The 111151-nt window shown below is 39.4% G+C and overlaps 5 protein-coding genes and 1 non-coding gene across 6 annotated transcripts; 4 read left to right on the top strand and 2 right to left on the bottom strand.

Moving 5' to 3' along the window:
* Window positions 1–6772: 6772 nt before the first annotated feature.
* LOC135465963 (transcriptional adapter 2-alpha-like) lies at window positions 6773–9665 on the top strand. Its single transcript, XM_064743347.1, has 2 exons — window positions 6773–6876; window positions 7813–9665. The coding sequence occupies exon 2, from the start codon at window positions 8132–8134 to the stop codon at window positions 9443–9445; it is 1314 nt and encodes a 437-aa protein (XP_064599417.1). The 5' UTR covers window positions 6773–6876; window positions 7813–8131; the 3' UTR covers window positions 9446–9665.
* A 4309-nt stretch (window positions 9666–13974) lies between these two features.
* On the bottom strand, window positions 13975–20959 carry LOC135465629 (uncharacterized protein C1orf50 homolog). The gene is made up of 5 exons (XM_064742910.1): window positions 20848–20959; window positions 18433–18548; window positions 17389–17475; window positions 16599–16730; window positions 13975–15991 (listed from the first exon to the last, which is right to left on the bottom strand). The coding sequence occupies exons 1-5, from the start codon at window positions 20885–20887 to the stop codon at window positions 15761–15763; spliced, it is 606 nt and encodes a 201-aa protein (XP_064598980.1). The 5' UTR covers window positions 20888–20959; the 3' UTR covers window positions 13975–15760.
* A 7915-nt stretch (window positions 20960–28874) lies between these two features.
* Window positions 28875–78821, bottom strand: LOC135466054 (calmodulin-binding transcription activator 2-like). Its single transcript, XM_064743463.1, is given in 24 exon segments — window positions 28875–29358; window positions 35661–35735; window positions 36735–36928; window positions 37432–37580; window positions 38637–38818; window positions 39590–39839; window positions 40598–40702; window positions 41031–41632; window positions 42083–42273; window positions 42809–42884; window positions 43118–43296; window positions 44121–44218; window positions 45030–45164; window positions 46116–47196; window positions 47198–47722; window positions 48229–48269; window positions 48930–49068; window positions 49753–49824; window positions 50311–50446; window positions 51296–51363; window positions 52664–52755; window positions 61684–61812; window positions 74903–75056; window positions 78769–78821. Coding segments are annotated over 22 exon segments (4701 nt in total). The 5' UTR covers window positions 61715–61812; window positions 74903–75056; window positions 78769–78821; the 3' UTR covers window positions 28875–29078.
* On the top strand, window positions 71761–72828 carry LOC135465489 (uncharacterized). The gene has a single exon (XM_064742730.1). It carries the CDS (start codon window positions 71761–71763, stop codon window positions 72826–72828), a length of 1068 nt encoding a protein of 355 aa, XP_064598800.1.
* A 206-nt stretch (window positions 78822–79027) lies between the features above and the next one.
* On the top strand, window positions 79028–100590 carry LOC135465578 (dnaJ homolog subfamily C member 11-like). Its single transcript, XM_064742836.1, has 17 exons — window positions 79028–79102; window positions 81313–81442; window positions 83041–83114; window positions 83604–83705; window positions 84369–84433; window positions 85205–85382; window positions 85875–85942; window positions 86179–86243; window positions 87042–87166; window positions 88070–88152; window positions 89108–89224; window positions 90625–90780; window positions 92169–92238; window positions 92651–92763; window positions 95040–95133; window positions 96919–97048; window positions 98531–100590. Exons 1-17 carry the CDS (start codon window positions 79028–79030, stop codon window positions 98572–98574), a joined length of 1689 nt encoding a protein of 562 aa, XP_064598906.1. The 3' UTR covers window positions 98575–100590.
* Window positions 100591–104772: 4182 nt separating this feature from the next.
* On the top strand, window positions 104773–104845 carry Trnaa-agc (transfer RNA alanine (anticodon AGC)). The gene has a single exon. It is a non-coding gene; the product is annotated as a tRNA-Ala (tRNA).
* Window positions 104846–111151: the final 6306 nt, after the last annotated feature.

Below are 111151 nucleotides of genomic sequence, written 5' to 3'. Positions count from 1 at the left end.
ACGAAGCTATCTTAGATTTGTCAAAATTTCAAATCGCTTCAAAATTATTTCTGACGTAACAAGGGCACAATATTGTTTGACAACGTAAATTCTGGGTAAACTATTGTAAAACAAATTTCAGTTGAAATTACGGTAAGGAACATACCAAGTTTAATGATTTGTCTTCGTGATTGCTTCGTGATCCCGCGGTCTGTGGAGCAGGTGAATCCTGTTCCGACCCTGCGAATATGACCTGGCGACAGTGGAGGATGTAATAGCAGGAATAAACTTTATCATGGCTTCATTAGTTTTTTTCGACCTGGAAAAGCTTGCAGGTGTAAAAAATAAATGTGCGTTTAAGGAAATAAGATCAGGATATGGATATTCCTCGTCAAGCACGTCTTGCTGTTTCTTCCTTGAAAATTTAGCCACCTGATAAAATTAAAAGCTGTCGACCACAATTACGAGATTTTACCGGCGGGCATGTCTGGTGAGTCATAAAAATGAGTTTTGTAAGACGTTGTCGGCCAATTTATGACTCGCAACAGTAGCTGAATTCCTCATGCATGAAGAAACGGAACAAAGAGCAGATGTGTTAACGTTGGCCGGTTTTCATGTCTCGGGGTTTTTTTTTTCTTTCTTGCCCTACGAAGGTAAAATAAAGCCTGGATGCTCAACGCATACTTCCGCCTACTGCTTAACGGACAAAAAAGTTTTAGCAAGACAGTTGCATGAAGTTTGTAGGGTGGAGATAGCTTCGTGGAACGGGATAATACATAGCAGTGTTTGCAAATGCTTAAGAACTTCGACATGCTGTGCTAAATTCTGACTGGAGAGTTTCCACGTATGTTTTAGCAAGTTGTGGAAATAGTCACGGCGTTGCAGCGGACAAGGTATGAATAACCATGAAGATGTGCAACAATGCATTTATAGCACATAATTTCAGTGTGGAACGCATTCAAATTCCTTAAATAACAAAGTAGTGTGGGAGGCAAGAAGAAACAAGAATTCTATAGGTGTGTTCATTTTGCGTGGTTTTCAACCATGAAGGTCAATATGTGCCAATGGCTGGTGGTTTAACCCAACACTCCTGTTTCTTCCATCCATAATATTGACTGGCAACGATACGTAAGTGAACAATTTTAGAGCCTTATTATTCTGTTGTGAAAAAAAGGAAATAAATGTGAGTTGGCTCTATGAAAATAGTGCTACTGGCAGGATGAATTTTATAATTGATCTAGAATGCTAAAAATTTTCAGGATTTTTTATTTTTTATTCTGTATACATCGTATTTAACTTGAAATGCTTATTATATGCATGGCCAGTCAAGCCTCCATTACTCACTAGTGTATTTCTCTCAGTATGACTTAACAAAATATGACGCCCTTGTCTCTAGGCGACTTGTTAAGATAGTGAAAAGAAGGGGTGCCCAAAATTTATCCGACCATGATCTGACCGACCCACCGACAGACACAGACAGACAGACACACGCAGCGAAAATAGAGCTTCTTGTTGCAGTTACAGGCCCCGATAGCACAGTTGGTAGAGCGTCCGCTTCGGGAGCGGTAGATCCAGGGTCAATCCTGGGTCGAGTCACACCTAAGACCTTAAAAGAGAAAGTTGTAACTTCCTAGCTTGGCATTCAGCATGAAGGCGATAGTGCAAGGACTGGTTGACCCCTATCATGCGGGGCGCCTTACTTGTCTTCAGTAAGACGTCTCGGTGAAGCAGCACTTTATAAAAGAGCGATAGTCCTGCAACATGGAAGCACATTACATGCAGTGTAAGGATTCCTTCGTCGTCTGAAAAACTGAAATATTTTTAAGTACGACGTTAAACCCCAAGCACTCACTTACTCACTCTTGTTGCAGTTGAAAGTCACAATTCATGGATTTATCACCGAGAAAAGTCAACTGAGACTGAGCTCACGCAGCATATAGGTATAACAACTAATACAGATATATATGTACTACTTAATCTTAGCTTGTTACATTATGGCCGATAAATAAATCCGTCCTATTATTTTTTCTTTGATTTATAAACCTTAATTCTTTGGTGGGTTAATTGCTGTTGGTCATTGTTTTGGACACTGGTCTTATCATTAGATCATTAACATAGAACGTCAATTGGAGTTGACGATTGGTATACTAATATTATGACGCCCGAAGTTTGCAAGATAACCAGTTGTTGTAACCTGTGATACACTGTTACTGAGTAAACTTTCAAATACACAGAATTTTTTTCATCAGTAAAAACGTCTTTAATGATAGATATGAATTCATCGATTTCCGTCACCTGAACTGTTTGAAATGCAGACTTTGATCGTGACAAACATTAGCGTAACAAAGGTCACGGGCCCTGACGGCGAAGAGGCCTCGGATATACTTGCCCCCCACCCCTATCCCCCCTTTTTCACGGGCCAGGAAGAATTTGATCCGACAGGAAAGTATATACTGTAGTTCTGTAATTTTGTAATTCTAAAATCTTCCACATTTTAATACTGTACTAAAATGAACAACAAAAACTAGGTAAACATCCTCGTTTCTTAACCAAACAGATAAAGTACATACAAGATTGATATTTATTTATCTATAACTGCGCCTGGCTTAATACACAGCTTTGGCTGCTACACAATTTAGAGCTAGATTCTCTTTGGTTTTCGCAAATAACGTGAAGTACAGGTACATGTAAGAAAGTGTTAAAAATTATATTGAAGTTTAGAAATTCTTTATTTTCTCTCGATCAAATAAGGTTCTTTTACGAAGCCTTTTACAAGTGAACAAATTTGCCAAAGACACTCATCTGTGGCTGTCATATAAAAGTTGGGGTCCCAACATTACACTGAAAACCACGACTCCCAAACCCAACACAATGATTGTCAATTCTTTGCTCCGTAGTCTTTAAAACCCTACATGTACGTCTCTGGGCACAACAATTGACTTAACTGAATGATTGACAACTGGTCTCTACGACTATCTAGGCGACCCCTGGTCACATTTTCTCGGGTACACTTTTGAACCGCCATTCCCCACCCGGCCCCCCACAAAGAATCTAACCATGTCGAATTTACGCCTCTATACTCATTAAACCCCACGTCTCAGAGCTCCATCTTTGAATGTCTGTTCAAGTATACAGGTACGTCTATGACAATCTAAGGTCCAGGAGAGACCGGGGCCTATGGGTCCTATGGGGCCACTGGACCCCTGCCTAACGTGCTGGGATACCCGTTAAAAACGTCAGAATATCATTTTTACGACTCTACCTTTCAGACCTCCACCTCCACATGCCACAAAATAGATGAGATCTCATGTACGGATAATCTAGAGTTTCGGAGCTTCCGGGGCCTAGGTGGCCCCTGGACCCTTGTCTGATGTGCTGTGATAGTTGACCCCCCTCCCCTCCATCACATTTAATTTCCTTCCGTCGGTGGTTCTCCTCCAAGTTCTGATCGATTTCCTTCATTCATAAACCTAGCCTCAGTGGAATAAGTGAAAATTATTTCAGCACTGCATTAAACATCAATTACTTGAATTAAATAATATGCATTTTTATTTATGAACAAAATAATAAACAATAAAATATTTCGTCAAGTCACTTTCGGTTTATATGAATTAATGTTTTTTCTGCAGGAAAATAGAATGAAGATGTATTTCCTGTTACTTATCATCACATGCTTCCGTCAGACAGTCATCCCAGTGACGTCATTCAGTACGAATTCCCGTCAAACATTCATCCCGATGACGTCATTTAAAGCGAATTCGCGTCAGCCTTTCATGTCGGTGACGTCATCTACGAAATCCAGTCCGACATTCAACCCGATGACATCATCTAAAGCGCATTCCCGTCCAATTCTTATCCCGGTCACGTCATCCAAAAGGGATTCCCGTCGGCCGCTCATCTTCATGACGTCATCTAAAGTTAATCTGACCGGAATTCTGTCAGATCGGTCGAAAAGCAGGCTATCCAGAAACTTCACTCCAGCCGTTAGCGATGTTAGCGAAAATAAAGCCAGCAACAGGAGTCAGGAACTGAATGATAATATTACGCTCAATGCAGATGACAGAGCGACAATGCAAACCTTCCGGATTGTCGAGTCTTTTGTCAGAAGAGTGTACGACCCGATTGTGAACCTGCTCGGGTTGTTGAGCTGCATCACGACATTGGTGATTCTGCGAAGCGACATGTTCAAATCCAGCGCTACTGTCTATATCAGAGGAATAGCCTCCGCTAATCTCTTCTCAATACTAGCAGCCATTGTCCCTATCCTTCACAAATACGACGCCATCTCAGCAAGCAGATCCTGGCAAAACTTTTACAGCTATTACGTGGCATATCTTTTCCCATTTAATTTTATTTTCATGGCCGCAAACGCTTGGGTTGTAAGCGCGTTTGGAGTAGAACGTCTAATAGCCGTTTACCGTCCACTTAGAGCACATATTATTAGTAGCGAATCACGGGCCAAGAAAGTTGTCATCTGTATTTTCATTATGTCAGTTTTAACCAATCTTACACGTTTTTTTTCTATTGCTGTGAAGACTAAAATCGATCCCGTTACAAGCGATACTTTACATGTATGGTATTATACAAAGTTTGGGAACGACAAACTCCATATCAGAATCGAGTATCTGTTTTATGCTATTGCAGTTGTCTTAGTGCCTGTGATATTGGTGGTTATGGTAAATATCATGGTTATTCTAAAACTCCGTTTAGCACAAAAAACACAACAAACTTTGAAAGCAGCTAGAACCAGCAATGCTAAAAGCAACCGCAAAGTTCAAATCGAGCGGGTTCTTATCGCAAGTCTCTCTGCTTTTGTCATTTGCAATATCATGGTGGCCACGACAGTGACAACCGTGGCCGTTCACGGACTCGGCATCTTCCGGAAGCCGATACTGGAGTTTCTCACACGAGTTTTAGTATCCACCATGTTTTACGCTCTGAACCCCTTACTGAACTTTGCTGTCTACGTCTGCTGCTGTACCAGTCTGCGAGATGCTGTCAAGGATCATTTCTGCTGCAGGACATGTTCACGAGACAAATATTTTCGAAATTCTCCAAGGAAAAGTAGTGCACAAATCCCCACAGTGACAGAACGCGTGTAAACCATCAGATAAATGGTTTTTAAAATTAGATTTGCTCTGTTAAGCGAATTGCATGACTGGCACGCTTCTGTTGAGGATCCTTTTGCTATTTCTTTGGGGCTTTAAATTATTCTCTCTCAAACTTTCCAAAATTCCATGACATTGATTTTCAATGAACCGTTGAATGGACTTACATCAGTGTATATAATAGTTATATCTTTCGTCAAAGAATAATAAATTTAGTTATGATGGATATCCATAACATTAGTGCAGTCTATTTGCTGATTGAGACGCACTGTTGCAACTTTCATTGAATCTTGGTAAAATACCCCTACTGATATAAATGTTTCAGTAAGTGTTGCATGTACACTTGTAACTCTTAATTCATGACATTTCCCGAATGTAATTTCGCATCTTCGCCACTTTTCTATATTAACTAAAGGGAGAAGTTTGTTTGATTCTTAGTTAAGATGAAGTCGGTACGGGGACCGCTTTGCATTCTTATCATTTTGAAGTTTGCTGCAGCTTCCGGAAACTATTTGAGCAAAAACCATGATAATATTGTTCAAATTGGGCGTAAGGCTTGGGAAGTCGAATTTGATCTGTAACTTTTTATGGCAAAGTCATGTACCAGGTTGCATTCCAGTAGGATGGGCCGTTTTGAAAACAAAATTCCAGAAAACTGTCTGGACAAAATGGCCATAACTGTGTCCAGTTTGGATGCGTGGGGGGCTGTCTAATTTGGACGCAGGGGGAACGGACAATATATTTTCCAACTTTTTCGCACTTATTCTGTAACCTGGTAAGGTAAAGGCATGTTGTACACATTACCAACTCAGTTCTATGATCCGTTTTTGAAACAAATTTCCGGAAAAATTTGTGGACGTAATTAGTTTCATTAGGAATTACAAATTAATTAAGGTAATTTATTTCAATAAGAGATGCAACAAGTAAGCCACCTCAAAGTTTCGGATTAGACGATTGTTTTCCCGCGCAATGTTGATTCGGGTCCAAGCTGGATTGATCATCGTTCTGTTGTAATGCACATATGTATATGAATACGATTTATATGACGGCAGCCAGCATTATACACACGACAATCCGCAGGTTGCTGAGAGGCCTTCCCAAGCATGGCCGGAGAGGAAGCCAGCTACCCCAAATATCATATCTATACAATTTAAATGCATTGAAATCAGCGCCAATGCAGTGTTGGGGATATCTGGATATAGAACCCTGGATTAAGATATTCACAGATAGAGCATAATTAAGCCTATGGCGTTGGGCGTCAGAGTAATAATATAGTGCAATATCAAACATTTTTGGACGAAAAGCAGTATATTAGTAAGAAATGAACTTAAGGTGAAGAGTTGGTTAGCCATATGGGGGTATGTTTACCTATGCTTTTATTTCAGCCTAAAATTATCCCCGTGGAGCTGCAGTTCGATCTGCGCAATACATTGACAAAGGTATTACTTATGGATAACATATTTAAGCGGAAGAAAATATAGCAATAGCAATAGCAATATAGCCTAGGCTATAGGCTCCAAGGCAAGAGTTTTTGAAGTATCTTAAAGTAAAACAACTATGGTGCACACATGTACAGAAAGTGAGGTTATAATGTCGTTACACCCTTAGATGGCTTAATCTCGGGGCACAGTGACAGTATAATCGGTTAAAAAATAGGTCAAGAATTTTCATGTAACCAACCATTACAACCACAACTACAACATCAACAAACGCCGTCTTTCGTGTTAGGCAACAGGTGCGATAGAATCACAATAATTAACTGTCACTGAGGAAGACGCACAAATCCAAGGTAAATGTTAAAAGTATTAATATTGATTTCGTTTCCTTTATTGTCAATAATTCATTTTATTTTAGAAGAAAAAATTCAAGTATGGTGGCGTGCAGATGGATTATTCAGTGCTTAGTTTTCGTCTCCGTATATCCATGGCGGTAGGCCTATATATGGAAGGACGAGCAACTCGCCCAGTCAGCTGGCAAGACAGACCCCATGTGCCTTTCTACTCAGAATGAAATATTCCATGACCACACAGCCTTTGATTTTCCATGTATGATACCGTGCCCTACAGTGGGCACGCCAGCCAGGCTTAGAGTGAACTCCCAGGAATAATGTTCCATTGTGCGCACTAGCTTTGAGTAAAAAACGTCAACTCCAAATTCTGCGCGCAGCACCGATATAGTAAGATCATATTTTTGCGTCTAAGTCATCATTTAAATCACATCTATGCGACTGTTGCTTGGGAAGATATAGTTTGTATAGGACAGTGATATTTAGTCAGCTATTGGGAACATTTTCTAATTTTTGGCTACTTTCCGGTGGGCTGAGTATGATCAAATTCGGTTTTTCAGTTAGCATTACTTTGTGCGATTTACCATAAGGCAGACACTTTAATCAAGTCCTGTTGTGTCGATATCGTACATTGAACACTTTGAAGACACTGAGTTGTTCCTCCTTCCATATACGTGTATACCTCCATTTTATATCTTTTTTTATGTAACCACTGTTTTGGGGAGAGGTTTGGTCAGATTACTTAAAGTTTGTTAGAGTTCACTTTCCTGTGAACAATACACATTTAGCTCTCTCTATGGGTGAAAATCTTTGCATGAAATCATGAAAAAGTGATTCAGTACAGTGTAAAACATAGGTGAAGTAATTATATAGGATTGAATAATTAATACCAAAATTACAGATTTACTAATATAACTAAATACTTTGTTCTCTCTGTAGGTTCAAATCAGACAAAAACTGACAACTTTGCTCACACAAATGTGCCTGGGACCAAGGAATCTGCCCTGGACTGTAACACCATTCCCTGTGCTGTGTGACACCATTTCCTGTGCTGTGTAACACCATTCCCTGTGCTGTGTGACACAATTCCATATGCTGCGTGACACCATTCCCTGTGCTGTGTGACGCCATTGCCTGTGCTGTGTGACACCATTCCCTATGCTGTGTGATACCATTTCTTCTGCTGTGTGACACAATTTTTTCTGCTTTGTGACACTATTTCTTCTGCTGTGTGATCAACACCATTCCTCCTGTGGTAATGTTTGAGGAGGAAGATGATTACAAGACTTGCCTGGGTTGTAACACCACATTATCAGAGCCCTACATCAGGTGTGGCGTCTGCATGACTCCGACCACCCTTCTTTGTTTGCATTGTTTTGCTCAGGGGTTTGAAAATGACAGTCACTACAGCAACCATGATTATGAGATTATTAAGACAGACTTCGCGTTATTTGAGGATCACTGGACAGCAGCAGAGGAGTCTGATCTTCTGAAGGCTGTGTCTGACTGTGGGCTTGGTAACTGGGCCGACATTGCTGCTCAGATCTCATCCAAAAGTCCAGAGGAATGTGAGCGGCACTACACACACTGTTATATCAATCATCCTGCCACCCCGTTACCAGCATTCCCTGAGCCAGAATTTCAGCCCAAACCTCTGCCCATTGTCTTTAAGCTGTCAGATGACCCACCACGACCTCTAGAATCATCAGCGTTGTGCATTGAAATGGCAGGCTATATGGCTGCACGTTCCGAGTTCACCTCAGAACATGACAACTTTGTGGAGCTCGACCTGCGGAACATCACCCTGGAGGAGAACGAAGAGGACATCCTGGAGGAGCAGCTGAAACTGGCCGCGCTACAGGTGTATCAGAGCTGTTTGATGGAGAGGCACAGACGCAAGAGGATTGTGCGCTCCTATGGTCTAATAAACTACAAAAAGCTCTCTGTCCATGAGCGCAGATTTGAGAAAACGTTACGTCGTTACATGGACCCTCTGAGGGCAGTAATGAGGCTGGTGCCACCCTCAGACTTTGATAAGTACTTGGAAGGCTTCAACTACAAGGAGGAACTGAAGCGAGAGGTGGAACATCTGCAAGAGTTCCGGGAAAATGGACTCACACAGCTGAGACATATGAAAGTGTACAATCACCTGAAACTGAGACGAGAATTGGAGCGGTCGAAACGTCACATGCTTAGTGACATTCTTGATCACATCCAGGATGAGACGGCATGCCAATCCTGGCTGCAGAAACAGGCTGCCCTCAGCAATGGCGTCAAGTACTTCCCTGTTACTCATCCGTCAGTGCCAAGGAAATCAGCTCCTCCCCTCGACATTGTCGGACTTCCAGGCTTTGAGAAACTGAATGAGGAAGAGAAAGAACTGTGCTCATCTGTTCGGCTGGTCCCTGAGGCATATAATGAGTTCAAATCCATTCTTGTGGCCGAGTGTAAAAAGGTCGGCAGTTTGAAACTTGCACAGGCAAGGGCTCTCATAAAGATCGATGTGAATAAAACCAGAAGGTTGTATGACTTTCTCTTAAGCCAAGGCGTAATAAGGAAAGACTCCATATGACCTGAGCTACTGTAACATTTTAAATTTGCTTTGCTACGGTGGCTGTGAGTTCAAGTCCAGCTCATGCTAGCTTCCTCTGTGGTTCTAGGCTGGAATGTTTGCCAGCAGCTTACAGATTGTGGTAGGTTTCCCCTGGGCTCTGCCTGGTTTCCTCCCATCATAATGCTGGCCAGTGTTGTGTAAGTGAAATGTTCTTGAGTACAGTGTAAAACACCAATCATTTCAATAAATTTGCTTTTCATTTATTTCATACCGATATTTATTAACATACCTTTGTATGTAACGGGACATAAAACCATGATTTATTTCTGGTGGAACAGGCCAGTGATTTGACATTAAACTTTTCTCAATCAATATTAATATGTGTGGACATTTATAGTTATATTGACAGTTTCTGTTTTTTTAACACAATCTTGTGAAAGTCTGCATACTATGCCTGTCAGGGATCTGTGTTCTGTGATTGTGGGTGTTACCTCTCAGGTATTGGTTTGCTGTGACTGGGTGTGCCATTCCTCAGGTATCTGTACACTGTGACTGGGTGTGCTATCCCTCAGGTATCTGTACACTGTGACTGGTTGTGTTATCCCTCAGGTATCTGTACACTGTGACTGGTTGTGTGACTGGTTGTGTTATCCCTCAGGTATCTGTACACTGTGACTGGTTGTGTTATCCCTCAGGTATCTGTACACTGTGACTGGGTGTGCTATCCCTCAGGTATCTGTACACTGTGACTGGTTGTGTTATCCCTCAGGTATCTGTACACTGTGACTGGTTGTGCTATCCCTTAGGTATCTGTACAAAGTGACTGGTTGTGCTATCCCTCAGGTATCTGTACACTGTGACTGGTTGTGTTATCCCTCAGGTATCTGTACACTGTGACTGGTTGTGCTATCCCTCAGGTATCTGTACACTGTGACTGGTTGTGTTATCCCTCAGGTATCTGTACACTGTGACTGGGTGTGCTATCCCTCAGGTATCTGTACACTGTGACTGGGTGTGCTATCCCTTAGGTATCTGTACAAAGTGACTGGTTGTGCTATCCCTCAGGTATCTGTACACTGTGACTGGTTGTGTTATCCCTCAGGTATCTGTACACTGTGACTGGATGTGCTATCCCTCAGGTATCTGTACACTGTTAATTTTATATAAGTGAAATGAGTATGGCGCGACACATCAATCAAATAAATGAATACATTGAGCCCTTGTTCATTTAAGTCTGCACATTGAAGCCCCAAGGACCTGGGTTGCCACAAGTGAATATCACAGTGTCTATAGGAGCCTCTCACCAATGCAGCTGCTATGAGTTCAAGTCCAGCTCATGCTGGCCCCCTCTCTAGTGGTGGCCTATACGTTGGAAGGCCTAGATTGACAGAGGCATTACTTAAGGATAACAACTCCTGGATTTATTGTGTTGGTGACGTTTCGATGTAGGTTCTTACATCGTTATCAAACCATATGAACATACAGAGATACAAGACAACATATATACAGTAAGAGAGTGAGTGGTGTCAAAAACAGGCAACAATGTAACATAGATAATAACTTCAGGGTTAATGGCTTCGGGGTTTAAGGCGGTCACTGTCTAATCTGATGAGGTCATTGTAGGCGCTCGGTAGGTGGTACCCGCTGTCTCGGTTAAGCTGTGGTTTGTGTCGTCGGATCATGATAGCTTCCAGCAGTTTCCTTCATTTATAGTCTGACTGGTTGTTTTGTAGGGTATGAACTGTGTTCCATTGGAGTTGGTGTTCTGGATGGGCCACTAGTCACAATAGCAAAACCGTTATCAATTTAAGCGACATTACTGGCTAAGGGTTCGAACTATATTCCTACCCAGAACAAAATCCCCAGAGATGATTTTATGTCAGCTATAGAAAAAGGTCTTCAACAACTCGCCCCTGGAGGTAATGTTGATTACATCCAACACTAAATCAGCGACATTCTCATCAAAGCACCCAAGCAAAAACCAAATATCACCTGAGAAGAAAGAACGGCCATCAAGAACCTACGCACCGATAATACCATCGCCATCGCCCCTGCAGACAAAGGAAGAGCCACAGTTATACTTGACAAGAAAAAATTCAACCAACTAGTCAACGACATGCTCAGCGACACAACGACATACAGGCAAATAACCAAAGACCCCACAACGAAACTAGAAAGAGAATTTAGGGCAAAACTCAAAGCCCTGCAGAACAGCAATGAAATCGACATCCAACTGTACCAAAGCTCAACACAACGCACCCCAGAGCACCTTACGCCAGGGCAACTATCAAAGTTCATAAGAACCTGATCAAAGCCCGACTCCAGATCTGCTCCAGAGGCACTGTCCACTACAACACGGCACAGTACCTCACTAAACTCCTAACACCTCTGGGCAAAACTTCCAAATCTTACATCAAAGACTCAGCAGAATTTTGTAACAAAATTAAAGACATTCCAGGCACAGCCCAACTGATCAGTTACGACGTCATCGACCTATTCACCAATATCCCTAGAGAAGAATCCCTAGACATCATAAGACAGAAGCTGAACAGCAGACAACACCCTCTCAACACAGCCATGAAACCTGACAGCATTATCAGCCTTCTGGACTCGTGTATGCATTCCACCTATTTCACGTGGGGGGATGACATATATGAACAACTCCACGGTTTACCGATGGGATCCCCCCTATCACAACTTATCTCCGAAATATACATGACAGAATTTGAGAACAAAGCCTTAGCTGCAAGCCCCATCAAACCGTTGTGTTGGTTCCGTAAGGTAGAGGACACATTTGTAGCACTAAACAAGACTGACAACCCCCAGTCCCTACTTGACCACCTCAACACCCAGAACAACAGGATACAGTTCACCATGGAACAAGAATGCAACAAAACCATACCGTTTCTGGACGTACTTATTAGCAAGAGGAACAACAAACTCCTCACTTCAGTATACCGCAAACCCACACACTCAGACCAATACGTGAATTACCAATCTAACCAACCTAATCGGATCAAGAGAGGAATAATATCTACCCTAACAAAACGAGCCCTACAGATATCCAGCATCAACCTCCAAGAAGAAATAAATCACAGCAAAACAGCCTTCACCACCCAAAACCGATACCCCCCCACAATTAGTGGAGAGAACGATTAGCAAAACCCTCAATCCGGCTAACAAGACCAGAGCAACGAGACTCGACCACCCCAATATATATATAACCATTCCGTATATAGGCACCCCAAGATACCAGATAAGAAGACTCCTGCATGACAAACTGAACATACAAACAACGTTTACCTCCGCCTCTAACCTTAAAACCCTACTCATAGCCAATGGAAAGAAACAGCCAACCCATAGGGAAGAACCCAAAGGATCTGTGTACTGCATTAATTGTGATTGTCAACAGCAATGCATTGGAGGAACCGGTAGACCACTCAGTATCAGAATTGCAGAGCACAAAGCCTCAGTAGAAAAATTAGATGGAAAATCAGCCCTCAGTGACCACATCAGAGCCCATCCAGAAAACCAACTCCATTGGAACACAGTTCATACCCTACAAAACAACCAGTCAGACTATGAAAGAAGGAAACTGATGGAAGCGATCATGATCCGACGACATAATCCACAGCTTAACCGAGACAGCGGGTACCACCTACCGAGTGCCTACAATGACCTCATCAGATTAGACAGTGACCGCCTTAAACCCTGAAGCCATTAACCCTGAAGTTATTATCTATGTTACATTGTTGCCTGTTTTTGACACCACTCACTCTCTTACTGTATATATGTTGTCTTGTATCTCTGTATGTTCTTATGGTTTGATAACGATGTAAGAACCCACATCGAAACGTCACCAACATAATAAATCCAGGAGTTGTTATCCTTAAGTAATGCCTCTGTCAATCTATACCATCCCAATTCCTAAATGCCTCTGAAAGAAGCCACTGGAAAGCCTGACAGCAACCTGTGCATGGTTGTGGGTTACCCGAGGCTCTGCTTGGTTTAGACCCTCCCAAAAGTGAAATTTTGTTAAGCGTGGGATAAAACACCTAATCAAATAAACAAAACACCTAATAAAATAAACAAATCAAATGAATATCCTAATTCAATTAAACTGAACGTTGAAGTCAATTTTTAAGATTTAATTGAACAGATTTATGGTTACTCACTACCACCACTATACATAAGGGGTGCCGCTGTGGCCTAGTGATTAGCATGCTACTGCAGTAAAATAACCCAAGGGCCTCGCTCCAAAACAGTCGCTGCAAGTTCAAATCCAGCTCATGATGGTTTCCTCTCCTGTTGTATGCGGGAAGGTCTGCCAACAACAGGGATGATCGTGGGTGTTCCTCAGGTTCTGACGGGTTTCCTTCACCATAATGCTGGCCACCATTGTATAAGTGAAATATTCTTGAGTACAGCATAAAATACCAACCAAATAAATACTAAAGAATAAATGACACAGAATTCACAAACAAATCACAAAGGGAGCTGTAATTTCATTGATCTATATGTAGATGAGAAAGCACAGCGTTTTGAATTCTATGACTTTGAATTCTTTTATTGTAACAATCTAAAAGGTATCGATGGATATCCATACATTCATTATCGTATACATACACACATACACTGTATACATCCTGTAAACCAAAACAAGACTCCTTACAAACACTTTGCAACACTGACACTGTTTAATACCAGTATATCCATACATGTAGTGTTGCACATACACATAAAAACTGCACTCTGGTTATGACATAAATTATTCACCTGGCATAAAATAGAGTTCATGAGCAGGAATGAAATTAGCTATTTACATGTGAGATACAAGTTGGCCTCCAGCCTTAGTTAAAAATAAAAACATTGTTTCATTAACCATACATTGGGTGGGCCTAAAAAACTGGGCCATACTTTGACACTCAATATATCCAAAACCCTATTATGTCAGCTTCTAAAAATGTACACACTCAAAAGCCATTATGTCCTAAGCATACAGACCAAATTTCAATTTCATTCTTTAAGATTTCTGTTCCAGGGACCAAAATCAAAATAGAGTCAAAAACGCATGTTCCGGACATTTCAAAATGATGTTCTACCTTGTTTTACTTGGAAAGGTGATCAATTCCTTGTCTGCCGCAAAGAAAATCACCTTGATTCAGCAAATGTGGGTCACCGGAAAGTGAGTTTTTTAGGCTATGTTTTCATTTTAACCCTGTGTACAGACTACTCCAGCTATGACCTTGAAAATTGGTCACTATATTAACAAAATCATGCCATTTAAACGTTTAAAGTTGAAAGGGTTTGAACAAAGGATAATAGAGCAATGCAGCATCAAAGTACGGCCCATTTTTTTATGCCCACCCGATATACATGTATATTACATCTCTCTGTACCATTCCACTGCCGATGAGCCGTAAGGACACTGACAGACTATAGAGTGAACACACATCAAATCTTGCTTCGCTCATTATAAGAAGTTCTTAGCATGATCTCATCATTACCATAACATATTTATTTTTCTAATAGTTATTTGTGTTTTACATAATCATGATCTTGAATACATGTACTTCACTCTTATGTAACGATGATCAGAATTTTGGGACTGACCATCTGACCTACAGGTCAAAGGTATGCAATCCTCCTGGGAGAACCTGTTACAGCATGTTAACACATGGTTGCTGATTACTGTAAATAAAATGACCACACAAGTATCAGAATTTCAGCAAAAACGATCCCTGGATACTCTGCTACACATTTTCAGTCAAATGTACTTCAACAACTGCTTTCATATATCTTACTTCTTTTTAATGCCATAAACAGAAATTCTTCATTGACACAATGGCAGTCAATTTTCAGGGTGGAGGAAATCGATGAGCCCAGGGAAAATCCTCCAACATTTGGCAAGTTACTGACAAACCTTCCCACATATGCACTCCATGCTGGTGGAAGTCAGTTGGTCTTCAACAAGCGCTAGATGACACAACCAACCACAAATGTGTTGTCCATCACTTTTTTCTCACTATGACCAGCTCGACTTCATAAATACAGTGTACTGGTTACAAACTAAGTTAATGAATTCTGGGGTTCTCTTAGCAAAAATTCGGTCTACCATTTCTTGAAATATATTCCCTTACATCGATGCGGAATTGGTTCCTTTCTTTGACAGTAGTAGTGTAAACCACAGGTGGTGATGTTGTTATGTATGTTGTTAGTACAAGTAGATTTATATCCAGTAACAAGAGGAAAGTGGATCATGGCTTTTATCAGCCTATATACTGACCAAACCACAATCACAGTTAAAGTCTTATGAACCTAAACCAACTGGTCTCAACTCCCTGTTTTCTCCTCAGTGTGTTCCAATATGGTGTTGTCCGTGGATGACCATTTTAGTCCCAGTACAGAGTCCACATCCATAATGGCTTTCTGAGCATTCAGAACTTTGTCTATCATGGCAATTTCCTCACTGCGTCTCTCTATATTTTCCACCGGTGTCCAGGACATGTCAGACTCCAGCCGGAAAGCTGCCACGAAATCATGCGGGCACGATGGACCCCACTCCTGAGAAAATGAAGCAGAACAAAATTTTGTGGGCCTGGATTCAACACGGAGAATTCTTGCAAATCTTCTTCAGCCGATAATTATAACTCGGAGAAAGAGGCCTCTGTGGCTCAGCTGGTTAGTGCGCTAGCGCTACGTAATGACTCAGAAGTCTCTCACCAATGCGGTCGCTGTGAGTTCAAATCCAGCTCATGCGGGCTTCCTCTCCGGCCGTAAGTGGGAAGGTCTGCCAGCAACCTGCGGATGGTCGTGGGTTTCCCTGGGCTATGCCCGGTTTCCACCCACCATAATGCTGGCCGCTGTCGTATAAGTGAAATATTCTTGAGTATGGCGTAAAACACCAATCAAATAAATAAATAAATAACTCGGAGAAAATGGACATAAACCCTAAGATTCTGATTTGGTCTGTTTACTTGTGTCCAATTAGTGTACTGTACTTCATTGTGAAGTGAAACCTGCCGTGTGATGATGTTGACTGGACCGTGTTGGTATGACAGTGAATTGTGATGACAAAATGATGTGCAGAAATACCCAGTCAAAATGAGTCTCTCGTTTTCCAGAGCTACAATACTTGTGCATTAAGTGAACATTGAAAAAGAAATCCCACCTGGGGTGAGAGGAGAGAGAAGTACTTTTGCCCCGACTCTCTCTCGTACAAGTAATAGGTCTGTCCAGGTTTCTTCACGATGTTACAGGCTGCATGGTGTAGCATAGAGTCCCGTCTGGCTTCCTCCAGAACCTGCAGGGGAGAAAACGGGTGACGAAAGTTCAGATCGAAAGATCAAAGGTTTCATATCAAATTTTTTTTGATATTAAGCAGTATATAATCCCTAAATTTGCTTTTAAACAGAATAACTACACCAACAATGACGTGAAAGACAAGGGCTTTTAAATAAAAAATAAATAATGCACGTGAGCATTCCAAAGATATGACTGAGTACTAGATCACGTATTTATCCAAGTTAGGCCGTAAGAAGGTCTGGCAGCAACCTGCGGATGGTCGTGGGTTTCCCCTGGGCTGTGTCCGGTTTCCTCCCACCATAATGCTTGCCGTCGTCGTATAAGTGAATTATTCTTGAGTACGGCGTAAAACACCAATCAAATAAATAAACAAATCAATCAAAGTTAGGTCACAACTTATATAGGCTTAAGTAACATTTCAAAATGGCTTCCTGTAATGTGAAACAGCAGATTTGTTCAAGCAGAAATGGGAGAAGACATCACAGAGTTAAAGTTTGTAGAGCAATTAATTTTTACTTTGCACTATTAAAGAGTGACAAAGTTGACGAGGCCCTCTTCTTTATCTTGAATATGTGCCCGTCTGTAAGGGTAAAGTTATTCTTTACAAAATAACAAGATCTCTTGGTGATTATTTTGCAGAACATCTTGATTAATACCTTCCTGGCTTGTTCCTGAAGATATCTTATCTGATCAGCTATAATTGTCAGCTTACTGCCAGCAGTGGCCCGTGTGAATTCATCCCCCTAGACAAAAACAACCAAACATTGCAGCATATCGCAACACCAGCTTTTAACTATGGGCACAGAATCAATGCAGATTGGCTGAACAGGTGAAGCTTCTGTATGTGTACATTTTCATAACAACAACAATTTTAAGTGCAAATCCTTTTCCAGTTGAAGTGTACATCATCATGTATTTGTACTACTGTGGCATTAATGTGTAATATTACAGTCTCCTAAAATGGAAATATACAGGTATGCCAATTACAGCAACGTCTTCCTACAACTGTAATCGTAAAGCCAAAACACTGCTGATTTCAAAGATGCTTTCAACATTTATTTATCTAGAGTGCCTACTTTTTTATTGGTGAACATAAAGAAAAAATTGTTATTCTTCAAAATGCTGTATTTTTTTCCCCCCAATGTTCAAAATTTTATAGTTCAAGTGCATAGCTTAATATTTAAACCAAAACATGGCCCCACAAGCAGTGAGAGCTGGGGAATATTGAATTCCCTACCCAGGACAGTTTTGAAAATGCTCCTCATGTGTTCTAGCTATGAATAGGCAAGTACTTTTGACCACTGTCTACACTCCCTCACGACCCAATGCTAAGTACCGGTACTCTAATTCCTCAAGCTTTTCGCATATGAAGAGCAACTTTCAGTGCAATTTATGCACATTTTCAATTTGATTTTGACACCAAAACTACATTGGTTGGATTGGCCAATTACACGGCTTCACAAAAAGTGTAATTTCATCAGTCTACATACAGTAATGCCTTCAAAATGTCCTTGGACAAACACCTTGCAAACATGTGAAAGGTTAAAGAATGACATATATGCAGGGCACATAGTGAGCACCAATCAATGGGTTGTGGTGTGCTGACTTGTGTATTTAAATGAAACGATGCTGAGTAAAGTGGCAAATCTTGATCCAATGCATGTACACCGTATATGTACAAAAATAAGTAGAGTTTTGACCTTCTGTACAGTTCTGGCTAGCTCCACCAAATCCATGGGGTCTGAGGCCCTGTTAGTGGCGTATGTGTTCACCATCATCACGCCTCCTGGCCTGTCACTCTGCTCCACTAAATTCACTGAAAATGTAAAATATTTAGTATCTTTTAACAACAAATGGGAAAATTCACATTCATATTTCAACCTAAAACTTTGTATTTTTCCCAACACCGACACTCTAGACTGGTGCATGACTAATGATATTTAAAAGTACCCTATTTCTTCTAATTTTAAGACTTATAGAAGTAGTGCTGAGAGCAAGGAATTAAACTGCTCTCTCGGTTTTATGGGAAAGTAAAGATGTGAATATGTTCGTCATTAGTTGTGCTAACCACGTGAAAAAAAGAACCTAAATATCCCTGCTACAGTTACAGATAAACTGGTTGAAAAGAGCAGACCAGGTGTCCCAAAAATTAGAAGAATTAGGGTACAGACTAAATTTCAATAGTGAATGTACCAATGTACAAGTCTGAAAATATGAATTTGATCAATTTTTGCTTTAACACTTTCAATTATCATCTAATCTGTCACAGATCACATGGCCGGTCCTGTTTAGTCTGCTCATTAGCATAAGAAACATTGGACTCATTTACTATAAAAATTAACAGCACCTTAAAAATATTTGTTGTTGCTATTAACCATTTAGAACACATATGAAGTATGCAGTATACTATCAGAACACGAAGATCTTCAACCAAGTTTTAATAGTTTACCTATAAATAAATCTGACGGCAAATGCATAAAAAAATGCAATAACCTGTATTAAGCTTTCTTGGAAATCTGGCGAATATAAACAATAATAAAGATTTCATTCATGCTAATCTAGTGCAAAGTCATTGGTATTCCTGATTACCCCTACTCAATTTTCCACAAACAGACCATACTCTAAAGTTTATGATGGGCTTCTATAATGGATTTTCTCTCAATGTTAAATTCTTTAAGTCTGTATATCTCTTTCAATAGCCAGTATAAAAAAAAATGATGTCGGGTGACTATTATTTCAGGATGGTATTAAACGAACTCTTTATTATATCTGCATGTATATCTGTAAGTCTGTATGGATGTATGAACAGTATTCACTCAACTAATCTTCAAGTCTAAATCTGAGAATTAATCCTACAACAAATCACAGGGATCAACAAAGTCGTCAATGATTTTTGTCTGTAGCACCCGTCACACTATGCAAATTAGCCCATACTATGATTGGTTGATATCTCTTAATAACTTTCACCTTTTTGCAGTACACCCCAGGGTGATTCTTTTTCTTACTGTGTTATGGATGCCTTGGTCTTAAAAGTTCTTAACAGCTTATTTCATAAATAAGTGAGTAAAAGAGCAATCTGAATGCAGCACCCGTCACTTGGAACTCACCTTATGTGGACTGAATCCATCAAGTTGTGGTTTGATGGAGAATAGTAAATTCTCTTATCTGGACTCACTGTTTTATGTTTGTTCCATCCCATAATATGACATAGGTGATATTATATGATAGAGTAGACAGAAACAATGGCCCTGTGTCCAGATATATCACAATCTATGTTCTCTTGTTTTGATGGATTATGTCTACACTGTGGATATTTTTGATAAACTACGGACTCTGTGATACTCTCAGGACACGAAGTACAGATGAGTTTAAAAATTACAGAGAAATGCTTTATTTCTTAACTCAGTAAAGCTTTGCTTCCGACCTTTTCTACCTTAATTTTTATTTATTTAATTGGTTGAAATGCCAAACATATGAGACCGAATATGACTGGACTCCGGGGGTACATCAGTTTCCATATGCCCCCGAGCAACACACGCAGATATATCCCTGGAATCAAGGCGAAACACGCAGATGTAAAATGTAAACAAAAAGAGAGACAACTTTGTTGTCTTCTTTGATCATGGTCGACGTCGGAAAAAAAGGAATCCTTTTTTGTTTCGCATTCAAAAAAAATAATAATAAAAAAAAAATGTGGCAAAATTGGCAAATGAATAACAGCTGATGAATAGAAAATTACGACTACAACCTTCTATCGAATCGGAAGGCTCTGAACTTCAATTCTGGCACAGAATGTAAAGATTTTATTTTATTGCCCACAAGAAAAGTGCAAAGGGAAACTCCAGGTTAGCAGTCGGTCTGGCCAGGAAAGCAGTCAGCCTGGCCTGGTTAGCACCAGTTCTTCTCAGTTTTACGTCTCAAAAATGCTCTTTATGGTGATGGTTTATAAATACAAAACGCAACACGGACAAAATAGGGCCTGGGAGGTGTACTCAAGGCCGATAACTCTGGTGAACATATCGGCCTTCGATCTTTGCCAAAACTTTTATAACATGGAATGCCATCTCTTTAATTTACGATACATGTGCCAGATACAATGTTCTCTACATATTTACCTTTTGTGGCTTTAAGATCGTCTGGGTTTGCTAGAGCCATATTTGCACTCTGTGTGTAAAAAAAGTCAGGGATAAACACAACTGCTGCACACAGGTTTACCCTTTCCCCTGTCTCTATCAAACGAAAATGACCGAGCGAAATGGAGGCAGAGGATTTTATACAACCGATGACGTCATCATTTCGGTCCAATCAGAAAACACCATAACAACTACACGTGCTCTGAAATGTCAAAAGTTCTCATTTACACTTGCTCGCAGCTTGAATGCGATTATGGAGTACACTAAAACCAAATGACAGAGCGGCTATTGAATGAATATCGTAGGCGTGATAGCCTCGAAGGACTTCAACTCCTTTTCTTATATTGGACGTATGACGAATGTATAAAATGTAAGACTACAGCATGGGGCATAAAACAAGAGCAGCGACGAAATCTAGTCGACATTCGTAAATGGTGAGATTCGGTGAATACTCGATCACTCTTCCAAAACTGGAACTAGCGACGAATTACACGTATAGAGCTGCATATATGAATCTGAGCATACATCTTCATCCAAATGAATTTCATCGCTGTGGTAAACGACACATATCACCATTCATTTCATTTGAATTTCATCGCACGTGAAAAACATAACACATTACCATTCTCACCACTACATAAAATCTCAATTCAAATGTTCTTTCAGAATTATACATAAAATGCTGTCATCAATCAAAGTGACTAACTGAATCCAAATACAGATTATAACCAGAGTGAAATTGATATGCTTGAATTCCGCATGAGAACTACCACCATATATTCTAGGTTATAATTTGATAGGTATGTAGGCCTACCAATTGTGACATGTACAGGCCTACATGATTACTTTAAATACTGTATTTCACCTAAGGATTAGCATTTTTCAAGAGACACATTTAGCTTGAATCTGACTGATTCAGCCACCCACTATAGTCACTTAAGATTTTTTGTGTGTGTGAAGTGTACATGTACAAGGTAAACTAGATTTCTTCACAACCAGAGTTTCTGTCATAAATACACAGAGACCCCTGTACTCTAACTTGCACTACTGCACTGGGTGCCTTCAAGCCACCAGCTCTCCACTTGTATGCTTACTAATGGAGATAAACTGTCTCACTACCCAACATGCACAAAGACAGAAATATTAAAGTTTTACAGTTTTTCTATTTACAAATGTGGCTGAAAAACTTTAAGTCTTTCTAGATGGTTTCACTCCTGTGATGTAGGTCAGATTAATGAATGCCACTGCTGTTCCCCTGAGTCTGACAAACCTGATGCAAAAGCTACAGCCTGTGCAAGGGTCAACATAACTGGTCGTGGTGGGAAATGAGGCACTGTAGACCACTTAGCCAGCAAAGATTCCCCATTTAAAATAGTTCTTCACTTGATTGTTGTTTAGGCCACACCAATTTAACTTTTTTTATTTTACAGGCTGAATGAACCTATTTTCAATGTTGCTGGTGGGTTTAAAATAACAATAAAACTGAAAAACCATCTAATTTGTGGGAAAGGTGGACTGCCAGCACTAGGAGAGTTTCGAGTTTGGATTCTTTTGTCATTGAAGATAAAAATAATCCTCTCGTACCATGTGACTTGTGAAAAATGTTTGGCAACCTTTGTTGACATTAATTTACCTATCATCTGTCTCATTCTGTTCCACAAGCACAGATGACATCATCAGCCTTTTTCAGATGCAGATGTTACAGTAAATGCGATCAAAAATAGATGCCTAACATTTTTGACAGGTCACATGATACAGTTGGACTATTCTACCTTTATCGATAAAAGAGATAGAGATAGATATTGTTTCTGTTAAAGATGTTTTTATGTCACTGGAAAGCCTTGAAATATAGGAAAACAATAAACAGTATTAAGATTGAACACAACAAAAAGGTAGATTTTCTATTTTGCTTTTCTTCCATTTCTGGATTTCTTAGCATTAGATTGCCTGTAACATATAAAATTGGTGTTGTTTTAACATTACGCTGAAGAATTTTTCACCTGTAAATATTATGGCCCTCAGTTTTAGAGGTGGAAGAAACCCCGAGTGTGATGTACATATACTTGAACGATATTGGTGGGAGACAAGCGGTCTTCAAAGACTGCGCAAAGGATTTCAAAATCAAGTGAGTGAGTGCTTGGGGTTTAACGTCGTACTCAAGAATTTTTCAGTCATATGACGACGAGATTTCAAAATCGATATCATGTGTTTATTGTTACCAAAATCTCACACACAATGACGATTGTGTAATCTACAAATTCCCAGTCCAAGGCTAGGATTGAACTGGCATCTCATGGTTAGTCTCTATGACTAAATACTTCGTCCATGACTGGCCATTTTTCCTCATTCTCAGGGTTCTATTGATTACAAAAAGGTGTTTTGGGGTTTGCTACTATATTCTACTGGAAAATCATAAGTTTCAGCACCACGCACTTTTGTGGGAGAAATCTGAGGTCATTTCGGGTACGAGTACCCAATATTTACCGAGCCTTTGCCTCACTTCCCTTTTTAACAGAATAAGCCACAAATTACACAGCAGAGAAATTGAACGAAACAACCAGTTTTCAATAAGGGCGTAACATTTTAATTATAGAAGAACAATGATACAATTCATGGAGGAAAGTATGTATGAACAATTAGTACACATTCCCTATTAAAATAACAAGGGATTGACATGGGTTTGAGACATTCAGCTCTTAACAAGAGGTGTAATAACTGTACAAACTCAAGTGCTTTTCCCAAGTAAATAAACAGAACAAAAAGAACAAATTCATGTTTACTTTGGGGGCCTATCCAGAATATAAATTTAACAGTTATTATTACGAGACAAAGATGAAATAAAATATACGTTTCGATAAGAAATGAGAAGAAAAAAATTGCTGAAGCATAAGGTTGACCAGTGTATTGTTTTTAAAGCTACAATACACGGTACATTATCAAAGCCATCATATGTGTGAGAATGTGTATATATGCATGGTAAAAGTGTCTGGTTTATTTCTAAGATTTACAGCTATAGAGCTAATGCCTGTCAACAGATTTTGCTTGGGCAGCAATAAAACCATTCTTTGATTTGCCAGTCCCTGTGTGGACGGTCTGAAGCTTGTTCTTCAAACACTACAAAATCAGTTCACACACCATCCTTCTTACATTCAAGCCGTAACATTATCAAGTACAAGGCAAACTGTTGGCCACAAAGGTCTTGAAGTGTTAATATGTGACTATCATGACCACAACCTACCGTCACTTCTGGTCACTGCGTCTGCATAACTCTCCAAGCCGCATGTGAAATAGGCTCTTTCCATATTGGAAACTGTCAATTTTATCTGTATTTAATTTACTGAATAAGGAGACGTTATAGCTTTTTTCATCACACCATTTTTAATAACACCAAAATGTTGCATCTTCCCAACATTTGGGATTTTAAGTTGTGATAGCCTGGATTTGACACTTTTTAAGATTGTATTTGTGTTGATATGTTAAGTACATCCAAAATTGTCTGTCTCTCTCTTGTTGAAACAGTAAGCAATATTTTGTGTTGGTAAAGAGAGACTAAACTAATAAACTGAACAACATGAGCACAAAAGATACAAAAATGATACATGTACGCATTTTTCACCAAATAAAAATCAATAGTTATACATATAAACATGGGACAAAACAGAATGCATATAAAACGGCTCAAAATAACTTAACAAACTTTATACAACCACACATAATAAGAATTTAGCAGTAAGGAATAAAAAAGGAAAATATACAACAAAGGTATGTACTTTACATAACACTTCTTAAATGATTGATCACAAATGCAGGAGAAAACTTTAGACAAATAAGCAATTTTGGCTGCTGAAAGAGAAAAAGTAAACAATGTTACCCTCAGCAGGCACGCCTGATAATCGGTGTGATGAAAAATCTCATAAATAGTATAAGAAATATATTTACATCTCGTTATTCATGTACATGTAGGTAACAGTGGGCAATGCAAGAGTTAAACATTATCAGTAAGTATAATAAACAGTGCAGGGCAATAACACAACCCCTACAACATGGAATGCTCCTGTATCTACATGCATATATATGCCAACATGTGCACATATATATATGTACATATACTGGTAACACTGGACAGGGGAGATTAAGTAGAAAAATGGAAATATCTTCTGTTGCTGTCAAACTCCATGTGACTATCCAAGTGTCACACCGCTGTCCATGTGACTAACAAAGTGTCACACTGCTGTCCATGTAATCAACAAGTGTCACACTCCTGTGCAAGTGACCAACAAAGTGTCACATTGCTGTCCATGTGACCATCAAAGTGCAACACTGCTGTTCAAAGTGATCAACAGTGTCACACTGCTGTCCAAGTGACCAACAAAGTGTCACACTGCTGTCCATGTAATCAACAAGTGTCACACTCCTGTGCAAGTGATCAACAGTGTCACATTGCTGTCCATGTGACCATCAAAGTGCAACACTGCTGTTCAAAGTGATCAACAGTGTCACACTGCTGTCCAAGTGACCAACAAAGTGTCACACTGCTGTTCATGTAATCAACAAGTGTCACACTCCTGTGCAAGTGATCAACAAAGTGTCACATTGCTGTCCATGTGACCATCAAAGTGCAACACTGCTGTTCAAAGTGATCAACAGTGTCACACTGCTGTCCATGTAATCAACAAGTGTCACACTCCTGTGCAAGTGATCAACAGCCACATTGCTGTCCATGTGACCATCAAAGTACAAGACTGCTATTCAAAGTGATCAACAGTGTCACACTGTTGTCCAAGTGACCAACAAAGTGTCAAACTGCTGTCCAAGTGATCAACAAAGTGCCACGCTGCTGTCCAAGTGATCAACAAAGTGCCCCACAGCTGTCCAACTGACCAACAGAGTGCCACGCTGCTGTCCAAGTGACCAACAGAGTGCCACACTTCTGTCCATGTGACCAACACAGGGTGCACTCCGTCAATGTGTCACGTTGTCCCCGTGAACAGCAAATTCTCACTAATTAATCCCATGGTACAGATGTCCTCCGTACATTAACAGGTCACATTGTATGTTATAAAGTGATGCTTAGCCAATGATTTTTCTCCCATTATTCACACTATACATGTACTGATCTTCTCTCCTATTTTCTCCTATTCACTATATCCACATCCTCAGTAAACAAACCTACTGTGTTTGTAAGCCTTATTTATCTTAAGTATTTCTTATTTCAACACTAACATACAGCCAAAAAAGTATAAACCTTACAGTAAACTAGAACTGAAAGAGAACATCAAGTTCAAAGAGAGAGTTTCAAGATATAGCAGTTGCAGGTATCAATTAAATATGACGAGGCTAACTCGAGGTTTGTCAGGAATTGGTAAAGCTGAGTTGACCTCGTACCTGAACTATGTCTGTATATGTAGCTCAAGCATATTCATATTTTATGAACGGTTGCCATCACAGCGCTTATACTTCTGCTCATTGTCCATAGCCAGGTTCCTCTATTGTATCCTTATTTTCATATTCACTGAAACTTCGTCTGACCTAAGATGAGGCCTTTGTATGCTTCAGCAAAAGTTTCCAGTTAGTTCAGATCTCAGCTCACCATTCCGTTTAATAATATGGTGCTTGTGTAGTCCATTCTGAATTGGTCTATACCTCCACAAGGTATAATTTCATCACATGAGATACTATTGCTAACCAGTGATAAACAAGAAAGTGTATAAATACTGATGGTAAAAGAGTGTGCACAGATCAAATTCCAATGATGAAAAACTACCCACTACATACACCACCGATTCAAGCGAAATACTAATTCTACAGTTGGTGGAAAAAAACTGTTTCTTGGTGAAAGAAACAGTTGGTGTTTCTTTAACAGTATTGTTTCATGACTAGGATTATTTATATCCAAAAGATATTACATGTAGATACATAGGTCTATCAGTCTGCGCAATAACTATATATCTATGTATCTATCAACATGCGGAAGTTTGAAGTCATTAAAATTCTAAGCCATGATGGCTTCTTGTAGCTAATGAATGATTAATTTGAAGAGTTTAAACTCTCAAGAACAGTATTAAGACACTTAAAAACTGGAAGTCAGCAAATGTTCTATTAATGAATGGCATACAACAAATCACACGTGAATAAATGATGCGTTAATAATTTACAAACTATGACAAGAAGGCCTATGCTTATAATAAGACACTTGGTTAAAAGCATATATTAATAGGGTAATCACACTGGATTTAAGCAGACATTTGACTCAATTTGAATTAAGTGACTGATTACTTTTGACTCTACTCATGAATAATTCACTGCTTACTTGTTCCTTGACCCCTGAGAACAGCGACCATGGAAGAGGGAGGAAAATTCCCTGGTAAACAGTGGGATTGAACTTGCACACCACATGGTGTGTCCAAGCCGAAGAGTGATTTGCAATAACTTAGACTGGGCTACATCTCTCTTACAGAAAGCCATTGTGAAACACATGTACATGTTTATCACAGAGATATGATAACTTTACAGAGGTAGGCCTACTTGTATGTTATTGTAATTGTTACAGAGAATGTTCTGTATATAATTACACAAGTACATCATCTCCATTTTCCTTGATCACTGTTTCACATTGTTGGTGAACAGAACTACCTGTACATGAGTAGAACTACCTGTACATGAGTAGAACTACCTGTACATGAGTAGAACTACATGTAAGTGAGTAGAATTTCATGTACATGAGTAGAACTACATGTAAGTGAGTAGAACAACATGTACGTGACAAAAACCTAGATGTACCCAAAAGGTCTCTTAACTACATGTATGCCAGCGTGTTCCAACTTTGCTTATGGTCTGAAACTTCATCAATGCTTTCAAACTGTGCTAATGGTCTCAAACGATGCCAGCGGTTTCAATCTTCCCCAGTAGCATGTAAGGAATGAATGCAGCATACACGAACCCTTATTGTCTCAAAGTTGAAGTGTAAACGACATAACGCCTTGGCTACTGAGATGCTGACTCGAGTATTCGTTCTGCTATACATGTATTTTCTTGTAGCAGATGGCAGTAGGCCTACACGCCTCATAGCCTGGACTCAACACTAGTGCAGTCTTATCATAGCACTTGTATGCTTTGCTGAGTGACCTAAAATGCTAGCTACAGAATAAACGGGACAGGTGCCTCTTAACATACATGTAGTATTTAAGATATTGAGTCAGACAAAATCGGCACTGAGAACTGTGCTCATACTTCATACACCACGGCAAAACAATCATTTTCTACATTTTTGTCAAAAGATGGAAGAAGACATTGTGGGAAGCTTTTCCTCAATATAGTAGCAATACAAATCACTATCTTTCCACAAAGGTGTAATTAATAGGTTTTCTGAGCCCCTGATGGATAGAGACAAACACCTGAAGGCATGTTTGTGCCTGTACATGTACATAATCTGATTTGTGGTCAAAGTAGGAAGTATTCTGCCAACACAGTTTTATCTACATCATGAGAGACAGCAAGTGACATACATGTAACCTGCCCTTAGCAGCCTGCACGGACTTGCTGTTTATTTTTTGGTGTGATTGTCCACACCACAAAAACTAGCCTGGTGACTGGAGGCAGATTTAATTAACAAACTGATTGGTGTGCTGAGGCTGAGACAGGATTGCTGAAGCAGAGACAGGATTGCTGAAGCAGAGACAGGATTGCTGAGGCTAAGACAGGATTGTTGAGGCTGAGAAAATATTGCTGATGCTGAGACAGGATTGTTGAGGCTGAGACAGGATTGCTGAGAGCATATATGGGCTATGATGGTCTGAGGTCTTTGTACAGTAAATCTAAAAACTTGCAGACAAATTCCAATGGCCTATGGACATATACAGTAATGCATTGACCTGGGTTAAATTCAGTACCCAACAGCAGTATGAATGGTTTCATGTGAGTGGCATCTTGAACTATAATAAAACAAAAAGGTCCACACAAGGTGTAAACTTGTGTCAGTATGAATATAAACCTTTATGACCAACAGATATTAGGTTATTAACATCAAGATGAGTAAATATCATAATCCTCCATAATATCACGGTGAAGAGTAAAGCTTTGTCCTGCTACACATGGGTATGTCACAGATCAGTCAGGTAAAAACAATCATCCAGGTGACAATACTCAGAATAACAGTGATTAACTTGGACAGGTATTATAAAGTAAACATCAAACATCATATCTCAGGCACCACCTCATGTCTTAGACAGTGAGCTGGCCCTGCGCACAGGTTTGGAAAGCTCTGCATTATCCCCCTTGCTTAGAGAGCTCTTCTGCGAGTCCGGTTTTGCCCCTGGTCTCTTCAGGTCTGGGTCCAGCTTTAGGGAGGATTTCGCCTTGCCTGTGCTGCTGGAGCGTAACAGAGATGGAGTCTTCTTCTTGGCCGCCTCACTGGTTTTCGTTGTCTTCTTGCTCTCAGTGTCTGCAGCTGGTGTGCCGTCTCTGGCTGAAGTGTTTGCATCTCGCACAGGAGAGCTTCAGAGAAAGAGCATAGTACAACATGTATAACAAATCTTGTCTGTTGTACTCCATCAATGGCTGATGTTATCATATGAGCAAGTTTATCACATTACATCTCCCTTAATACACATGCATTATGACTATGTATGAGGCTTACTAATCTTACCATATAGTCAACACTCAAACTTTGTAACAAGCAAACTAGTTTCTCCAATTTATGTAGTTTGTTGTATTGAATAGGAATGCCATTGTGAAGAACAATGCGATATAAGCAGTTGGGACTAGTTTTGTGTCAACTGGGTTTAAGAAATTTTCTTAACCTGTCTTAATTCCCGGTGTCAACAAGCATCTACGAAAATTTTCTGTGCGAAAAAAGGCCCATGAAATGTGACTCATTTGTGGCCATAAAACAGTATTGTTTAAGCTGACTATGTAAAGGGTAAATTAGCATGACTTCTTCTTCATTCCCTTTAACTTTGTTTTGGAAGTCGAGTATTCTGATGTGATGAACGTTGCTTAGTAAATGAGAGTCGCCTATACTGCCTTTTCCCTACACTCAAAAAAAAAACAAAAAAACAACAACAACAACAACACACAGAAAGAAAAAAAAAATGTGAGACAAGTAAAAATGAAAAGCTAAACTTATTGGCCTAAAATCTGATGTTTAACAATTATGTGATGCACTAGTATTTACTTGCACTTGTGAAATCTTTAACAGATGGTTATTTACAAAAAGGTTCTATTCAGGTTATCTTATGCCTGCATTGCTCACCACCATTCAATATAAATCAGCTTCATCATTTTAGGCGAATCCCCAGATTTGAACAACACAAGGTTACACTGTAAGCTTAGAAAGAAATACTATAGTCTTATTATCTTACATAAAAATGTTAGGTGTTGTAGAAATCAATCAATGTGGCTTCCACTCTACCACTATGTACTGGTAGTAGTATTAGCACATAATCTAACTGCATTAGAAGCAAGTAATATACAGGACTACAGAAGTCATACAAAGATTTTCACTACATCTACTATTAAAACAGGTGTTAGTAAGAGCATTATATGCTGTATCAAACTGCCAAAAAAGTTGATATTATTCTATCAAACCTATAACAGTAGTTGATAGTAAATACAGGTCAGTTCCAATTAATACACCTAGTTCCCAGGACAGGCTAAATGCAGGTTTGTGGTACAGCAGCAGTGAAACAATCCACTATCCCCAACCATGCAGTTGTTCAAAAGGAGTTACTGCCCTTTCCTAAGTTGTATCTATATGACACATAAATCATTCTCTTTTTCACCATAAATGATGGGGATAAAATATACCCTACTTTATATGCTTGACTGAAATTTGAGAGACATTTTTTGTCTTACCTTTCCCCAAATGAATAATTCTCTTCCACTAAATGAATAATCAAGCAACTTTAGTTCAATTATACTTTATTATCAGTTTAAATTTTGAGTTTCAATTTCGATTTCAAGTTTTGCACAGACATATTTCTCATAGAGCAGTTTACTTACACAATAATTCATAGGTGGAAAAATGAGGGGGGTTAAGTGTGCTTAAGTGTTAACCCATTCCACAACATGGACAACAAGGATCCTGTTCCTTACCAGTAAGCACTCCACAGGCTTTACGAACTCCACATTCACAATTACCTCCCTTTTCCACTAAAAATCTGAATATCACTTTAGTGACATAAATGTTGGCCATTTGAATACGTTCTTTCAAAGCATTGTTATGACTATAATGGCAATACATACACCATACAAAATACAATACACCATAAGTAATACAATACACCATAAGTATGTGATAGTATGTGAGAACTGCACAAAATGATATATACAAGCTGATGTACATGTACAAACATAGGGTCCATTCTATTCGCTGATCTGACCGCCACTGGTGACAGATTTAGTGGCCACCAGGGGACACTGCGTGACATCCCAATGTTCCAGAAGTCGCATTAAGTTGCGCGAGTTAAGACACTACAATACACCCAACTGACTCCAGCGACGTCAGACTCGGTGGTAGTGGCGCCAATGGAATGACACAGGCAGCGAATAGAACGGATCCATATGTGATGACATGTATATACAAAACGAGAGAAAACAGAAGTACAACCAAGGCGCTATGTAATGTGCTCATGCAAGTCTTTCCCTGTACATGTACTTGTACCATCTATATGTACACTATAGGAGAACAGTCATGTATGTATCCTGTAGCACTTATTCTCAGTACAGTTTACTGTAACAAAATAATCCAAAATATTATCGAAATGTTATGTTTTAGTAAAATTATGTTTAAAAAGACTACTTCGTTCCTGTAATCAATGGTTGAATGGCATGAAATAAAGTGCTTATACTAACTGCTCAGGTGAACTGTTGTACGTTGTGAAGCAGCTGACATCACAGTTTTTAGTTTTACCAAATACACAAGAAGAGTAGCTCCTAGTAACGAAGATTTTGTTTTGGCATCATCAAAGTATAGTTCATTGAATCACTCATGATGGTTAAAAAAAAGTGTTGAAATAATGAGTGACTCATTTTGGAAAAATTAAGTCATGAAATACTGAGTCACTGACGCTTTCAAAATACAGTGCCGAAATACTCAGTCACTGATGATGGCAAAATAAAGTGTCCAAATACTGAGTCTTTGATGATGGCAAAATAAAGTGCCAAATAATGAGTCTTTGATTATGGCAAAATAAAGTGCCAATTCAGAGCTACATTACTTGTATATCAATTGAAAGTACACTGAATAATACACAGTAGAGGACAGGTGTACCAACCCACTGATCACACAGTTACTGTCACCTCACCTGCACGTATCATCAGTATTACTACGGAACACTTGCAGGTAACACAGTGCAACAGCAGTTTTTCTCCTTATTTAATTAATTAGAAATAAACGGCACTCTGACACAGTATGTATAAATACATGTTTGTCAGGTTCGGTAAACAGTTGTAAAACTTTGACAGCCTGTGTGATCTCTGTTTTGAGTACAACTGCACTGGTTATGATAGGCCCCTCCACAGTTCATCACAAACTCACACAGTTATCCACTCAAATTAACACCTCATGAACTGGATCTATAAAGAGGACAAAAATCAAATTGTTACAGAGATAAAATCAAGATGAAACCAGATGCATATTGATATGATCAGGACCCAAAATCCACCCTCTTTCGCCACAAATTATATAGTGCCATTTAAAAATTAGAAAGAAAAGAAATGAGTAGAAAAAGAAAATTTCTTTTTCACATTTCAGGCAACAATAACCTGAAGAAGCAAGGGAGAGGGAAGAGAAGAAAGGGGAGGGGAGGGGGAGGGATGACTCAATCGCCATAATAAAACATAGTAGTAAATCACTTATTCCACGAAATCCCCAACAGAAACTTAAATACAAACCTTAATTCTAGAAACTACATGTTTTCTGTTTCAACCATACTAAACTTAACTGGAGCCAGTATATTTTCTATACTACATGTATATGTATACTAATTTCTTTCTCCAAACTATCCCAAAACAGTTCAGATTATTAAAGAGAAGATAGTCATTTCTACCGTCCCCCAAAACTTGACAGGTGGGCTCAAAGTGTTGCAGTGTAGTATAATAATCAATATACCTATTGTTGTGGTACGTTGTGGGAAAACACATTTATGCATGAACAAATGTGTTAATTTTTCTCCTGTTTATTACAGGCTTCTTCATTTCTTCACATAAATGACCGTAAGGTTCATGCCTTGAGTATCTATCCACTAACTACGGTGAGTTACCTGTGAACACTTCCACATGTGATTTGGGTCGTACTGGTGGCAGGCAAGTTCTCTCCTGCAAACTTTATGTAAGAGTATCGTCACCCCTCTCATTTTCACTACTGTCACTACATGTATGTCCGCCGAAAACTCCAATGTTTTGTACAATCTCTAGCGCCCTGCATTACAGTGTGGTGAGTCTGGGTAAACCAGAAGTGAGCAAATACACCATTTACAACCTTCCTGTTTCAAACATAGCCTTATGGAATTTTTTCCTTCAAGTATGAACTCCAACTGATAAGCTAGTTTGGAAACTAATTTGAAAAATCAATATCTATTACCCTGAGGATTCCTTGGTGGGATTTAGGATGAGATCGGAGTTGATCTAGCAGATTTACATGTACATGTATCACATTCATGCAGCAGAGCCCCCGCCCAGAAACCCCAGCCCAGAAACAACAAGGAAAAATTAAACTGAATATTTTTAAATGAAGATCGAATACAGGAATGTTCTTGTACTATTACAAAACACATCTACGTATGTAAGTGACAAACTACAACTGCACATAGAAATCATGACCCAGTGAGACATGAGAACAGAAGACGTGGGAGGGTTTACACACACCACACTGTTAAACTTCAAAATGTGCTCCATCGTCTATTGCCTCCATACAGGGAAAGTACAAATGTAAGCATCAAGGGAAGCAGTTGTAAGCACATTATGGATGTTGCTGAGCTATATGTAGTCATAATGCACAGGGTATTATGGCGCTAATTATGGCATACAGCTTATTTTTAGCAAATTATTCAACAGTGTACTGTTGAAGTGATATGGTTCTTAGCATCTTGAGCAAATTATGGTGCACAGAATTTTGTTGAGCTAATTACGGTGATGAGCAAATTACGGTGGACATAATTATGGAGGACAGTCTATTGTTAAAGTGCATGTAATTATAGAGCATAGCACACTGTTGAGCCAGTCACAGCATACTGTTGAGCTAATTATTCAGGACAGATGCTGGTGATTATATACGTGTAGCTGATCACAGAGGACAACAGGAACTCTTGGTAGACATCAGGTATTTGAAATCTTAATGCCCAGGTAGATGTTTGTGCATAATTTCCTGTATGGTAAGCAATAATGACAACACACCTGACTGACAGACAACCTGATCACTACAAACACCACAGAATGATGAAATCCAGCTTGGAAGATGTGAGAATTCAGAAGAAGACATGTGCATACAGCATAACAAAACTGTGTAGCCACTTATAGAGGAGATGAGAACGTACCCTGTAGAAATGCATCATTGTCCAAACATCCCTGTGGGAGGCAGCATGTGGAGGTAATCAGATTATCACAAAGTCTAGGTAACAGAAACCAGTAACCAATCCACCCATGCCCTTCCTGCTTCACTCTACCCTGCCCTGCCCCGCCCCAAGAACCCCCAAGTACTCATCACCTTTCATGAACCCCTGATAGTTCATTTACTTTGACAACTGCATTCATTTAAAAAAAAAAAGAAAAAAATTGCACCACCAACCACAGCTTCAGCACCACTACTGGTTACATGTAAATGACTAAAGGACTAAGTGACTAATGATGAAAGAATAATAGGCATAAAGCATAGAGAAAACTTCAAAATAACTGGAGTAAATCACCTATTATTTCATGGAACTTTTCACCAGCTTATCACCTGGCTGTACGGACTGTAGCACATGAAGTCAATTAGTTGGTTAAAAATCATGTGGAGTTACACATGTTTGTGATTTATTGTAAAATTTCTATTCACCAACTAAGTATAGCAGCATGACAGTCTGTGACAAATTCTACAAAATTATTGCTGATTTAGGTAATTTTTCACCGGATTTTCCATCAGTTTGTGACATATTTGTAAGAAGTTCCTGTAACACTGAACTTACCTGCAAACACAAAGACACCTGCTAATTTACAGGTGTTTTATCCTTAATAATTCAGAGTATAATGTGTATTAGACAGTCTACAAACGTCATGCTAGCATTTGAAGTTAGCTTAACAGTTCAATCTAATAGCAGGGATTGAATGAGATCATCTACAAGGAATCTATAAGGCAACCAGTATCACACAGTACCTTAATCAAACAACCCCAGCAAGAATAATCTATCAACAAAAAGTATCATCCACAATCTCACAGGTCAGGAGGTCAGGAGGTCAAGATGTTACCATAAAACCCATGCTTAATTAGTACAGTTACGTCATGCTTCACACAACACAATGTAAATATCTATAATACTGCAAATCCGCAGATTTATACAGTAATACAACGTTATCATGATCTGCCAACTTGAAATGACTGAATGAAAACTTACAATTTATAGCAACGTTTAACAAGAGCATGGTCTGTATGGGTTAACCAGAAAAACTTGATATTTTAATTTCATTTTATATTTGATCATTTACTCCAAATTCATCACGTCGCATTTTTTTGTTACATGGAAATCAAAAGGTTGTTCAAATTCGAATTTTGGTGCCATGTAACATAACAGGTAACATTTTGAGAGTGAAGTGTTACATACTTATCATTGGACTCAGAAGCCATCTGGAGCAGGTTAGATGCCATCTCCTGGTTTTGTTTCCTCTGGTAGTGGTTCCTGCACAACAACATTAGACTTTTAACAGTCGATCATGACAGTGATATACACAAACAGTGAGGAAAAATGCTGTCAACTATGAGAACCTTCCTTTGCTCTCTCAAAGCCCATTGCCGTACTGAGCAACCAACAAGATTTAACTCACATTTAACCCGGACACATTCAGGGAAAATAACTGTCTGAATAGTATCTGGGAAGCCAGTACTGCCTGGCTGTCAGTGTTGGTTCTACAATGGAGTTTCACTTGTTTTAAATCTGAAATTACAATCCTATATTAAAATAATACTCTTTATGGTGATATCAGATACTAAACAAAAGATTTAAGATCAACTTGTAGTCCTTTTAATGCAAACAGTCCATGCTCCTCTTCACAACCGGCTTTATAGCAGATAACCTAAAAATTCTCTCATGACAAAAATATGAATTCTGCCTCATTCTCAAAGTTATATTGATCTTAAAAAGGTGTGTTGAGGTTTGTTTGTTAGTGAGTGAGTGCTTTGGGTTTAATGTTGTACTCAACAATTTTTCAGTCATATGACCACAAAAAAAACCTTAGAGTGCATGTAATGTGCCTCCTTGTTGCAGGATCGATTTCCACCGCTCTTTTACCTAGTGCTGCTTCACTGAGGCGACTTACCGAAGGCAAGTAAGCCGCTCCGCCTGAGCCCTTGTACTGATACAGGTCAACCAGTCATTGCACGCTGAACGCCAAGCGAGAAAGTGACAACTTCCTCTTTTAAGGTCTTAGATGTGACTCGACCCAGGATTTACCCTGGATCTGTCTCTCCCATGGTTTGCCTGGGAGGTGGGATGATATCCTACCTGAAATGCTAAAGCCTTAGCAACAAAAGGAATTTTTTTATTACGTTTATTTGTCCCTAAAATTGTAATTTTCTCGGCATAATTTCAGGGCATTTGCATTACTGATACCAAGGAAACAGGCTCCTCAATGTTTCGTGTGTGTTTACATGAAGAACCAATGGGACAAATGCACTGCACCTGAATCGCTGCTGTATAATGACGGCAGCATTTCGGCTCTTTTTGAAGCGCTCGTGCTGTTTGTACGTCCTGTACTGGTTCTGGATAACCACGGCAGCGTCGCGGCTTTTCTTGTAACGCTTCTGAGCAGAGTAACTCCTGAACTGACTCTGGATCAGGACGGCTGCCTGTGTCATCTTCTTGTAGTAGATGTACTGTTAGGAACATAGCAACATACTGACTAAATGCCTAGCAGCAAGTCATTTCATTCAAACTAGAGATCATTAAAACACTGGACTTTGGAATACCGGTGACATACCTACAATTTCATGTGGAATTAACGTTGAATCTATAATGAACAAATCAATGAAATATATTGATCGCTTCAGATATAGAGTGAAATCACTACAAATAACGTTAGTTTATTGATCTGATTGGTGCTTTACACCATACTCAAGAATATTTCACTTGTATGACAGCAGCAAGTATAATGGTGGGGGAAACTGATCAGAGCACAGCATAGGTTTAGCCTGAAGAGTGTCTCAGTGTCTTTCAGATGCCCTATTATTACAAATTTCACATTCACATTTCAAATTCTGGCTAAATCTGTGGAGCCCAGGAGGAAACCCACGACCATTCGCATGTTGCTAGCAGACCTTTCCATGTATGACCATATTAATACAACTGTGGGAAACTATTTCCGGTTGTTACATCAGACCTGTTTGTAGCGTCTGTAGTAGCTTTGGATCAAAATGGCTGCCTCAATTTCTTTCTGAAGCTGCTGCTGCTGCTGTTGTTTGTCGCGGTATATTCGAAAAGCATTCTGAATCAACTTGGCTGCCTCATAGAGTTTCCTCTGTTCATGATCTGAAATCAAGAACAAATAGTTGGACAGTAAGTACTAAACACAACTCTGACATTTCACATTCAAAATATATGCACGTCAAGCCAAAAATTTAATCTGCAATACATCCAGCATGAAGAGCCATGCAATCAGTTAAAACCTAAAACAATCACATTTTGGACTGGTCAGCCTAAAATTAAAGTTTCTTGTTTTAGATTCATCAAGTCCAAAGGTATTCAAAAAAATATTTAGCACAAACAAAATTGGCCAAATCTCTTAGTTGATAAAATCATTCAACAAACCTAATTGCTCACAGACTTCTGAAAAAGCAAGTCAAATCAGAACAAATGTCCCAAGGACAACCCTGTTCACCAGCATTATAAAACGTTTGGGAATGGGGGACAACTCCGTCTAAATTAGAATGCCAAAGCACTGCATTGAAATTAGTCATATCAAATCGGATTATTTTCTGGCAGTGGTAAGATTCCAACCCTTTCTCCAGGTAGGTGTAGGTTATTCATGAATATCAATGAAACACGTCATCACTGGAAATAATGTTTTTACTGTTAAGGTTAGGAGATATGGTTAGGGTTTGGTTTACACACCTTTTGTTAATATTCATAAATAGGCCACACCTACCTGGAGAAAGGGCTGGAATCTTACCATTAGGCACGGAGGAAATAAACTGGCGGTAAAACTCCGGCCCTTTCTATGGAATTCTTCTTGATAGTTTTAATACAGATGTGTCACACAAATACATCAGTCACAGCTGCTAAAACAGTACATACATTCAAACACAAAACACAACACTAGATAAATTGTATATAAGCATTAATTAAAGTATACCACAGGAAGTTTAAAAAGCATCACACATCTTCCTAAATAAATCAACTTGTATTATTTGTTGTCTCCTCTTTTAAAACCTTAAAACTTTCCCTAGTTTTTGATTCATATTTTCTTACTTCTCTGAAAGACATACACAAGCATCCTAATACACATACATGTATATTTCCTATATCCACAGGATGTACCCAAGTGTTTGCACAGGCCACAGCCCCACTTGGATGGGGTGTACTCACCTGACAGAGTGAGCTGAGAGAAGTCCTTCTCCATATAGGTGGTGGGGGCATTGAAGTACTCATTAAAGTCTGCTGTGGTGGGTGGGGGAGAGTCCAGCTGGAAGTTGTAGGGGCTGTAGGGGCTGGGCAGGCAGGTGGAATCTGGGCTTAGGGACGAGGCTGGAGTGTCAATGTCACGGTACCTGTTTCAAACACACATATATACTGGTTACTTCTTAAGTATAACTTGTGTGTAACAAACTTATTTATGCCGTACCAAAGAATAATTCACTTGTACGATGGCAGCCATCGTTATGGAGGGAGGAAACAGCAGGAATTGAGCTCACAGCAACTACACTGGTGAAAAGCTGCTGAAACACTTTTCTTATGACACGTAAACAATGTACCACCACAAAGAGCAGAAATCACTGAGATTTTTCTTGAAACATCAGAATAAAGGGCTGAATAAAACAACTTATTATTTCTAAGAACAAGACAGCGTCAAATTCAATATCATTAAGTTGAATTTATATATTTATCAGATTGATGTTACACGCCATACTCAACAATATTTCACTTATATGACAGCGGCCAGCATTATGGTGGGAGGAAATCAGGCCAAGCCTGGTAGAAACCTACGACAATCTGCAGGTTGCTAGGAAAGTTTTTAGTCGCAGCTCCCAGTATTGTCGCTAACTAGATATGTTCCAAACCTGTTCACTATTTGTCACATTTAAATCCTGCTTCCATCTTTTGGGCTCCTCACCTGTTTTTTGCTTTACACGTGTTTTGAAACAATGCTTCTGATGGGTAACCGAACAGTTGCCAGGTGGGCTGGATGTAGGTGTTGCTTCAGATCTAGTTAGCATGGAGTCAGCTTAGCAGCTACCAGGTATGAATTAGGTGTGACATTATTTCCTGTACTCACGACTCAATCTACTTTCCAGTCCCAGTGTTATCGTGAAGGGGCTTACCTGTAATCCTCAAAGCTGAGCCCCTCCCCCAGGGGTGTGGAAATTCCAGAGTCGTCACCATACAGAGAGGCAGGGGGTGAGCTCTGGGATGTGATCGAGCTGTGAGACTCACTGCGGCCACGGTGACACTCTGTTACCACACCCTCATCACAACAACTGGGAGAGGATTTGATTCTCTCTGGCATGGCTGCAATGATCTGATTGGCTAATGTCACCATCTGGTTCTGTCCGTCAGCAGAAGTGCCTTCTCCTGATAACAGCAAGCGATATTGCAGTATGATAATAGAAACCAGTACTGCTGTATGATAAGAGCCGCCAGTGTTGTGGTATGACCTCACATTCAGAGACCCTAAATGCTCAACACGTCCAACAACTGACAGTACATGTGTATGAATATTAAAGGAATGCTATCACATCAAAGCAGGTTACTTTATAATTTCTTAAGTTTATACATGTACAACCTCATACCTACATTTTAATCTTTAAAGTCTTTCGAAATGTTTTCAAATTTCACACTTAACTGGTTAACATTGTTGAGGGTAACCACAATTTAAATTTCACTGAGCTAAATATATAGGAGGAATTCAAACGTTGAGTGAATGACTGAACTCTGAACAATTAAATTTCTAACTACTGCTAAACGTACATGTTGCATACAGTTGGCACAGGTTGAGCCTATTTCAGAGACTACATAGGTCGAGCCTATTTCAGAGACTACATAGGTTGAGCCTATTTCAGAGACTACATAGGTCGAGCCTATTTCAGAGACTACATAGGTCGAGCCTATTTCAGAGACTACATAGGTCGAGCCTATTTCAGAGACTACATAGGTCGAGCCTATTTCAGAGACTACATAGGTCGAGCCTATTTCAGAGACTACATAGGTTGAGCCTATTTCAGAGACTGCATAGGCTGAGCCTATTTCAGAGACTACATAGGTTGAGCCTATTTCAGAGACTAAATTAAGGACTATATCAATATGCACGATAGCGTTTATGAGGAATGTACCGAGGTTAGCAGCCTGATCCACTAAGTGAGGAATCTCGTCGTCATCAGAAGACACCTTCTCTACATCAATGAATGGGCTGTCACTCCGAACCGATGAAATCTCATCTGGAAACAGAGTCGTGAACACTGCATCTTTACACTGGATGTTTGCTATTGTACTTTTAAACTGAGCAAGATAAACAACATATGCTGTGTCAACATAAAGAGATGAAAGCAGAAAACTATTTGAGTAATGGCTTAGTTACGTACAAAATTAACTAAACTTCTATGTTTACCCAGGAAATCAGTCTTTCATTTAGCATAAAAAATCTTGAATTCTAAATATATCCTAAAAACTTTCATATCGGAGATTTAGTTTCTCTGTTCCAGTTTTCAGATGAAAATTATCTGCAATACACCCCATCAAAAATCTTTCAACAGCAAAGTAACTTACCTGTATCCATAGCAACAACCTGATTGCCAGATGACACCTGTTGCGACGTGAGTAAAGGAAATCCACGTGTTCCCATCGAAAAAACAGTGTCATCTGGGTCAGCCAGTCGATGAATTCCCAATAAAGAGTCGGTATGAAGAAACAGATCAGGGGAGGTAGCCTCTGGGCAATGTTCTGAGATCATAGGATTATCTCCCCCTGACAGGGCATTAACATTAGCCCCCAAATCTGGCTCAGAATTAGCAATGCGTAAAGATTGGGGAGCGGTCATATCTTGATTTGAGCAAAAATCTGAGTCTGTCAGAGTAGAGTCTGGGAACACCTCCATGGAAAAGCGCTTATTAAGGCGCCTTCTCAACATGCTGGTGCCTGATTGTTCTGAGAACCGGCGTACCAGCTTTGATTGTGCGTGATAGGGAGCTGGTGCAGGAATATCAATGTGGAGGCTGGTTAGTGGTGCCGAGGTTCCAGGGCTGGCTTCATAGCTAGTCTGGGGGTGAGGGGCTATCACAGGCTTCTGGGGTAGGGGGCAGCTGTCTTCCTTCGGCGGGGAATCCAGGATGAAAGAGGCGAGACCGGGTAGTGAGCCGTCCAGGCCGAGCCTGATTGACAAACAGCTGATAATTACATCACTACATTTATGCATGATGTCACAGTTTGAGCAGTAACATAGTTTGGGAAAACTTCTCAAATCTGTTAAGATCTATATCCAAATTGTGCAGGTATATTTTATGATGTGGCTATTCACATTTAGCTCTTGACATGTAATGCCGTTGCTTTCCAGTAGCTCGCAGTTGATGGAATACGAAGCTTTCGAACTCAGACGTTACAACATCTTTGTGTGAAGCTGGAGCAAATCAGTGTATTTTTCACGTGGGTGGATATATTATCCATCGGACAGGAAATTAAAACCATTATTTGTGAATTATTTTCATTATTGTATATACCCGCTCATGTTAAAATGCACTGATCTGCCCCACCATGCTGTGAAGCAAAAACTCTAATATTGAGAGTTGTACACTTCCAGTTAAAATTAGGCCGGCTGTACTTACTGTGCAGAGTCTGTCTGCATGATGGTGTCCTGCTCAAGAGAATCCAGGAGGTCAGCCAGGTGGAGGTGACCGTTCTCTCTAGCCACATCGGAGGCTGACTGACCAGCCTTGTTACACAGTTTGACCGCCTCACTTGACCAGTGATACAGGAAAAGGGCACAGTCCACATGGCCTCGAGCACAAGCCCACATCTGAACACAAACATACCCACATGGCCAAGACAAGAAGTAATCAAACATACTCAGAGTTACATCTGTACTTGTCACTACACGTATTTCGGTGTATACGTATGTACGTACTCTTGGGTTTTACGTCCCACATAACAATATTTTAGTCATTTGACTTCTTGTGGCAGGGTGAGTCCATACCACCAAAGTGCAACCGCCACTGAAGTATCATGCCAACAAAAAAGAAAATCACAAAAAAACCCATCAAGATCAGTCTTAATAAAAACGCAAACTCACATTTTTTTTGGTGTTTATGGATTTTTAAATGTTTTGCAGTTAAGAACACAAAATAAAATTGGTGTGACCTTATATCACAGGTGCCACGGTTATGATTGGAGGAACTTTAATACCTGCACCTGACAAATCCACCAATCAGCCGCAGCGAAAAATATGCTTTGGATTAAATGAGACAGATATAAAATTTAGATACTAGTCATCAATCAAAGTGTATTACACTGCTGAATGACATGTCGACGAACGGAGCAGATCAGTGACATACCAGAGGAGTTGCAGAGAAATTGTCCAGATCTTGAGCATCCACTTCAGCGCTTAGCACTGCACTCCCACTCTCAGATCTTACAATGGAAAAAAACACAGCACGGGCTTACATGAATTGAACACACTTCAGTTCAGAGTCATACAGACAACTTGCAAGGACTTATGGCTGTTAATTAGGTTAAATCTGGGTAGTATGTCCACTTTAGCTCAAACACACCTGTTATTTAATAGTAATATGATAGAGTTTTATGAACTAAAGGAGGCATTTATTCCCGTAAATATATTTAGACACTAATCAAGGTAATTTTACCTCCACTTGATCAGCTGGTCAATTAACTTGTGGTACCCCAGGGCGGCCGCTAGGTGCAACAGTGTTCCACCTGTTATACCCAGCTTAGGAATGGGGTCAGAGGTCAACCAAGGTCGCACACGCAAGAAGTTACAGTAGCGCATTAACTGAGCTTCGCTGTCTGTAGGCTTCTCAGGTAACTGGAAATACAGTTCAAGTAAGAATATCAAGATTTGGAGAATACAGAAACTGATGACAGAAAATACTTGCGCCAATTTTAACACCTCTCAGCTGTAAGAACAGTAAACAAATTTTGGAGCCTTCGTCCTCACCCTTTAAAGGTTTGTCTACAGTGAACTTGGCCAACCAGTGTGAAAGACAGGTGAAAGTTTGTGACGAGATAGTAGTGTTATTAGTTACAAAATACAGATGAAACACATTCAATCAGAGCGCCCATTTACCAGCTTACCTTTCGCATCACTGTGTGTTTTTTATTTGGCATCATAAGTTAAGGGATAACTAATAATTCATGTGTGAGTTAGTGACACATGATTGTTTTTTGTGGCTGAAAATTAAAACTTTAAATAACAATGCATTTTCAAGCCCTTTACAACGGGTCAACCAGTCATCCCTTTAATGCTGAATGCCAAGCTAAGAAGTTACCACTTCCTCTTCTAAGATCTTAGGCATGACACAACCCAGGATTGACCCTGGATCTACCGCCCCCGACACGCATGCTCTACCAACTGAGCTACTGGAGCCCGTAAAATAACCATGAAGAAACTGGCCAATGTCACTGGAATTAATATGTTTTTTTTTTCTCTCTTCATGAAAAAGTGGATGTGTAGTGTAAGTTTGGTAACTTTACTTCACATGAAGACTTGAGATGAAGGTGAGACTCTGTGGACAAAATCAGTTATGTTCATGAACATCACAATGTTCCTGTGGAGGCACACCTGTGGAGGCACACCTGTGGAGGCACACCTGTGGAGGCACACCTGTGATATTCAGGTAGTAAGCTTACCTCAGAAGGTCCAGGGGCTTCCTTGCTGGAACAGCTTGACCCCAGACGCTTCTCCAGCTGTTCAAAACGGTCTAGTAACATCAACTGTAACTGGCTCTCTGAAATTTGCAACACAACACACAAAAAACTCAAATAAAAGGATAAAATGAACTGCTAAAAACAACATGTGTACATTTCATTTCATTTCACTTCAAACCAAGAGTCCAAAAAATCTTGTGCCCTTCACTTTAAAGGAAAAAGAAAATAAAGTAGTTATCATCAGACACACAACTATTTTCAATTTAAATACATGCATCTTCACTTTGCACTGTTTTGAATATGTTCTCGAGTAGAATGAAATATTAAATATTTAAACATAAAATCATATTGACAGAGACATAGGGCTCTGATGACTTCCAAAGGTTTTCATTCTTGTTTCAAAACCATTTATTTCAATCAGAATAGCTCTTAATGTATACATGTAATAGCTCTTAACATACGATGTATTAGTTCACACGACATGACGCACTTCACAAGAATTTTCTGTCCAGGCATAAAGTGTCCCCAAATAGACCAACAAATGCATTTAATCAAGTTTTAAAAAAAGTGAAGGTATTTTAATACATGTATTTATTTATTTATTTGAATGGTGTTTTATGCCATACTCAAGAATATTTCTCGTGGAAATGCACGAGCACCTGGAGAGGAAGCCAGCATGAGCTGGACTTGAACTCACAGAGACCCATTGGTTCCCAGTTTCCTGGGTCGTTGTGATGGTTAGATGCTGACCACCTTGGCCATGGAGGAACTATACTTTACCTGTACAAGTAAACGTCCATGTACACTAGTTTGGATTAATGGCATTACTACAATGCTTTCTTTTCACTTAAAATGTACTGGCTTCATATGATGTACATGTAGCTCTCTTACCATCGATTGAGAACCAATCCCCATGCGCTGGGGTTGACTCCCTTTTCTCAGATCTTTTGTATTCAAACACCACTGAGTTTGATATCACACCATCGCCCATAGCAACGCGGAGTGTCACCAAACCAGGAGCATGAGCTGTACAAACACACAACATAAAGCCATACTGCAAACTCCAACACTCAGTACACATGTAGACTATATTTTCACTCACGCAAAATCTATAATACACCTAGATAGAAACGATACTCAACAAAAACATAAATGCTTAGAGAAATTTTACATTGTTTTCTCTCAGTATTGAATAGCATGTTAATGTCAACAAAGTGGTCGGTAATCACAGTTCACAGCATTCAGTACTGAGTGTGTCATCTAACTGTGATTATCGATCACTCTGTTTTCACACTGCCCTAGGTCTTGGATTATTGCCCTAAAACGTGAAAATCTGGTGGAAATTGAAGTCATAATTGATAATGACTGCTTATCCTAATTTTTGCCTTAACATGTTATTTAATACTGAGAGAAAACAATATAAACTTGCTTCGTGCGTTCACATTTTTGTTGAATACAAATTCACACAATGAGCTTCATACCCTGAACCCCTTTTCAAAAGACATAAGTAAATTAAATATAACACAGGAGAACTGCTTTGAAAAAAAAAACCTCAGAAAAAGCATTTCTTAAAATAATTTTCGAAAGAATTATAGTTGAGAGCTCATGGACCTTGAAATTATTTTCCCTTCTGTCACACTCTGTTTATAATTATAATTCACACTCTGATATAATTATCATACTAATAACCAGTGGCTGAAAAATGCTACAGGCCAACAAGGAACCTATTCATTGCAAAGTGATTTGGTTCTATTCTTCATGCCTGCCTTTTGGATGATGATTTGTGGGCACAGATTTAGCCTGAATTTGAAATCAGGCAGTCTTATGTCCAATTTTCTCCTACTTTCCCTATCTCCCCTATGTGAACTTTATCAGAATAGGGCATCTCAAAGGCAATGAGACACCCCTCTGGCTAAAACTATGTTTGTGGGTAACTCATTGGAGTGTAATCTTGTGATTCTTAAAGAACAGCCTTACCTGGAGCGAAGCAGCGCAGCACACCAGGCTGTACTAGTGTGGCAGCAATGGATTTGTTGTCAAACAGACAGTAGTAATTGCTGGAGGCAGTCAGCCAGGGTCCTGTCACCAGAACTTTGGTGCCCCCTTCAGCATAGGACCAATCTGGGGAGAAGTCAGTAATTGTTACCAAGTTATCTCCCTTGCCCAGCTTCACACAACTGCCTTCCCCTTCTTCTTTGATGTTGACTGCAGAGTGAACCACATTGTCCTTGGGTTGTTGATGGGCGTTGGCCAGCCCCTGGCAGAGTGAGGTGGGCTCTGCCTGGAGGATGTGGGGGTGAGGCTGAAGTGACTGACAGGATGACGTATGCAGCTGCTGCTCCTGTTGTTGATCAGGATTAGCCTGTTCAGGGGTGATATGTGGTTGAGCGAAGAGGTTAGACTGCCCACTGAGCTGTACGGCTTGTAGATGTGCGTCATGGAGAGGGGTGCGGCGCAGAGTGAGTGATGACTGAGGGGCGATATGCTGATGATGGGAAGCCTCTTCCAGCTGTAGCTGAGACGGAGCATGGATATGGAGAGATGCATGGTTTTGGTGGGGAGGATGAACCTGTGCTGAGGCCTGTTGTTGTGCCATAGACTGGTTTGGCAGGCAGGTAGCCGAGCCCAGTAGGGATGCTGGCTTGTCGTCAGCTACCATGGGGAATGAGGACTGGGGAATGGTATCAGTGGCCACATCAGCGCACGTGTCTGACCAGCCAGGACACAGCTTGTCCATGTCAGCAAAGTCAAGTAGGTCAAAGTTGTCCAGGCTCAGGTCAGAGGTCGAAGGGAAGGGGAGCTCCGATTTAAACGCGTCACAAGTGGACGAGGCTATCCCTGAGGTACACGAGTGGTCAGCGGTTGAGACAGCCAGGTCTGACTGCGTGCCCGACAAGTCTGTAGAGAAGGAGGTGTGAAGTACCCCCTGGGGTAAGACAAAATCTGTGGTGCCAAACAGGCTGACCGGGTCGACCTTTCCAGCCAGAGCAGGTCCCACACTATCAAGGTCATCAGAGCTGGAACCTATTTGCATGGGGACATTACCACTCGTCTCTACACTGTCCTTTGACCACCTGGACATCGGCTGGATGTTTAGGTGATGTGGTCATGGGACCGCTGACCTGCAGCTGACCAGTGCTGTTAATGGGGGGCTCCTGGGTAGGCGCACTGTTTATGATAGAGATAGGGGTGTTTGACTGACCACTCACAATGATAATGCCATTGCTGCCTTGAAAGTTGGAGAGGTTCAGAATAAGAGGTGTTCCAGCAGTTGGGACTTGGTCGCTAAGGGTTGTTACCGTGGCAACGGGTTGGGTGGAGCTTGGCGCCATGACAATTCCGTTTGTGCTGGGACAGACTTGGGCGGAGCTGACTGTCTGCGAGTGTTGAGGATTTTGATGAAGAATGGAGACAAGTCGACTGTTCACAACACTGCCTGTCAGACTGTTTTCTCGTTTAGGTGTTATGCGCCGCAATGAACAGTTTTTATCACATAATGCGTCACATTTGTGTAATTTTGATTTCATGTGTTTTTCCTGGTGGTCCAGTAGCTGCTTCACAATCACTGCGATCGTCTCCTCTGCCTGGTATAAAGAAAGGGAGAGCTTGGAAATTACTGACAACCTAACAATTGGTTGTGCACATGAGCCTGTATTGGAAAGTTACAATGCTTACATGGCAAGACAGAACCTGTTCTGATCAACAATGATCCTGATTAGAGATAATTCACAAAGACAAAAAAAAATACCCAAGCAACTTTGCTCATTCTGATCTGAGGAACTCAATTTAAGATGTCTTCTCGTTGCTGTCAATGAAAATTGTTTGACCTAAAATTTTATCCAGCAAAAAATACATCAGACAACAGGACACTTAAAAGTTGTTGATGATGTCATTTCACCTGTCAGTTTATTCCATCAAGCAAACAAGGTTTGAATGAGAACATGTTTGGTGACCATGGTGTGTCGATTGGTCAATTAACTATCAACAAATGTCATAAAAATATGAATCAACAGATCTTTTATCGTGTAATTACATGACTTTTTATCTTGTAGAGCAGGAATTGGGCCAATGCACAAGAAGAAATACATACCGATTGCTCATTTCCCTGATTGGGTTCTCTTCCTGTATAAACTATGATAACAATAAATAAAAATACTCGTAAATAATCATGAACAGCATTAAAGAACTGCATGTAAAAACAAAAACAGTGGACTATGAATACAGCTTCAACTGTTAATTATTTTAAACAGACCTCATCCAGGAGTCACAAATGAGAATGTTGGTCAGTGACTTGCCACAGGTTTACTCCACCTATGACAATGACTGCCACTATATGAATGACCTACAGTACACCGTAAACATCAGTCAGTCAGTCAGTCACCCAATGCCAGAAAATCCCAATACTACAATGACACCATTTATCAATGTATTGTACCTCAACATTAGCAGCAGGCTATAGCAAATCTGTATTGGAGAAAATTAACCCTAAAACTTTTATAAGCTAACCACTGACATAATGATACGACTTCTGGAACATTTTTAGCAACATTTTACTTGGCATGTACAAGTTTCCTACAAAAATGTTGCAATACAGCCCTTGCATTTATTAAGCAAAGCAAAGTGCTATGATAATAGTAACTAACATAGTGGCTGTCAGGATGGGTGTTGTTACATGTGGTGTGTGCAAGGCAACAAGCAGTATGTGACAAGACACTCTGGTCTACCTTTCTCTATACACACTACAGTGAAAACCAAGCTGTGATGTCAGGTAGACTAAGTAAACAGCCTTACACATTGGTCTGAGCTGGTCAACAAGCTCCTCTTTGGTCCATTCTTTCTTCTCCATGTAGTATGACAGGGTGGGAATGGTCAGCTTGGTGTTGTCTGTGTATGGCACATTGAGGTAATGCACAAGGACAATGTCAGGATTCTGCAAACAAATCAGGAGGACAAAGCATATCATCACATGGACATGTACCTTAGTGAGAAACATGAATCAAATTTGGATGGTATATACACTGTACTATATCTGGAATTTTCATTTCACGTTACTCAGTTCGGAATACCTAACATTAGAGGCACGAGAGAAACAAGCTCCTGACATTGTGCCATTTTGGTGTAAGGACCAGGGGCCGATCCCACAAACCCGTTTTGACTTAGGTTAAAATTTAAAAACTTTGTATGATGCTTAGTTTTTCGTACTGGAAATTGAAATTTGGATACATGTAAGCTTTAAGATCATATTAAATTTTGATTTAGGTTAGAAATGGCTTTGCAGAATCGTCCCCAGAATTACCATAAATTATGCAAATGCTTATCTGATCAATCAAAAGTTTCAAAGCTGTTGGAATGGATGTGATGTGATAGGATATTCTTTGGAAAAAGAGTTTCATCTGATGAGTCATTACTACAAATCACTGATTAATTAACACGTCATCCTTGACATCTTTACAGTCATGTTATATTATATATATTGCAGCTATATTACCAAGATATAGCTGCAATACTGCTACAATCTTTCATTCTTCTGTTTTACATCAAAAGCTGCACAGGGAAAATCCACCAACTTGGTATGGTGAAGACACTTTAACAATTGCAGATCAAAGGAGTTTACCTGTAGCAGCCAGTAGCACCGTCTGTGGAATGTGGGCAGGACTGCTGAGTGAACATATGAGCCGTAGATACACTGAAACACACAGAAAACTCTTTGTAAAATGTATAGGCAATGAAAACAGCATGAAACAACAAGCAGAACTGTGATAAAGCACAAAGGAGATACTCCAATTTGAAAAGACATCAGCCTAGTAAATATTGGACATCATCGATTTTTCAATATCCCTAATTCCTCATTAAGAACATACATTTGGTATGTTCTTAATGTCCATAGTTTCAAACCAAAATTGGTGAATATCAGCCCATTAGGTACGGTCACTTCAGTGCAAATTACTGATGATTGCATGAACAAGCGAACAGACAGACCCCAAAAGTTGATCAGTTCTTACGGTCCTGTCATCAAGTTCTTGATTCTGCTCTCGAATTCTTAACCACTCTTTTTAGAACCTGTGAAATACACAGAGTGGAGGATCAATGTAACAGGCCAAGTCTATGGGAAGACTAATACTGTCAGATTTAGTGTTTGAGAGTCTTCCAGAAAAGGCAGCCTCAGACTGACCTCTACACCCTGGACTTTGAGCTTCATGTGATCTTCCCGTATTGTCTTCCCATCTTTCCGCTTTTTCCAGCTGTAACCATCTTTACGATAACGGACCTTGTTACGACTGTACAACAGCATGGAGCCACTGGGTGGCCTAAAAGACAAGTAAGAGATAGCCAGTAAAACATTTGTGTGCTTCACAAAAATCAACGTCAAACAATGCTTCAGAGCAGCTCCACTTAAACATACTTCTAAAATACTTAGACAACAACAATCTGTTTCGTTCAGGTAATCTCAGTTTATCAACCTTCCGTGTGAGTTATAGGCCATATACGATACATTCACAGTCACAGATCAAATCCTCTCTGGACCTCACTCACCAACTCACTGTATTTATTTATTTATTTGATTGGTGTTTTACGCCGTACTCAAGAATATCCATCTCATTGTATATGTACATTTTAACTAACAGTATATTTTCTACACCCAGTTTTTCTTAATCAGGGGTCAAACTGTTTGGTCGTTCACTTGTTTTTACAAATTCGAAATGTAGATGATGACATCCAACTTATTGATTTACGTATTTATTTATTTGATTGGTGTTATTCGCTGTACTCAAATAATATTTCAATAATATGATGGCAGCCAGGATTATGGTGGGAAGAAACCACGACCTCTAATTGTACCATGATCACGACTTTGAATCATACAAATATTCACGATTTCAGACACATACACAACGATTTTTTTTCTATCTTATCCACATATAAAAGGTCTCTAAATGCAATCTATGACATTTCACACCTGTAAATCATTGAACGACCTCAATTTTTTTTCATGGTCACCACTCTGAAGTGCACAAAATTTCAAACAGTTTGACCCCTCGCCAATCTCCAAAAAATCAATACAATTTCATGCAGCTTTAGTGCAGCTTTAGTGCATGTAAGACAAATAGTCCATCTACATTACAGAGTATTAAGATCATCACTGGAAAAGGTTGTACCTGATTCTGATTTCTCTCTGCTTCCATTCCTTGTGTTTCTCAAACGCAATGAGTAAGGACGCGATCTCCTGCAAACACACATGTATTAAAAGACAGTAAATGAGACAGTGTCTTGTTCATTTATTTATCTGAGTGGAAGATAAAGCATATCATACATGGGCTACAGGACGACAGATGGAAGAAACTGCTAATAGCCAGGTACCTGGTATGTAGTCAAGATTAGCGAACAAAAGGGGGCATGACTTGAACAAAGGGAAATGTGGACAGCTTTTTTAATGTGGCTGTCACCTGATGAAGAAAATTTCTGCGGATTGCTAACCTTGACTTGTCCCCCCAGACTGAAGACAGGCGATCAACCTGCGCGAGCTGGGTTTGAGTCTGCAGTCTCATTGGTTCAGACCCAGTGAGAATAAAGCTTTAGGAAAAATTATCAACATTGACAAAACACTCGGGCCATCATCAAAAATAAGCTCATTGGTCGTAACCCCACCGATCCTCTAAAATAAAGGTCCCTACCCTTAAAAATATCTCTATCTTTTTCTGTAAATAAATAAAAAATAATTATTATAGGTCATTTACTGTAATTTAGTGTGATTTTACTTGATGCATTCACAAAAATATACAACATATTATTATACCACACGTAAGTTCCTTGGTTAGTAAATGTACAGCTAGTCATGTGATCTTCTACAATGAATGAAAGCGCAAGAACTGTACAGGAGTAACCTTCTCTAGGTCTTTCGGCATTTGAAATGAAAAGCACTACAATGTCTACTATCATTTGTCAAATGCTAGTTTTGCAAAATGGGGTCACTTCAGTTAATCCTTAGGACTGGCATTGAATAGAGTAGCTGAACGTGTAAGGCAAACTTTTACCCATGACTCATTAGAACTAGCATGTTCAACAGTGGAACATTATGATTTGTCTGCTCTCAAAAGCTATCACACCATTCTCTTTAACCTTCAATAACAGCATCATATCTTACTTATTTATTTATCTGATAGGAGTTTTACATCATACTCAAGAATATTTCACTTTGACGATGGTGGCCAGCATTATGGTGAGAGGAAACCGGGCAGAGCCCAGAGTTTCGTAGGAAACCTACGACCATCCACAGGTTGCTGACAGGCCTTCCCGCTTACAACCGGAGAGAAAGCGAGCATGAGCTGGACTTGAACTCACAGCCGCTGAATTTGTGAGAATCTCCTGGGTCATTGCGCTGCGCTGGTGTAAGAACATATATTTCGTTTCTGTAAACCTCATGCAGCGCAAACAAGTATCACGTCTTATGACAGATATGACACAAGCGCTGATCAGGGAAAATATCTTTACTGGTAATTCCAGTTTGTGTTGTTATGGTAACAGACCTCATTGGAGTTCCAACTTTGTTTAGAGGAGCAGAGTTCCTTGGCCAGAGGTAAGTCCTGGAGAGCTTTTGGCAGCTGGATCCGCATGCTCTCTGTCAACAACAACAACATTGCACGGGTACTGGTATTATAAACCAAATAGCTTTGGCAGGAAGTAACAAGATAGAGCAGGCAGTCAAGTAGTTATGTGTTTGATCCCAATGATAAAGCTCCAAGTTTTCTGTACCTTTTCCCTCTATTCTCATCTGTGTTCAAGTAATTAATATTCTACAATCTGTGAACTGAAAAATACCTAACTGGTTTAGAGCTGTATTTGAACAGTTCATTTATTTACTTATGGGTGGAAAAAAAAACAAGTTCAGGGATACCAAATGCTCCTGAACAAAACAAAAAACATGTTAAATCTGCTTTATTATTTTTAGCATTCATGAATCAGTTTTATTAGCAAGGAAAGCTTACATAACCACTATGAAAGTTACACCATTACCACTGGCCTTATAATGTTCATGAAGGCAGTATTGTACTATCTTACAGAACAAGTCTTTTGGCACCTACTGCTACCAAAGCCTGTAAAATGGCCTGGCAGATTGAGCTATGTGTCTCTTACACAGGAGGTAAGCCTAGGTGCTAACCTGTGCAGATTGATGTCTTCTTAACAGTCCCTGTAGGCTATCTGAGAGTGAAACAAACAAAACCCCTAGCTGAGAGGAGCTTGTCACTGTGAGCTAATATATCTCCTCACAGCTGGTCCTGACTAACACAGACACACAGGCCACCTCTTTACAACCAATCCTGTTTTCTGTACACAATTCCACAACTTTAATCAGCAGCTGAAAGTTGGTTCACCAGAATGATTCTGAATTAACCTGAGCACAGGTGCTAATTGTTTTGCAAATCACAACATGTCTTTGAAGTCATTATGGCTGAATGGTTCCGCCCTACCTTCCTGTGCCCAATAACACAACACTGTACAATGGAGCTGCACTAGCCATCAGATGGTTAGTACAGTCGATAATACAGGGAGAATAGTGAAACCTGTTTACTGCCTTGCTAATCTTTACAACAGGACATATGCTGACATCATTTTCTTACTGAAGTCCAAATTTAAATCTTCTTCCCAACACTTACATGTAGTGTGGTACTGGAAAATGAAAGTTCTACACATTTGTCTTCCGATCACATTTAGGAGGTGGCCAAAATCTTAATTTTTAGACCCACAAAATAAGCTCGAGAATAATATTTCAAATTCTGACTTCAGTCCGAAATGGATTTGAGGAAATCAGCCCCCAGCATTATATATCCTCCACACAATTTTCTCGGGTGTAAAACAGGTAACGTGGCCAGTTTGGTGCACCTGACTCATGGAGTGGGGTAAAACCCTGGTGCTACACTCTTAACCTGCAGAGGAGGTCAGTTTCATGGGGAGAGAAAACCTAAGTCCTCAGAACAAACCACTGACCTGTATGCATATGGGGTTCTAGTGGAGACAAGGGATCTTTAATAGACTTCATGCATTGTACTACTATTTGAATGGCTCTGTAAACACTGTCAGGTACTGCAACCAATTAATAAAAGGATAATATAGATAATTCCCTGTTTGAGGCCAGGAATGAATAAATAACTCTTGTGTTCAGTGAATGAATGACAAGCACATAATTTACTGTGGTAATGTCTACCTTCCTGGGCCCAGTTTCGCAGAGCTCTCTGTAACGTTACGAGATAGCAATTACCACGACTATGCAATGCCTACAGTAATGAACGTAACGTTTGGAGTGCTTCGTTAAACCGGGCCTTGACACAGCGAGAATATCTCTGATATTCCCATCATATCTGGACAACTGGCAGGATGTTAAGGTCCAAAACTACATATATGTACATAAAGTATTTATGTCAATAACCTACTAATAAAGAAAAAAAGTTAGAAGCTACTGTACATATAGCCTCAAACATATCAAAGTACAATTTTATTATAAGGTACAGTACATGTATCTCTTTTCTGTTCTCTACACAATCCGAGAAAAAGCACAGTGCAGACAATACATCTGTTTTCCTTGGATCAAGCAACCATTACTTTACTTCAGCAGTGTGGATTTACTGGCACCAAGATGCACGACTGACTCTGTGAACAATGGTGTAGAACAAGTATGGTCTTATTTGGCAACAAAAAACCTAGGAGATGCAACACGCCTTTGCTGTAAACAATCTATGATTTTGATTCCGTGTAAGTGATAATGCATATTGATTAAGTGCCACGCGCATGTAGCGAATGTTGCAAGAGTATGGATTATCTAGAATCACTACAGCTGCATAGATACTAATTCAGCTTAACCTTCAGGTACATGTAACTTCAAAAGAACAGCGTTGTTAGATCTTGATTAATCACACCAGGAACAAATTCAGTCTTCCAGCACATGGCTGGGGATGACAAAAATAATTTAGTTCTCTTCCACAGATTCATTCAAGACAAGGTTAGTCACCCTAGAGACAGTTGTTCGAAGTTTTCAAAGCACACGTCCTGTGGACTACTAGGGAAACAGCACTGACTATGAATCAAAATAAGACGAATCTTACAAGGAGAATCAATCAGAACAAGCTTGGGCTACCTTGGCACAACATGTGATTTCTGAGATATGTATGCTCGAGGTTATAAGCGGCACTTAACAACTCTTCAGTCACAAGACCAAGGGTTGTCATTAGGGCGGATGATGGATGCATGGACAGCTACATGTACAACTTCTGATGGTTAAACACGAGCCACTGGAAATCTTTATACCTATTCTACTCACTGAATAAATTCTGTATCGCCAACACTACTATATGTTTACCACATTAAAGAAGCATCATGTTACTCTTAAATATCTGAAGCAAGTCTGAAGTCGCTAACTGTTCCCAGTCTAGGTGTATATCACACAACTTATTTATTTATTTATTTGATGGGTGTTTAACACCGTACTCAAGAATATTTCACTTATACGAGGGCGGCCAGCATTATGGTGGGTGGAAACTGGGCAGAGCCCGGGGGAAACCCACGACCATCCGCAGGTTGCTGCCAGACCTTCCCACTTACGGCCGGAGAGGAAGCCAGCATGAACTCACAGCGACCGCATTGGTGAGAGGCTCCTGGGTCATTACGCTGCGCTAGCGCGCTAACCGACTGAGCCACGGAGGCCCCTATATCACACAAACCATCCACCTTTCTACAAGCATGTCTTATGCACGTCAAGTCAGACCATAAATTGCTGTTGAGAGTTGGCTCTTGTATCTCAGGAAGAGGTCATAAATAATCAATGAAAGGCACCAAGAGAAACATGTCAGAACACTGTCACCTGTACACACGTACATGGGTAACCATTAAACCAGTGTTTTACCAGTCCAAGTTTTAGGCAGACACCCTAAGAGTCAGTTGTCAAGTCACTCCATCAATGATCTACGCTGTTTCACTCCACATACACCTATACCTTGTGCAACTACCTCAATCTATACACATTATAAACGCAGGCTAGACAGGTTAGTCAGTTATTTATTTATTTATTGAATACATCATGCATGTTTATGAAACCTATTTTCTTTCCCTTTAAGATGTCATACATTTTCACATGCTATAAATCTTCAACCTTTCTGACCTCTGAAGACCTCAAGTCAGGGGAATTTATGCATGTTAGTGAATGCCTACAGCTAAAACATTGCTTACCCTTGTTTAAATACACAAAACCATTAGACTGTCCAACCACTAAGCCACCTCCAACTGCCCTGTGCTGTTTTATGGCTGTATGTCCAGTACATACCCATGTACAAGTACAGGTTCCCCTTAACATCTTCTATTATAATTCTATACCAACAGCAAAACTTCCCCTGCGATATAGAAACAGTTTATAAGACTGGAAAGAAATACAGGTACCTGTACCTGAAGGCTAAGATTACTATCTGCCTTGTTTGGGTTTTCCCCACTCTCAAGGCTTGTTTTGTCTCCTACTTACCCGAAGTTTCTGAGTCTGTTTAGTACAGTTTATCGTCATTGCCAGCTGTTGATTTCACCACATTAAAACCCAACTGTTGTTTCTTTATTTGAATGGAGATACATGCAGTACTCCAGAATGTTTCCCTTACAAGACAACGATTAGGTTCAGAGGACACCTGGCAGAGCGTGGGGCAAAACACTGTACCTTGCAGGGTATACAACAAACGTCCTGACAGAACTACAGCATGCCACTGCTACTTTGTGATATGTACTTATAGATGAACAGGACTTGAGCAAAGACGAAGGTTTATAACGACTTTTAAGGTCTGAAGTAAACAAAAGCATGCTGGACTGACATTTAAGTCGTGAGGTTAGGTCATCACGTCTCCATTTGCATTAAAGAGATATAAATTCATTTTTTTTTTAGTTCTTTGACAGTGGTAATTTGCGTTCAACGTCAGTCTGGGAATTGTTTGTTGACCCAGAACATCCATTTCGGTTCATGGCTGGTATATGTATGCTTGCCTACATGCATAGATTGTAAGCAGAATACTGTCAACTAGAAAGGGAGACAAAATCTAGCAGAGAATGGCTTAGATGAAGGGCATAAACAGAGCAGACTCAAACATTTAATCTGTTCCTAGGGCCTACTTGGTCTCATTTTGGTGTTACTCATTGGGCAATGAATCAAACATCAGAAGAATATGGAAAGACAGGCAACAAAATCTAATCAAATATAAATGGAGTTCATTGTAAATAATGTTTCACATCTGATATTAAACTGTGACTGTAAATATTATGAAAGCATCCATTCACTGTTTACAAAATGCATTTTTAAATATTATCTGGTTTTTCGTCTTTGATAGGTAACAAATCAGAAGGACACTACAAAGATTGTCTGAATCTGGCAGACCTATATGTGCACGTCAACCAAGAAAACCATGCTGACTCTTGGTGTCCTTCACTATCAATTAGGCAGGCAGGCATTTGTCCCCCAGGTAATCAACAGTGTATTACTAAAGTAACACATACAATACACATGTGGATCAAACTAATGGAAGTCAGAGTTTAAATCTAACCTTCAAACATGCTGGGAAGGTTCGAGAATGAAGCCTGCTTTACTCTAGTGTCTGTGAGGCAGCAGTGAGGGAACACTGAGATTCAACCAAATCAACACTTCATGTGACCTCATTCTGTTACCTTTCCACATGTTACCTTGTTGCCTCTAAAGGTTGATGCACCTGAGCAGACCCACTTCATGTTTTCTATCTGATTTGCAGTTTATACCATACAGGAAAAATGTTCAAGTGTATGATGGTAGTAAAGATAATGGGTGTGGAAAACAGGTTTGCCTGGAGCAGTCAGATGAACGTACAGGCACATGTACATTCTCTGGGATAGATCCTCAACACTGAGCTCCACAAAATACTCACCTGAGCCAGCGATTGCTCCCATACACAGTTTATATATCGACAATGTTACGCTGGGGTGCATAATAGAAAATACACTGTCACTACAACACACATGTATTCAAAATCTCTACCTTCTACCCATCAAAATGTCAGCCACACATCCCTAGTGGAGCCCCAATAGTGTATGCATTTCTGTGTACTCAGTTACGAATAATGCATGTTAGAAAACTAAACTTCAAGTAACCACTTTAAGCCGCTTCTCAGGAGTATGAGAGGCTAGAAAACAAATGAGGTGTAATTTTTGGAATCCTCCATCGGGATAGAAACTGGTTGTTTTGTTATAAGATGATTATTACACAATACAATTTCCCATTTTTTTTCCTCAAAAACTATTTCCATCTTATTAAAATTCATGTTTTCTGTTAAACTAGTACCAACGTGTATTTTGATTGCTACAAGGTTGGTTAACAAAACTAAATGACAAATGTAGAAAGATCCACATTGGAAGTTAAAAGTTATCTTTATTTATTGAAGGTAACTCAGTTAATTTGCACAAAACTGTTTGTGCTCCAAGGCCTTCACAAACAAAAACGAAACAATACATAGAAACAGGCAAACAGAGACAAAGAACAAGTGTGACTACTGGCCCCACAAGTCCCAACCAGCAGGTGAGACAGGACAGTGGGAGACAGCCCATTACTGCCCCACCCGCTGGCTGGAACTCTCTACACAAAGCACAAACCAAGCTTCCTCTTTTTGGTTTGAACGATCCACAAGTGTACAACAGTACAAGAGTGTTATGAGGATTTGGCTATAATATAAGTCCATTCAACGTCTTCTGAATGCTTAAATAAGACTTAATGTGACACCAGCAAAGAAAGGTGAGCCATAAAAACATATATACATACACTTAACATATATGCAATCTTTTCCTACATTTGTATTTACCCTGAGATTTTCCTTTCATCTTCACACTTTAACTCATTTGTGTAAGTTAATTAGTTCCTCAATGTAATATTTGTAATTTCACATGCATATATTAATTATCAAATTAAGACTGGTTCATAATTGGCATGGAATACCTGATTTATGCATGATATGGATTCCTCACAAAGTCAAGGACAAAAGACAAAATTTACCAATTCACCAATTCACCACAGAGGTAGGCCATGATTCACTAACTTTTGAAATCTGTATTCACAAAATTGTATTCGTAAGTTGTTGTACGTGTCAAGGTCAATTTTCCATGCAATGACTCAATTTATCACGGCGTTAAAAAACGATGTATCATGTTTTAATCTATTTACTTGATAAGTGGTTTTATGCCTCCCTCAAAATCCCTCAAGACTGTAGATGGATGAACTTGGGCTAGTTGCCAGATGCCGACAAGCCTCTTGGCATATACATACAGCAGCAAGCAGCGAGTAGGCAATGGATTGGAACATGTGATGTCATTGGTCAAAGATTCACCTTCTGCATGGAACCAGATTACTCTAGATTATTAAAAAAAATGATCTACAAAGTTTTTTTCTTCTTCTTTTTTTTTTTGGATAGTGCATCATGATGTATAGATCTTCATTTACAAATACATTTTGTAAAATGTACTGGTATATGGAGAATTGGGAAGCAGCAAATGGAAACTTGGGCAGCACCACATTTTTCCTGAAAGACTTTCTCACATATGAAGACACTATATGACATGTATGTGGAAAGCAAAAAAAATTAACCATAATGTCTTCCTCTAAAGACATTAGGTCTATTAATGTACTTATGTGTTGAACTGGGAAGCAGCAAATGGTTTTGGCACAGGATTCCCTTTTTGGCCATAACTGGGGTGGATCCAAAATGTCTGAACACAATGCCGTTGAAAAAGACATAATTTAAAGGGTTAAATTGTGCTAATCTTTTCATTAATTTGCAAAATTCAAAGGATAAAATAAACACTTTTGCTTTCACACTGGATTTAGTTAAAAATGCTAGGATTTTGCGTGGAGGGCTGTCAGGCTTGGATTTTCTGAGCTTGTCAAAAGGGTTTGGGAGGCAGAAGTTAGTTATCCCAAATGATGATATTTCCATACTTTTATGGTACATTGTATTTGCATTAACATGAACATAAAATGGTGAAACTGACAGCTTTGCGATTAAAAAGGATGCCAAAACTGTTCAGTTAGATCAACACTTGATTATTACAGGAGCTTTTTATTTTGGTCCCATGGTTTAATAGTAATGTCATGGAAAAGATGTACTCTGTATAAATCTTAAGTAATGAGCAAATTTCTTCCGTAATACATTTTACAACATTTTGTACGATGCATGTGGAGACATGGTGAGCAGCAAACTTTGTAAAATGTTTGTGGAAATGTGGAAAGAAGCCAATTTCCACTCACCCTATTTTATTCGGATCAGGACAGGCTGGGTCTAGCTGACCTTACCTGTCTGACCTGGTCAAGCTCTACCATCCATTCCTCAGGGAGAGTGCTCTGGTTACAAGATCCACAACTGGTTTGTTCTCCCCAGACTAGCTAGTGTTAGAGACCCTCACTATCAGGCTTACATTCTCACAGGATAATTATGGGCTACTGTCTGTGACAAACAAATAACTGGACTTTAGTCGCCTTTCAAGAAGATTCGGGTCAATTATCCCTAGATAAGGCCAGCGCCAGGCCGATCATTTTACGAATGTAATCAAGTCAGCTGTCTCATGTCTCTGTGATTAACTCACTGATAGATTAACATAGACATTCCTGACAATGTCCCAAGGTTAGAAGTCAGTTCTGTGTACCCATTCATGAAGGTTGACAAGTTAATCACTCACAGAAGACATAAACACAGTGTGTAACAAAAGTGACTCTGGACAAAATACAGTCACAATTCCACACACTAAAGTTACATAAGGGAAAATAAATCTACCATAAGCTGGATTTGATACCTACCTCTGAAAATTTGGACTCACCTGTGATTAAATCTATTTCATACTATTTGTTTTATTCATTTATTTCATTTTTGTTGAATACCACTCAATATTTCTCCCCTGTACAATGCCAGCCAGTTATATAGCTAACACATGCACTTGGTATAAACTCTCACCCTTTGGCAAATTACTAGTAAACTTTTCCATGACAACATACTTGTATATCATATTGATGACAGCAATGGATTAAGTATATCACACGGAACCAGTATGAAAGAGTCTGATATTGATCCTGGACATTGATTAACTGTGCTAAATAATGAAAGGGCTATGAATTCAGACAATCTCCTGTAGTAGAAAACCAATTACTTTAGCTCACAGAATGAATAACTTTGGACAGATGTTTAAAAACTTCTCAGGTCACATTCCAGTGAGAAACCATTAAGATAGTCAAACATTTTCAGGTAATTAACTTTTCACAAACTCTGTTAGGTTTGCCTCTTTAAACATGTTAAAAAGTTTTAAGTGTTGAAGTGTTTCACATTTTTGGAATTAAAGAAAAGACATTTTTGTTAAACATATTCTGTTAATTTTTCACAAATTCATACTCTTTTAAAACTCCAGGAAAAAAATAATATTTCACATTCAAATGATTTTACATTTTTCTGTTGCACAACCCCATTAATAAAGACGAGCTGTGATCTTTTTCGCAAACCTAGAACCATGCGAGGTGTCTTACCTTGTGTGGTGCTAGCCTTTGTCTCCTCCATGGCCTAGAGAGGGGCACAGTGGCTGAGCAGGGCAAGTCCTCTCTCTACCTTTCTTAATGTCACGATTACATGATTCCACCGGCGGTCTTAACAAAGCCCTGCCAACAGAATCGAGAAACAGGTCTGGATTAACTCTGCATTGAGAACTAACTACGGGACAGAGAGAGAGACACACACAATTGAGGAGACTGAACTACATTGATTACCCGCCCATTTACATGTATGTACATGGATCTGCACACGGTATACAAGGTGGACTGAGTGGAACACAAGTCTGTATTCAGCTATCAATAGAAGGTCAGTGGGGATAGGCTTTCACTTTATATAAATTACTGTTACAGTAATAAGGACACATGCCCAAGAGACCATTTCTTATAGACTCAAACGCACCATTTATATAATAAACAAGCCTGGCTGACAACAGAGAGGCTGCTGAAGGAGTTTAGATGTAAAATATCACCAACAGAAATATGGCGCACATTTATATATAAATGTTTGTGAGAATGAGACAACATATCATAGGAAAAGTGTCAGAAACACATTCCATGCCATTCACAGCAATTAATCCACAGAGTTGTTAAGAATACATGATAATAGAATGTAGTATGTACCAGAATACTTGAGGTTTCATGTCACACTTAACAATTTTTCAGTAATATGACAACGCGGATTCGATAGGTTGCCAAAGTGCTCCAGCCACTGAAGTATTATACCCAGGACACCAGACATGACACCCTACCCATTATTCTGACCTTAAGCCAACCCTTAGTCCCATTTCCTTGTAAAGCCAACTAGACAGTTATCTGCTACATACATGTACATGAATGTTGATTTGTAAAACTTAAATGTCAAGCATGTGTGCACATAAAATATTACTTTGAAGCTCAGACTTACATTTTTTTTTTCAAAAGGATATCATCTTATCTTCCACACAAGACTCAATATAACATTTCTAAGATCACCAAAGCTCTCATAAACAAAATGTGCAACTTGGGAATTCATGAGCAAAATTTTAGGCTGTTTACATAAAAAATTAGATAGAACCATAAAAAACTTCATTCCATGCCAGTCTGTATTATATGATGGAGAACCAGGTGCATTAACTACAGTTCACACCTGTGCTCCTTAAACTTGGCATGCACATCAAAGCTGCCCTCCTCAGGCCATTTAACCACTATTAACTAGGAACCGAAGGACTTGGGGTCTTTTAAAACACTGGCATCTCTTTAATTGCTGTTACATCAGATGGGCAAGCTTGAAGTTTATGTTCAGTGATACCACTGAATAGCCCAGTCTGGCCAGAAGTATAAAAGTTTTTCATCAAAACTGTTTCGAGAAGTCTTAGATTCTCATTTTTCTGTCATAGAACACTAACTTAAAGGAATAGTGTCCACTTTTAGCTAGTGGTCATATTGATAAAGGTTATAAACTGTTTAAACAGTATGTCAGTGAGAGGACCTCTGAGAAATGTAATAATGACTTTAAATCTACCAAAAACAATACATTTATTGCCCTCGCTGATCTCCAGCTGGCCGCCTGGTATGGCTCAGGAGGTGACGTCATAGATGGCCAACTCAAGACTAGCTGGCCTAAATAACCTGGGAATCCCTATCAAGACGGTGTCATTTTCAACCTGGATTCTAACAAAACAGAAGCAAATATACTGCTGTATTAATTTTAACCCATGATGGACGATGTTAAAGTTCTGATTTATGACACTGGCATCTCTGGCCAGACTTCAGATTGTGAGCTTTCAGATGCTGAATTTGATCTAAGCATGTCAGGGCATTTCCACCACACTGGCAATACGAACCGGAAAGCTATAACTTACACTATACATTTTATGTGTTTATCTTAGAATGTAATATTTATAGACCTATGCCTATACAATCATGTACATGCATAAATGTGAATGTCGGCATTAGTGTAACGAGATTTGCTATCTATCAGTTTTAAGCTTGAGCTAGCTAGCTGTATTGCTATTCTAACTTTCAGATGAAAAATTTTAAGGGAAGATGAGACTATCTTTTGCTAGTACAAAATCCTACTGTCTTGTTCTATAAATCCATGTCTTCTTGAGGATTAAATTGTCTGGAAACTTGAAAAAAACATCTCCAGGGTTCTTTGACGACCTGTTTTTACAACTGTATGCAGATCAGCATACCATTTCGGACGAAATTTGATACCCTTGTGGTCACTCTGTTTAAATAATGAACTAAATGGTTGCGATCTGACAGCTCATAACAGTTGGGCTTGTAGGATGTAATTCAGCGGAGACCACCAAAAATTGGTGGAAAAAATGCATAAAACCAGCCTCATTATACAGTGAATTTAAATGCCATATTACTTCAATTAATGTATGCTTTTTAAATAATTTTTTAAACTCAATTTAACAATATATGCAGGGTTAACTAATTATGAGTAAATGATAAATCTGGACACTAATCTTTTAACATTAACTTTTTTTGCGAACGAACTGAATCTATTCTGGCAATAAGGCTAATCTGTTTCCTCTATATCTGAACGTCACTCACTATAATCACTCCTGTTCTTCTCATCTAAGATCATATCTACAGGACAACAATTGCACACAAAATTCCATCAACATTCCCCATTATTTATTTATTTGACTGGAATTTCACACCATACTCAAGAATATTTCACTTATACAATGGCAGCCACCATCCCGGCAGGGGAAACCTACGACCATCCACAGGTTGATGAAAGACTTTCCAATGTACATGTACAATTGGGGAAAATCTCCATTTCAAAAATTTCAAAAATGTCAAACATGGTTATAGATACAAGTACAGATATTTCTTTTTCAAGAAATAATACTCCTGGGTTCTACAGTGTACATGACTTCTGACCCCTGATCACAGATCTGATCAACATCCTGAATAAAACTGTGATTACAATGAGTCGTCACAATGCCCATTTCTCCGGATGTGTATCAATGTCAGTATTCGACCCACATAATCACACCTCCATAAAGTTACATGTAACCCTTGAGCACCTGAACCTAATCACACTTTAATACCATTTCCCTCAAGGATCTAGTATTCAGCGCTGAGCAATTCGGGCAATGATCCAAGCATCCATTCTGCCCAGTACTCTGATTAGGCAAAGAAACACCTCAGGTGGAATTTTCTGTACATCCTGTATCTATTGAGATTACTAGTGCGTGCCCATAAAAGTCGAGTGAAAATGTAGACATACAAAATACTCAACAGAACATACAAGTACATCTGATTCTGATTTCTAGATCTTAATACTCTCAAACAAACAGCTGTACATGAATAATAAATGTATGACCAGTATGTACATGTATAAATGGATATTTTAGTTTCACATTTTTATCCACATGTACCTTACATACGTGTGCGTTCACAATGTATGAAAGAAATTTTTATTTCTACATAACTTTTCAATGTGAAATTATATTTGTACAAATGCAGGAATGTGGAAAAATATCTGGATGGGCTGTGGCTCATTACATCAATACAGGCAAATAAGGATGAGTAAATGTTGGACACAGTCCGCCATGGCACTATCTGCATTTCAGCTGGTCTCCTATTGCCAGTGGCTGTGTCCTGGGGTTCCTGATAACTTATCTGGAACTATGCCATTTCAAAATAATTTATCAGATACTACTCAAAAAATGTCAGCAAGTCTTCTGACCTTCAATGCCAAACAAGAACTATGTACCAGAATATAATATACTATTAAGGTCACCTCATTATTTTAGTTTCACAGGACATAAAGCTTCAGATACCATCATGCCAAATAAATACAAATTTCCAAATTCAACAAAACACCTTCCAACAAAGAATGAGTCAACATGGTCAGGTTACATTTGTTCTAAAGCCAAAACCATAAATCACACGTGCACTTGAAATAAACTTTGCTCCTTTCCCTCTGAAATTTTTTTCACAGGGAAAGTCCAAGGCAACATGCCTTTTCGCAGTGCGTACTAGTATTCACACATGTTAAGTATGTTATGTCAATCTCTGTATCCATCTATATGAGAAGGGGTTCCTGGCAGTCCTTACCAGCATTACTGCTGCACTGTTTGTTGTGTGGAATGAGGTAAATATTGATACAGAGTAGGCCTGTGTTTATGATATGATGAGTTTAGAGAGATGCATGGCTCATGCAGCCAGCATCCTCCACAGCTGCGCCATCTGATCACTAAACCTGCAACATGGCTGACACAACACGGCCTTAACTACCTAAAACAAGCCGTAAATATTACAAGTCTCCCTATTGACGGACCAGCTGCAGGCACTTCACAGGCGAACAACGCCCTCCTTGTGTGATGATCTCAGAGTCCAGATACTGAGTCTGAATGGCTCAATAATACCATGCTATCAGAAGCATTCTTGGAATTCCAAGGCCAAAATGGTACACATCTTTGGTGTCATTACACACAAAGGACTGCTCTGTACACACACAGGAAAGTAGAATATGTCATGTTCATGCCAAAGAAATTGTGTTTCGTACAAATTTTATTTGCCTCACAGTGAATATGGACAGTTACACACATACACAAACACACACACACACATATATATATATATACATACATATATATATATATATATATATACACACACACACACACACATACACATGTATACATAGGTGCAAGGTCAATTACACTTCAAGAAAAGGTCAAAATGTCATACTTTATAACAAAAATTCATGCTGGAAATCCTTCTCTACACATGCAAGTACTTGTACATGTATATTAGCTCTTTATGGTGTTCTGAGGTCAACTAAGAAATGATTATTTATTTTGACTGTCATTTTATGCTTTGTTCATGAATATATATTCCACTTCTACAGTAGGACACCAATTAGATTTGTGAATGAAAGGAAACTGGAGAGAGCTCAGGGGAAATCAACCTTCTTTATCTGAAATGTAAAAGCCTTCCCCTAAACCAGCAGTAGCTTGAGTCAAACATGCAACATCTAAGTCGAAGACTTGCAGACACCACTAAGCAGTTACTCATAATTGCATTATTACCTTCAGCCGCAATGCATTTTCCCACCACGGATGTTTTTGTGACATTGCAAAGGTGCCATTCCAAGGAGCTTCGTATGACAACCGATAAACAAATCTGGCAGATATGCCAACAGGAGCAATTTCTTGTATTGGACAGCATGTAATATGACAAAAACCACTGGCTACAGTCCATAGAATAACGCAAATAGTGTAAAGCTTTGACTTCAAGGTTGGGCCGACTTTCTTTGACAAACGCTGTAAACATTATGTATGATTTATTTATTTATTTATCTGATTGGTGTTTTACACCATACTCAAGACTATTTCACTTATAGGGCGGCGGCCAGCATTTTGGTGGGAGGAAACACTGCATGGACAGAATCAAAGTGTCATGTTCTTATCTAATCTGCATTTCAAAATAGGGGGGAAAAAATCATAACCAAAGCCCAAGATCTCCCCATATGAATGGATATATAGTCTGATGGATAACAGAAATGCTGATTCTGCCATGTTATATCAAACTCCACACTTCAAATCCCTTCATGTACAGCATGCACAGATAATAGTGTCAAATACAGCACAAATACAACACAACCATCTGCTAACTTACTCTTGAGAACACACTAGATTCTTCCATTATACTTCTAGCCCCGAAATGGTTCTAATGCTGTCAACGTGCAGTCAAATCATCATCATTCATTCATTCCATAAAAAACTTTAACCGTATGTACATGAATATATTACTGTTTTTTTTCTACCAGAAACATTAAAGCATGTTGGCAAAACTTTCCATGTTGGCAGTCTCTATTAGTCCATATTTTGTTTATGCACTTACCGAATTCTGACTTCTCAACATAAAAAGAAACCTGTATTTCAATTATCATTTTCAATGTCAGTAATGAATTTTTCAAAGCACAAATAGGAAGCGTCAAGATTATACAGTATAATAGAATATGGTGAAAACAAAATTTCCTTAATACATTGATCTTCGGTGTTCACACACTGGGGGGTGGGGGGGAGAGAATTCCTCTCATAATTAAGAAGTACACAATATACTGACCAGAGTTAGATAACAATACTACTCCTCAAAAACGTAAACATGCACACGCCCTTAATGGACAGAGATATTCTTCTGCCATTATGGAGATCCATGTGTCCACAAATAACAAGGACTAATCATCAACTTTACATGACAGTAGTTCTGGTCAATACACAAAAACTAAAGATCCACAAGAGCCTGTCCTTTTTCTTATTTGAAAACCATACAAAACAATGCTGCACACATTACCAGGAAAACTCATTACTGCCACTGACAGAATAGATGAATAATAATTATCTGATCACAAGTAAATACCACAACAAGACGTGGAATAATCAATGCAAGCACTGGTTTCAATACCAGCTCTCAGCCCGGTAATCTACCACGGTGTAAATGTGAGAGATCTAAGCTGTTCTCCACAAAGCCATTTATTTTCATCAGGACGATTTCCCACAGGAATTTCTGCCTGTGATGTTTGCCAGATATCTACCCACACTGCACTATATTTGCCGGAACTTTTTTCAATTAGACGTTGTGGTTTGGAGGCTTGTGTGTGCAGTGATCAGTCCATGGACTTGCCATGACCCGACCCCTACACTCTTCCCATAGAATACAAGTGGATGTAAGACACCAATCAATAAATCTCAATTATTGATCGGGCGATTTTGTCGACTTGCTCATTCAGTGAGCTTTGCATGCATGCCACCCCTTATTATGTTCCCGTACACCCAGTGGCTCTTGGGTGACCAGCGGGTAGGGCAATTAGATATACACTTTGAAGCCTGGATGCTCGTGCCATCAGTAATGGTGTTAGGTCCCCTGGCCGCATCATTCATACCAACGGATACAGCCCACCATCCTGTTTATCCACAGTGTGAAGAGCCTTCCTGGACCGCGGCCTGGTAATGCCAGTCCAATGACAACCTGCCAGTAGGCCTGTTCACCATCATTATGCTTCATCAGAAGAATTCACAGAGGCCAGAACGCTGAGGACACAGAAAGCTTCCCAGGGATTTGCGGCTAAAATGTCACTGTCCGTATTGACCATTTCTCCGCATTTACCACAAGCAGGCCTCGGTTAATTGGCTATCACAGAAACCCTGGGACAGCATTATGTGAAGAAACTTCTCTGTCTCTGGACAACTTTTTTGCACTTTTATAGCTAAAGAACAGCAGCCAACATGTCTCCAAACCCCTAAACATGCAAGCACTCAGATGTTTAGGGGGAACTATTATGGCAATTTATCTACCTGAATCTTTTTCTAAGGGGATACTTTATCTCATGTGTGTCTTCCATAACATAAAGGCTTTACTGAAAATGTAATTTTTTTTCAGCCTGGACAGAGAAATGGCCTGAAACAGTTTACCGGTATCTGTTCATCTGTAAATACTGTATCAGAAGAGCCATCACACACTGCCAGAAAACAATGTGTTTCAAGAATCCTGATTTTATATTACACAACCTTCATTCACAAAGATTGATGTCCTATTACGACATTCAGAACTCACAGATCTCAGTACAAGTTCAAATGAGGTGTGCAAGTGTGATAAAATAATACAAACAGCACTGTAATCTTACCTGTTATGTGTGTCCAACAGAAAACTTAATATTGCCTGTTAAATAACCCTAAAGAAAAACATCAGCAAATACATGAAAGTCTTGGCACCCATCTCTGTCCCATCGTAATTATCTAATTACGGCAATGTCCAAGGTGACCTTTAAAGTGGAGTTCCTGAAAACACCTAGCCAGAAAACCAAGTCTATGGAATGTTTGTGTTCAATGCTCAAAACAATTGGATTGATCATTAATCACACTGGCTTGCTATCACACGTTTCTGTTCTGGGAGGAGTGGAGCCAGCAGCATTGTTAGCCTCTGGCTTTACTGTTCACTAATGACTGTCACACAACCTGTACAGAGAGGGCGTGCCCATGCAGCCAGAAACAACAGCCATCCAGTTCACACTTCCTGTCAGACCCATGTGGTCCACATTGCCAATAACCACATGTCGATTACAATGTAATGATGTACCGCACTGAATGGGGCAGATGGTGCCACCATGTACATGTGAACTGAACACACGTGTAGGTAAAACACACTTTCTCAGTTTCTGTTACGTTTATCGTGTTTATAAGGATGTTATTTACTCATTTAATTCTCTGGCTTGTGTTTATTGCCATACTGAAGAATTGTGAACTTTTAACAATAGGTAAGGTCTTGAAGATAAGCTATCTATAGTAAAATATGTATTCTGGAACAGACCCTTCCGCCAACTTTCTCAGAGGAACAAAAATACGAGAAAACACTCAGCAAAAGTCAAGTGAATTACATTCACCTATGGCTTTTTGGTCTTCTGGACAATTTTTATCTAATTCTGTGGCATATACGAGTGGTAATTCCATGATATCTTGCATTTGTGCATTACTCACAAACATACAGGTACTGCACCCATGTTTGATGCTTAAGTGATACAAAAACAAACCTCGCAGTCAATGCAATGGTTGCAAAAGTGGATATTAAGTAGATTTGGATATTAAGTATGCAGCAAGGTTTGTGAAAGGGATAGCTGAATACAGATACACTGTCATAATCGGATACACAAGGCGTCTATGCTAAGGATGGCAGCTGTAATCAGTAAACATAAGCCATTCTCAGACCAGATTTTGGGAAATTGTTTATCTTGAAAGTGCGCCCGTCACCTGTATAAACAGAGAGACATTTCAAAAGATAGGTAAAGAAAAAAATGAAATGAAATGAAATAAAATAAAACAGTTTGGCATCTCGAAAAACAGGAAAAAATAATTTCAGTCGGGGCTTTTTTGAAGGGTTGGTCGCGAAACATCAAATATGTAATATTTTAATTTTGACCTCATATTGTGATAGTGTGCTGACAATTTACCACTGACTGCAGTAACAATGTCAGTTTCACACAAAATATGTCAAACGCAAAGCAAGAGACTATGATTTATAGGATAAACTTATGTGAATGAGTAAATTAGAGTCGCCCAACATTTGATACAGTGCCACAGACAATGGTGTGATTAGTATTGGCTACATGCATGACGCATGTGCTTTCAGTTTTGTTAGAAGAAAATGACAGAGAGGGCTAAAGTGATGCTTGAGCAATAAAATGTACAGTGAATATAATCCACCCTTACATTCACAGCAAATTAATACTTATTTTGTGTATAGTATCTGAAGGGGTTGACAAAGTACATGTACCATTAGGTAGCACGGCTTACAGCAGTTTGCCTGAATATACGATGGTGAAACCATAACCAACTGTCACACTCAAGTGAGAAACAATAAAATATATCAATGATAGGTTGTGCATGTATGTCTACTTGATAAAAGCCAATGAGGATCCTAATGTGACATTTCAATTCTTTGCTTACCATGGTAGTCTGTACTACTGATTATCAGATGCGCATGTTTGTCAGGCTGAAGATGCCTGACATGCATGTACAGTACTTCGTAGGGAGACATACTAGACAATGGCATTTGACCTTGTATAGGTCAAGGGTGGTAGATAACCACGATGAGCCACACACAAAACCAGGGATACTCAAGAGGGAAACACACCAGTAGACATGTACTAGACCAGGGATATGCCACAGGGAAGCACAGCAGACTAGGGACATGTACCAGACCAGGGATATTCCACAGGGAAGCACATCACACAAGGGACATATACCAGACCAGGGCCACTCCACAGGGAACCACAGTCGACAAAGGACACGTACCTGACCAGGGATATGTCACAGGGAAGCACATCAGACAAGGGACATGTACCATACCAGAGATATGTCACAGGGAAGCAAATCACACAAGGGACATGTACCAAACCAGGGACACTCCACAGGGAACCACATCTGACAAGGGACATGTACCAGACCAGGGACACTACACAGGGAACCACAGACAGCCAGAGGGTGTTTCTCAATTATTATTATTTATTTGTTGGTGTTTTACGTCATACTCAAGGTGGCCAGCATTATGATGGGAACCACATCCGACAAGGGACATGTACCAGATCAGGGACACTCCCAGGGAACCATATCCGACAAGGGAAACGTACCAGATCAGGGACACTCCACTTTGAACCACATCCGACAAGGGACATGTACCAGATCAGGGACACTCCACAGGGAACCACAGCAGACAAGGGGCATGTACCAGATCAGGGACACTCCACTGGGAACCACAGCAGACAAGGGACATGGACCAGACCAGGGGCACTCCACAGGGAACCACAGCAGACAAGGGGCATGTACCAGATCAGGGACACTCCACTGGGAACCACAGCAGACAAGGGACATGTACCAGACCAGGGACACTCCCAAGGGAAGCACATCTGACAAGGGACATGTACCAGACCAGGGACACTCCAAAGGGAAGCACAGCAGACGAGGGAGGTGTACCAGATCAGGGTCACTCCAAAGGGAAGCACAGGAGACAAGGGACATGTACCAGGCCAGGGACACTCCAAAGGGGAAGCACAGCAGACGAGGGACGTGTACCAGATCAGGGATACTCCAAAGGGAAGCACAGGAGACAAGGGACATATACCAGATCAGCGACACTCCAAAGGGAAGCACAGCAGACAAGGGACATGTACCAGACCAGGGACACTCCAAAGGGAAGCACAGCAGACAAGGGACATTACCACACCAAGGACACTCCAAATGGAAGCACAGCAGACAACAGACATGTACAAGATCAGACATGGAACATGTACCAAACCAGGGACACTCCCGAGGGAACCACAACAGACAAGGGCCATGTACCAGACCAGGGACACTAAAGAGGGAACCACATCCGACAAGGGACATGTACCAGATCAGGGACACTCCACAGGGAACCACAGCAGACAAGGGGCATGTACCAGATCAGGGACACTCCACTGGGAACCACAGCAGACAAGGGACATGGACCAGACCAGGGGCACTCCACAGGGAACCACAGCAGACAAGGGGCATGTACCAGATCAGGGACACTCCACTGGGAACCACAGCAGACAAGGGACATGTACCAGACCAGGGACACTCCCAAGGGAAGCACATCTGACAAGGGACATGTACCAGACCAGGGACACTCCAAAGGGAAGCACAGCAGACGAGGGAGGTGTACCAGATCAGGGACACTCCAAAGGGAAGCACAGGAGACAAGGGACATGTACCAGGCCAGGGACACTCCAAAGGGGAAGCACAGCAGACGAGGGACGGTGTACCAGATCAGGGATACTCCAAAGGGAAGCACAGGAGACAAGGGACATATACCAGATCAGCGACACTCCAAAGGGAAGCACAGCAGACAAGGGACATGTACCAGACCAGGGACACTCCAAAGGGAAGCACAGCAGACAAGGGACATTACCACACCAAGGACACTCCAAATGGAAGCACAGCAGACAACAGACATGTACAAGATCAGACATGGAACATGTACCAAACCAGGGACACTCCCGAGGGAACCACAACAGACAAGGGCCATGTACCAGACCAGGGACACTAAAGAGGGAACCACAGCAGACAAGGGGCTGGAGGAAATCAAACCAGCAAAAATAAGGCTAAAACTAAAACTTTGTATGTCTGTATCTAACCAGGGACAGGTTACCCAACCTGTAATATTGATAACTTTCCAGTTGTGTACAACCATTGACATAACTCTGATAGAGTATCATCACAGCATTCACATGGTCAGGAAATCAAAACTGGCAGTCTACTTGAGGATGTTGAGTTCTAATTCATATTCCGGAACTCACATAGCTAGGGGGTAACTAAACAATCAATAGATATGGCATGAAAAAGCAGATGACTCGACCTAGAAAAATACTCATAAAGAGGTATTGATTCTAACCTCGGTGAAAACAGCTGCCTCTCTTTGCCTGTTCTCCCTGTATTTGATGTGATGGAATGTCTTCCATGTTTTTTTTTTTTCTCTTTATCTGTCGGCGGACTACTCTGCCAACATCCAAACATGCAAAATTACTTTATTTTTCAATTAGATTCTACTTCATTCCAGTGGTTTGGCGGACACAAACCAAGCTTCTCTTTGGGAAAGCATAAAAGGTCTTATCTACACAACTCACTTCAGATGTGGAAGAAGGCTCGGCTTATGCTAGACAAAGCACAGAATCCTTTGTATGGGGGAACTATAACTATACACTTACTGTATTCGACGTATATCACAATAACTCTCCATCAAGAAACCAAATCAGTACACACACACACACACACACACACATATATATATATATAACTACATTTACAAGTAAGCTGTAGATATGAATCAAGGGGTCTTCATGCCCAAGTGGTCAGTGTGCTTAACGCAGCACAATGACTCATTAGTACGGCCATAACTTCAAATCCAGTTCATATTGACAAGCTGCAGGAGGAGTGAATTTCCCTTGAGTTTTGTGCAGTCCTCCCACCTCCCCTTATATTTCTGGATGCCATCAAGTAAGTAAAATATTCTCGAGTACTGCATCAAACACCAATCAAATGAATAAAAAAAGAAATAATTATAAATTCATCAAAGCTTGATAAATTTGTATGCATTCTCATCTTGTTTTTGCATTTTTCTTAAATGACATACCTGTACATGCCACTTCATGGAAAATGACAATGGTTAGTTTACGAACACCTTAAATATATATAAAGTTCATTCAGTTCTAATCTATTGCATAATTTATATAAAAATACAGGTGGAGGTATTTTCAGATTCAGTTTTCAGCTGTCTAATGGCTGTTCTCTCAACTGTCCTTCTCAAAAATGTTTTTACATTTTTACAACATATTCCATCAGAACAGTAAGTCTAAATAAATGTTTGCAGTAAACAATCTAACAATTTGTCCTAAAATATTACTTTCGGTATTGAACCTTCCATTTTCCTGTAGGATATCATCCTACCTTCCACAAACCCTCAAAACAACTTCTAAGATCAATAGAAATCAGAATCAGATAAAATTAGTAACTCAGACACGGAGAAAATTTTGCCATACCTACGCAGATGTATATGTATTACCTGCTCTAATCATTCATTCATCCATTTCATATTTGAAAAGGATAAACAACAGGTTCTGAACAAAGTAACAATTATTAACAAATAAATGATGTGAAAGCTAGGTTCAAATACTTACTGAATTTAAGTCAAATCCCATGATGGAAATTCGAAGTCTTTCAACAAATGAATGGCAAAGCCGCAACTCTAGATAAGTAATACAAGCTTGCACTGAACTGAGTTACGGGACTGCCATCTGTCACAGGAAAAAAATGAGTATCACCCCAGGCCATCTGAGGGGAGAAAACAAATAAGATGGATTAAGTGGCACCAATGCCTAGCACATCTGCTTTTAACAGCTTCATCCATTTATGTATATCTGGATGTATCACTGGGCATTGATACAAAACTGTGTAATGCCCAGAGGAATTATTCCATGATTTTGGCATGTTGATGAGAGATAAGGTTCAATGATCCTTGAAACACACATTTTCCACATCACAGCTGAACATCAATGACATGGAAAATTGCAACATGTACACGTGCATGTCATGGCCTTTTTGTACATTTGTACAATAGTTTTCATCACAAAATGCTTCTCACTACATGTACGGTAATAAATAGATATCTTTGACTCATGAAAACCATTAGGAAATCACCATTAGGAAACATCAGCAGATAGGCTTCTATTTGAACACAATATTAATGCTGAAACGTCAGACAATTGATGACATAATTGACAACTCCTTCATTTACTTAACCAGCAAAGAGCAAGCAATTACCAATATTATGGGAGCTCCTGTCTGATGTGATAATATTCTTTATCAGGCAGATATGACATCAAGTAAGGCATTTATACTGGAATGACATCATGAGTGTTTGTAAATTTGAAAGTACGGTGTCATTTGTGGATGGATATGTGTCAGCGATGGGTGACATAAAGTGTTCTTGCATGACACTACACCAGGCAAAAAACTACTGACATACATGCACCAGCATGTGTACTTTTGAACATTTTAGTAGCTTCAACATTGTCTATATTATCTGAAAAAATTACAATGAAAACGATAGCTGAAATTCAAATTGAAATATTCCACTCTGAATATACATTGCATTCTTCAAATGTGAGAATATGCATCTTGCTAATGTGATGAAAATTTAAAAATGAAGGGCAGCAAAGGCCTACATATGCTACATAACCAATATACATGCCTTATACCCTATTACAGTAACATACATTGTACATTATAATGTCTTATTACATTAACATACATTATAATGTCTTATTACAGTAACATACATTATAATGTCTTATTACAGTAACATACATTATAATGTCTTATTACAGTAACATACATTATAATAGTGTGTTAACATATTATTAACTGGATTCCTGCACAGGTGTACATGTAGTCAGTCATGTGGTGAAATCCCAAACTGCACAAAGCCATGAAATTGATAAACCCTTCCCAATTAATCAATCTATATTATCAACATGCTGCTGATTGCATCTTCAACTTCTGATGTAGGGGTAACATTAACAGTCGCTTTAATAGGCACGACTGAAATGTACAATCTTGTGACATGATGATCTGCCTGTACACGTAATACTCTCCACATGTGAGTAAATATGCTGTATAAGACATAACAACATACACTAACTACTAAACTATGTCAATACATGTACCAAAACTGAGAAAAATTCTGCTGAATTCATGAAGTACATGCTATTATAACTCTGATATTTTTGCTTCCCATAGATACATAAATATAACCATTCACATATACAAGAAAGGAAAAGTCAAAATGAGCTTTAGAGTTAATTTCAATTTCTTAATTTCTTTCCACTGCCACAAATCAAAGATTTGGAACAATAATTTTGAACAGGTTGACAGTCTGATATACGAGAGTAAACTGTAAGAAAACAACATAAATTCAGATGGGTTTACTGAGTATTTCATGTGTTCCAGAGACAAATGTAAATGATGATATGGAAAATGTGCATATGCATGCACCAACTGTATATCAAGTTAATCACATTGAAACTCTTTCATCAGAAGATGGGCTAAAGATACCAAAATGTGATCCTTGAATAATAAACAACAAGAAAAAAAGCTTCATTCATTAATTCGTCCCGACTTTTCTTTAATGCCACACTCAAGAAGATTTCACTTATGAATAGATGGTGGTCAGGTTTAGTTGTAGATGAAGGGTTGTTTAATCTTACAAGCTGCAAATTACCTGCAATTAGTCACAGAATAGCTTTTCTTGCCAACGCAACTACCACTGTGGACATTTTGCTGTAGTGGTATCACCATTAAAGAAAGAATGTACTTGTTTGGTAAATCGTGAGGAACAATGTAATTAATGGAATGAATTTGGTCAGTACCAACATGTCCGAGAGCTGTCAGCCAGTCTGTCACCTGGACTGCAGAGAATTTGGTCTTTACTAGCAATCCCCGAGTATCATGTCTTTTCCCTATAGTTATAACACACAGGAAATCAACTACATTGGTGCTCATTCATTCTTTTCACATTCATTCTTTACCACAAATAATCTATTTATTTCACAGTAATTGTCAAATCTACAAAATGATGTAATTTCCATTATTATAACTGAACTGCCAGGATTAATGTCAATGATGCCACACTTTTTCAAAATGGGGATTATCAATAACCTAATCCAATTTTGGCCCAATATGGCACAGAAAGTTAATCCACTATGGTGATGTTCACTTGGTCTTTTCTTATCCATTTTTCGCTACATGTAACTGATCGGACATGATTAACGTCAAGGACAAGAAGTCTTTCAAGTGGGGATTATCAGTAATCCAGTCCATGTTTAGCTCAATTTGGCATAGTGTATCTGACTTACTGTACATAAGACGCCCAGTCAATTCCTTGTCACCTTCTGTTTAATAGCACTGGTACTAATCTTGGTACATTATCATTTGGAGTTCAGACGAATGCAGTAGGCAGAGTAATGGGGCTACTTGCATTAAAACTTCGAAAATTAGTTTTTTATAACTTTTCTCATAAATGACATCGCCTTATGGTACTATAACCTAGACGACGTCTTTCTTTAAGTTTTGTGAAAGTGACCCTTGATAAGAATAACCTGGGATATAGTACATATATATATATACATCCCAGGAACAATGTCAGCGGGGCCCTTGTGTGCTGTGTGTCATAATGAGCGGTATCTTCTGCATGGCGGTCCAGTCAGGCAAGAGTTAAAACATACACATGCATTAGAAAAACTTTAATAAAGCACTTCAGTGCGATCTCTCCTTTGGTCAGGTTAAAGCATAGACAGTTGTTAAGTCTAGAATTGAAAGTCCCCAAAAAAGGATGGCAGTTGTACACTGTGTTCTAGAGACGGTTAACATGGTTGGTGGGCTGACACATTTATTCACTCACGATGAAAACAATACATACATCCAGAAGTAGAAGCATGTAGAAAGGGTAGGTACCCTCTTCTAATCATGCGACTTTTTGGAACAAGCAGAGGGGAATTTATTAATTCAGAGATCATCTGCAGAGACATGTAGGTCCCATAATCTTTCAAAATTGACCAGTAAGTTTAAACTGGCTGTCACTTTCACTGAACCACAGTGACACTGTTGGGTGTTGTCAGTCTGGACAAGATTGACAGTTGACACGCCTCAGTCGCCTCCATCCACGGATCTCATCTCGACGAATTGCTGCATGTATTTTGTCCGCCTATTTTACGCCCGAATTATTTGAATCATAAGTCCCTTCTTATTTGGGCACTGAACTACCGGTACAAGCTAGGAAAGTGTTACAATAATGTGCCATGCAGAAACAGAGAGAAATGGAGGTTGAGAGGATGGGCGGTGTGATAAACAACCTCAGTCGAGCTAAAATACGAACACATCACGGAAAAAATGTCTGCTGAATGTGCAGTATAAAGGAAAATACCTCAGTCACAAATCAAATATCAGAAATGTCAAATGTTTAAGAGGACAACGCAATATACTTTACCATTATTCATCACCAATGTTTACACATTTCTTGACTCCCGCTGTCGACCGTTCTCGCTGGATTCCGGAAACGTCCTTGACACTTACGAACTCGGCCGAGAAATAACTAATGAGAAAATGGTTAAAATTTGAAATTTTTTGCCTTCTGTACACATATATATGTGGAAAGAATGAGCTCAATTTAACTTAAAGGGAAAATAATTGCATATAGTGATGAACAACTGTAAATCAGTGACCTCTCGTGACCTCACAGAGTCAAAATGGCAGCCCCCATGTTAGAGGACGAGGATCAATTCGCAGACGATTATTACTCCCTTTTGAACTTATCCAAAGATGTAATTATGTTTTCTCTCACGCATAAGACAAACCAACCCTTTGCTTTTATTGTTTAATGTCCATTGTCGGCTGTGCATGCTTTGGCGGAGTTGTCACTAGCCATTTCGCTTCGGCGCCAAGGACATCATGCTGTGTTTTTTTCGGTTTATGATGAAACGCTGATGTCACATTTCCACTTTTCCAATAGATCGTAACTTTTGATGTTTTCATATAGATGCTTAATTGACGTCTCCAAGAGATTTATAAATTCCGACATGATTATACAACCACAATTACCCGTCATTCAGCTGTCATTCCGAACTCTGAATTTTGACAGCTCTGAGCCCGTGTCCCAACGTTGCGCCAGGCGCCTTTGATATTCGTACAGATATCTTTTCTGTGTATTATCAAGAATATTAAGTCAAGTTTCAAGTTTTTCATATATTGATCCCCAGACATACTTCTTTTTAGTAAACATGTGTAGGGACAATTGTAGTTTGACCCTACTCTCTCTCTATTCTAGCCAAGAAATCATCTGTGAACTTTTAATGTTAGGTAAGGTCTAGTTCACAGGCGAGAAGCTGTCAGTAGTAAAAAATGTATATGGAAACGGGCCAGTTCAGCAGAACGAAATTACAACAAAACGCTTGTGTCATTGGCAAAAGTCAATTGAATTACATTCACCGAGAGCTTTGTGGTCTTCTGGACAATTTTCATCGAATTCTGTGGCGTATACCAGTGGTGATTCCATGATATCTTTCTTTTGTGCCTTACTCACAAATGTACAGGTATCACGCACGTGGTTGACATTTAGGTGGTACAAAAAAAAAAAAACTCTGGCAGTCACAGCATCAATTTCTTGTCATTTTAAAAGCATGTCACACTTCATACTTCTACTTCACTCAACTGTGAGCTTTTCATAAGATAGGTGCATAGGTGGCAGAATCATCCAAATGCTATTTATACAGAAAATATAATACTTTATATAACTGGACATATGACATGCAAAATTATTCCACTCTCAACGACCTTGCTCTTCAGCTGAGACACTCAGCTTTACGTTGGTATATGAGTCAGGAAAAATTTTCAAGTTAGTCATGGACGAAAGTTATGGTCATTTAGGGCATACAACGGCATCTAGCGTTATGGTGGGAGGAAACTGGGCAGAACCCAGAAACCCACAACCATCCGCAGGTTGCTGGAAAACCTTCCTATGTACCTCTGCTTTATAGGTCTGACTGGACACACAATCCTATATGCATGTTTTTTTATTCCTGGGCAAAAAGTACATACCTCTCATCAATAGCAGAATGTGCCCAGGTTATTGCCCAAACTGTCATAACTTTGGTACTGGGGTAAGACCACATAGCAAAGGCATCAATCTCTGTCAGCCATTCTTCTATCTTAATGGTCTGGTACAAATGGTTCAATGTAAACTTGTTGTGTATTTTCAATATTTCTGATACATACTGTCCTCAGCATTTCATCCCTTCACCTGAGACCTCTTCCCCTTTCTGTAGGGTATTATTATAAGTGGAATAAATTTAACCTGAATAAATCCTGCCAGAACTGCTCAGATTGAGGAGCATATATGTTTTAAATATCAACCTGCCAAGTCTTGAGTTATTCTTCTCAAATTTTCTTGAATCAGACGATATCCTAGAATTTCACTTGAATGAGCGTGGATGTGTGTAGGGAGGGGTTGGGGGGGGGGGGGATATATCTGTTGTGTTTGACATGCCTTTCCAGCAAGATAGTATTCATCTACTGTTAGTATTTAACCCCAAACAATCGAGCAAGCGATAAGAATAAGGTTGAAACATACACGAGTTTATCAATTCATCCATTCCTGATATTGTGGAGATTTTGTTATTCAACATGCCATTAATGACAGAAGTGAGAAATAAATATTCAACCTGGCAAAAGGACTGATCACAAAAGATTAGCATATACATATATGCACATATATTCTCTCCATTCCAGATAAGAAATAGTTACAGTTTCAGTGTTATAGGCAATTTTTCAGGCCAAATTAAAGGAGTTAATTGCATGAAAATAATATTGACATGTAAACTAGTAATGAACAAAAAAGTATGAAAAAAATATGATAATCAGACACACAGTTTGGGGAAATCATACATTCAGTCTGTTTTGTATTATTTGTTGAGATGATTTTGTATTTTATGCAGAGAAAATTACTCTTCGAATTTGTTTTTAATTTTGTTTTAAGGCTTCGCCAGATGATGTCAACGTTGCCTTCAGACGATTAAGTAAGATGTTTCACCCAGATAAACATGTCAACCCAGTCCAGAAGAAACAAGCTGAAATCATGTTTAACAAAGTCAAGCGGGCTCATGAAGGTATAATAATTCAGGTCATGTGACTAATTCAGGTCATGTGACTTTTTCAGGTCATGTGATCAATAGTCCTATCAGGGGTGTCTAAGCTCTCTATCTAAGCTGTGTTTGGGTGTATCCACTCATTAATTTGACATCATTCGCATAACTGATTCATTCTTTAATATATGTACATTTAATTACAGAACAGTACAGCCAATCAAATAAATGGATATATTCTTGAGTTTCAGGTGAAAGGAAAGGAAACTCAGTTATACTGGAAATAAAACTGTTTAAAGCAATTTTTGTTAAGAAACTCCAAGGCTCTAAAGATAAGGAGAATGAAAAGTGAAAGTTGGGCATCTTTGAGGAGTGCCATGTTGTGAACCTATAACTAGATGTCTGGTCCGTCATCCAGTTAGAAAGCAGAATTATGTGTCCTTTATGTCACAAGTTTTGATGTTAATACACAACTTGCATAGCCCCCTTTGTTAGCTGATATATGGTCAAGCACCTGGCCCTAGTTACCTCCCTTGATAGCCACTGGTATTGAGCCTGTGATAATGTGGTGAAAATGACTAGCTAAGATATGACATTAGATGTAGAAAGCTATGTGAATTCTACTTTGTCTTAAAGATTTGGAATGCCTCATTGTTCCAGGCTGGGGTTCAAAAAGGTATAAGGCAGTAAGAAACTTCTGCTTTAAAGAGAGCTAACTGGCTACCAAGGCTACACTGAAAAACTCAGGGTCCAACAGCATGGCTGTATTTTGTATTCTACCTAAAAATTGCAGCACCCGTGTATATGTGAGTGAGTGAGTGAGTGAGTGAGTGCTTGGGGTTTAACGTCGTACTCAACAATTTTTCAGTAAAATGACGATGAAAGAATCCTTAGGGTGCATGTACGTGTAATGTACCTCCTTGTAGCAAGACGAATTTCCACCGCTCTTTTATCTAGTGCTGCTTCACTGAGACGACTTACCGAAGGCAAGTAAGCCGCCCCTCCTGAGCCATTATACTGATACGGGTCAACCAGTCGTTGCACCATCCCCTTTATGCTGAATGCCAAGCGAGGAAGTTATAACGCTCTACCAACTGTGCGCCGTGTATATGTAGTTGTATTTATACTTTATTTAGTGAACAGTTAATTAGAAAAGCCATACAAAATATGGCTACTGTTAACTGAGATCTAAAAAATTACGCTTGGTTAGTTTACATGTAAGTCAGCTTCATTTGAGAGTTTTCTTTTAAAATCCTTGGTTTGACATCAGTCTTGCTTGGTATGAAGTGCGTGTACTGAAGATTGTCAGGATCACAGTGCAGATGTCTGCTATTTGATCAACCCATAAAAATTAACCAACCGGCTCTCATATAAATGAAATATTATCATCTTGAGCCGGTGAGAAAACGTACACAGGTTGATCGAAGAACTTATTACATGTAAAATGAACATGATATCTTGCTTGTTAGCAAGCCAAGTTTTTCTGTACATGGCATATAATGTTAAAATAGGTTGCTGAAAATCAGGCTTATACTCAAAATAGTCCAGTCTTCACCTCCCAGCTGTCAACTATTGAAACAGGACCAAATACAGTTTAGTGTCTTCTGCCATTTTTATTTCAGTTTTGTCTGACAAACACAGAAGGATGGTGTATGATATGTATGGAGAGAAAGGATTGGAAACAGATGGTTTGGAGGTAAGTTTTCAGCTGGAGAAGAACTGTATGTACCATAAAGGAGGTACATGTTGTTTTAGGTTTGACATCTCTGTCATTTCAAATATTGATTATGATCACAGTTGTGTGTTTTAAAGAAAGAGGCGGTCTGCCAGCAACTTGCGGGTGGTCGTGGGTTTCCCCCAGGCTCTGCCCGGTTTCCTCCCCCTATAATGCTGGCCGACGTCGTATAAGTGAAATATTCCTGAGTACGGCATAAAACACCAATCAAATAAATAAATAAATATGCAGATCAAATATTAAGTACCACTACTGTACCTGAAAGTATCTTATAACTGTTGTAGTATTAATATGTTTCCTATCTTTGAAATTTATGTATCTGTGATAATGGATAAAAGAGAACTTAACTTTAAGTACCACAATGCAAACTTTTTTTTTTCAAGTTCCAAGCATACATAGGTTGTGCAACATTGACCGATAAAAAAAATGACTCTTCATTTTTGCTTTCAGGTAGTTTCAAGAGTTAAGTCCCCTGCTGAAATCATTGCTGAGTATGAACGTCTTCAGAGAGAGCGAGAAGAGAGAAGATTACAGCAACGAACCAACCCACGGGTAAAAATGATCAAATAAACAACACAAGATTTACCAGCACACATTTTTTTTGGTCTGTAAAATGACATTCAAAGTATTCCTTGAAGTCAGTGGAAGTATCACAGTTTCCTAGCCAAATGACGCCGTGAGTGTTGCCTCTGATTTAGATTAGCTCAGTGTACCATTGCAAGCAAAATTTCTCATTTATTGCCTATTTTTTGCTCTGGCTTCCTCTCTAGTTGTGCATGGGAAGGTCTGTCATGAACCTGTGGATGGTTGTGGCTTTCCCCCAGGCTCTGCTTGGTTGGCTCCCACTATAATGCTGACTGTCATTGTATAAGTGAAACATTCTTGAGTGTGTATTAATAAATTATGAATATATTAATAAATATTTATGCCTAAAGTAAATTGTGTTCTTTGGGTTGTGTATTCATCTTGAAACAGTCTAAACATGTCTTTAGTAGATCTACCAGAGACATACATGTAGTATAAGCCATCATGATCCATGCCCAAAGTTGTCCATCCCAGTCAGTGTAGTTTTATTTTCAAAATCAAGTGATGCAACTGGATAAATCAAAATGTCCTCTGTGCAAGCCCATTCTGGGTGCTCCAACATGAGGGGTAGCTATGGCAACTGATAAAGGTCAACACATTTAGTGTTGTTATTCAATACCTTGTTTACAGGGAACAGTCAGTGTTGGAATAAATGCCACCGACCTGTTTGAAAGCTATGAAGATGTGGAATACAGGTTAGTCTCCCTTTGTGAAACTTGTTATTGGAATTGTGCGATAAGGACTTCCAACAAAGTTAACAAAGTATGTTCTTCTGCTTTCCACACAAGTTTACATCATGCCTCAAATGGGCAAATGCGACCTTTTGACCTAATTATAATGTACATGTACGAGGGATAGCCATTAAATATAAACTTTGTGTTGAAGTTACGTTATTTATTTTTTTTTTTTTGGAAATTTGAAGAAATTCTGTATTCTTGAATATCATTTGCAGTGGTCCATTTCATTATTGGTGTAAAATTTAAGTAATTTTGTAAGGAACCAGTACAAATCATTATCGATGCTTGATGGTAGCTTGTGAAACATTTGTATTTATGCCTGCACTTTCTGTCTTCTCTTGCCATGATATGGCTGGGATATTGCCGATTTGACATTAGACAGTAAGAATTCATTTATTCTGACTTCTCACTGTTACTCAATTAAGGTGATTTTTGTGTTGGTCAGAGTTTCTGCCTATCAGTTTACGAGTAAAGTAACCAGTTAACCAACTTTATGCTCTGGTAGATGTTAAGTTTTATATTCACAGCCTTTAAAGGTATTCTTGCATGAAAATTTGGCACTGATAAAAATCTTGTTGAATATTAAAGAGGGGAGCAGGGGAGATAACTCGGACATGTAACATTAAGTGTTGTGGCTGAGTGTGAAGGTACACAGGTTAAATCTAAAGGTGAGATTGAAAATAAATTTGCTACTATTAAAGAGTAACATAAGCCTTCGTGTGTTTTCAGCCCTGGGTTGCCCTCTGTGGAGATCAGCAATATGACCATATTCCAGTCCGTGGAGGCCCCCCTGACAGTGAAGGACACAGCCATCTTGGCTGGCACATTGAGCACACAGAACGGGAATGGTACAGGATCGTTTATCGCATCCTGGAGACGCCTAACCTCCGACAAAGGCTGGGCAGAGGTGAGCTGACTTCAGGGAATTTAGTTTCTATCCCCAGAAAATGGTTTGACCTATAACAAATATATTTTTATAACCCATTGCATCTATTTTGGGGGCATTTTAATTTGCACCTGTGTATGGGTGACAGTCTCTGTGTTCGTGTTAAAATCTAATGAAGGCTGGTGTGCCTAATTTTCACCAGATTTTATGGATTTTGGGTGTGAGTGTTACACTGTTAGTAGATGTGAATTACCTAGTAAATGTGGGCCTGTTTCCCGATATTCCCCAGCGCTGTGCAAAAGGTGGAGGTGAGGAAGGGCATATTTGTTTTTGACTGTTCTAGTACAGAGTGGGACCATCACTGTGTGTGTATTTTATCATGGTCAGACTGCATTTATCATTTGTTTTTTCTTAATGTCATCTTATAAAGTCACTATGATGAGAGTATTCACAACAGGGATGCTGTTGTTTGGCTGTACTTCATGGTATATGTTTTCTGTTTCCAATTGTCAGGTTGAGGCATCAGCGGGTAGTGGATTCGGGCTTAGTTTAAAAGGCTTTAGGCAGTTAGGACGCAGATGGCAAGTATTTTAAGGGCTAAGTTGATGTTATGGGTAAACCTACATGGTCACATTTTCTCTACCTGTAATTATACTATTCCTCGTAAATGTCTGTGTAGCATCCACCAACAAACTAGAGGATATGTTCTTATGAAATTGGGTAGATAATGAGCTGAGGTCCCTGCAGGTGTAATCTGTCATTACATCAATCAGTTGAACACATCAAATCACAGTACATTATCTTCTTTTCCCCACAGTTATGGCACTGTGAGCTGTTCATTACACTCTGTATCCAGAGGTTTTCGACCAGGATTTTCCACAAGTAAGTACAGTCCTCGTAATGTCAAGAGTAACTATGTGCACTTACAGGGGTCTGTTTCTCTGCATGGTCAGAATGTTGCGCAAGTTGCAAGTACCCAGGCGGCTGACGGCTGCATTCTAAGATGAAGAGTAAGCAATATGTGCGTGATCATGGCGATTAGGCTGGAATAACGTCATGTCCGCTTTGAGAAACATCCCACAGATCCATTGTGTGTCCATGGAATCCTGATCTGAGATCATTCCAATTTTTTCTCAGAAAATGTGTATTTCAATGTGTATTTCCAGTGGAAATATGTAGGAGTTTGTATTAGTTTGAATTCCTCTGTCACTGGGTGTGTCTTTAGCTTAATTCCTCAACGTTTTTGCATATGAAGGAGAAGTCTTCATTGCAGTTTATGCACACTTATAATTTGATTTTGGATTCTGGGCTTCACAGAAAGCATAAGTTTATCGGTCGACACAGGATGGTACCATCAGAATATACTTGGGTAAACACCCTGCAAACATGCAAAAAGTGATTTTTCGTGAGATATTGGTACATTGTTTATCCCCACTGTCATTTTATTGAAATAAATTTGTTTCAGGATGTGGAATACATTGAAATAAGTAAAGAAAAAGATAATTTAATTATTTCAACAGGGCTTTATTTACATGTACTTGTATGTAAAGGTTGATGTCTGCATAAGCCATATACCTGTCCACTGCCATATGAATGAAATATTCCTAAGTATGTAATACTAAATCAGATAAATAAGTAACGGATAAAATAATATGATGGTGTTTTTATGATCCATTTCAGTGGTTGCATATCAAATAGACAAAAACCTACAGGGTCGTTTGTCTTGGAATCCTCTGCATCCTTCAGCAATGAACACGACAATTGTGTACGACACAGAAAAACACCACGCAGTATTAACCCTACAGGTAAACTGCAATTACTCATCGAGCAGTCACTAATCACACGGCCCTTGCCAGCTCAGTTGGTTAAATCACTGACGCATTGTGAGAGTCAAGCCTCCGACCAGTGAGGTTGCTTGTTCAAATCCAGCTTTTGCTCTTTGGCTATGGCTGTAAGGCGACAGTTTTATTAGATAGCTGATGAAGGGAGATGGTTCACTCCGGGGGGCTTTGGTTTCACCTGTAAACCTGACCACCATAATATAAGAGAATGAAAAGTCTAGGGTTTGAGGTGACAAGCTTTAATGCATGCGCAGTTCTAATATGCATCCTAAGATAAATAGCAAGAAATATGCACACATATGTTTTATATATCTAGCAATCCCCTTAATGCTTAATGGCTGCTGGGTTTTGTATAAAAACTGCTTCAAATATTGTCTGTTTTGTTTTATGAAATTCTGTGTGCAGATTCATTTGTGACATTTCTTAGCTTTTTTTTGATTGGTGTTTTACGCCGTACTCAAGAATATTTCACTTATACGACGGCGGCCAGCATTATGGTGGGTGGAAACCGGGCAGAGCCCGGGGGAAACCCACGACCATCCGCAGGTTGCTGGCAGACCTTCTCACGTACGGCCGCCAGCATGAGCTGGACTTGAACTCACAGCGACCGCATTGGTGAGAGACTTCTGGGTCCTTACGCTGCACTAGCGCTTTAACCGACTGAGCCACGGTGGCCCCGAGATTAACTTTCAAAACCAGCTTGATTAATGCTTGATGAAATTTGCATGTTTAGCGTGGCATTCAAGGTCACTTACTGATAATTTAGCATTAATTTCATGCGTTCATCATGGTGTTGATCCCTTACTTTGCCCTGAATTTTATCTATAATTGATTTGCATAAAATCTGTGTGTGTTCCACATTTCCAGCTAGGTATACCAACTACATTTATTTCCACAAGTTACAGTCGAAAATTCCCAGAGGAAGAGTCAAAGCTGCGAATTTCCTGCAAGTAAGTTACGCTTTGTTGTAATATTTGAGGCAGGAACACTACTTAGGAATTATAGAATTGAGCTTGTTCTCAGTGAAATGTATAACACCAACATGATGACCTCATCTTCCAGTTTACATATGTATATACTCATTTGACCATAAACCTGACTGGTGTCATATATTTATTTAATATATTTACTCAAAAATGTTCACGCCGGAGTGCCTTTTTGCCTATAACTGATAAACTTTGCCCATATGTGAGACACAGATGTACTGGTTACATATATGTTGTATTGGTGCAAGGCATATCTTCTCAAATAAGCTTCATTTAAACAGCACTTTAGCAGACGGCAATTTGAGTGCTGGTTAGTGCCACCAAGCCCATGAGTCTATGCCCAATGCTAGCACTTTAGCAGACGGCAATTTGAGTGCTGGTTAGTGCCACCAAGCCCATGACTCTACCCCATTGTTGGGATTAAGCCTACTCTGACAGCATTGTGGTGATTTCTGTTTGGACCATCACTCTACAGCTACATGTAGGTGGGCCAAATCACTGCATTTTAACATGAACTATATATATATATATATATATATATATAAAAATGGATATTATTGATAATATCAATTAAGTATATTACCTGAAATATTTATTTTAGAGGATTTGTAGAGGTAATAAGTCAGTATATTAAATGACATCAAGACGTTGTAATTTCGCATCTCGAACCTCCCGTGTTGAAGGACAAGCATCTTAACCTATTCTGTGCTGTCATTTTAGTGAACTTTATTCTTTCAATATGGTGTCTTAAAAAAATGGATATCTCTGAATTTAGAAATATTGCGAAATTATCTCTCAAATTTTAATACCTTACAACATCTATGTTTAACCTGATCACGATAAATTTGGATAATTATACGTATATATGTTGGTATTTGTTGGTACAAAAGTTATCTGTGTGATTCAATATGGCTGCCAGAGCAGGGACATTTGGTGCACTATTGGAGTATGGATTTGAGAAGAAGATTACACAGTACAGTGTGCTGGGGGCCACCATGGTTATAGGGGTGCCAACGGGGGTTCTGCTCAAGATTAAGTAAGTACATCTTTTCATCTGTTAAGACAAGTCTTCAAATGAACAGCAGGGCAATGATAATATCCAAGTTGGACAGGGGCCAACTGCATGGTACAAGACAAAAGTGCCTTCTAATAATTTTGCAACTTTTTAAATAGTGTGAATAGCTTGAAGATTTTCCATTATGTCCTGCACCAACTTTTAAAATTAATTTCAGCTTTTTATTGTGCAGATATGGTCATATGACATGTGAATATGCTGGGCGTATGTACTAATGTTATGAAAGCTGTGCGATGTTTTCAAATCTGCGATGTTGTTCATTATATGGTTCACATGTTCATGACTTAGAATCTGTGTTGCTTGATTCTGGGAGTTTTGTTGATTTTGAGGTTTGTGTAAAACGTAAGATGATACACTATAGGGAAAAAAATATGTGTTAGCACCAAACATAATATTTTTAGTTTGCCTGTATATAGTATATCTGAAGCCTATGTCATACATGAGCGTCTGCATCATTAAACAGAGAAAGCAATGTTAAACAAAATGTTAGTGGTGGTGTCTTAAAAGGACTGCAGGTATTGAGCTCGGGATTTGCACACATGTAGAGGAGAATAGCATGAGGCGGATATTCTGTCGTTGATTGGATTTGTGCATATTTAGTACCGTAAAATTCCTGAATTCATGACTTAGTGTATTGTGTGTGTAAGAATCAATGTTAAACAAAGTATTAGCGGTGGTTTCTCAAAAAGTTCTGCATGTATTGAGCTCCGGATTTGCACACATGTAGAGGAGAAAAGCTTGAGGGGGGTATTCTGTCGTTGATTGTATGTGTGCATATTTAGTACCGTAAAATTCCTGAATTCATGACTTAGTGTGTTGTGTATAAGAATCAATGTTAAACAAAATGTTAGTGGTGGTGTCTTAAAAGGACTGCAGGTATTGAGCTCCGGATTTGCACACATGTAGAGGAGAATAGCTTGAGGGGGGTATTCCATTGTTTGATTCCATGTGTACATATTAAGAACTGTAAATTACTGAATTCCTGACTTGGTGTGTATAAGAATCAATGTTTAACAACATGTTAGGGTTGGTATCTTAAAAAGTATTGTATGTATTGAACTGAAGTTTTACACGCATGTAAAGCACAGTGACACAAGGGGGGGTGTTCTGTCACTGAGGCTTAGTGAGCATATTAATTACCGTAAATTACTAAATTCACGATTTCAGTTCTTCATGAATTGAGCCGAGGTTTTGCATTCAGATGTCTCATACAGACAAGCTCTTTGGTAGCCTTGCCACCAGTTCTAAGTTTGGACATTTATTTGTTTTTAAAAATGTTATATTTGGGATAAAATTTCAGGTAATTTAGTATGCTTTTATAGACATTATATTGACACGGGTTGTATTAACTGATATTCCAGACTGCACCGTGGTTCCCAGACCTTCCTCTTCCCGGTGCAGTTGGCGGAGACTGTGGTGCCGAGTGCCGTGTTTTACGGGACAATTGTTCCAATGGCTGTTTACCAGGTGGCCAAAGTCTTAATTATTAATCCATTTCTACAACAACAGAAGGAAAAGTGAGTGTTCATTCTTACCTTGTAACTTTTGTAGAGTTTCTATGTACTGTACTCGAGGGAGCCTCTGTGATTGAGATAGTTAGCGTGCCAGTGCTTTGTAATGACCCAATAGCATGTCACCAATGTGGTCACTGTGAGTTTAGGTCTACCTCATGCTGGCTTCCTCTCCAGCTTTACGTGGGAAGGTCTGCCAGCATTCTGTGGATGGTTACGGGCTTCCCTCAGGTTCCCCCCTCCATAATGCTGGCTGCCGTCATGTGAAATATTCTTGAGTATCGCATAAAACACCAATGAAATAAATAAATAAATAAATGCATGTACACTGTACTTGGGATAAAGTTTTAACCAGGACTAAGTTGCACTTTTTGCCTGCATCTGAGAGCTTTATTTTATTTTTTTCTTTTTTTTTTTCTTAGAAAGATGTTTTAAGGTTTGATATCCTACTGATAAAATTAGATCAAAAGTAATATTTTAAAACCTTTATTTACCTCTAAAAATGTGAAGAAATGCTTGACACAGACTGTAAATGATATACATTCAGTATGTGACCAGTGTCTTTGCTGTGAGTTTGTTCAGTTCATACTAGCTTTCTGTTAGGTTTGCCAGCAACTTATGGATGGTTGCGAGTTTCCTCTGGGGCATGCCCAATTTCCCCTCAATATAATGCTGGCCTCCGTGGTGTAACTGAAATATTTGGAGTGTGGCATAAAACCCCAATTAAATACATAATAATAAGTTTTAGCTTTACACTGGGATATGTTGAGCAGTAAATTCTTATCTACAGTGTTAAAAACACTTTAAATTCCAGTTAAGTCTGTGCTGGTCGTTTCCCCCCCCCCCCCCCCCTTTCCCCAACCACAATGCTGGCCTTCGTCATACAAATGAAATCTTCTTGAGTTCAGCGCAAAACACCAGTCAAAGAAATAAATAATAAAATGTCATATTAATATGCCCCGTTGTCTTCTGTTCCCTCAGAAGAGTTTGCCGCTTTCAGACAACATGACGACTACAAGTGGTGACGCAGGTGTAAAGGGGAGCAACTTAATAATACACACGCATATACATGTAAACGCACACAGACCTAGGTTATTTCCCTTGACTACAAAGCACATGTGTTAACAAGTACAGACTGAACTTTCGTAAGTTTCAGTTTGATGATGGACAGTGCAAAACTCCCAGTCCTGACACAATATGGAATAAAAAGGAAAATGCCTCTGAAACCAAATATTCTTGTAACACAGTAGGATGATACCCCTTTGCCAAGGTGGCGACATTGTTGGAAAATGATTTAGCAAAACTGAAATAATGTTCACAAAATGCACAAAGACAAATGGTAGAGCTAGCACAGTCAGTATGTAAATGATTTCATTATGATTGTTGTGTGGTAGAGAGCTGGAGAAGAAGAGGGAGGAACACAGTGACAGACTCCGTCAGAGACAGCAGGAGGCTGAGGCTGCGGTAAGACGGGTCTTGGGCCTGGGTGGTACATATGGGATATGCCCTGGGGAGGCTTGCGCAAAGGGATCGTAAGCCTAAGTTGATTGTAAATCACTAAGATCATGATCGTAACCCTAATTTACAGTCAACACCCTTGTACACATTGTAATTTGTGATAATCGTAATTTACAGTCAAAAATTATAATCAGGTAATGTTAAGCAAAATTAACATTAGACTGTTATTAATTTTCGACTAGGTTCACAAAAATGTGCAACTTGATTTGCTCAAAAAGATGTCATGAGAATTTGTTCATATTTTGTTGTTAGCTGATGAATCGTCTTTTGAAAATGAACGCAAGAAAAAGTTATTGACTGGTACTTTCCATTTGCTCAGTCTAAGTGCTGATTTTTCTACCTTTGTTTACCTGAACAGATATCTCTGATGAAGGAGACCGTGGAGCGCTCCCTAGAGATTGAGGAGAGAAAGGCAGGACTGATCATTCTAAAGGCAACCTACGGGAAATTGACGACCGATGAAGATACAGAGTAAGCTCAAGCTAGACATACTTTCGCTACTTCCGCACTTTGTAATAAAAATGCGATGAATAATGACACTGAATAACACAAGATTCAGCTCACCATGAACACCTTGATCCAAGCATTCAAGCATTAACAATTCCAGATTAAAAAGTTGATTTACAGTTTTATCATGCACATCAGGATAAGATTGCTGTGACCACTTAGGTCTGTTTCAACTCCTTCTCAGAAATACATGGGACTAAAGATTAAATGCTTTGTTGTCTTTTCTTTGAGTCATCAAACAAGGCAACAGTAGCATTTTTTTCTGTACTTCTGTAAATCTTCAAACTTTTCCACCTCTAAAGCACTTTTTTAGAGGACTTTTATATATGGCATACAATTTATTTTATCAAGATGATGCTAAAATAATTTGTCAATAAACATGCACGCTTCATAAAACTGTGCAATTTAGTTTTCCACACCCCACGGATCTCTCAGAATGTTTCCAAATATTGGTTTCCGAGGTAGTTGAACAGTTTGAAGAATAAGGGTAGTCATATGATCACTATGTTTTGTTCTGTTGAGTATAAAATAGTTTTCATCCTTTTATAATTTATTTTCATTAAATATGATTAGATTTACTGTAGAGTTTTTAGGAACATTTGTTCATTAAGTCTCTTTATTGATGAGATATGGATATGGTATATTTTCCCATTCTCGCAGTTAGGGATACTTTTAGGGTCTGTGCTGTAATAATCTGGCCATATTCACCATTCAGTTTGCTTGATGCATCAAGTTTTGTCTTTATGTGCGGTAATAAACTGGCCATATCCACCATTCAATTTGCTTGATGCATATTTGTCTCCATGTCCTGTAATAAACTGTCCTGTAATAAACTGGCCATGTCTGCCATTCAGTTTGCTTGATGCATATTTTGTCTTTATGTGCTGTAAAAAACTGGCCATATCCACCATTCAATTTGCTTGATGCATATTTGTCTCCATGTGCTGTAATAAACTGGCCATATCCACCATTCAGTCTGCTTGATGCATATTGTCCATGTGCTGTAATAAACTGGCTACGTCCGCCATTCAGTTTGCTTGATGCATATTTTGTCTTTATGTGCTGTAATAAACTGGCCATATCCACCATTCAGTTTGCTTGATGCATATTGTCCATGTGCTGTAATAAACTCGCCATATCCACCTTTCAGTCTGCTTGATGCATATTGTCCATGTGCTGTAATAAACTGGCTACGTCCGCCATTCAGTTTGCTTGATGCATATTTTGTCTTTATGTGCTGTAATAAACTGGCCATATCCACCATTCAGTCTGCTTGATGCATATTTTGTCTCCATGTGCTGTAATGAACTGGCCATATCCACCATTCAATTTGCTTGATGCATATTTGTCTCCATGTCCTGTAATAAACTGTCCTGTAATAAACTGGCCATGTCTGCCATTCAGTTTGCTTGATGCATATTTTGTCTTTATGTGCTGTAATAAACTGGCCATATCCACCATTCAGTTTGCTTGATACATATTTGTCTCCATGTCCTGTAATAAACTGTCCTGTAATAAACTGGCCATATCCACCATTCAATTTGCTTGATGCATATTTTGTCTTTATGTGCTGTAATAAACTGGCCATATCCACCATTCAGTTTGCTTGATACATATTTGTCTCCATGTCCTGTAATAAACTGTCCTGTAATAAACTGGCCATATCCACCATTCAATTTGCTTGATGCATATTTTGTCTTTATGTGCTGTAATAAACTGGCCATATCCACCATTCAATTTGCTTGATGCATATTTGTCTCCATGTCCTGTAATAAACTGTCCTGTAATAAACTGGCCATATCCACCATTCAATTTGCTTGATGCATATTTTGTCTTTATGTGCTGTAATAAACTGGCCATATCCACCATTCAGTTTGCTTGATGCATATTGTCCATGTCCTGTAATAAACTGGCCATGTCTGCCATTCAGTTTGCTTGATGCATATTTTGTCTCCATGTCCTGTAATAAACTGGCCATATCCACCATTCCGTCTGCTTGATGCATATTGTCCATGTGCTGTAATAAACTGGCTGCGTCCGCCATTCAGTTTGCTTGATGCATATTTTGTCTCCATGTCCTGTAATAAACTGGCCATATCCACCATTCAGTTTGCTTGATGCATATTGTCCATGTGCTGTAATAAACTGGCTGCGTCCGCCATTCAGTTTGCTTGAGGCACATATTTTGTCTGGATGTCTTATATTTAACTGATTGTACTTTTGTCTTTGTCTGTTCACAGAGACAGGAAAGGAGAAGACTGTATAGATGTAACTATCCCTCTACAGGCTCTGGTTAAAGATTCCAAGCTCCTTCTGCCAGAAAACACAACCAAGGTACGCACAGCAGCTTGCCTGTTACACTGAGTATACAGCTGTAGACAAAGCTTCTTTACATAACTTTACCTAAATTATTACTAGCAAAATTAGGTTTCCTCTCAGTTTAGCAGCACATGACATTTTGTGTGTCAGATGTGGTGCGAGTTTAACGGTTACTTGCCAGAGACTGGGAGTTCTGCTCCAGACATTCTGATTTCCTGGCCCCATGACACTAAAGAAAGTAGCATGAATGAAACACTGGTATTTTTTAAAATTTTGTGTGAAATATAGTTCGGGAGCTTGCCTCCAGTTGCCAGGACGAATTAGGTGAGGGTTCAAACCAGGCCTTGGGAAGGATATTTTTTAGATTCCTCAGCTTTCATTGTTAGTGGTTCAATGGTGACAATAAGCGATCAACGATGCTGATGTGGCCATTGGTGATCTGTCAATGAAGCTGATGTGGCCATTGGTGATCTGTCATCAATGCTGATGTTACCATTTGCACTGTCTAACATTTTGTGAAGACCTCATACACTGGATCTCCTACCAATATGGTATGGTATGACGTTAAATCCCAAGCACTCCCAATATGGTAAGGATTTCTCGTACAAGACGTGTGAAAGTTAGTCAATAACTTGCCAAGGTTTTTGGTAATCCAGTGTTCCATAACCTTAATCCATATGTAATCCAGTGTTTATGTTTCATAGTGGGCTGACAGGGTTCTATGTAATCCAGTGTTTGTGTTTCAAAGTGGGCTGACAGGGTTCTATGTAATCCAGTGTTTGTGTTTCAAAGTGGGCTGACAGGGTTCTGTGTTATCCAGTGTTTGTGTTTCATAATGGGCTGACTGGGTTCTATGTAATCCAGTGTTTATGTTTCATAGTGGGCTGACAGGGTTCTATGTAATCCAGTGTTTGTGTTTCAAAGTGGGCTGACAGGGTTCTGTGTTATCCAGTGTTTGTGTTTCATAATGGGCTGACTGGGTTCTATGTAATCCAGTGTTTATGTTACAGAGTGGGCTGACAGGGTTCTATGTAATCTAGTGTTTGTGTTACAGAGTGGGCCACCAGGGTTCTATGTAATCCAGTGTTTGTGTTTCAAAGTGGGCTGACAGGGTTCTACGTAATCCAGTGTTTGTGTTTCAAAGTGGGCTGGCAGGGTTCTGTGTTATCCAGTGTTTGTGTTTCATAGTGGGCCACCAGGGTTCTATGTAATCCAGTGTTTATGTTACAGAGTGGGCTGACAGGGTTCTATGTAATCCAGTGTTTGTGTTACAGAGTGGGCCACCAGGACCCTATGTAATCCAGTTTTTGTGTTTCAGAGTGGGCTGGCAGGGTTCTGTGTTATCCAGTGTTTGTGTTTCATAGTGGGCTGACAAGGTTCTATGTAATCCAGTGTTTATGTTACAGAGTGGGCTGACAGGGTTCTATGTAATCCAGTGTTTGTGTTACAGAGTGGGCCACCAGGATCCTATGTAATCCAGTTTTTGTGTTTCAGAGTGGGCTGGCAGGGTTCTGTGTTATCCAGTGTTTGTGTTTCATAGTGGGCTGACAAGGTTCTATGTAATCCAGTGTTTGTGTTTCAGAGTGGGCTGACAGGGTTCTATATAATCCAGTGTTTGTGTTTCAAAGTGGGCTGGCAGGGTTCTGTGTTATCCAGTGTTTGTTACAGAGTGGGTTTCCAAGGTTCTATGTAATCTAGTGTTTGTGTTTCATAGTGGGCTGACAGGGTTCTATATAATCCAGTGTTTGTGTTTCAAAGTGGGCTGACAGGGTTTTATGTAATCCAGTGTTTTTATTTCAGAGTGGGCTGCCAGGGTTCTATGATCCTTACCTAGGGGAGGAGAAATCTTTATTTATACGCTACAGATTTCGTAACAAGGCACACCAGGTCACACTGGGGGACAGGGATCCAATCAGACTTCCGCAACAGAGTAAGTCCTTCCATCTTCTGCAGTACTATAGCCTCAACCACTGTTATGCCACATTCCATAATGTTATTTTTCAGGGTTGAATACAAAAACTGGACCGGTTTTGTCTTGGAAGTGGATCATTTGGAGGGAAAACTGCCTAAATCAGTATTGCTTGTTGTATCAACTCAGCAAATTTGGATTAGCCAAATGAAATTTTGCCAAACACTTTCTCATACATTTTTGATGATTCGCATTTGATTGAAATCAAATCAGTGAATCAAAATCTTGCTCACACAGTACGATTTGTGGAAAATAGGAAGTGCTCTATTCCATTTTACTCATTTTGTTAGGAATTACGTAAATGAAATGGGTGTTTGCCCAATACAACAGTGTTAAATTCTGCATGTGAACATGGCTTCTGGCAGAAATGGCATTGTCATGTTTCACCTTGGATTGTTTGGGGACTGTTCAGGGCTGTAAGACCAGAACATCATATTCAGCCAAATCATTAGAATCCTAGATGTGATGTGAATAGGGGCATTTCCTTTTGATTAACCTTGGCACAAGTTTTGTGTTAAACTTGTTACTAAAGCGAATACTTTAGCAAGTTGTGCCACCTTGTCATGTAACCATCCAAGGGATCTTCATTGTGATAGCAAAATGGGTTGCTGCTATTGAAATTATCCATGAGAATTGAAAAAATTGGTCTGCTTTTGCGCGTTTCAATTTTGATGATTTCTGACATGTAGTTAAAGGACTGCAAGCATGTCAAACAAGAGTTCAGGCGAACGCTACATACGCCCCAACAAATGCATTTATTTGAAATGTATAAAAGAATACCAGCAGCATTGTGATGAGTATAACCCCTGAGAGGAGTCTTCATTGGTGTTGATGATAGGCATGTGGTTACCATGTGGTTATTCTTGAGTAGAGTGTTATTGAAACACAAATTACCCTGGGCACTCTGGTTTCCGCTACCCATAAACTGAAATACCATAGTGTTAGTGAAAAATTCTTGAATATGGCGTCAACCAACAAAGACATAAATAAAAAAATATAACACCAATTATTTATTTATTTGATTGTTGTTTTACGCCGTACTCAAGAATATTTCACTTATAAGACGCCGGCCAAAATTATGGTGGGTGGAAACCAAGCATAGCTCGGGGAAACCCAGGACCATCCGCAGATTGCTGGCAGACCTTCCCACGTATGGCCGGAAAGGAAGCCAGAACGAGCTGGACTTGAACTCACGGCGACCACAGTGGTGCGAGACTCCTAGGTCATTACGCTGCGCTAGCGCGACCAATTATTTAACACCAAAAAGTATATAAACTGATGTAAACAATGTTGCCCTTTGTGGGATTCTTTGGTGTCGCCCTACTGGCAGGAATGATCATGTCATGTCACATGAAGCACATGGGTGGAAAAAGTACTTACCATTAAGTCACAGAAACTTATGTTCAATTATCAGTTATGTCATTTCTTGTTTTGTATTTTCAGAGCATTTATTGAAAGACACAGAATCGGACAGGATGGAATCTTGACCAGGATAGACGTTTAGCCTTGTTACACAGATAACATATCACGTGGTGATAATTCAGGATGAAGTGGCAGCCATCTTGTCATCAGAGTACAGAAGCCATACTGGACTCCTGATCTGCTCTAGTCTGCTTGATGCCTTTATTTTCTGCAGACAGCATTGGCATGCCTGCTCTAAACACATGCTGTGTTAATTAATGACAATAAGCACAAGGATTCTTAATGACAGGGTCATCTGAGGGCAGTGTGTTATAAACTTTTATGGTAGATCTGATAAAGAGCCACTGCTGTCCCCTGAAAAATTAGACTGAAATTTTAGAATTGCATAAAAGAATTTTCAAGGCACAATAACTACCACCATGGTTGAAAAAGTCTTGGGATGCATGCGACCGTTCAGAGGTCTTAACTTAAGTGTTCTCATGAAGTAAGTATTCGGTAGTTTCATCACACAATTTGCCTGGTGTGATGAGGAGGCTGAGTTAGTGTTGAATTGAGCTGGAATGATGAAAAGTAAGGCAGTTAGTGTGGAATTATGTTAACATACTAGAAAGCATAGTGTCGATCATTAAAGGCTATGTGTCCTGCATAACATTTTCTTTCCGTGGGACTTTACATGAGGCTATAAAAGTAGAAAGGATTGAAAAATTTAGTTTCCATACATTCCTCAAAGACTTAAACCAAAACGAAAAAAAAGCATTGATGCCTTTGCAAGTTTAGGAAAAGATATTCAATTACCTTGGTTCTTATTATTTGACCCTTCATATAGAATTCCAAAGCTTTGGACTTGGAGAAGCTCTTTGTTGCACCAGTCAAAAGTCTCCACGTTCAGACATCTCAACCGGTTTTGGACCATTTCGTAACTGCTATGGATTCATGTTAGCATATACAGCATACATGTACCCTTTACCATGATCATGTAAATCCTTTGTATTGATAACATCTTTGTGTCCTGTAACCTTCAAGTGTATGGGAGAATCCAAGTTTACAGCCTGTGTGCACACTTTTGAAACAAGTCTTTTTATTTCATTTATTTTTTTGGTTCTGCCAGCAACCTGCTAATGTTCATTGTTTTTACAGTTCTCTGTCATGTTTTCTCCCACCATAATGCTGGCCGCCATCGTGTAAGTGAAATATTCTTGAGTATGGCATAAAACAACAATCAAACAAATCATATTATTTTGTGATTTTTTTGTATACAAGTATACCTGTGTGGTCATTCATGACTACATGTATTTAGTAAAGCTGCGAAACAGATTTTGTTTCCATTTCAAGTACATTGCTGGCCCAATCAGAAACAGTGCTTTTTCTTGTCACAGCCAATCAGCGGCTGACCAACACAGAGCAGACTTGAATCCAGCTCACACTTGTACAGGTATCAGGTAAAATAGAAACGGTGTTAATACTCCAGGTAACTTCCTCTACGCACCCATCCCTGATAGCCTTTGAGTAAGTGTGATTCATGGGTGTGGCATTTTAACTACCTTAATTCCTCAACCTTTTCAGTTATAAAAGAGCAACTTTCAGTTGCACTTTATACACATTATTAAAGTTGATTTTGGAGACATTTTGGTTGGATGGGCCAATTTCAAGGCTGCACAAAAAGTATAATTTTATCAGTCTGCATGGAATATTCTTGAATGAACACCTTGTAAGCATGTGGAAAGGTTGAAGAATTACAGTGAACACCCATTTGAGTAAAAAAATTTTGGAAATTTCAGATAGTTGCAGTCACACCATGTTGAAACATAGTTCATTTTCTCCAAAAATCTGTTACTGATCTCACTAAGTCTGGTTACTTTGTTGGCCTTACTGAGCGTTGTGGAACGTTTGGTCACTGAGAGACATTCAGTCTGACAATTAGTCTGATGGCCTGTACATACACGTTTGCGGTGGGTGGCTAGAAATGTTCTTCTGGAACACCGGTTTGGACAGTTAACTGAGAAAATAACAGCCTAAAATAATTTGTAACAAAGAGCTAATTGTTGTAGTGCTTTGATGTAAAACTGGTTATGTCTTCTTTACTGCTGCATGCGACTGTCCTGCTTAGGGTGTGGATTCAATTTGCAGATTTAAAAAAAGTTGCAGGACTATACAAATGCGTATTTGTATGAACACCTGTATTATTTTGCAACATGTCAAGATGTGTTGGGTGATTGACTAAAATTCTGTGTTGATGTGAATTTGACATTGTACAGAGACTGTATCATAATTGTTGATTTGAGAGATTAAAGCTGTAAAGAATAGGATGTGCAGTGTTATTTTAATACTGACCAGTGCCCTTGTGTGAATGTTGACGAGTGCCCTCGTGTGAATGTTGACGAGTGCTGGTATATGAGTGCCATCGTGAGAACCCTGGCAAGTGCCCTTGTGAGTTCCAAGTGGCCTTGTGAGAACGCCAATGAGTGCCCTTCTGTGATCACTGGTGAAAGTGCCTTCGACAAGTGCCTTTGTAAGAACAATCACTAGACAAAATATGGAGCACGGAATAGTTTAATCCACTTCTTACTACAAAACATAGAAATAATCAAACACCGTCATGCTGCATAGATGTACTAACGATGGTAGTGACTTCGTTTGCGATTATAATGTTTGTACAAGTAACTAAGTCTTTTCCGGAGCCGATTAAATTCTGAGGGATACAAAAACTGAAGTCTGGCACCCTCAAATTTCAGCTGACGAATCACCCGCTGCATTTCATGGCCTCGAAACCCAAGCAACCATCTAGGGCCTTTCAGTAAATCAAACGGTCGCACATCTCCATCACCAAGAATATCTGGAACAAAAAAACACTCTTTAAGCCTGCAAAACTTGGATTTTACACACAAATAAAATAGATAGATAGATACTCCTGCTCAAGGAGAAAACAGCTGAAATCACTGTTTCAAAAAATAACATAGCAGGGCAAAGATCAGAAAAAGTACAAAGGATTCTCATTGGCTCAATCATCAATGGATCTGATTTGTGTTCAATGTCTTACTTCAGAATTTCTTTCAGAGCCTAATCCAGGTTAACCAAATCCTGTGCCCAGATGTTACTCTTGAAAATACTGACGAAAAAATGCTCTTTGTAAGCAAAATTTGATCAAAATAAGTCTTCAACTTTTTAAGTGCCCTCTGAGGTTAAACAAAGATTACCTACCCTGCAACATCAAGACTGGGGCCTACATGTGGTTGTGGTTATGTTTATGGTTGGCTGAAACTGGCATAAACCACCGCTCATGTACATACATGGACGAAACCACCTCCAGCAACCAAACCAGGAGCCAAAATGCTTTGGTCGCGTGAACATCAAACCATCTTTAAATCTTCAAATTTCTAACATTCAAGAAGGGTCATAAGAGGTCAAAATCACCACACATACCTATGTAGTCATTCTGTCCAAACAAAGCTTTCTCCCTGGACCAGTTGTTTTTGGGTGTGTAGTGTGGCATGTGGACAGTTTTATACATCTCTGACCTCGGTAACAAGCCTGAAGGAGAGACACGACATATTTCTCTTTGCGCATGGAGACATATACAGATGTCCATTACACAAAAGCATGTATACAGAAAGATGACACAGGATGAAAGTTTAGAGGATTACATGGTGCACAAAGACGTTCACGGAGACGATAGGAGAACAGTGTATAAAACTAAAGAGCTACTTTAGTGTCAAGACTTGTACGTTGTAAAAGAAAGGTTAATTGATAACTATCGAGATAGTCGGAATTCCTTTCTTAAATTGTTAAAAAAAAATTGACTTGTATTTAAAGTCACTGTTGTTAGTTTGTTAAGATAATATCGTACTTTCAAATGTGCTTGACATCATGCCTGCATGATTCATCATCACATAAGGAATATGTCATCGTGTAAGATATCCCTAACAAGCAGAGCCCATTTGGATTATGAAACGGCCAAAGTTAATGGATTTGTGGAGAATACTACATGTAAGTTGGCCAGGCAAAGTTAGGAACTGACGTCTAAACTACCTCTTCACTGTGAACACCTGAGGCATTACAAGCAGTCGGCTGATTTCTCAGGTGTTACACACTGACAACAGTCCAAAACAAAAGAACCATTGTGTAAGTTTGATTACCTCCCTGGTGCAACTTGACTTCATAGCCAAACCTTCGTGGACCTGGTTTTCTGTAAGGTGATGGGGGGTCGTAGTTTTTAACATTATCCTTGGACAAATGTCTGCAGGATGAAGACAAATACACCCCAGGAACAGCCCTACAGAGTGGACTTTTAGTGGATAAACCACTCTGAAATCCCTGTTTCTGCACGGAATTTATCAATGTTCTACACACATTGAACATCCTGCTTACACCAGCAGTCATATGGACAATTGGAGAAACCGTTGCCATTCTGAAATGAGAAATCAAGTATTACTGTCAGTGAGATCGGTTACACAGGGCAACTTAATGTGCATTCCTTGTTATTTACTAAAATGCACATTTGTTTTGTAGAATTGTTTAATTCTTTTTTTTTGGTGTTTTATAAGTTTTCACTTATAAAATGTTGTTTAATCATTTCTTATATATGTGACTTTAGATGGGTTGTGTTAAGGAATCATGATTTTGCCTATCTGTCCATCCTGTTCTGTCCAGGCTACAACCAGACAACTCCAGTTATTTGGCATATGCAGTGTAAATTTTTTGGAAGATAGGCCAACATACATGTGCATACTGTTGTGATGATGTGTCACACCTCTATTTCCACAGTAGCCATGGTAACCAGTGAAATTTTAGCTTGAAGAGAGTATGTCTGAAATAACGGTGTACTATGCCCAAGGAAACAGTGCTAAAATTCCTTCAACTTACCGCACACCAATAGGCTACATGTTACAGTAAGGAAGGGTTTGAGGAAGATGTGTTGGGGGCTCCATTGGTTGATCTGACCTACACTGACAGACACAGTAGCACTCGTGTTGCCCCGGCCTACACATTTGGCAGGTTTGCCATCTGCTCCCCTGTGGTCACTTACTGTCACTGTGACCTACACTGACAGACACAGTAGCACTCGTGTTGCCCCGGCCTACACATTTGGCAGGTTTGTCATCTGCTCCCCTGTGGTCACTTACTTGTCGCTCTCTCAACCACGGGAGTAGACCAGTGGCGCCATGCACCACCTCTGCTGAGTCTAACATCGGTCACTCAGTGGTTCGTGCCGTAATCTTACCTCATGGGCATTCGAGAACGTTAGAATGTTAAACTGTGACAGGTGGACACTGAATCTGTCGCCCGTGTTGGTCTGAGCAATCACTGGATCACACTCTAAGTACTGCTAGCATATCTCTAAGTCATCTATAGATCTCTTCCAGCTATAACTCTTTTCATACTCTTTAGCGAGGCCTCCACATATACTAAGTAAACACTCACAACATTAATAAAGTTTAAGAATATCAGAAAAAACTTACTTACACACAATCGACCCTGGATGTCAAACTGAATTAACATGGGCCTGACTTTAAATTAAATGGGTCTGGCACCAAACTGCGGATGGTTGTGGTTTTCCACTGGGCTCTAATCTGTTTCCTCCCACCATAATGCTGGCCACCGTCTTATAAGTGAAATATTCTTGAGTACGGTGTTAACACCAATCAAATAAATAAATAAATAAAAAAATTCAACTGGGAGATATTTGGAGAATTTGTTTTAAAAAAACTTGTACAATATTTTTCTGAGTATCTAAGCTTTTACACTATGCTAAGTTTACTGGAGGATCAACAGTAATATTACTCTCACCTGGCTTACAAAGTTGTAGTTCAAAAATTCAGTAAATATTTCTCGGTAAATAGCGTGAAAACATGCAACAACATGATACAGTGGCCAAATCCCGATGCGATTAATTACTTGCCAATTTAATTTTAAGCATGATTTCAAATGACAAATATTCTCTCATTATACACATTTAGAAAAACAACACTCATTCGCTGAACACTGCCGAATTGTTTAGAACTTACTACATGGCGCGCCTAGAAACCGGGAAAGAGATTTTAGGCAAGCAACACATCCATGATTCAAGGCTTGCTACAACAACAACAACAAGAACATGTGGGTAGCTTTAATTTAAAGGATTTCTGTTGTTGTTGTTCAAGTGCGATTTCTCTGAAAATATTTCTCTTCCATGTCTAAACCAAAAAAATTTAAATGTTCACGACGCCAAGCCATACCGTCAATGACTTTTATATTTGAGTCTAGATTTGGCCTCAAATCATCAGCACGGGGAGCTAGCTCAGATGGTAGAGCGCTCGCTTAGCATGCGAGAGGTACCGGGATCGATGCCCGGGTTCTCCAAGCGGTATATTTTTATTTTTTAAAATTTCTTTCCATTTTCTTATTAAGGAAAAGCGTGCATTTGTCGTAAAAGAAAGGTAGACTCCCGCCAAATCTGTTATTACAATGATTTAAACGGGAGAACTCTTTACTACACAAAAATGTGAGTCCAATGTTACTGACAAATCCCGAACTGTGAATTCAGTGCTGGGACATATGTAGGTGTACGTATTCACGTGACATGTCTACAGCAGAGAAAGGAGATATGTTTAGCTTAGCCGATTTAAAATGCCAATGTAGATGTTCACGTGACTGCCTTCCAATATTGCTTGATCACACAGGGCACGATTTCAAACCCGTTCTTGGACATGGAATTTGTGCTCACTTCTTTCAATGTTTGTCGAGCCTTGGTGACAATATGTGACCGACGATGCTCGTATGGTCGTGTGCGCAGGCTGTAACGTCTGATTTATTTTATTTATTTGATTGATGTTTTACGCCATACTCAAGAATATTTCACTTATATGACAGAGGCCAGCATTATGGTGGGTGGAAGCATGGCATGTAGGTCACATGCCAAAGGTCAGTTACAATTATATAAACCGACAGTGTGTATTCGAACCCTCCATGATGAAATAACAGTATGCATCGAAAATAAAATAAAAAACAGAAAATTTTATCACGGTCATCCTTCTGGGTTTTTTTTTTTATTCACAACATGCCTGCAGCATGTAAATATGACGTCACGATCAGATGTTACATTAAAAGTGACGGCGTATTCATACAGCATGAACAGAAGAACGAAACAAACACGAATTCTTCATAAGTGTGAAAACACGATGTTGTTGTTTCAATTTTTTTGTCCACACAAGATGTTAGGTTGTGGGTGAACTCAAGTTGATTATCCTTAGCTCATGACACAGATGGTGTTGGTTCCGTGATCAACCTGAGTGTTTATCATAACTTGTATTCTTCAACTGGATAGTTCCTAGATATTCACATCAGGATAACTGAATAGCGTGGACCGAGGTGTTGGAGAGTCCTTCGCAGACTTGACAGCATGCCAGGACTAAGCGTTGTATGGTATCACATTAGCGCGCGTCCATGTTGATGCCATGTGGACGGCGTTTGACGTATCTAGCGGCGCCAGCGCGACAGTCGGCGGCGTCCATCCGCCATCCACTCCCAGAACTTCTCCACCCCACGGAACCTCTTACGGTACTCCTCACTCTGGTAGTAAATGCGTCTATGACGTCGCTCTTCGGCCTCTTCCTGTAACGAGAAAAATACACAAGTCATATTCACTAATCTGGGTGATTTATAAGTAAGTCCTATGGCATATAATAATCCAGATTGTTTTTACCTACACTCTGTATGCACTGGGTACATGCATGTCGATCTTCATACAATATAAAAGACAAAAACATACAAATAAATCCACAGCAGCGACGACAGTTTGATAGCAAATGGTCACACGTATAACCGGTGAAATCAAAGCTTTTGCCAGGTTACCTAACAGTTATGGTTTTGTTCGAACTTTTCATGTCTTAAACAACACCCCATATATAGCACCATGGCCTATAAGCTTAGGCAAAAAAATGAGAGACTCGATGATGAGCTACACAGAATGCGTTTGTGCTGCACATATGTTTTCTGAGCGTGAGTGAGTGAGTGCTTTGGGTTTAACGTCGTACTCAACAATTTTTCAGTCATATGACGACGAAGGAATCATTAGGGTGCATGTACGTGCAATGTGCCTCCTTGTTGCAGGACAGATTTCCACCGCTCTTTTATTTAGTGCTGCTTCACTGAGACGACTTACCAAAGGCAAGTAAGCCGCCCCGCCCGAGCCATTATACTGATACGGGTCAACCAGTCGTTGCACTATCCCCTTCATGCTGAATGCCAAGCGAGGAAGTAACAACTTCCTCTTTTAAAGTCTTAGGTGTGACTCGATCAAGGATTGATCCTGGATCTACCGGTCCCGAAGCGGACGCTCTACCAACTGTGCTATCCGGGCAGGTGTTTTCTGAGCGTTAGTACACCGGCAATTGTGACACAATAAATGAAAGAACAAATGAATTCTTGATTTTGGACTGTCTTGATATAGGCGGGAAGTTTCCCATTGGGTTGGTGTTAATTTCAAGGTCACCAAAATTGCCCTTCTACGCTGCTATTGACCGTTTAGAATATATTCGTTCATCTGAATACACTTATAAGCTACATTTTATAAATATATAATGCCTGTTAAAATAATACCTGTTAAAATAATACTTCCTGTTCTTTTAACAGAGGACAGGAAGTATTATTTTAACAGGCAGTCAAATGCAGCTTATAAACCTTGAAGATGCATGGGTAATGCCTTCTAGCCCTGTCATCATCTTGTCATGCTCCTTGATAGATGAAACTATCTGTGTAGACCTACAATTACATGTACACTCAAAAATGAATCTCTTAATTTTAACAGAAAATCTGTTGTCTGAGTGATGTTAGAATGTATTCTGCTATTGCAGCAGCTTGTTCTGTTTAATATGAAACACATATTCTATTAATGCAACATAAATATTCCATTAGACTAACAGGATATCATGTTGAATATCACAGAATATCATGTCATGATAACAGAATACATTCTAGCATTACCCAGACAACAGATTTTGTGTTAAAATTAACAGAAGCTTTTGAGGAATTTTTCCACTAAGTGTCATTATACATGTGCATGTAAATGTCACAATATACATATCATCTTACCGCCTCAGTTCTTGGATGGTTTTCCCATTTCAAATAGTACGACACTATCGGCCATTGTACTAAAAAGAGAGAGAGACATTCATAATTTTACTATATAAATTTGTACAGGCAAAACTCTTCAAATTTTTTATAAGAATTTGTTCAAGTATAAACACGACAAAATGTAAAAAAAAACAAAACATTCCTCGTCGCAAAAACGTGTACATTTTTGCATTTTCAACAGAAAAACATCTTTGCTCAGCGATATTGTTGACAGTTCAGTGATATATTTCTATGTATACTTACTTCTGTCAGTGTCCAGGAAACTCCCTCTTCTGGCAGGCATGAGTGGTTTTCAAGTTTGGACGAGATCAAATAGACCTAACCGACAAGAGAGAACAAAACTCGACCGTTCCCTTTGGGTAGGTTTATAGATCTGACAACGACTAAGCGTTGGTATCTTCCAACAGCCGTTCTGTGGTGACGTCATCGCCTTCTGTCAACCTTCAATGTCACGGAGTCAACGTGATGACGTCACAGGTGCATGCTCTATAGAAGTGCTCTCGAAGACGTCCACTGTCTCGGTGGAACGCAGATAATTTTTTGGTAGACGTAGCGTCTCCGGTATCCTGTATATAAATATAGACAAATTTCGTTGTGTTGAATCACTGATCCAATATAAAGTTTAGGGAAGCCAAGGTTTATATCCACTGTTATAAAAGCAGGGTATGTCTCCAACCTTTTCTTTGCATAATAAAGACCGATACATGCAAATACAATACATTTTTACAGACTCTTGCGCTTATTTGATTTCGGCATTCCCTAATTAAAGTTTTTATCTTCAGAATATCAAAAAAATCCATTAAATCACCCCAAGCCCCACCCAACACCCTCAAAATATTAGCGCACACTCACTTTTACTAAAATTATTATTAAAATTATTACTAGTAATGTTGAGGCGGCATATTTTTTAATCGCGGCAGGTGGCGCTAGTATGAAGCAGGACTTCGAACCATTGTTTTGTCAAAAATGGAATGTAGCGTAACGTATACACCGTTACAATGTATCAGATTCTATTGTAAAGGCGTACTGTCTGGCGTCTTTAATGAGGCATCATCATGATGAGCTGGGGAAGAAACATCTGGCGTCATTAAAATGGCGTCAAGGTCCTGCTCCCAGGCGTTTGACAGATCACCATTATATCAAACATTTTACCCTGCTGTTAGCTGCGGGCCGTGTGCAAATATACACAGCGAATAGAGATGACCTTTCAAACAACATCGAATGTGACACACCGGCCGGTACGTTTACCTCTCCAAATAATATCATTCCATGCTGTTTATTTCTACAAATAAAAGAGTTTGTTGTTAGATTTTCTTCAATGGTTCATATAAAGATGAACTAAAGACATTTCCTGCAATGATAGAAGTGTTAATTATTTCTCACAGTATATAGATATTGCTTTTGTTTTTACATTTTTTGATGTTTTACAGCAAGACTCTATGACGTGGGGAAAAAACATTTGTTTCATGGCGTTCAAATCTGAGATCAGTGGTATGACGTCATAATACATGTACAGTAAACTTTTACATTTCTACGTCACGCAACAATAAGACACGACGTCACACATACACAGCTTTGACGTATCTCGGTCAACTGCAATGGCCTTGAGTTTAGCGTTGTTTGGTATAAAAGTATGACCTTTGCTGAGGGGGTAAAAGAGAACAGCAGTATGAAATATGCCGGTATTTTTTTTTACAGATTTTCTTCATTTTGGGGGCAGAATAGACTTTAACACCTTCGTCTTGATGTTTGCTGTGTAACCCGATACCTCTGGAACCTTGCTTCCTGCCGAGTCAAATCTCTCGAATGCTGTTTAGCGGTGTTGAACCCTTAATTACTCCCATATAAACGACGGCATTGCGTGTACCCCGTGACGTTGCTAGATTGACAAAGAGTGACGACGTCACCACAGAGCCAACGCTTAGTCAATGTCAGATCTGTAAACCTACCCAAAGGGAACGGTAGAGTTTTCTTCTCTCTTATCGGTTGGGCACATTTGATCTCGTCCAAACAAAAACACTCATGTCTGCCAGAAGACGGAGTTTCCTGGACGATGGTGAAAGTTATTTTTTTTTTTCATGCCGACAAAGCTGAAGATTTGTTATTTTTTTTTTGTTGTTGTTAATTTTATTATATCCTTTTGTGAAATTGTTAAAATAATATGACGTGGGACAACCGCAAACGAACAAAATGGGTAGATCTATTTCAGTATTTGGACGTATTTCAGATGGTTGATATATGATACGTCTGCCTGTATGTATGTATGTATGTGTGAATGCAGTCTAAGTCTATTAATATCACAAACTGGAAATAAAAATCTGTTTTCCCGACTTTTTTACCTTATTATGTAATTTAACGCAAATCTGTTTAGAGTACAAATGGAAATTGTCTATGGGCATTGTTGGATGTTTTTGATACTCTTTTAAACTGAAGTGTTATATATAGCTTCACTGCTGAGATTTATATAGAGGCTCTAAATACCCTAACTGTGTTTTAATTGTTTAGTAATAATATGCAAATTAGGCAAAATTTTCAAGTTCGTAAAATTTAAATGATACTATTTGATGCAAGATGTATCATTTAAAAGGGATGCCAAATTTCAACCTGCTACGTTGGATAATATTTAGTGTGCGTCTTATAGAGTAATCCTTGGTATGGCAAAAAGTGGAAAATTTGTGCCATCATGGCGGACCCATTTCCATTGCTTTCCATACAACACATTTTTCTAATAAATGACCCATTTTGAGGGTCTTAAAATCACATTGGCCAATATGCATTCGTAATAAGGCAAACTTTGGTTAGTCATCAAATTGATCCAGGATAAATTCATCAAACTGACTAACCAATGTTGATCAAATATGCGAGCAGAGTATATGTATAGTTCGTCAAATTGACCAATTATTCGTTGGTGGATATAGTCAGACTGATCAACGCAAGTTCTTCGAAGTTATTACACATGAAGGCGTCGCAGATAAGCATCCTGTCCCGTCCATGTGAAATGATTAACACATTTCACAGGACTAACGGCGTTTCCTCAGCCTTTGCAACGAATCTCCAAACCATCCCGATTGTCGGATAGAAGCCATTTTTCCCGGTGTCCAGATGATGTTACCGATTTTAGTTGGTGACCAGTTGTGTTGGAATCAGTTGTGTTGACTTTTGCTTGAAACATTCCGAAGAAGTCAATACATCTGATTTTAATCCGATTGATGACAACATCCAAAAGTCCAACAATATACAGACAAAGAGAATTAGTGCAACTGTTTGAAGCTGATGATAATCATCTCATATTTGTGTGTGTTAACGAGAAACAACCAAAATCACGAAGTTTCAAAGAAGTCCCATTTCCAACATTCATCAGTTTGTGTTTTGTGCGTGGCTGGCATATATGAACTATCAAGCACAGGTACCTAAAATCGCTCTATGTAATATTTGATATGCTGGTGACTTTCTTATGTAGGTACAAGTATGTAAAGTATTATATAGACCGATTCCATATGTTTGTGTAATCAAGTTATATAAGTAACATTCGCG

This window comes from Liolophura sinensis, chromosome 5, assembly GCF_032854445.1.
Source record: "Liolophura sinensis isolate JHLJ2023 chromosome 5, CUHK_Ljap_v2, whole genome shotgun sequence".
Taxonomy (NCBI): Eukaryota; Metazoa; Mollusca; class Polyplacophora; order Chitonida; family Chitonidae; genus Liolophura; species Liolophura sinensis.
The sequence above is the reverse complement of the archived record's forward strand: the minus strand, read 5'-3'. Positions and strand labels throughout refer to the sequence as shown.

Coding starts and splice junctions, on each gene's coding strand:
- LOC135465963 (XM_064743347.1), top strand. CDS start 8,132: ATGTTTGAGGAGGAAGATGATTACAAGACTTGCCTGGGTTGTAACACC.
- LOC135465629 (XM_064742910.1), bottom strand. CDS start 20,887: ATGGCTCTAGCAAACCCAGACGATCTTAAAGCCACAAAAG. Junction 17,476..18,432: donor TAGCCAGAACTGTACAGAAG/GTCAAAACTCTA, acceptor GTTTTTGTCTAG/GGGGATGAATTCACACGGGC. Junction 16,731..17,388: donor TTCAGGAACAAGCCAGGAAG/GTATTAATCAAG, acceptor TCTCCCCTGCAG/GTTCTGGAGGAAGCCAGACG.
- LOC135465489 (XM_064742730.1), top strand. CDS start 71,761: ATGGGAACCACATCCGACAAGGGACATGTACCAGATCAGGGACACTCC.
- LOC135465578 (XM_064742836.1), top strand. CDS start 79,028: ATGGCAGCCCCCATGTTAGAGGACGAGGATCAATTCGCAGACGATTAT. Junction 83,115..83,603: donor TGGAAACAGATGGTTTGGAG/GTAAGTTTTCAG, acceptor TTTTGCTTTCAG/GTAGTTTCAAGAGTTAAGTC. Junction 92,239..92,650: donor AGCAGGAGGCTGAGGCTGCG/GTAAGACGGGTC, acceptor TTACCTGAACAG/ATATCTCTGATGAAGGAGAC.